Raw genomic sequence first — 144,179 nt, 5'->3', positions numbered from 1 at the left:
CTGGTGCATTTGACTGATATCACATGACCTGACTTTAAATAACTTCTTCTTCATTTAACTCAGACTGTGTTTCTTTATCAGTGTCCAGACAAAGCAAGAATACAGTGAAAAAGAGTCATGAATGAACTCAACCAAGCGTAGAACATGCGTTAGAAAACGTGGGAACAATTTGTTTCTTAAATCAAATGTAACGAGAGCATTGGTTCTAGCTTACGCACACGCTAGCATATCAAGCTCGGTATAATATATCACAGCACTGAAATATTTATGACTCGGAGGGAGCCATCCATTTTGCACTTTTGGACTATTTTTGTGGCTGTGTCTCATGTGGAGATTTTTTTTTTTCCATTTTTCAGATTGCAAAAGAAGCTAAAAAGTCATGCATCACATCAGTGATTCTTTAAAGATTGAAAAAGAAAGAAATCTGTGTGATTCTCAAAACTTTGAATATACTTTCATGCATGAAGATGATGACTTTTAAGAATGATTTTTCTGGGACTCTGAAACGCCCCCAACTCCATTATTTCAATATGCATGCAGACTCAAAGGTGACTGTGAAGGCCACTCTGCATTTCCACAGTAGATGAGGGATTTGCTCTCATCTCCTCGCCACCTCATTCTGTCTTTTAAAAAGCCGTATATGCACAGCTGGAAAGGAGAGAGGACACATTGAGGATTCCATGAACTGATTCTTTCTCCTGTCAGCTCTGTATTTTCACCTCAGCAAACGTACATCCACACAGTGCTGAGCTGAGAAGAGACGCCCATAGCAGTGATCCTAAAACCCTCTTCCCTCCCACTCTGTAACCAACCCTTTGCTGCTGAGTATGATACATACTGGATATGCTCCAGTGCCCTCTATTTCTTATTTCCACCCCCAGCCATCCTGTTTCACTCCCTCTCTCTCTGCCCCCATGTCTCCCCTCTCCATCTGTTAGTCAGATGAAAAATTGGAGAAACATTGTTCTCAACATTTCCATAATCCAAAATAGACCTGGCCTACAAAAAGCCCCCATCTTCACCTTCTCAGTGGAACCGAGCCAATAATATCTCCTCTGGAAGGAAGGGGGGAAAAAACAACAACAACAGATTTCTCTCTAATGACATTTACTCACTGAAAGGGTGTTTAACTGTTTGACTCATCAAGTAACAGCAGCGAAGTTGAAAATACAACCAAAAAAATGTGCACAGGTTTTCAGCAACTCTATTCCAACTTATAAAACAATGCCGCCCTGTATGATTATCCACCAAGGACCTCTTAATCACAAGGACAAGGCAGTGTCACAGCCCTCCAGTTTAATTCTTATAGTACTGAATTGGATTCCATTTCACAAAAAAAAATTCCTATTAGGCTGCACCAGAATTAGGGTAGTCTGTGTCAGCTGGTGACAATGTTTTCAATTAACCATAACAATGATATCCCCCCGACTAGATATGTATAACAGGCAGTTGGATTGCTCATTAAATCCATTCCTAATTGTGTCAGCAAAGGCAAACAGAAGAAAATGTAATCAATAATAATAATGATAATAAATGCTGGTACCAAACATCATGTTCGAGCTGAAAATATAAATGTAATCATCTTTAAAAGGAGTAAATAAATCCCTCTATTGTATATGTCTGAATTATATATATCTTTAACTCTATGTATCTATCTGGTTGTTATTTCTTTCTCTTCTCTGTCTGTGTGAGTGTTGTGGGTGGTGCGCATGGAAGCTGACCAATAGCTTTGAGCAATGGGTGTAGTCTCAGGAAACCCTAAGCAGACACTGTTTAGTGATTATCATCTACAACAGGGGTCTCGATCTCCAGGCCTCCTGCAGGTTCACCCTGGGTCAACACACCTGAATCAAATGATTAGTTTATTACCAGGCCTCTGGAGAACTACAAGACATGTTGAGGAGGTCATTTAGACATTTAAATCAGCTGTGTTGGATCGAGGACACCTCTAAAACCTGCAGGACACCGGCCCTCGAGGCCTGGAGTTCAAGACCCCGATCTACAATCAACAGCATTTTAAACTGGCTTCCAACTCCAATCGTTGCCAGATTGTTATGTTAGTTTTAAGGCAGTGTAGTGACAGTCCTCTTACTGTGCCTCTACTTTGTGTCATTGTTGACCTTGTACTTATTTGCCTGTTGGAAAGCCTGCTGTGTACTTACCCACCTGGGCCTCACCCACTCTTACCCACCCGATTAGCTGAATATATACATTCTCTAAAGACTAATTAAAATTGCTAAACTTTTTGATGTTTTACTGCATTTTGGTCCTTCAAGTAAGCCTCAATACTACAGACTAAAAGAAGGACAACTTGACATCATCCAATATTTTTTCGGATTCCAGACTTTGAGGCCTCTGTGTTTTAGTTGCTGCCATATTGGGGTTTTTGTTTGGAGCTAAAAAATGTGAAAGTGGCATGAAGAACTGGTTAACACACTGCTTATTTGTAAGCTAACATCCAAAATAGAATTTAATTCTACAAAACTGAGTGGGGACTAATCCACTTTTGAGGCACTCACAACTTGCTCTCATTATCTTGGTGTTTTGCAACTGGATGGGTTGGATCTGAGGGTAAACCGGCTAATATTACTCTAAATAATTCCCCTGTGTGACAAAACAAAATTTTTAATTTATTATAAAAATCCCCAACGAGCAATTGTGCCCATAAACTCAAAGTGTTTCCTAAGGTCACAGACAAAAGTAACTGATGAAAGATTTTTTTCCCATATTCTATATAATTGGAAGTTATCATGCAGCCACAAGAGGGTCTCCTGGTAGCCATTAAAAAACATCCACTTTCACAAAAGCCTAAATTTTCAGCCTCCACAGCTACTTCAATCTTTTATATTGTATATCATTCAGAGCCTGCCACTAGTGACTATCTAAGAAGCTCCACTTGTCTGCACTTTTGCACCGTCTTAATTTTCAGGCTGTTTGAAAGTGTAACAAAAGTCAAATAAGAGGATGGAAGAGGGAAGTGACAGGGCTCTAAGGCAGGAGCTTGGTTAGATGAAAGCACAACAAAGGTTAGGGCTAAACTAGTTAGCAAAGGTTGTTTGGTTTAAAACATCATTCTTTTATTAACCCTATATGTTAAAAAATATGCTTAAGGGTGCTCAGAACATTTAAATGTGAAACCAGAGAGTCGTAAACTCTAAAGGACAACTTGTGCGTATCTCTTAGATGTTGCTGGTTTTGACAAACCAGCATATTTTATTTTACACCCTGAGAACCAGCTGTTAGACCAAAGACTGAAACGACTTTCCGTCTTTTTTGTTTCTTCAGATGCGTTAGTTATGTACCAGATTTCTGTCTGCAGGGCCGCACAGTTTTAATGTGAAGTGAAGGTCGTTCTGTCGGTCCAGAGCTGAGCCTTGTGCTGTTTTAAGAGAATTAAGTTCTATCAGTACAACTCAGATGGGTTTTGCTGTAAAATAGAGGTTATTTTGTGCTTTCTAAATAGGTTTGCTGAGTAATGAAGGTCATTCTGTATCTTCTCTGTGAAAAGGCGTGGAATTTTATCTCTGAATTGCAAATGGGAATGACTGTGGAATTAAGGTCACCCTGGGGGTCCATAATAATGTGCTGTAATGTTAAAATGAATTGAACACTTCTCAAGGACCCAGATTATTTATTTATATTAAATAGAAATGTTCTAAAATGCGCCATTCATTTTTTTTATTGTGTGTGTATATTACTCTGCTAATGTCAGCATTGATTTACATTGAAATCTTGAGAAATGGGTATCGGCATGTGAAAAACGTATCACTGAAGTCCTACATGTTAATTAGTGAAGTGGACAAGTTTGTGACGAAGCTTTGGTTTGATTCAGTGGCTGATTTCTTCTGTGGCACAAAGCAGGCTGTGAATGTAATTTCTAAACTCATAAAGCAGCTCAGCTTTTTCAACAGGATTCAAAAGAGATTTTAAAACTCCCATAACTGTGTGATTTTTTTTTTTTTTTTTCTGTCTGCCTGGCAAATTGCTGTAAAGTATTGACCTTTTTTTTTGTGACAGTCACTCACTGTCATCATTAGCTTGGGCAGGTATGTAGAGTTACATAATGAGGGCTCAAAACTAATACCTTGTTTGTGTAGCCCCATACTTAGAAATGGATAAAAAAAAAAAACTTAATTGGCTTCTAAACAACTTGGTTAAAGTAATACCACTTAAGGCGGTATTTACAAATAGCACACCAAGCACAACTGTCCCCACTGCAATTAACATTCTGGGCCTGCTACACTTCAATTTCACTCCTCTGTCAAGTGCAAACTTGGTCTTTATTTTGGGCATTTTGTGGCTTAATTGTGGAAATCATGTTGTTAAGACATTAACAAATATATTAAAGGACAGAGGCAGCTGTGAGGAAGCAGAGAGCCATGCTCACAACGTGCTGATGCCACATATGCAGTGTGCCCAAGGCCAAGTCATCTATACCTGTGCCTGACTTTACAAGTGGGATAGATAAATGGATAGATAAACCTTGGAGATCAAACACATTCTGGCATGGTTACAACAGGCTAGTGTGAGTTTGCTCTGAACGTGAAAATGTGTTTGGGTAGGACTGCCATAGATAAAGAGCTGGACAAAGACTTGGTCAGACGTTAGCCTATGGCAGGGGTCTCGAACTCCAGGCCTCGAGGGCCGGTGTCCTGCAGGTTTTAGATCTCACCCTGGGTCAACACACCTGAATCAAATGATTAGTTCATTACCAGGCCTCTGGAGAACTTCAAGACATGTTGAGGTCATTTAGACATTTAAATCAGCTGTGTTGGATCAAGGACACATCTAAAACCTGCAGGACACCGGCCCTTGGGGCCTGGAGTTCGAGACCCCTGGCCTATGGTATAAGAAACACCTTCTAGAGCAGGGCTTGGGAACTCCAGGCCTCAAGAGCCAGTGTCCTGCAAGTTTTAGATATCACCCTGGGTCAGTGCACCTGAATCAAATGATTAGTTCATTACCAGGCCTCTGGAGAACTTCAAGACATGTTGAGGACATAATTTAACAATTTAAAACAGCTGTGTTGGATCAAGGATATTTCAAAAACCTGCAGACACCGGCCCCTGAGGCCTGGAGTTAAAGTATAATAGTAAAAAGTAATAAAGTCAATGTAGAAGTGGCAAAAACTGCAGTTCCTCTGGATGCCACTTGAGGCTGTCTGCAAATTGAAGTCTATCCCAATAGTCTCCACATGGACACTCATGTTAAAACGGCTAACTTTACAGCATTAAAATCATATTTTTAACTTAGTTTAAACACTGGATTGAGTCTCTATGGATGGTCGCCACCTAAACAACTCTGTGATTTTAAAACTCATCCAAATGGATATTTTAGTTACGAGTGTTTTGTTCAATTAAATGACCGATAGTATGGCTGTGAGGCACAGACTAAGAGGTTTGTCCTTCAGTTTTACTGAGACAGCTTCTGCAATTAAAATAAAATCTTTAAAATGAAGACTCAAGAAGTGATGTCATAGTGGCTACATCCATATAGTGGATGAACTGGGAACCAGTTTAAATAAGGTCCTGTATAAATAAGGAGAGTTTTGGACAGGGAAACGTGTAAAGCTACTCTAATAGTCCCACAAACATTCTAAAAGGGATGTAAACTGAGCCTTACTGGGTAAAGACATTTGAACCGAGGTCACCTCTCCATTACAGAGTAGATTTTAAAAATTGCAGTTCAATGCTGGAAGCAAAACTGGAGGTTTCATTTCTTTAAAAAACAAAAAGACACACTAAACTACAACAAGCTGATGCTGGCAGCTTACTATGGATCTACCAATCACAGGCGAAGCACAGGATTAAATGAGGAAACTGAATACTCAGCAGTACATTGCTTTTGTGTCCATCAGTTAAATGAAGCTTTTTACATGGCAGCAAACATCAGCCTGAAAATAGCAGCCACTTAAACACTGCAATCTGATGGCTCTAAAAAGATATCTCCATTCCATTATGGCAATGACCAGCTGACATACACACCCACTCATACATCTCTCTATGATGGTCCAATTAAAGTAATGCTTTCTGGCGTAATGTGCTGCCATTGCTAGATTGGAAAATGAAACAATAAAAGAAAAATAACGTTTTTCTGTGTCCTACAAACAAATCTTTGCTTGGCTCTAAATAATCAGTGCTCAGCCAAGTACTTTTTGACTGGATGTAAATCTGAAGCTTGAAGGCCAGTGTAAAACATAAAGAACTTGAAAAAACAAATCCACTGGGTTGTAACATTTACAGGCTAGCATTTCAGCTCCAAAAAAACTTAATGGACAACAAATTATTGGACAACTGTTGACTTCGCCTGTCGCAGCCTGCAGACAGCAGGCAGGCTGCATCAGAGCGAACTTTTTCAGATGTCTTAGCAAAAAGAATCTCACGTTTAACATTTGGGGGAGATTTAGACACAGAAGGAATCAGAAGAAACAGATGAGCTTGGAATCTATTTGTAAAAGTCCTTTATGGTGATAGGACCCTTTCAAGTTTACCTGAAATGTAGTTTTTAAAGTTTGAACTGTTTCTGTTCCCCAACGTTAAATTCTGATGTTTAGAACCAGTATACTATATATATATTGGTTTTATATGGCATTTAAATGTGTTTTCCAACTCTGACAAATGCTGGGAAAAAACAAGGAAAATTAAGAATTGTGTGTAATTCAGTGGCCTGTAACTCAGAAAATAGCCAACACCAATCAAACGACCACTTGTAAGCAAGCAGTTGATGACAGTGGGAAGAAAAAACTCCCTTATAATAAAACTAATAATTGATTTAAATTTTGTTTAGTTTTTTTTTTTATGCCTCATTAAGTCCTGGATTTCTTCTTCTGCAATTACAGCGATTAAAAATCAACAAGAGCTGATCTACATGTTGTCGGTCAGAAGAAACAGGCTAACAAAGTCCCTTAACGTAGCTGATAATACAAGATAAAGGTGAGGAAATGAAAAACAAATAGAATAGAAATTGCAGTTTGCCAGCTCTCTCTCCTTCTATAGCACAGAAGCAGAGAGAAGTGGCAAACATGAATGGAGCAGGGACTGTTATATTGCTGTCTGCGTGGAATGCACGCCCTTGTATTTCCTGACTCAGTGTAGAAACTATGCTGTTGACTAAATACAAAGCTAAGACATGCAATAATATTACTACCTCACCAGCTCGTGGGTTTTATTTGAACTAAAACGTTTCTCACAGCTCGTGGCTTTTCTTCATTGCCATCAGTAGCAACCACCGAAGCTGAACAATGAACCAAGCACCAACTATGACAAATAAGAATTTTTTCACAGTTAATACCACAGTTAACAAATGTCCATAAATATTTTTGGATAAAAAGATCATCTTTGTGCCACTGCACTAGATTTTTTTAAATCAGTCAACTGAGATGCGATTGAAGTGCACACTTTCAGCGTAAAAGTAACAAAAAAATTGCAATAATTTTTTAGGAATTGGAGACATTTGTATACATAGTCCCATCAATTAAAATGACCATAAAGCTAGTTTGTCAAGCAATAACAAAAGCTTTGGTCATGGCTGACAGAGTCTGCAGGCTACATGTGAGAATCCTTTTACATTTTTCTTGGGGTGGCCACCTTCCATAACAACTGTTGTGCTGGTTCCAGCGTGAGGCCCAGTAATTTTTTTTAGGTGCTGTTCTTGTGCCATCTGGTCTTTATTGGTAAAAATATGCAGAACGTGAAGTAAGAGTGAGGCAGTCGAGACCTTTCAGCAGTCTTGATCGTTCTCCCTTCATCATCTGCAGCTAGCAATCAGTGAAGATATACACAGAACTAATTTAGTGTTCTGTATACTACATTATCACAATTAATTAGACAATACAGCAGTGACTGCTCAGCATGTTGCAGACTTAGATGTATCAAATAAACATTTGCATCAACCAGGTCTATGGAGACAACCTTGTTATTTACAGCCTCCATATCAATGCATAATAATTAAATTCACAATGCAGTTTTTGCTGATGCAACACCAACCCCATCACTATCTGTCAATTACCTCCACACTTTTACTTATTTCTTCCCCTAGTGGTTGTCGGCTGCGATTTACATCTTTTCTTTCAGAGCTCCTCTGGCCCTTGTCATTTATTCTCTAATCTCTCCATCCAGGAGCAGCCTTGGTCTGCCTCCATATGGCAGAGAGCTGAGGTGGCAGCTGGCCCTTCATCACAGCACAGGGCCATGCTAGAATCAGACAGGCTATACACTACCACACAACAGGAAACACTCAAATATACATGAAACTACAGTACAAACAGCAGCAGTACCTAAATTTCTGCAAGCAGATTACATACTGTGTGACAAACACAATCTAATATGTGCATGGAAGCTGAACTAAAATGGATTGTCAGAAATTTGGCAGAAGGTAGACATGTGTGCATAATGCACACAAAAAGCTATATAACACAGTCTAGTTACAGTCTGTGCTGCCTTCACAGATGTGTCAATAAGTTAAGTAAATGTTGCTGCAATTAAGATCTGAGTCAACAGGAGAGACTCTAAAGAGACACCTGGGCACATTCTGACCACAAAAGCCTGAATTTATCCACGATTTGAAATATGCCATCATATTTCTCCCCCCCCCAACTCCATCACTCTCTTCCATCAAAGGTTTATTTTTGCATTTTATTGAAGAGGGTACAGCTGTGGAAGTAAAGTGTTTTCTGTGGTTGCTCCATCTGTCATGCTGAACAGCTCCACGTTGTTCATTCAAAGTGATGCAGTGCTCTTCATGTTGGGTTTGAAATTGTTTTTCTCCTGTTCCTTCAAAATGTGTTGGAAATTCTGCAAAGGGACACAAATTTAAAAACACAGCTGGCACCGCGAATAATGACAGTATGCTCTCATCGTCAGTCACAAGGTAATAAAACCTGTCTAGGCACTTCTAAAGGTCACCAAAGATTGGCTGGCAACCATCAGATGCAGACTTTGGACAGGTAAAGACTGGTTGTCTCCCAATTTTCTAGTGTTTGTGCTGAGTCAAGATGTAGCCGTATATTTAATGGACACATTATTGACTATATATAAAAGATAGAACATCTTCAGGTCTGAAAAGTTCAGCCAATACCAAGTGCCTTGAAAATTCATTCCTTTTAATGGCTGGCAGGATGTGACTCTTCCTGTGAGTCCTGGGTTTAGAAAATATATTGTCTGCAATAGGCTAGCAACCAATCACGATGTATCTGCATGTTTCTCAGTGAGAGTTGGGATGTTCCTGAAGTGGATGGACGGATGGATGGATGGACTGACTCCATGACACAGAGACCTACTTCTGTCATGATTTATGACCTCAATAAACACTTTCCTGAGAGACATGGTCTGATGTCTCATTTATTACAACATAATGTTTATTTTGTAAATGATGGATCCATGTAGTGTAAAATAGATCATGAAACATGGTATGCTTTAGCAAAATTCTTTGCCTATCGTGTCCAATTTTTAAAAAGTGGCAAGAATCAAGAATGCTTATTTTGAGTCCAAAAGCCAATGGGTGGCATGTTGGGAGCTTCATCCATCTTTTATCTAGACTATATGGGACAAATATGACTCCATTCATCATAATTAAATATGATGAATGGAGACAATATAGTTATCTAGGACTCTGGAAGAGAACCAACCAGCTTATTTCCCAGAATATCAAAATGTTTAACTGGGGATGGAATTCTTCTTTTAGTCACTATATGTGCTTGACCCAATGCATCAACAGAAAATAAACTAAAAGCTCCACATTTTCATTTAAGAAACAAATACAATGGGTTTATAAACCATATATACACCATATATATTTATTTTTTGTCAACAAGCCCGACTTTATTAGTTTGAACACGACTATTAAATGTCTTCAGTTAATGTTGTCAAAGCTGTTAACTGTTTTTATGTCCACAGCTTTTTGTAAAATATTTACTTCAAAGCATTAATCCACATTTGCCGTGAATCAAACCTGGTCTGGGCTTGTCACATTGTGTTGCTTTGTATAACATATAAGGGCCAGAATTGAATCATCCTAGAGTCTAATTTATTATCAATTACTTGATTTCTGTCTGGTCCTGGTCAGATTCATTGGTAAAGTTACATCTGACAGTGAAAGCAAATCTGTTCAAGGAGTCAATACAGCTTAAAGGCTAAAATGGAACAAGTTGGGACTGAGGACACACACTATAAAGGTAGCCCATCAATTAGGTCCAATAATCTACTGTATTATCAATAAGTTGACTGATGATTGGCTTGAGACTTTTTTTTTTCCTGTTCTGTGCAATGAATAAATGCAGAGTAAAGGGGAAGGGCAAAAATGGCTGTGATTTCCACCTGATTTCCACCTGATGTATCTGCTTGACGCATGAGGGGACGTAAGAATACCCTGATGCTATAAAAACAACTGCTTGTGTATTGTTAGGTGGAGATCGATGCTGAGTGTGTAACGGTGTTCATCTCCCCACGCGCGTGTTCATTAAAATCATCGTTTGACCTAACCCTCCTGGACCAGTGTTGTTTTGTTCTCATTCTCAATATTCTGAACACGCGACAGTACAGCAAGCTCTTTGGGTTCTGTTTTATCATATGCCTACGCTGCCAGTCATCCACATACTTCAGTGTTGAGTCTTGTTCAACATTTGTTTGTTTGTTTTTTAATTTAGAACGTAAATAGTAAATACATTAATTTATCAAGTTACCACCTTGTCACATCTCCCACTACTTGTAGCAGTATTTAACCCTGCTGTAACGAATGGGGGCTTGTCTGGGATTGATCTGGACCACTTTCCAATTTTCCACTTTCAGTGTTTTTCACTTTGTTTCACCTGATGATTGGTTTTCACTTGATTTTAAATTGTGCTTTCATTCACCAAAACTATTACATTTACATTCATTGTCTCTGGGACAAATGATCATAATTGGGTTAAAATATGCCACTTAATGAAATGAATACTGCACACTCCTACAATTACCAACTGAGTTGCCAAGCAGCATTTAAGAAACATTCATATGTGATGAAACAATAACACTGATACCAAAATGCCAACTTGTGATATTTCTTAAAGCTTTTCATTTCTCCAAGATACTAGCAAGCAATATTTGGTCATGAAGAGTCCCAAACAGAAAATCAGACATGAGGTACAAAGACCAAGACAATCTGAAAAATACAAAGGGAGAAGAAAACTACATACACACACACACACACACACACACACGCTTGGGTAAACAGAAAATAAGACAAGTGAAAACCTTCAGGGAAGGACAGAAAACAAAATTTTAGCCTGCTTAACCCAAAGTTTTGAGGAACAGTTGTATACTGTGGGATTTTAATTGGACTCACATTTTACTGAATTTAAATCAACCTTGAAAATCTTTTGTTTTTTCTAAACTCTGTAAAATAAAGGCAGCATTTTAAAAATTACCAACACTGGTCAATGCAGTCGTTCCTTGAAATGTCATTCCACTGATTGCAGGACTGAAGCAAGAAACTCACTTTACCATGTATGCAAAAATGTAAATGCATAGACGGAGGCACACATGCATACATGTTTTACTTTACAAACACATCTAGTCATGTTTAAAATCACATCACTGGAAAATACAGGGGAACACACATGGAAAAGACATTGTGAAAATACTTCTGATAGAGCAGCAGGGATGCTTGTGTCTGTGGCACGAATTCCACAAAGTAATTTTCAGCCCCTTCTCCACATGCACATGAAAGCCACTGGAATAAGAAGCTAAATCGTTCCTTGCTAATCAATATGGAAACGATCACTTTGCTCATTTTTCATGAGAAAAAGTCACAAAGGAAATAGAGGCAGAAAGAAGAAGGCGGAATGGGAGAATTCCCTTATTCATGAACTCATTCTGACCATATCTTCCCTCGCTTGAGCAATTCAAATCTCTGCCCTAATGTGGTTTCATGCAGATGGGGATCTAAAGCTGTTAAATGCAAAAGAAGCTCCACGAGAGAAAAAAGATAGTATGAGTTTCATTCTCATGCTCAATCAAAAAGAAGAAGAGGATTTAGGAGCGCCTGTAAAGACGTCAATTCAAGTAAAAAAGAAGATATGATGGGAATTTTGCCAGATGGAATGGAATATATGTTTGCATATGTATATCACTATTTAGTGTCCCTGCAAACACAGAGACAGTGAGTGGGTAAATGCACTGTTAATAGAAATTTTACAAACAAGCAGTCAATAAATACAAATGCAAATAATATATAAAGAAATACTTTAGCTAAATAGAATTTACGATTAACAAATAGCATAATCGCTGTTATTGGTTGTTATCAGTGACATACATAGTATCACCGGGTCGCTCTTGCTCATTCAGTAAGAAATTATTGCTATCCCGTGTTCCATCTCTCTTAAAAACAACCACACCTGATGCAAACTAGTGTATATTGGAACTAAATAAAAGCCAAATAAAAGAAAAAAGTAAAATAATCAATTAGTTAATAACTAAGTTACAAGAAAAAACCAAGTGTCACTGAGGTCAAAAGCCAAAGATTAAAAATGGTTTTTAAGACGTGTTTTAAGAGTGGACAATGGAGGGGCCTCTCTAATGTGCAAGGGCAAGTTATCCCACTAGAAAATGCCGTGTCCCCTCTGAGCTTCCTCCTGGATCTCGGTACTTCCAGGAACAGCTGGTCAGCTGACCTAACAGACCGACAGAGTGTTTAGGGAAGAAGAAGCTCAGAGGAGTAAGGCAGGGCAAGATTGTGAAAGCATTTAAAAACAACAGGTAACAGCTGTATTTTGTTTCCATTTATTTTCCTAAACTCAAAGTACTTCACCTAACCAGTAACGCTTAAAACAAGAGAATACATTGTACAGTACTATTTCCACTCAGCAGGGTGACACAGCCTCCATTTAATCGTTATATAATGTACTTCTAGTAGGTGGAGGAGGCCACCAACTGTTGATATGTATGGGATTGAAAATGGCTAGTAACAGCCAGGTGGTGGTTAAAAGCATGTGAAAACGATGAGAAACAGTCACAATGCCATTGCTGAATCTCGAATCAGTTATACCTTTTAAACATGTCATTTAATCGACTTGTCTTTCTCCCTGAGTGTGCGAGCCTGTCAGTGCTTGTGTCACATGCCCAGTCAGGGTTCGCATTATGTGTACCTCCACCTGTCAATGAATCAATGAAAGATCTGTTGCCCTATACCGCAGCTGTTTTTTTAAAATATGTTGACAGCTGGAGAGCGAACACAGCCACATGCCAGAGAGCTGCACTGCAAATCACAGTCACTCTGGGCTTTAAAATGAAGCTGGTAACTTGTCGAGCTTATGAAAGTATAACAATACAAGAAGCAGCACCATCTCTTACACACTGAAAAATCAATTATGTATTGTAGAATTTACTGTGGGATAAAAAAAGAAATCTATTGAGTCTATTATTTTTAAACCCAGATTTTCTCACCTACAAGTGGTGATGAATAAAGGTTTGATAATGCTCTTTTATTCATTCACTAAGAGCTCTTCATGATCTGTTTGTGAAGCGCATGAGGTGTACACACTGTCTAAAGTGAGTAATGAGGTGTTATTCATGACTGAAAAGTCAATTATTGGTTAGATAATTAATTATCTTGATTCTTAAATGTCCAACACTTCATTTACCTCATTTCGCTGCAGGCAGGTACACTGGCTCCTCCATCTAGTTAAAGGGCACTTGTCTGATTTTACACATCAGTTTAGACATTGCAAGGACCTGTGAAGTCTTATCTTTAAACCTATTTCATAGATATTTTAGTTCTGTGTTATTCTATATTTGTTTGCTGTGCAGCACAGGACGATGTCTGGGATGTTTAAATGTGCTGTATGCAGTCTCAGCAAAGAGAAAGTTAAACCCTTAGAATGGAAGGAGAGGGGACTATCACGATGTAATAAATATATTTTACAAAAACAGATCAGATCACTAACTGGTGTTAAAACTAGCCAAATACAGCCTCAGATGAACAACAACACATGCAGTATCACACCATCAGGATCATCTTGACAGAGAACTGAAGACAAGTCTGCTAACATCCAAAGATTGGGATGGGAGAACTATCCCTGAAGGCTAAAAAAAGAAAAAGAAAAAAAGAAATGTATGAAGCTTGTCTGAGACAATTCAGGCAAAAACTGATTTTCATCCTCATTAGAAATGTGAAATTTCCTTTTGTGCCTTATTTACTGATTTCAATGTATGCTTGCACATGTTTCAATAAATCACTTCAACTGTTTCCAATTTTCGTAGAACAAAAGATGAATGATATAAAGAAATGGGTAGTTTAAACAGTATTGTATGTGGATGTCAGTTTATTGATTATCGCCACCTTATTTGGTATGGAAAATGTCTTAATTAAGTTGACATGGTGTCAATAGTTGCTGTCAAGAGGATGTTTCACAGAGAACAGGGAGTCAGTGGATTTTCACTATGTGTTCATTTATTTCAAAAAACAAAGCGGGGTTTTATCAAGGCGCACCATTTTTAATTTGGTGAAACTCAAAGATGACCTGGAACCTCCACCTAGAAGGTCCCAGGTCATCTTTGAGTCAAGCAATACCACGTCCACCAAAACTTCTTGCACTTTTTAGCCTCGGTATCTTTTCTGTCAGAGTTTCAATTAAGTATTAATTTCATCTAAATGCCATACGGCTCATCTCATCACTCACTCTCACACACACACACACACACACACACACACACACACACACACACACACACACACAAAAAATAACTTAAATTAACATGACATCTTCAGCTCGGTAAAATTCAAATTTCCTCCTGCCCCAGGGGCAGTGCACAATGTTTCCCCCCAGACTGCTGATGTCAGGCCTGTTCAAAATTTGGTGCCCACAAATATAAATGTTCTTTTATGTATATGGTGAGGTAATATCATAAACAGCCAATCAATCATCCTTCAACAGCAATAAATGTGCAGATAAAGAACCATGCAATGCTTTCTTATCTGTGCATCCATTTTGCTTTAAGGTCGACTTAATCTAAAGCGTTAGAACTCTTTGCATCTTTCCATCTTATGGAAATTCACAGTTCTGAAGTTGACAAACGGCACTATATGCCAGTCACATTAAGGCCACAGATTCTTCAGATGATTAAAGTATTAAGGTAGCAATTGGAAGAAAAAAAACTTAGGAAATGAAAGACAAAGCAGATGATCGACAGAAGAGTGGGAGGCTTTTCAAGGGTGTTTGGAGTGCAGCGAAGTAGACATATTTGTTTGGCTGTATGATCAACACTCAATGTGGTTCATGAAGAATTAGAAGGAGACAAACAAAGGAGACAGAGATGAACAAACAGAGTGAGAGAGACAGCCTTCCAAACACAGCAAGATCAAAGTATTAGAGCTGCACGGTTGAAATTGCACTTTTTCCCCCCCCGGTGGTTATAATTTTGAAAATGGGGATGCGTGGCTGAAGTGCATTGTGAGGATTTACAGCACAGAGAAAAAGAGCTGCAAAAAGTCAGTGAAGAACCACGTTGCTGAATGCAGGCACTCTCACTTTTGTTCCTAATGGAGGAAGATGAAATTGTTCACATCAAACTCTAGGTCCTCTATTGTCAAAGGTGAAACTCAAGCCCCCATAATGGGAGCATCACTTTCAGTGGTGCCTGTATTATGGAGTAAAAAGCAGGAAAAGCTCTCAGTGTAATTGTGAGGCTGTTTCACTGAAAAGCTCCAAGAGACAATAGTAAAAGAAGCATCTGTTTGATGGTTGCACTGATACTCTTATTTCACAGCCCATGCATTACTATGAGCTATGAAGCAGATAGTTCAATTCAAACACTACAATCAATGATGCTTTCTACAACATTCAACATTCCAACGCTAAACCAAAAGTAACAACGCTCACTTGGAGAGAAACAACTTCTTGTAGATGTTTTGCACAATTATTCACCAATCGCTGGGATCACCACAACATTCTTTCATTTGGAGCATCTTTGAAAGCTACTTTGCATGTACTGCCCCTTTTTAAAACCTGTTTAGAACTTTTCAATTCAATTTTTTTTTCTTTCTCTCCTTCTTGATTAGGCCAAGGGTGCAGCTGTGGCTTGGGATGATTCCTGCGCACGTATTGAAATGTCATTGGTAAAGATGCAGAGCCCCAAAAAGTACCAGGGTTGTGTAATCAGTGTGTGTGTGTGTGTGTGAGTGTGTTTACATCACTTTGTGGGGACCACACATTGGAAGTTTACTATGCTTGTGGGGCCAAAAGCCCTTATGGGGACAAAATCCCCACGAGTTTGAAAGCATTTTTCAGACTAAATGTGGTTTTAGTTTCAGGGTTACAATTAGGTTAAGGTTAGGTTTAGGCTAAGGGTTAGGGTTAGGCCTTCAATTTGGATGTTTAGGGTTAGGGTAAGTGGCTAGGGAAAGCATTATGTCAGTCAGATGTCCCCACAAAGATATGAAAACACCGTGTTTTCATATCTTTGTCTTATCTTCATCTAGCATTCTGAGACCTCCATAGAAAAGCTTATAGACACTGTCCCCTTACGTATTCCTTTTGGGTTTGTTCATATATTTACGATCATCTTTTGAGAGGTTCATTTAACCAGCTTCAACCTTCTGACTGATGGCCTCACATTATCTTCAAGCACTCAGAATCAGCTTTAATCTGATGTGACATGACATTAACATGTCACAGACAATAACAACACGTGTAGCATTTATAGTTCAATCGTGCAATAATATTGAAATCAAATTTTGGATTCTTTAAAAAATAAAAAAATAAATTAATAATTCAGTTAGTGTCTGCAAGTTGTCCAGTGCCTGAGGCAGAGACGCTCCTGAAGTACTTCACTTTGGTCTCTGCAAGGTCTAATCTTTGCAGATATGGTCAGTGAGAAATGAGTTTTTCCCCTTTTTGATAACAACAGTTGCTACAATAATAGTAACAATAATAATTATTTGGACATCTTTTTAAATCACTTCCCCACCTCGTCTGTTTTTTTGTTTGTTTGTTTTCTTTAGGTTCAGGAATGAAGACAACAGGCACTCTGGTAGCAAAGAGAATACCAGACAAGGGAGGTTTTAGGAGAACACAGTTATTTCAGCCCACCCAAACAGGGTGTCGTGTCCACTCAATTGAGAAAACTAAACATAAAAAAACCTCCCGACTGGGCAGCCAGCCTACTCCCTCCTCTGGAGTATCCCGCCGCCCACTCTCTTACGTGATCAGAGGTACAAACACAAAGAGGTCCAAAACAGACTGTTGTGTGTCTGAGCGTGTGGAGGTGTTTTGCTATCAGCTCAGAGCAAGACCAGAAAAGCACAGACATATGGCTTGTAAAAAATAAATAAATGCATTAAAAAATAAATAAAATCACACACTTAAACATCTAACCTGCTGTAACTCCAGCAGCTGAGTCAGATTGTTCATTTTTCACTCTCCTCTGTGCAGTCTGTGTAGAACCAGTCTACCTGTGTAGCAGTTGTGTTGCTCCCTGGGTTAACATTTCTCATGAAACAGTAGGTCATTACTGTTGTGGTCAGATAAACAAATGAGTTCTTTAAAAAAATCAGTCAGAGATTTTTCCTCATTTACATTTTTTCTGACTGTGCTGAAGCCACTGAGAGGAAACCCTTTGTGTCAATTAAATGTGCATTATGGCGCTGAACTGTTATTCATTGCATTCTTGTACTTTTATGTAAGCAATGTTTTTTGTGTAACAATATGAAAATGAGCTTTTCTAACGAGAACCTTGATTTTCCCTCATGGAGAGATGCTTATGTTTCTATGTGAACTGGAGGGTGAATATAAAATTTAAACATTGACTATCAACTGGCTTTTACTGCAGCTGTAGTAGCATTGATGAAAGCAGTATTTGCAAGAATTTGGACACAAAAGGCTGGAAAGGTTTTGTTCGGAGGGTTTAAAGAGACTGCCTCTCAGTGTGTATATTAGTCATGTTATTCTTTTAAAGAATCAGTGTGAGCCCTGCCCACCTATTTTTGTTCTGGTTGACTATAGTAGACAGGAACCAGCCCTGATCCTCAGTGTCAGAGGTTCCACCTGTCACTCCGTGACTCCGTGACACTCCGGCTAGCTTTAGACTCTTTAGCTGAGAAGTCAGGTTCTGATTTGAAGCTGTTATTAATATATGTACACTGAGCCAAAACCAATGCACACTATCATTTCAGTGATCAGCCATGACACCAGAAAGCAGATTTAGTTAACTCAAATACCCACTAGCTCAAAAAATATCACCATCCCCTCAGTGGGCCTGCACCTAGACCAGAAAACATAGCGCCAGAGCAAAGGACTAAATCACTGGATTCCCGGGACTTGTCGATGATTCTTCAAGCTTCACACATTTCAGTTTTTTTCCCCCATCACCTATTCTACCATTTACATTCACTTTTAGGATAGGGTCTAAAGACGGGCTCTCCCCCATCTACAGGGAGTGCAGAATTATTAGGCAAATGAGTATTTTGTCCACATCATCCTCTTCATGCATGTTGTCTTACTCCAAGCTGTATAGGCTCGAAAGCCTACTACCAATTAAGCATATTAGGTGATGTGCATCTCTGTAATGAGAAGGGGTGTGGTCTAATGACATCAACACCCTATATCAGGTGTGCATAATTATTAGGCAACGTCCTTTCCTTTGGCAAAATGGGTCAAAGAAGGACTTGACAGGCTCAGAAAAGTCAAAAATAGTGAGATATCTTGCAGAGGGATGCAGCAGTCTCAAAATTGCAAAGCTTCTGAAGCGTGATCATCGAACAATCAAGCGTTTCATTCAAAATAGTCAACAGGGTCGCAAGATGCGTGTGGAAAAACCAAGGCGCCAAATAACTGCCCATGAACTGAGAAAAGTCAAGCGTGCAGCTGCCAAGATGCCACTTGCCACCAGTTTGGCCATATTTCAGAGCTGCAACATCACTGGAGTGCCCAAAAGCACAAGGTGTGCAATACTCAGAGACATGGCCAAGGTAAGAAAGGCTGAAAGACGACCACCACTGAACAAGACACACAAGCTGAAACGTCAAGACTGGGCCAAGAAATATCTCAAGACTGGTTTTTCTAAGGTTTTATGGACTGATGAAATGAGAGTGAGTCTTGATGGGCCAGATGGATGGGCCCGTGGCTGGATTGGTAAAGGGCAGAGAGCTCCAGTCCGACTCAGACGCCAGCAAGGTGGAGGTGGAGTACTGGTTTGGGCTGGTATCATCAAAGATGAGCTTGTGGGGCCTTTTCGGGTTGAGGATGGAGTCAAGCTCAACTCCCAGTCCTACTGCCAGTTTCTGGAAGACACCTTCTTCAAGCAGTGGTACAGGAAGAAGTCTGCATCCTTCAAGAAAAACATGATTTTCATGCAGGACAATGCTCCATCACACGCGTCCAAGTACTCCACAGCGTGGCTGGCAAGAAAGGGTATAAAAGAAGAAAAACTAATGACATGGCCTCCTTGTTCACCTGATCTGAACTCCATTGAGAACCTGTGGTCCATCATCAAATGTGAGATTTACAAGGAGGGAAAACAGTACACCTCTCTGAACAGTGTCTGGGAGGCTGTGGTTGCTGCTGCACGCAATGTTGATGGTGAACAGATCAAAACACTGACAGAATCCATGGATGGCAGGCTTTTGAGTGTCCTTGCAAAGAAAGGTGGCTATATTGGTCGCTGATTTGTTTTTGTTTTGTTTTTGAATGTCAGAAATGTATATTTGTGAATGTGGAGATGTTATATTGGTTTCACTGGTAAAAATAAATAATTGAAATGGGTATATATTTGTTTTTTGTTAAGTTGCCTAATAATTATGCACAGTAATAGTCACCTGCACACACAGATATCCCCCTAAAATAGCTAAAACTAAAAACAAACTAAAAACTACTTCCAAAAACATTCAGCTTTGATATTAATGAGTTTTTTGGGTTCATTGAGAACATGGTTGTTGTTCAATAATAACATTATTCCTCAAAAATACAACTTGCCTAATAATTCTGCACTCCCTGTACAAGAACAAGGTGTACTTGGCTGTAGATGACAAAGGTGGAAGTGTGAAAACAAGAAAAGATTATTTCTAAGACAGACAAATGACAGGTACATGAACGCATGCTGAGAGGGAAATAAGAGCTGGGCAGGCCAAGTGACAGGAGTTTGTCTCCTTTTATGCAGGTTTGTAAATGTGGGAATAACTGGCAGCAGGAGGCAGAAGCTTCTTTGCAAAAGTACTCACCTTACTAGAAATAATGATGTGGAATAAAAAGGTTACACATTCTGATAATGCATTTTTTAATGAATCAGTGAAACAACATAAAAAAGATGGAAAAGATTCAAACACACAATGATGTAAAACAAAGACTGGACAAACCAAAAACTTTTTGGCAAAAAAGAAGCTGGAAATACTGGAATACATTAATATAGAAACACATAAGCATTGGACAACACTGCATGGTGAGAGAACCACTTTATGACTGGGTTGGAGTCCAGAAGTGGCTCACAGGAGAGCCCCAAAAAACAACTACAGGCAACAGAAGTGTGAGAATGGGAATAACAGAAGCTGCAGTTGATGCTCTCCTCTGATCCCACAGCTGGCATTGAACAGAAGCTACTAAGAGAGACAGATATATGACTGCCTGGCAGCACCTGTGATATTTCCAAAGAAGGTAGGAGAACTACAGCCAGAGCTATAAATAAGGGTATATAAACAAACACTGAGAGACTTAATGTGATGTAAGGGATGTAAGTGATGAGGGACCAGAGAATATAGAGGGCACCGGTCCAGGAGAAGCTCTAGGAAGGAAACAATCTCATCTTTTTTTTTGTCTACTAGTTACACCATGAGCCTGAGGAAACACACATAGCAGATAATTATTTTAACACAAAGAGAGCAGACTCCATTATTGTCAACACAGAAGGATCCCTGCATGGAAAATGTTTAATTTGGCTGGCACACGCCACTGAACAAAAGTGATAATGTTTTAATAAAACAAAAAGTCCAGCTGGAAGATTTTTAGTGCCTAAATGAATCCGTTAAAGCAACAAATTTTGTTTTTTTTATAGAATTCAGTGCAATCAAAGAGTTGTGGCATAATTTAATGTTGTAGGCCACTTTATTGAACTTTCCATCAATTTGCTTCTGTACAACGGTCATATTCATTCGTGAATGCATGTAAGTGAAATTGATTTTACGCACGTCATCAGTGACATACCCTATGAGTTATCAGGTGTTTTCGGTCTTTTCAACATCACACACCTGGTCAGGTGAGCCAGCTTAGGGTGATCAGTCACTAGCTTGTTTCTAGATAGCTTGTTTGTCTCATGTTCATCTTGATGCCTCCCCAGCTATTTAAGTGATGTACCCGATGGATCCCTCAAGTTGCTATATATTCCTCTGATCCTCAGCAACTTGAGGGCCTGGTAGAATGACAGGTTGGAAAAACCTCAGCAACCAAAATCAGTGGGGTAACAATTGGTCTTCCATCTCGTAATTGGCCACTTTCTCCTCAAGCGCTTCTCCCATCCAGTTTTCCCAGGGGGCACTCACTTCCACCAGGACCACCTGCCTGGAAGTTTGACATTAGAACCATGTCAGGCCTTGCTATGATGTCCTCAGGTCGACCTTAAGCTGTCAGTCCTGTGCTGTTCCCAGAAACCTCTGTAGGGTTTGTGTCTTGTTGCATCTTCTCCCCAGCCTTGATAAAAGCAGCATTGCTGGAAAAAGACCCTTGTTCTGATAGCCTTTGCAATAACTCTCAGCACCTGGTAGTGGCGCCACTGATAACACCCCTCATCCACTGCTTTTTGAGCAATAGTTTAAGATCCTCTTCCCTGCCACAGCAGGCCTGTGGGGTTTCATTAAGATTAAGAAAATCTGGGGAAATCTCTGTACACAGAACATGAGGCTGAAACCTGATATCAAACAGCTGCAATCTTTGGCACCCCACGGCCTCCACGAAATCACAGCATGGTTTTCAAAACTGCTTTTGAAAATAACTGGCAGAAGTTGCTTTTGAAAACCAGTGGCAGAAGATCCACAAATATAAGTTAAAACTCAAAGATGCATTTAAGGGGAAAAAAGTGCAAACACCTTAAAGATGAACTAAAACGAAGTAGAAAACTGATCTGTGGTCTGTCCAATGACCTGACTTGATATCAACTCACAGTTCAAAAACTAGCATCTATGAGAGTATTAGAGGTATATATTACATTAGATAACATGGAGAACTTGATCCATCTGCTCTGATTCCAAAGACGCACATATGAGTGGGAAAAAAAAAGCACTTTACGCGCCATTACATTAAACGCACATCCACGCCAAATAATGGGGCAGGTACTGGGCCAGAAAATTAACAGATCGCACACTGAGAACAGCACTTTTACCCCTTTTATTGCATTTTGGTAGTTCTAAGTTCCTGCATTTTTCAAACTAGTGTAAGTGTTGATATCGTGCTTAGCTACTCATATGATGGTGTTTTAAATATCATGAACCTGAAATTAGAATCACTTTTTAAAGATAGCAATGCAAAATAGAATTAAAAAGTAAAACACGTAGAACAATGCAATACTGACTGGAGTGGACAACAACACTAGAACTCTGTAGAAGGTTTTTACAGAAATACCTTTTGCTTGTTACAGCATGACAACAGTACTTCATTGCATTCTGCATGTATACCAGCAGCATGGTACCAAGTGATAAACTGACCTGCCTTATATCAGGCCAGAATAGGAAAACATTCAGCCTTCAACTCTTACACAGTGAAAAAAGCGGTGATGCAATCCCGTTGAAATCATACACCTGCCCCAACCTTTTTGAAAGCTTTGGATCAAGTTCAAAATCACTTTTTTTTTTTTTAAAATAATATAAATACAATTCATGCTTCAAAATGTGACATGTTGTCTTTTTACCATTTTCTATTAAATCTGTTTAAATAATCTGTCAATTATTCTGGCTGTATTTCATTGTTGCACGTCATCAAGACAGTTTTGGAAATCTCATTTGCAAATGGTTATAGACTTTTTCCACACACTATATACACAGTATATTTCTTTGCACTTGTTTGAGTTTAAGATCTTGTGGATGACTTTGTCCCTTCCCTCCTTGTTCCGGTGTAAAGGACAGATAGTTTCAAACTAAATAGTGTATTTTAAAGTATGTATAGGTTTTATGGCTTCCTCTGTGGAGAGATTCTTCTTCCTAATGTCTTCTGAGCTTCCCCACATGATAGATTGCTGCACTGTGCAGATTTCGCTGGGGAAGCTGTGCAATTATATAGAAAGCATCAGATGAGAATAGTAAAGTGGAACCATAAAACAATTCTGCTTCAGTTCTACTCTTCCACTCAGCATACCAGTAGTGCCTGATATTATTTCGCCAGTCTTGCCATGTGCAACGGTAATTTCTCTAGTGAATTACCACTTCTTGACCTTTCACGGCATTAAGAAAGGGCACTTTCATAAATTGTGTATGGAGTATTCCATCCAGCCTCTTTATCACTGATAGAAAAAAAGCAAAGGCAGCAAGACCGTTTTAGTCTGGGAATTTTGCTCTGGTCATGTTGGCAATATTAATGATTAAATTCAATCTTTCTTTTTTTTTTCCCCTTTAATGTGCCTACAACAAACAGTAATATTTACAATAGCACCACTGACATTCATTAGTTGTGTTTACATGGACGAAATACATTTTGTTTAAAGCAAATATTATCAGTTCTTCAAATCCTGCTGACTCAGGTGCTGTATATATTTAATTATTTTTAAATAATCAAAACTCAGAGGGAAACTCAGACAAAATATACACACCAGGTAATTAGGGCAAGAGGACACACCAGGGAACACAGCTGAACAGAATCAGGCTAACATTGAGCGAACACACAAACTCCCTGAGCGGTCCCTTGGACCACTGTGAGCGACATTAGACGTGAGCACTGTGGTCACCAGTGTTGGTCAAGTTACTTGAAAAAAGTAATCAGTAACTAATTACTGATTACTTCCCCCAAAAAGTAATCCCGTTACTTTACTGATTACCTTATTTTCAAAAGTAATTAATTAGTTACTTAGTTACTTTTTAAAAACACGATTTACAACCTGAAGAGGTGATAAAGCGATAGATCTTTCAGCCCAATTCTACTTTTTCTACATAATCCATCATACAAAATGTAATCAAATGGAAAAGTCTCTTTTTTAACTTGTTTTTATCAGTTTTAATCTTTTAACTTTATGCATCAAGCAAAAATTTAATTATATGCAACATTCTCTGACTTGAATAAATTAGTTTAACATTTAAACCTATTTTCTGCACATTCCAGCACATAAAATAAAATATTTTTTGTGTTTGCACTCACTCTTTCAAATAGATGCAAGTAAAACACAGCAGAAAATAAATAAAGTCAAAGACTCAGCGGTCCTGTTGCTCTATTTTCACCTGTAAAGCAGGACTGCGGTAGGCGGAGGGTTACCCTGGTGCAGGTGTGCCGCGGTCAGTTGAAGAATCCGCGAGTTTCTCTGTGAGTTTCCCATTACGTCGTTGCGCACTCGGTGCTTGCTCGGAAGTTTAGGGTTTTTTTTTAATGTTTTTGTCACTTTTTATGGAATCAAACTCAAAGTAAGGTCAGTGCTTCCACGCTTTAAACGCTGCACGCTCATACTCTCTCCCACAATCGATATGTGATCCATTGTTGATCTGCACACAGCTGTTGTCACAAACGGCGCACTCGCTTACGTCACTGTCGTGAGACATTCTCGCAAAAAATCACGGTTTTAGTAACGCAGTAACGCAGCGTTCCTACGGGAAAGTAACGGTAATCTAATTACCGTTTTTGCAATAGTAATCCCTTACTTTACTCGTTACTTGAAAAAAAGTAATCAGATTACAGTAACGCGTTACTGCCCATCTCTGGTGGTCACGCCAGCATCGAATCCATCCAAGTTACATGTTTTATTAAAATAATTAAATTACAGCATTTACATTTATGTTAGACTACTTTTAATTAACTGCTACAATGAAAATTTAAAAAAAAATCTTGTTCATGACCTGTGTAGTATGTTAACACTATTGGAAGTAAAAATAACTTGAACTCCAATTTTGAAAACACAACTTTATTTATTTATTTATTTATTTATTTATTTTGCTCTGACTTGTATTATGAGTATGAGTCTGTGGTCTGGGAGAGAGTCCTGTAACTCTCTGTCTGCAAAATACAGTATCTAATGACCAATGTTGGGCAATTAATGAATTGTTACTTCTTCAAAAAAAGTAACTGAGTTTTGCAAACAACAAAGTTTTTTGCAGCTGTTTACCTAAAAATGCTGCCAAGACTTTTTTTTAAATAAACATTTCAAACTATTTACAGAACAATCAGCTGTTCTGCATCAAGTCTGATGCCACACAAATTATTTGTGCCACTCCAAAAAATAATTTCTGTCCACTATGAGATAAAGGAGAACAACAGCCTGATACCTGCAGGCCTGACAGCAGGAGATGTATCACTCCTGTAACACCTGTAGCACTCAGCAGTCGCCTCATTGTTCTGACACACACAACAAAACTACTGACTACACTACACACTAACTACACACTAACTACACAAGATTTGCACTAAACGTTGCAAATCTCTCACATCTCAAAACACCTCCGTCACTCCAAAAACCTCCCCCTTCCTAGTTGTTTTTGGGGGTGTTGTTTTTGCTCACAGGCAAAGAGTGCTTTTGAGCGTTTTCCTTATAAAACACAGTTTTTACCATTTCTTCCTGTAGTAAATATAAACAACGATAGTATTCAGGAAGAAAACAAACTGTTATAGTTCTTAATTTGTGGTATAGTCCACACTTTTTCCGTCTGTCCTGCTCACATCTCCAATGGTTGTACACGTTGTCATTAACGTGGCTTCTATGGGCTCAAACTGTAGTCATAAATATTTTTTACTTGAAAATTTGTTTTGTACTTGTAAATCAGGATTTGTATGTGTAAAAAGAATTTGTGTGTGCGTAAAAAAGATTTGTGTGTGGACTTAGCCAAAAAAAACTCTGCAATTTACAAGTACGAATTTTGACCCTATTTTTCTTCCTTTCATCTGATTGGTCAATGTCATGTCAATCACAAATGTAACAATCCAATCAGAGAACAGATGGGTTTGGCTGTCGGAGGGGCGCTTTTTTTTTTTTTTTTTTTTTTAAACTTATTCTCGTGAAGGACAAGACAGAACATCTTTAACCGGTCTTTTACTCGCTAGCGAGGGAAGGCAGCTATTTATTCCCAGTTACAGTTTATACAATACAACACAAGCACCTCCCATCATAGAACCCCCTTGGTTACAAAAGACAAGGCACTGTGTGTGTGTGTGTGTGTGTGTGTGTGTGTGTGTGTGTGTGGCCTCCTGCTCACCAAAAGGATCACAAAAGCAGGACGCTTACAATAAAAAAGGATCAAAGGAATATCTTAGCGGCCGCCATTGTTGAAAACTGGAATTGGCTGAGCCGCGCTATGAATTCTGGGATATGGTGGGCCATGAAGCACACACCCGACCCATCCTTCAAATTCGGGGGAAAAGGAGGACGCATTTGTCAGCTGTATTCGGAGGAGTCTACGAATTTGGACAGCCTTCGTCGCGTCGCTGTGACGTAATCAGCCTACAAATGCGGCCTCAGGAGGATGCAGCCTATGAGTTTAGACACCCCCCCCAATCCGAAGTGTACTCCAAATGTGGTCGCCAAATGCGCCGTCAATTTCCCCAAATTTGAAGTGTGGTCCGGTGTAGACTTCGTGGTCCCATATATCCCACAATTCATAGTGCGGCGGTGGGTGTGGATAATTTTGCTGAAAAATGCGGCGGATGGCTGAAGCGGAGCGGCCGAAGAGTAAACTTTCAAAAGTAAGTACTGAATATTATGTCACTTATTTATGTGCAAATGTTTAATAATGAAGAACATTAAAGCATTACTGTTGGCCACATGCCGGCAAAGTTATGTGACATTAGTGATGTTTGTACTTTCAGCGTTAACTTGGTTTTGAAGCCTTTACTTTAAAATATACGCCGTTCAATAGTCGACCTTAATCTTACAGAGATGTGATGATTTTTATGGATAATTAAAGTCAGTCATATATCCACAAACACAACAAGCTGAAAGTCAGTGATGCTGCTCGGTTTGCAGTCCTGAATATGACGGCACAATCAGGATTCACTGCACTGTTAATGTGAGCTATGTTATATTGCTGCCTCTGTTCGGTGGTGTTGAGCCACACGGACTTTAACGTGTGTTTGAACGAGCTGACGGTTCACTCGTTAAGCTGAAAGAAAGATGCTTTAATCACAGGAGTCACACATGTGTCCACTGTACCATCTGGGAACTCTTCTTGTTTACACTCGTAATAACACAAACACTAAATCCTCCTTCTCTTGTGCTGTTGTGTAGCAGTGTTTACACCTGAGACTGTCACCTGTCTGTCTGTCCTGCACTCTCTCTCTTTTTCTTTCTCTCTGATTGTGTAATAAAAGTATGAACATGTATTTATAAGTTACACTTGTGTTTGAATCCTGCAGCTTATCACACATTTGATTTCCATGTGTGACGACTGCAAGTGTCCAGAGTGAGGACAGACTGAGGGACCCACTGCTGCACATCATCTGTGAGGCTTTGCACCCCTGATGATCCACCAGGACAAACTCAGCAGTGTGTGAGGAAGAGGAGGAGGAAGAGCCAGCAGCAGCTGACAGATGGAGAGAATAGACAGACTGTTCCCTGTTTGTGAAGGACTGCTAGGAAAGTTTAGAATAACTAACTGTCTGTCCTGAATCAGTCTTATTAGGTAATGTTCAAATTTTTTTTATCATTCCAGTGTTTTCAGTGTGGGAGAAAGTACTCAGGGCCTTCAAGTTACACACTATGAAAGGCAGCAACAAGTTTAATATTCAGAAACCTAAAGTATGTATCAGCAGCAGAATGGACCTCAAAATAAATGTTTGTTTCAGTTCTATCTACTCTTCATTCTATCAGAAACAGATATCACAGCTCATACATTTTCTTTTTACACATATATGTAAGCATTGAGCATAATGTAAAAATGACAACAAATTAAACAAACAATATTTGACTCTTATATATGATACATTTATATATACACTGTCAAAGATACTTATCTTTGAGTGAAGATTTAAGGTGATAGGAAATATAAATAACTGCAACTTGAATCTTTGACACAGAGTTCAAGCTCACTGCTGTAATACATCATAATAATCTGACAATAAATATAATATTGGCCATATTATATTTACATTAAGAAATTGAGATGACTTTAGTCTCATGAACAACATTAGCTAATTGTTATTTACTAACTAATCTTAAAATGACTGCTCAGTACAGAAATGAAGCCCAACAATCATGTTTTTACAGTCCGGTGGTCTCAGCCTCAGATACTCAACTAATCAAAGTGATGTCATAAAAAATGAACAAAAATAAAACCTTTTTCTCCTTCATTTCCGTCAAACAATGCTGTATGAAACGTTTCTTGCGGTTAGCATCATGGTTGCTAGGCAACCTGAGCAGCGCGATGAAGGCTAGACCATCCCATTTCACAAGCCTCTCACTTCCGCACTTCTCGTACTACTCTAGTACGAGAAGTGCGCGTACTCCGAAGCGTGCGGTCGCTGGACTGGGACACAGCCATGGTACACATGAGATGCGGGACTATCAAAAGGAAACAGGAAGTGGCAAACATGAAGACCAGGACTAAAAAAATATGAACTTGACACATGTCAGGAGATAAACAAACATTGAGACATGACTGACTGGGCAGACAGATAGGAACACATAAGATGACAAATAAAGATTACATGACCTAATGAGTAACACGGACAGGAAATAAAAGAATCAAACACAATCAAACAAGAAAACATGAAACACAAATATAAATAATACACTCTCTCAGGTCGCCCTTGTAAATAGTCCCTCTTGTAAATGAGACATAGACTCTCAATGGGACTGCTTGTGTATATATAAAGGTAAAAAAAAGAAGAGAGAAATATGAGAAAAACCCCTGATAACCCTGGTTCAAGGAGCCAGGCACCTTACGTGATAATTATTGCTTTGCACCTTTGCTTGAAAATAAGCTAACAGTCAATGGATCATTATAGCATCTGCTGATTAATGAACAGTCTCACTACTTGTGTCTCTTGTTTTTATTGCCTTTTGTATATTTATATGTGCTGTTCTATGTTTTTTAAGGAGTAAAGCTCAGAGGATACCTTTTTTTTCTGATGATTCAGGAAATTGGGCCTAAGAAACAACCAGGGCTGAAGGATGGGACAAAATCAAACTCCAGGATTTGGAGATGGTTTAAAAGCCCAAAGGTGATCATACTGGAGGGAAAGCAGAGAGGTGGGAGTGGCAGGTCTGAAATGGCAACAGAGTTAGTACATGGTTAATAGACCAATAGAGTTTGATTGAATGGACAGAATGGAATGGAATAGTGGCAGTTTTCAAGGCACTCATGGGTGCTTGATGTCCTCCTACATCTATATCCTACATCAGTCCTGCTTCTAACCACTTTGGTGCCCTAGGCAAGATTTTAGGTGGCCCTCCATTGCAAGAGAAATAAATTCCTCTGCCCATTTACATACACTCACACAAGAAACTGAATAGCTTTGCCTTTGACATTTTCTGTACTGTACATGTATAAAATACAATGGATTTTGCTTCTGATATGAAAGCTAGATTTGATTCAAATTCATGTCATTGCAGTGAAATGCTGATTAGCAGAATGCAAAGATGCAGTGAAATGCAGTATTGACATTGTCATGATGTGCATTTTAACAGTGATTTAAAGTTTGACGCTATAAACACACAACTAGGCTAACAACTATGATGCATAAAGGGGTAGAAAAGGAATAGCACTGTGACTGACTGTTACAGGCAAGGCAAACATTAGCTAACCAGATGGCAATAAAAACGTAGATAAATATAAGAAATGTAATACCTGCTGCCAATACGTGCTACTGTGTCTTTGTACATTTGTCTGTTTTTAAGGAGGTTTGCTGAAAGTATTGATTCAATCGATTTCAAGCTGAGCTGGCAGATGAGCTCCAGTTGCACCTAAATTTGTAATAGCTTAATTTTCAATAGCTTTTATTTACTATTATTATTATGTAAGCTATCTTGCTTTTTGGTGCTTAAATCTAACGAAAGAGCAGGTTTTAAAATGAACAGTGAAAATAAATAAATAAATAATAGTTCTATATTAGAACCGTTACATTATAAATGAGAACTATTTTCTTGACTGCTTGTCCAATTCAGGGTTGGATAAATGATGACTCTTTCCATCTATAAAGCAAAATAATCTTGGCAGTCACTAAAAAGTTGATGTAGTGAAGTAACAATGACAATTAAAAAAACTGCAGGGATGCAACAATTATAGAACTAATATGTTTTACCCTGTGGACTAATGTAGCTATTACACATCTTAATGTGAGACTGGCTTGCCTGCAGACATTGTAAACAGCTGACAATAGGATACACTTTGCAGACTGGAGACAGTGAGGTAGTAAAGCTGATGACTCATTACCCAAAAAAAGCAGTTTTTGAATCACTTGTATCACTCAACAACCTTATCGAATCCCTGCAGATAGTGTGCATTGCAGTTGTTATATTTTACAAGCCGGGGAGGGAAAGAGAGGGAGCGAGCGAATGGATCATCTTTAATTTTCCCCAGGTAGGATTTCAGTTTCTCGCTTACAGAAAGGTGAGATGGTACTTTAGCTAAAGCTGCTGAAGCAGAAATAATTGCCTACATTTATCTGCTTTTGTCTCCCGGAGAACAGCGCCAGCAGTAATGCTCGGCTAATCACTGTTGGGCTCGAGTAAAAACAGCACTGTCAATTCCAAAGGCAGACACAAAAATAGTACACACATGGCACAAGAGGCAGCATTCATCATTTGAAACATTGTGGTTTGATAGCTGTATTAATGACCTAACACACATGCATACACACACCTACTATAGAAAAGAGAGAGCTTGTTTTGTCAACAGTGTGTGCCCTCATGTTTTATATTTGTGCTACAACTTTTGTCAAAAGTAACCACCTATTCATTTGTTTTGCAGGTCATGAAACACGGTTCTACACTCTAACTGAATAGAGTGAAACAAATAAATAGTATAGGTATGAAATCTATGTAAAAAGCCATAATGTGTGTGTGAAATGTTTATATCTCTGAAGGTCAAACACTCTGCATTGTTGGAATCCCACAATTTCACAAAGATACACTAATCTAATAGGATATATAAACTATAAAAATATAAGCTGATGGATGCAATGTGCATGAAATAGAATTAAAAACACACGCTGCCAAGCCGCATTATACTGTAATGTTTTTTTTATAAAAATATAAAAATATATAAATATAAAAAGACAAACTGTCCTTGATTCATGTGTATGGATCGTGATAATGGAGTTTGAACCAGATGCTATTGATAGATCTTACTGTCCATGACTACTACTACAAATACAGGATTTATATTTTAACAAACAATGGGGTGATTTTAATGTTACCTGCTCTGGTTTGTGATTATGTTTGTACGCTTTTCACTACCTCTCAGGAACAACTGCAGCCCAATTTGTTTAATGTGTTCCTGTTCTCTGGTCCTTCTGTACTTTAAATCTCATAAGAGGAAGGTGTATTTGAACAAACACAGCCTCTGTGGTATTTTTGTTTTTTGTTTTTTTACTGGTAAAAATGTTTTCTGTCCTCCTTCATTTTACCAACTGTGGGTCAGATATGGCTTGTGAAAACAAAAGTATCCATCCATCCTTCCTACCTTCCTTCCTTCCTTTGCCTATCCTTGTCAGATATGACCTCAGGAGGTAAAACAAGTCATCTACTTATTGGAAGGTTGGTGGTTCAATATCTTCTTCCGCTTATCCAGGGCCGGTCGTGGGGCAGCAGCCTAAGCAGAGAAGCCCAGACCTCTTTCTCCCCAGCCACCTCCTCCAGCTTGTCCGGGGCCTGCAGAGAGATATAATCTCTCCAGCATGTCCTGGATCTCCCCCGGGGCCTCCTCCTAGTGGGACATGCCCGGAACACCTTACCCAGGAGGCACCCAGGGGGCATCCTTGTCAGATGCCCGAACCACCTCAACTGGTTCCTTTTGATGTGGAGGAGCAGCAGCTCTACTCTGAGCCCCTCAAGAATGGCTGAACTTCTCACCCCATCTCTAAAGCTGAGCATAAACTGTGCAATTTTTGGCCCATTTTGAGACCATTTTTCACTTGTACAACCATTGTGTGGGTCGTGCATCGTGTAGTATACATGGGGTAATGAAAAGCGATTAACACCTCACAACTAGCAGTGCAGCATGTGATCTGGACACAGATGATGGAGACCCAACTTGTAGAACTTTGGCAAGCTCATCTGAGGCTTTTTGATGTGGCCTCCTAAAATTATCACGACAGCAACAACTATGAAAAGTGTGTGTGTGTGTGTGTGTGTGTGTGTGTGTGTGTGTGTGTGTGTGTGTGTGTGTGTAAGACAGAGAGGGAGAGCGAGAGACAGATTTTGTGCTACAACTTTCATGTTATCACTTCATGTCATGGACATGGTGAGCACTCAGGTCACATCAGAGCATTGGGCCGTATAGTGTGAGAACATGCATCGTGACCTACGAACGTCTAACCCCTGAAATTCAGTCGTACAGTTTGAGCAGGAGCTGAATAACGCAACTGAAAAAAATCACACAGTGTATGCTCGCTTTTCATTAGGCCAGTCACCCATCAGAGGAAGCTCATTTCCTCCACTTGTTTCCGCAATCTCATTCTTTTGGTCACTACCCACAGCTTGTGAAGACAGGTGAAAAAAGTATATAAAACAGAGATCTTTTTGAGAAAAAAAGAGAGAAACGTGGGGTAAAACAGAGGAAACAGCGTTGAGACATTCACTTTCATCTTCCCTCCAGTGTCTTTATAGTCTTCTTCTTCATGCTGGATGAGACTCACTACTCAATCAAATTAGAAATGACAACCGTGAAAGGTTACATAACTTTCCTGTGGAAATTCTGTCACAGACCAAATCCTGTAATTTTGGCAAGGCCGAGATCACATACAGATCAATGACTTAAATCATCAGCTACCACAAAATCCCACTAGAGGTTAACTGGATTCAAATGGCGCTTAAGACTCAAATGTCACCCAAAACTGAGCAGCTGAGGAAAACTTCTCTTTATGTGCTGTAAATGTAGTCTTTCATGCAGGAGCAATAAATTGCAGGCAGCAATGCTTGCCTGCAATTTATTGTCCTTATGAAACATAGTTGCTATTTTAATTAACTACAGTGACTGAAAAGAAAAAAAACTACAGTGAATGTTGAACAAAGACTGCATACAAAAGATGCCAATGGGATGCAACTCATTTGTTTTTGAAACTTTGTTTGGAAACCTCTACTTTAGCATTTAGGTCTTTGACATCTTTATTATTATCATTATTGTTATTTGGGTTAATTGGCTTTCAGTTAATGCAATCCAACTTGGGCAAAAAAAAAAAATAATATGGCCTTCAGATCAGTCAGGGACCCTTTCTGTTGGGTTTGTAGAGGGAAATGTGTATTCCTCAACACCTGACAAGGGTGAGGTTCCTGCTTGTTGCCACGTAAAATCAGTCACAAACAGGATGCTGCACCAAAAACCTCCCTGCAATTGCTTCTACTGAATATAGCATACAATGATGATGATTAAAATACCAGAAGTATGTAACTATCCAACAAGATTATGTGTGCATTGAAATGTACTTCTTGGATAGTCTTTAGTAAAAATTCAGCAGAGAATGAGCCACATTATTATTTGTCAGGCAATTGAAAAGCAAACTGCCAAAAGACGCCAACACCACAAGCGATGATGATGCACCTGATAATGCGTCACTTTAATCGTGTGTAAGATTTCAAAGAAATAGTTTTATAAAATATATTTGTCATAGAGACTTTTTTTTTAAAAAAAATCCCAGGCAATAAATATTTGTTTTTCCTCTAATGGTTTATCATGGGAGTCTACAGCAACCAATGCACCTTTAAAGTCAGCCTCAAGTGGCCATTTGAGGAACTGTACTTTTGTTTTTTAGCAATTTCGGTTTGGCTTTATTTGGTTACAGTAAATGACTGCCAGCTCTATTTGTCAATAAAAAAAATATAATTTTATGTCTAGCTTCTGAAAACTACACCAACAGTTTCTTTTATCTTGCATACTACATTGCTGTGATAATATTTTAACCTCCTAGTACCTGCCGTCCACATATGTGGACATCACATTTTGGGTTATTTAGACCAAAATACTCAATTTTGCTCTACAAGGGCCTGATATCCACTTACGAGGACATTATACTGCTACTGTTCTATCGAAATTTTAAACAAATATCCTCATTTGTGGCTCTCATTTTTCTTAGAAACAAAAATTAGGTAAAAAAAAATCTGGTAATTCTTTGTTTTTACATTCATCAGGTCCCAATCAGCCCAAATATCAAATAATAATTAAAAATGCATGCCGTGGAAGAGTTCGGGTCTTAGGAGGTTAACTCACTTTAACACTACTATATTAGTGAGGAATTGTGGGCAGAATTTCCTATACTTTGATAAGAAGGTGGAATACTGTAGTGGCATTTTGTAATTGAGGCTTTTGTTTGTTGTTGCTCCAATGGGGGGAAAAAATCTAGCTGAAAATGTTCTGTTTATTTGACCTGTGGGTTCGGATTTCATGGCTCAGTTCCTTGGAAAAGAATGATGCATCAGTAATTGCTTATCAAGGAAGTCATAGCCCAGCCCTTTCTGAATGGGCCTTGTTAATGGCTTTCAGCAAGGAAGAGTCAATCAGTGGTGTGCCATTAGAGGATAATAATACCCCCATTTCCTCTGCTTTGATGCTCTCCAAATTACCTTGATTTTTTTCCCCCAACCTCTTTCAAATCCACACTGAGAGAGTGACATGAGCAGGAGGGGTTATTAAGCCTAAATCCCCACCACATTGAGAGGTTGCAAGGTTCATCCATAATTCATGCAGGAAGACGGAGAACAGATTGAATTGTCACAACTCCGGCCAGTACAGATGGAGAGAACGAGAGAGGAATGAGCTGTTCTCCTTTTTCTCAGCATCCAGATCAGGAATACAAAGGACGTGATTAGCGGGCAGAGAGGGTCAAACTCCTGGGTTCAAGTCCACTCTGTTAAAGAATGTAGCTAATCTTCATTTAACTTAAACTAGCTCTTTCCAGTCTGTGTATGCTCTGTCTGTGCCTGTCAAATTTGGGGGTTATAGGAGATTAGAGTAGCTTAGAAATGAGGATTTGTTCATCGTGTGTGTCAGAGGTTAAAAAAAGGGAGCATCAACTGTCGTTTGAAATAAGAAGGGATCATGGGGCAGTTTAAGGTCAGGAAGAGGTGATCAAAATTTCAGTCACAAATTTCAGTGTTTTTTTTTTCACTGTTTTGCTGGTTGAGTTGGGTCGAGAGGCTTTAGTTGACTAACTATTGTACAATCGTACGTGGTTAGAAAACAAAGCAGGGCAAACCTGGGGGGGGGGGGCACATGCAGAAGTCTTTTTTTTTTTCATTCCTTGCCTTCATCGGTCACCATCATATGCATTTGAAATAAATAATGCATAAATAAATAAACATGACAGGAACGGACTGTCAACAAAGTGCATTCTTTCTAATATATAGCAACTGGCGATTCATCTGACTGCTTAAGGATATCAAATTCTATTCAGTCCAAGTCTCACATGGAGCATTTGCCATCTCAAGTCAAGGTGTGAGAAATCAATCTGTGATGGCTACTGTATGCATCTTTAACATACAGTCTATGGTGACGTGAACTCAAATGTATAAAACTGACTGGTTCTTATATAGTGCCCTTCTAATCTAGCTGAGCACTCAAAGGACTCTATAGCCTACACCGTGCCTCATTCTCACACAAGCACATTTTTCAATGCTCAATTCACACTCCGATGGATGCATAGGAGAGCAACTTGGCATTAGTATCTTGCCCAAGGATATTTAGCATGCACACTGGAGCAGCCAGGAATCAAAACTCCAGCCCTCCAATTAGTAGAGGACCTCCTGAGCTACAGCCACCCAAAAATGATGCTTGAGTGTTTAAAAAAATTACTTAAAAATCAGTACATTTAATTATTTATGCATTTATTTTATGCTATATGCAGTGGAAGTTGTTGATTGAATATGATCTGCCTTAAGTGAAAACAGAAAAAAATGGTGTACCCAGCTTAACAATAAAATTCTGACAAAAAGAAATGTTGTAAAGAGGGAGAAAAACAGTCAAAGCAGATACCATAAAACATATAAAAAGAGCAGACGTGTAGCTCAATGTGGAGCTACACAGGTCACACAGTTGTTTGGCACTGTTTTTTGTTTTTTTACCCCCGAAAAATTATGTAAATTGCATGGCACATTTTTAATGACTAAATTGCAAAAATATGGCTTATGTAGCAAATGTGATACTAATTAAAATATATATATGCAGATTAAAATTTAATATATTATTATATATTTTGTCTAAAGGTTCAACAAAAACTCCATTATCAAGAAATTAAAGATTTCTGGCAGTTATTTTATTGTTCTGGTTTTAAAGGGCTAAAGAAGAATGTAAAATACAGGCAATGTGCTCTCATTTTAGTTTGATTAGACCAAAACAGTTAAATATGAGATCATACAGGATATTTGATAAACACAGAGTGGCAAGATCTCATCACATCTCATCTAATTTCATAAAGTGATCTGGGATCATGTTTCTTGATTGTGGTTGCTGTAATTGGTAAAACAAAAAAGAAAAAAAAACCTGTCACCTTCTGCATGAGCTCAACTAGAATAGCCTGGTGGAATGTCTCATTACCAGGCCAGGCTCAATCATCATTTGTGTTAATTAATGAAAATTGATGAGGGACTGACATTGTTCATAGTGTATTAATTATGTACATTGACTTCCTCTGTCTGCAAATGCAGCACTAAGAAAAAAGGATAAATGGAAGAAAGAATACGGGAAGAGTTTGGAAAGGAAATCACTAAAATAGCAGCAGCCCTGTGTTTCTATTGTTTGATTGATAGAATTAACAGGACTTTAAAATGACAAAAACACAGTACATGTTGGAAAGCAGAAGCAGGTAAAAATGATACCATGAAATAGTGTAACAGTACACATGAAGTCACCCTACATGTTAACGCTATGCATTTTTTTTTCCTTTTCATCTGCCATTTCACACTTTTACGAAACCATGAAAATGACCTGAACCCTGCCCCAGGCTTTAGTCATTTTCTATGTATTACATGACATGTGAACATGAAATATGCCTGAAGTTACTTTCTATTTATAGCCACTCCAGTGATACAGAATAAAAAAACCCTTCACTACTGTCACTACTGGTCTTTAGTTTCCATTGTCTTTGAAGAACATCTTAACATGAGTCCTAAAGGCTGCACTCCCCTTTTAGTGGGAATTTCCAGTTTGTTTGCTGGGTGAGATCAGCAGGCAGGACATAAGAGGGTCACTGTGAGAAAAAGAAATTGCTGCATTTATCAAAAAGAAGAATTGAAATGGCTCTTGATGTTTTATCTTTTAAAACACAGTCAAACATGAGCAACTGGGGTTTCCCACCAAGCCGTGGTTTATAAAGTGTAGCAGGTTTTACAGAGCAGGAAACCACTGGAAAATTGCTAATTAGCCTTTCAAAACAAAAGCATCAATCCAGTCAATAAGAATTAAGCTAATTGTTTACTGCTCTGCTACATTCATATCTACTGTATTGAAAAGACCTACTGACTCCGATTGCTATACTTTTGTTAACCTCGATGACCAATTAAATATAATACTCATAAACTTAAAAAAGAAATACAAAGAAAATATTTCTACATATCGCAGCGATTCATAAAGACAGGAGAGTCTGGACGAAATGTCAGAAGAAAGCTTAGCCGATTTGGGTCTTTCAGAAATGCAAGGTGGAACATTTTCTGTGTGACTTCCTGCTGTGTAATTCTACATCGCACACGGAGAGTGTTCACACTGTGCAATTTGGTGGATTTTTTTTAACACTAGTCAACCCCCATTTTTCAGCTTGCAGGAACAATTGTTCAACAGCTTCAGGTTAAAAGGGTTAAAAAAAAAGGTTAAAAAAAAAAGACAAGACTTTTGAGGCAGTAGACGTTTCCTCAAGCTGCTCTAGCATCTATGTCTTTCCACTAAAAACTATGACTTTTGTAGAGAAAAACACCATTTGTGCTCAAGCTTGAAAGACTCCTGACATAAATGCTCATTAAATGTCTGGTCACATTCATATCTGCTGCTTACAAACTAAAGATGTGATTCAATGTCAGATATAAAATGACTGTGTCCACGTTTCACACAGGAAACTACAAAGGCACAAGAAGCCATCTACATAACCGTTTTCAGATCCCACAATGTGACCTTTAATGTAGTGTTATGAGTGCATCATTGAGAGATGGATTGAACTAGAAAGAGAAATATGGCTTTCTGACGCTGAAATCTTGAAAGTGGTTTGACTTTCAAGACAGAGTATAATAGAAGAGAAGGGATTCATTTGATATAATCTTCAAATGCCACCATTCGTCGCTCTTTGAAAGTTAGTTTTTGTCGTTAGACCAAAGTGAAAGCGTTTCGTAAGTCGTGGGCTTTTATTTTGAAACTCTCACCCGGATGTCCCGGCTGGTGGGGTATTAGAGTTAGCTTAAAAGCAGCTCGCTCCTCGAGTCAGAGCGAAAGTTGTCTCCGCTTGGAAAAGTGGTGAGACGGGACCCTGCTGTTCGCACCGCCGTTGCTTCGCGCGCTTTCTCCCGCAGAGATGAGGCGGAAGGAGAAGAGGCTGCTGCAGTTCGCCGGGCTGCTCATAGCGGCTCTGTTATTCCTCCCTAACGTCGGGTTGTGGTCTTTGTACAGGGACCGAGTGTTTGACAACTCTCTCTACACAGTGGATGCACCGATACAGGTAAGAGAAGCTCGGCTTTAACGCTCCCCGTGTCACGCAGGGGTGCTAAGACTTTAAAGGCAGTCTTAAAAAACATACATGCATCGTGTTTCCTCACTGTGTCCGCTTGTTCTCGGTTTAAAAGACAAGCAGGGAGACGGTATAGCCTCGGTTTATTCTCGTTGAGACTGGGACATCTGAAACAAAGACCACACTCTCATACAGGAGACTTTTAAACTACAGAAAACACGTAAGAATTCACTTCAAGTAAGGAAAATATGTAATCCAATCTTCGGTATATGTTGTAAGATCAGGTTCAGGATAATGTAGTGAGACGTGAAACACAGTGTAGCACAGTGTTGCTTAAGGTAGCCGTCATTCACTCAAAATAGTAAGACGTGCAGTAGAATTTGCAGAAGAGTGAGATTACAAAGCAACCCTGTCCTTACTTTAAAGCCTTGTAAAGTGTGGACAGAGCGTAGCTTCAGTAGACTGGTTGAAAAAGGGAAATCGGAAACAGAGAAAATATTCATATAGGCGACTTTAAAAGTGGGCAATATGGAAAAAAAAAAAAAAACTAGAAAACTATTGAGAATATCCATAAGACACATTCTTATACCACTATCTAAAAAAGAAACATAGAATAAAGAAACCCATGTGTTCCCAGGTTCAGCACCATGGAGAGCGTACAAGCGTTGCTCAGGTTCAGCACCATGGACAGAGCCAAGGCACCTAAAGGATCGCAAGACAAAGTTTGTTGGGTGTTAGGACGATTTCAGCACTATTGCTTTATTCCAACACATTAAACAATGAGATGCGTAACAGTCTGGCATTCAAAGTTAATCATCTTCACTGTCTGGATATTGATTTTTTTTTTTTTTTCTGTGCTTAGCTTGGTTTTAGTGTAGTGGAACTGAGAGTTTTCTTTATGATGAACAAATGTAGATGCTTTCATTGTGGGATTATACGTGCTTCAGCATGAGCTTCCTGGCAGTCAGCTTTGAATCCCTCATTATTGATTAATATTAAGGAACTAATTTGTTGGCATGTCATGTGAAGAATAATAAGGAGCATCTACCAGATCGTAAAATTATATTCATGACTATTCTTTCTGATTGGTGGTGTGAAAGTGCTTTGTCTTTTAAAACCATGATGATCCTGGTTGCTGTAGTGTCTGTACTGTACTCTATTTAAAAGAAAATGCAATATTTATTTTATTTATCAGGCTTCCACACCTGAGAGGCAGTGTACAAAAATAAAATAAAATAATAAAGGTATGTGGCTGGCGTGAGGCATCTGCTTGACATTTCAGGCACTTCCATTACAGTTCAGCATTGTTGTAAAGTTATAAACATGGAGAATGTTGTAAATTTAAAAACTGTTTTTCATTCCTCTTTGACATTGAGGTGCCTTTATTTGAGAATCATATGTAGAATGCATGTATCGAGTAAAGAGCACAGCAACACTGGCTTCCTGCCCGTCAGTCATTGGCAAAGGCTTCGATGTGCCTCACCTCTAATAAGAGAGACAAGACGAATGTTTATGCAGCAAGCTTCCAGTAGTGTCAAGGAGGTTCTCTTTTTCTTTCTTGTAAATTATAAAATGAAAACAGAGGAAGGCTGCTAATGCTCATACTGCTGACAGGCTTTTGGAATTTAAAATCAGTCCAATGAAATTTTTGGCTCAAATTAATTTTCTCTTGATTGGTAGTCCTTTAAGTGAGAAGAAGTGGCTGTCATAAAAAAAAAAAGCTTCAACATTGCAAATCCATTTAAAACTTTTTCATTGTATTTAGACTCAACATATCCAGCGTCTCTGTACATAATACATTGACAAAACCATTCATTCCTTCTTGATGTGTGAGAAGAAAAGCCACATGTTCAGCGTCAAATTTACACTGAACGCATGAAATGTTTTTTTTTTTCTTTAACATTCTCTCAGTGATGAAGATATATCAGCTCAGTTTCTCTGAGGGATTAAACGACATTCAAAACCATGAAGTAAAAATTACCACTTAAGCATGATTTATGTGTAGATTTGTGGATTGCCAGCCTGCGTTAATGTTTTTGATGTTTTTGCATTCAGTCATCAGTGTAAGGTGCCCAATCACAGCTTTCCTGTTATTGATGCTTGCATTGATTTCTGTTCCATTCCCACTGTTGCAATGGAGTAGATGAGAGCCAGTGATTAGAATTGATCATCTACTGCCTGACGTATTCAGTTCCCTTTGACTGAACAGAGAAATCTACCTCTTGGGCTGTAGCCAGTGCAAATTCTGAAAATTTGAAGTTCACATAGTAGCTGCAAAACTGAGCAAGTTCCCTTTTTTTAGCATTAAAAACACTTGTTTACTGTCTGGCTCTAAAAAGAGTTTGGCCTGTCTGCATATTTTCCCCTTTATAAGAACTCTGACTGGTGTGAATTTTATAACTCATCCACCTGGATGCTGCAGTGCGGGCTGTGGCTCATTTTACCGATAGCCGTCCCGATACATGAATGAATAAACTGGATGTTTCTGCCACGTATGTGCTGTTGGTACTTGTTGAAGCCTTTTAATGGACTTATCTGTCTCATATTATAGTCAAAGAAATCTGAGCTTCAGTTTTACTCAGTGAAAATTTATTATTTTATTAGTTTGCAACAATGATCAGTAGGTCATCTGCATTGTGCCTATGCGTTTTGTAGATGCAGCATGACTTTTGTCTTCACAAAACAACATGTCAGGGGCAAAACTGCTAATTCAAAACTAGTGGGTGATCTCACAGTAGCTCAGTCCATTTTATATAGTGCCTATGACAGAAAAGGCTTCCTTTCCATTTTTCAATTTAACAGCTAAACAGTAGGGGAAATATTAGGGCTACTGAAGATTAAAATAATAATAATAACATGAGTTATAACCCTGAATTTTAGAGATTCAAGTTGTAAACTCATGAAAATAATTTCTTAAGAAAAAAAATTGAGTTTTTATTTTTCACTCAAGGATTCATATGCTGAACTTAGTAAAAACAGCTTTTACTTAGTAACCTCCCAGTGACTGAACACAGAGAGACAGACCCCTATTTCAATAAGGAGAGATCACTTGGAAGAATTTAACATTATTTATTAAGATAGAGGAATTAATGTATTTGGCGATTAGACTCCAATAACCCATCTTGGAAGAACAAAATTGCAGCGGTGATAGGATTTTAGGACAGGACTCCCCAGAGTGGTTGGTGGTGAAGATGAAGACTGAGGCTTGATGAATGGAGCTCTGACTGAGGTGCCTGTGAAGCGGAGATGTGGAGAAGGTTGGTTGCGCAAATGAAAGTCTGAAAGGGAGAATGACATAGAGCAAAGATTTAAACTACTCGAAGCAGAGGCTGATTGGCTCAAAGAAGGTGGGCAAGAAGATGAGTGGACTAGAGTAATGATGACGGTATTGAGATTGACAGCGTGGGAAAGAGGTAGTAATGTAGAGAACACAGACAAACACCCAGGAAAGCAGCCAGATGACTGATCACAGATCTTCTTTATGAACTTGCGCATAAGCTTCATTAGATATAGACAAGAATATATTCTTAGAAAGAGTTAGTTTAGTATCTTTAGACAATTAACAGTTTTTAATACAATATACTATGATTATTAAATGTATTTATGGGATGTTGAGTTAGGACAGAGTTCTTGTTAGGACAAAATAAACCTGAATGCAGGATACCATGGAGGTGGATAATAATAATTCACTGAAATTAAACAAAAAGAGCTACAGGACAATGGCAGGATATCCAGAATGAAGGTAATCAGGATACTAACAAACTCCAAAAGAACAGAATTGGAACACAAGGAAAATAACACAGGACATAGGAAAGCAAACAGGCGATGTGATAGTGACAAGGGGAGAGGAAAGATAACACACATACAGAACACAGGTGAAAACAATCACATGGATTGAAATCTGACACCGCTGGAAACAATTAGAGAACCTGAGGGAAATAAAGACAGGAAGTCGGGGACCTGGAGCAATGCAAGGAAAGGCAAAATAAAACAGGAAGTGGAAATAGGGAGTAACATAGGCAAGACAGGAGAAAACTGGGAACACCAGGAATATTTATATAAACAGGGTGCACATGAATCGTCCGCAGGTGCGCATGCGCTGTCAAAATAAAAGATGCGCACCAGATAAGAAGTTGCAATGTGCGTTTGCGTACATAAGATTTTCTGGAGGAGGACAGACATTTGTTTAGAATTCTTAAAGATGTCGAAGAAGCAAGCTCCTTTAAGCAATTACTTTGGTGTTCCTCCACCTCCAACGGATGCGCACATGCGGACCACTTATGTGCACCCCTGTATATAAACATCCATGACACCTTCCACGTTTCTACACCTTATAACGGCAATACAAAATGAAATATATTAATCACACGTTCTGTACATAAATATTCCGTACATAAATATCAATAGTGTGCTTTCCTAATCATGTCTCCGTTGAGGGGGGAAAAAAAAAAAAAAAAAAAAAAATTTAAGGGATCTCCAAAAGTTGATTCTGTTCATCTGGACGTAGCATTTCGTGGGAGAAACGTTTCGTCACTCATTCACGTGACTTCTTCAGTCTCAGCTGACTGCAGGTTTCCCCAATCTTATAAACAGTACATTTGCATAATGACTGAAACCAGCCCACTGAGGAACAATGGGCTGGGAGGCCAGTTCCTTAATCTTAATTATGCAAATTCTCATGACCATTGATCAACAACCACTGACCAAAACCCACTGATCAAATACCACTGATCAATGGCCATGAGTACCATTCACAGAGAGTTGGGGAATGGCTGCAATCACAGCATTGTAATTCCTGACTTATAAAATATATTCATCTAAGGAAAATGTAATAGGCAGCACGGTGGCACGGTGGTTAGCACTGTTGCCGCACAGCAAGAAGGTCCTGAGTTCAATTCCACCATCAGGCCGGGGTCTTTCTGTGTAGAGTTTGCATGTTCTCCCCGTGTTTGCGTGGGTTCTCTCCCGGTACTCCGGCTTCCTCCCGCCGTCCAAAGACATGCAGCTTGTGGGGATAGGTTAATTGGATAATCCAAATTGCCACTAGGTGTGAGTGTGAATGGTTGTCTGTCCTTGTGTGTTGACCCTGCGACAGACTGGCGAACTGTCCAGGGTGTACCCTGCCTCTCGCCCTATGACAGCTGGGATAGGCTCCAGCGCCCCCCCGCGACCCTGAAAAGGATAAGCGGAAGCGAATGGATGGATGGATGGAAAATGTAATATGCAACTATGTAAGCAACAAGTTAATGGGGAATATTTGTGCATTAATATAGTGTGGTAAAAACCAGCTACGTCAAATCTCCAAGTCAAAGCCCTATATTCCACATAAAGACCTTGAAAAGCTTATCCATGCCTTCATTACTTCAAGACTGGACTATTGCAATTCTCTGTACATGGGCCTCCAATTCTCTCTCCTCCAGCATTTGCAATTAGTTCAAAATGCTGCAGCATGCCTCTTAACTGGCGCCCAGTTACCCAACGGACCTTCTCGATGTGTATAGCCCCAAGAGAGCGCTCAGATCCTCTAACCAACTGCTCTTAGTGCAACAAAGGCCTCGACAAAAGACTAGAGGGGACCGAGCTTTTGCAATTGCCGCACCCAAACTCTGGAATAATCTTCCTATCGATGTCCGCATATCAGATTCCATTCAGTCGTTTAAATCATGCTTAAAAACTCACCTGTTCCAGCTAGCTTTTGACGCAAATTAGTTTGGACTTCCACCTAGTCTGCAGTTGTGATATGTAACTGTAACTATAACTGTTTTTAACTTGTTTTGTTGCCTTTGTTTTAATCTGCTTTGCTACCTTGTGTGAAGCACTTTGATGGACACTGTCCTTTTAAAATGTGCTATAGAAATAAAATATTGATTGATATTGATTTGCAATTTTTATGTAATTTAGATATATGAATCTCTTTGTGGTGGTTTTTGGCAAAATGTATTTCCTCTGTAAAAAAGCTGAAGTAAGTTTTCTTGATCCAAAACAAATTTCATATCATGCTGCGAGAACATCAACATCAGAACAATAAAGCTTTCTGATTTACTCACTTGTGCTGCGTTCATGTCATGTGGGATTGAAGTTAGAGATGGAAAAGCTTGTCATTTGCCACTTAGATGAATTTACAACATCAGGAAACTTAAGAGGTTTGTGCAGTTATAGATTTGGTAGTGTGAATGTTAAACAACACTCTGAATACGCAGAGAGGCGCATAAAGTGTTAATTTTGCATTTAATTCCCTTCATCAGGGATTTTAGTTAATGTGAGCTGTCTTATTGTTTTTCTTTTTATGTATTTGATGTATTGGAGCTAGCAGAAAAATCTGAGTCATCGAACACGCTCGCTGTTGTGAATTAGGAAGCCAGTTTACTCCCACTTGACATAAAGTGCCATTATTTCTGTATCATGTGTACTGAAAAGCATGGACTGAGCGAAAAGGAGGGAGACAAACGGGTTAGGCTGCCAGCACATCATCATCCAACCCTAACATTTATCTTATTTTAACCTCTAATGGCACAGAAACTCCTTTACACTGTTGGAAACCGGCTGCAGACATTCATCTTGTCTTCTGTTTGTTTCTTGTAAACTTTTAATAGCTAAAGACAAATGGAACAAAAAACAAATAAGGGCAAAAGGAAGGAACAATATGTGTGTCTGTGCTCGGCGTCTGAGTGCTCCCTGTGGGCTGTTATGGCTTCACTGAAGTAGATAAAAATCAATACTCTAATCCCATTCAGGCTTTTCCCACATAAGTCTTGTTAGAGACGTTTGTAGCTGATATTTTCTTCCCCTTGTTGGTTTCTGTCTGCTTCACTTGTAGACTACACATCGCTTAAACCATCAGAATGAGATCAGAGTGTATTCAATACAAAAAGGGTGAGCCACATTCTCATTCATAACCAGTCTCATTCATAACCAGTCTGTCCCACTGCTGTATTAGATATAACAGGATATAAATGAACAACATTTACATTTATTGTTTTATTTTTTTATTTATTTTTATTTTTTTTTTTAGATGGATTTACCCAGGGAGCCGGACATAGAAGGCTTTTCTGGTGCTATGTCCTCATTTGCACTTTTTCATATCCACATTACTGCGATTAGCCCTTGGACACTTCAGCATGGGGAATTTGAACTTTGCATTTCTGCTTGACCCTCAGTCATGAAACCATAAAGAGTAACAAAACATCATTTGGGAATTCTCAAACCACTACCAGGACTCATTTCCACAATTTATGTGTAGATTCAGTCACAGCTATAATATCTCAAACTGGTACAATTAAAGCCAACAGTCTTTCCACAGCTTTGCACCACCAAGGTTAAGGATTTCCACTTAAGGAGCATGTCTTGCATTTGATTTACACTGAACAGAAAATTACTGACATGCTTACTGTGTGATAAAATTGGGTCTTCTTCCCTTATTTTTATCTCTTAGTCAGTTCTTAACCTCTCAAACCCTAGCTTATTATTCGCTTGAAAATATCCCAGAATTTTGTCAATAACAACTGAAAGTAAAAATGTAAGGTGAAAAATGGCCAACCTTGGGCTCTGTCGCTGAAAGACACTTGGGGAAGCTGAGGCACACTGATGTGACTTAACCTAAAAATTCTCAACACTGACTCTGAAAACATTTTTTTGCGATATGTGGATTTTTATTCCCTATAGATTTGGTTGTCAATGCAGTAATATGTAGCCTGTTCTTATTTACTAGTTTAGTAGTGAAGAGTGGGCAGGAAAGAGGGGAAGAGAGAGCGGAAGAGGGCATGTAGCAAAGGGCTGCTACATTTCAGCCATGTAACATGTGGTCACCTGCCCAGTGACCTAAACTGATACATGAGAACCTGAGTGGTTTTCAAGGAGAATGAGGCAAACTCTTCCAAACTGGGATGTAAGCAATATGTTTAAATGCAATATGAATGCAGTGTGAACGAATGCTCTGTGTTTGAACCGTCAGCCCTACTTTCACCGAGCGCTGAATGAGACTAATCACTTAACGCGACTGAAAGCTTTGGCTGCACCTGTTGTTCCGCACTTCAACACTTTGTCTATGCTTTCTTGCGTAGTGTTGAATTTTCATTTTATTAGTATGCTGAAAAAGTTTTATTCTGAAAAGAAACAAAATCCACTGTTTGATTTAAAAACAAAATGGCCTTGAGATAACTGTACTCACCAGTGTGGCTAAATGCCTTTCAGCAGCACAGTGACAGCTCTTTCTATTAAACCAATTGATTTGCTCCTCTTAACCATACCGAGCATTGATCTCTGTAGTGAAGGAAGGAACAACCTGTCTCTGTGTTCTCTGCTCAAAAAAGAGAACCCAGCATGACTGTGGCCCTGCAAATCAGCCTAAGTCGATGCTTTCAATGGGGCAGATAGAGAGCATGTGGGATTAGGGAAGCCAGTGCAAATCACATCTGTTTCTTTAGTTAGTGGCAGCAAAGCTGAAAGGCAACATGCAAAGCAAAGTTACTCATCTGTAGTCCGGGTGATATTTAGGATGGTGTGGAATGGAGGACTGCAGGGTTGCCACTGCAGCTGGTGCTCATCTAACGTTGAGCTTCATAACCAAAGACAAAGAGGTTCAGTTTATTGTGACATTTTAACTGAACCTGAGCTCAGTCATTACTGCAGATGTGCTATGCATCCATGAAAATAATTTTCTTTCTTTATCAGTGTAACACTTCGCATATTTCAGGAAAGTTGATGCATGTTGATGCATATTGCTGAATTATTGCTTGTTTCCTCTGTGATATGAAACATCACAGATTCCAGTTTGTAGTGAGAACGGAGTTACGGACTCACCTCAGTGATTAAGCTTTAATGTAGTGGAAATTCTTCAGTTGTTGTTGAACATTCATTTGTTTTCTCACCTGGAGGTAAACCTGCTCTCCATTTTAGTGTACTTCTGAACCTTAGCGCTGTTCTGTGCTTGGGGGCTGATACTGGGGCCTTTCTGCCAGCTTTGCCTCTGGCTATAGACGCGACAGGAAGCTGCTCTTTGAGCTTGCAGCACCAGAAATCTGTGCGGTGACCATTAAGTACTGCTTCTTTGCTGCTTTCCTCTCCCTCAGACATTTTAATAAGGAGCTTATATGAACAGCTGATGTGAATTTACACAACAACCAGTGAAGGCTGCAATCCCAGCATTTCCAGCATATTATGCAGGGTGCATTTTTGTGGTATTTGTCTTGTACTTTTTGAAAAACTAACGGGTTTTGAAATAACCGAAACCATTGGAAATGAATACAGTTTAGTTCATCCTGTTAAAAATAACAAACGACATTAAATTATCTTTTATTGTTTGTACCTTATATCACCCGGAGATGATGTTTCTTGTGATTTGGATTTACATATATAAAACTGAATTGATTACTCATTGAATTACTTTTAACCACTGTTTTGTAAAGTAGTGGTTAGCCTTGCCATCCCACTACACCAAGATCAAGGGTTTGAATCCAGAGCGGGCTAGTGGATACCTTTTTGTGTACAGTTTTTTATATTCTTTCTGTGCCTATGTGGGTTCTCTCTAGTTATGTCTCATGTTAGGCCTCAGTTACACAGGCCTAGATGGCCTGCTGGCAATCTCTGGTTGTTAGGGGAAAAATGTGTCTAATCCTTGGTGAGTGATTGGTGGCTGTCCCTGAGTGGAACTGGTTAAAAAAAGGGTGCTAGACCAAAAATGTTGTTGTGAAGTTGTCGCTAGCAGATTGTCAAAGTCACCTGTGGTTTGCATTGAACTTGGTGAAAGTGTGATACAAACTGGGAAGAGAACATTTACCTTCAGAGTAGTAGTGGTACCTTTTTGGTTCTTGTAGTAAGGCACCACTTTTACTTTGAAGGTGAACAGACTGTGCGTCTCTATGTGTTGGCCTTGGTTTCAGCTCCAGCTACTCTGCAGCCCTGAAAGGGCCAAACGGCTAAGAAAAAATGACAAGACTGCAAAGCACCAGACTGATCACACTGAAGTCCCATTAATACAATAGAACCTCACAGCTAGAGTGACTTGTCTAGCTTAGTTCAGTGGATGGCAGCTGCTGTAATGCATCTCGGTTTGTTTAGATTTTTGCTGATTCTGAAGTCAAAGAGCCAAAAAAACCTGCAGCGTTGATTTGGCCCAGAGTTCCATCTGCTTACAGCAGGATGGAAGCAAGCACTGGAACAAGCAAATACCTTTTAGCAGTAGTGTATGCATAAAATATATTAACTTGCTCAGTAGTATTAAGAGCAGTTTAAAATCAGATATCTGAAATGTTTACCAGCTGGATCTGCCAGCAGCTTACATTAACATCCTTTAAGCTGTGTGGGGAAAACACTGCATTCAGCTCTTTGGTGATATCAGAACAGTTTTAAACTGTTTCTTAATGAGGGCTATGGAAGTTCTTTTTCTGTGTACAAATATCCAGCTGACGTTGCATCTTAGTTTGAATCTCCTAGTGTGTCCTTTTTCTGTTCTTTGTTGCATTGTAGTATGAAACATGAGCCGATACAAACTCTACACACTGAAATAAGTAGTAGACAATACAGGCAGACTCCTGTGGTGACTGGAAATGTAATTCTACAATGAGTCTGTTGTTTTAAGGCTTTCTTACAGCCTACAGTATGTCCATTTAGCCACGATAATATTTGTGAGATCAGGCTCTGATAATGAGAAAAATAACTGTCCTTTGCAAACGAAGCCACCGACTGAAGCACTTTTTGAAAGAGTAAAGTAAGTCCCTGCCAATTTTTCCATGTTACTTTTGGGAAAAACAACAAACCTTTGTCTACATTCCACATATTTTCATCTTTGATTTCTCTCTGATTTGACCAAAGAAAGGAGCACGAGACTTTATTTGGTCTTCATGTTGCTTGGTGGGAGCAGCAGGCGGTCCAAAAAAATTCTGTAAGACCAGTGTTTGTGTCGTAATCCATCAATATCTGAGCAGAAAGTTTGAAACCACAGGAAGCAGAGAACTCCATGAGTCCTGGCCTCTCTGTGCCTCCTCTGCCTGCTCTCTCCATCTCAGCAGGACTTTGGATAATGACTCCTTTTGGGAGATAATGGACTGTGCAGTGGCCTTGCTGAGCTCCTCTGCAAGGGGAGTTTGGAGTGCCTCGCTGCAGGGATCACTGTCGGGAGGTCCTCTGCCTCAAGCTCATGTCTAGCTCAGATGAGACAGAGAGCAGAAGCCTAGAGGGATTTGCATGTGAGTCACAATGAGGTTAATCAGCCAGAAGCATAGTCTAGATCTTTTGCAACTTACCTGAAATAGCAGAGTACGATTTTGTAACTATGGCTCTCATGACTCAAGTAACATAACAGTATTACTCAGTGGATACCTGAAGTGTTGCTCAAAGTGTTGTTTAAAAGCTGTGAGTTTTGTAGAGTGTGTTAGCTGGCAAAGAAAAAAACAAGCACAAAGATACTTTATACACAGAATCATGACCCATTAATTACTTTTGGTACTTCTGATTGTACAGTTGTACGATTGTAAGATGGAAATGGATTTTTAAGTGAACAGAGAAGTTGCGCTTTCTTAGAAGATGGAAAAAAGGGATTTTGACCCTCTAGCTCAGATCAACTTGTCTGTCAAATGCCTAAATATGATGGAGGAGAAGAAGAGGGTAAAGCAAAACAGGAAAAGCAGGTAATTGTATCACATGAGGGGAGTATTGACCTCGCACATTGAATTGCCAGCACTGTTTTTTTATCAGATGCACTGCTCAGCTGGTAATACTTTATTTTTCTTAATGCCAGACAAAAGCAGTCCGATAGCTAATTCTATTTTTCCCGCTGACTCTTTGTTTGCTGATTTTCTACCACTTTCTGATCTGTTCTAAACAATCTGTTTTCAAGTTGGAGGAAGAACATTTTTTGAGCAAGTCCAAGAGCCTCTGGTACTGATGGTAATCTTGAGCCATCTTATGAAAAAGGAAGCATAAAGCTTATAATGAAAACTAGGAACCACTTTTGATATTTATAATCTTTATTACTAGAGGCACATGAAAATACCTGAAAGCCTGAATATAGCCTGAAGTCTGTGACATTGGAGGAGGCCATTTTTCCCCGAACTCAAAGGTTTAACCCCAGTTCACACACGATTGTACTAGTCTTTCTGACTCGTCTTTTTCTTTCTTTTTTTTTTCTTCTTACTTTTGCACAAAAAACTGAAAATGGTAACAATATGAACAATATAAATTGCCCTCTGGGAGGAAGTCGGTTATATTTTTTTGGATAGATAGCAACTATAGCATGAAAACATTCATCTTGCACCTAATATTTGCTGCTTACAAAGTATTTTTCCCATGTTTGTGGGTAAACATTATTCAAGTTCATAATTTCTTAATATTCCTCTAAACTGTATGCATTTGTGACAGAGAACAAAGGTGGAGGAAGCTGGTTCTGAGTCATTCAAACACACAGTCACAGAGTTAAGTGTCTCTGATGGTGAAGTCAGACAAAAACTCACTTCCCTTCCATTTCTATGTTTAGCGGGGCTAGACATACGCTTGGAGTTGTATATTGATTTGCCTCCTTCCTGTGCTTTTTGTGCAGCTGGGTTTGATCGCAGGGCTCTCCAGTGTCTAGCCAGAGGTAGGAAGGTGAGATTGAGGTCTCGCTCAGGGACTGCTTGTTTATGTTCTTGTTTTATATAATAACAAAATAACCAGCTGCAGGAAGACCTTTAAAGCTATACTTTTTGATACTGGTTTCTCCTAAACATAGTAGCAGGAAGTCGTTATGTTGTCTTTTACAACTGAGATGTATTATATGTATGTTTGCCTTTCTAACTAATTTAAACAATAAAGCCCAATGTATATTTCCAAAACTAATGAATGCTATCATGAAGTATGAAATATATTTCAGAATGCTTGTTCAGGATAAATACATCCACTGTGGGAACCAGACTGTGAATATTTAAGAGTAAATAAAGTAAAATAAGTGGCTGTTGGGTGTTGTGGACGTTTTCCATTAAATAAAGCCTGCAGACGAGCGGTGAGCGGTAGCTAACATTCTTTAATCAAAACACACAAAGAACAGACAACCAAGCTTGGTGAAGTCCCTGCATGACCGCGGGACAGACAGTCAGCAGAGTCTTCCTGAGCCTAGCATGGCTCTCAGTTAAATACCTTCTCCAGGAACAAAAGGCAGTACACAGCTGTTTCACACCTTAAGGTTCACACTCCCTCGCTACCTCCCAGAGTCCTCAAAGAGACAAAAGACTCTTCCTGGGGAGTTGTCTGCTTCCCCCAACTTCCTTACTACACCCCCACCATTTGTCTTGCAGTATGAGTGTGAAATATGTTTAAATCCAGTGGCACCAAGGCATCATACAATAAAATAATGTGATTAATACATAAATAAAATAAATTCCTATACATGGGCTTTAGAAAACTTACCTCCAGCAAACCAGACTATGTTTCTCTAGACTGAATGCCTATCATCTGTTAACTTCTGGTACAGTCACTGTATATGTGGCTTAAGTCTTCATGTTCTGTGTGCTGATCATTGTTGACAAATATATAACTTAAATCAAAAAAAGAAAAATCATCATCAGATTATATGGATTAGTTTGCGTTTCAACACTTTTATTTATTTATTCCCGCTCAGGCCGACCTTCCAACATTTAACCAAGCTCACAGCTTCCAATACCAAAAATCTTACCCCTTTTCCTGCTGATTCGGTTTCAGTAGACATGTTCTTTATGTTCTTACACAGATCTCTGTAGTGATGTAGTGTGTCTGTCTGACTAACACATTGATTAGTTATCATCCTACAACACTGTCCAGCAGCAGTGATGATGGTGAACTTCTGCCCTGGACATTCAACTTTAGATCAATTTATTTTCAGCACAGATTTCTATTTAAAGCAAACTTGGAAACATGAGAGACACAGTCAACAGCCAGAGAAGTAGTTTTCAATCACATTAGGCATTTTTCAATGGTGCGACAAAAAAAATATCTTAGGTCGCACCAGTGCCACCAACTGTTCGAGTAACGAAAAAAAAAGTCTCTGCAACTCTGAAAGTCTCCGTGTGGTCAACAACAGCCACACATTATGCCCCTATTGTGGTGTAAACCAGAGATAATCAGGGGCGGGACCTCTCTGATTGGTCATGGTCCAGATATTCATGTAGTGCGTCTGTACATTTGAAAGTGCAGGCGGATAGAGAGCGGTGAGTAGCTTGAATAAAGCGATATCGATTCATTAAATCCTGAATCGACTTTTAAATATAAATGTATTTTGCCAGAATCTCAGGTTAAAGCTCATAAAACAATTTCAACGACCACCAAACAGCAAATGAGAGCAGATAAATGGATTCCACACAAAGACGTAAACACAGAGCGTGGACCTGATGCATCGGAATCAGTTTTCTCACTCAACGGCACGTAGACGGACACGCTGTCGGGGCTGAAAGCTGACGGCTCACTGATTCTGATGCACCAGGTCCGCGCTGTGTGTACGTCTTTTTTGCGTTAGATTCTGCGCTGCAGGTTTTGTCTCTCTCCAACCAAAATTCACTGAACCACCAGCAAAAGAAGCAGCAAACTACGCATCTCAAACCTCTGTTTTCTGCATTATTCATTCGCTTATAACCCACCAGTCTACCGCTGTTTACAGCGCGGTCAGCCGCTGTCCTTTTTTCTTTTTTTTTCTCTTAAATGACCTGCTCTTCAATACTGAAGAAAACTTTTTAAAATTATGCAAAATTGCAGAATATTTTGAAGGTTATCTGTTATATAAAAAGCCAGGCCAGGAAAATCTCCTTCATGTTTTTCTGTGTTTTATTCTCAGTTACTTTGACACAAAGCATCTGCTGTGATGTTCACAATTCTGATGAAGTCTCACAAGTGTCAGTACTGTTAAATGATCAGAATTATAATATTTCTGACTGTCTGAGGCAAAATTGAATCAAATCGGGACCTTGTGAATCAGAATCGAATGGATTATAGAAATCAGTGATGATACCCAGCCCTAGTGAGTAGCCTAGGCCCGACATAAGTGGATGTAGCTATGGGTAATGAGAAAAGATGAAAAGAACTATTGATACGTTTTTCGTTAAGGCCTGATCCGTCCGAAATTCATAGCCAGTGCTCTGACACGGAGCCATCAGTCTTTGAACGCTTAAAAAGGACAGTGTATCCAGAAAACACATTATATGTCTTGATAAATGCACCGCCCAAGTGTCCCCTCTCTCCACTGCCTTTCAGCGGCAGGCAGCAGCAAACAGGTCGTCAGAGGAGGCTGAGATGATGATTACGTTTAACATTGTCTACAATATTGCCAAAGCACTTTAAGCACAAGCACAAGATTGTTAGTTAATCATTGTCTGTACGGACAGCAATTTTCCGCCCCCAAGGGGTGTGCACATGTGAAACTGCGGTGTTAAGCGATGCGGTTGAAAGATTTGGGTGCGTCTAACTTTTGTGCTGGTGCGCCTGCAGCCGTGTCAAAAAGTTAGTGTAGAGCCCTGTTAGGGAACTGAAATGAACTTAAATCTGTAATAAAATTTGCCAGCTGCAGCTACAATTTCAAAATGTGTTGTTTGTTCTGAAAACCTGTCCGATATAATCTGTTGGAAATTATTTATCTGGAGTTCAGGAAGATATTGCCAATTCTTAGCAAGGTCTAACTGCCAAGCTCTTAAAAAGCCATTAGAAATAACAGTGGTTTTAAGATAGTGGTGGTGATACTGTATTTTTTATTTTATTTTTTAGACACAGACAGCAAACCTGTGTTTGTGTTCAAACCTATGGTGAGTTTAGAATCACTAATAAACGCAGCCCCTACGTATGTCTTTGGACTGTGTCAGGAAGGCAGAGAACCCACGCAGACACAGGCAGGACATGCAAACTCCACAAAGCGAGACTAATTCTAAGCATGTGGACTGTCACTGTCAAGATGTCACATGTTCTGCAAAGACTCACCTAAGCATGTTTTATATTCTTCTGGTGAAGTTGTGGCACAGGGCCGAAACATTTCTCCAGAGAAACACGTGACAGAACAAAATGCCACTGATGGTCTGAAGTGAGGTTGCATGTACTTTCTAAACTTTCTATTAAAACACAGTGAAAAACTTTGCGAATCAAAAGGTCTGGCACAAGAGATTTGAATGTCAAGGTTCATTTTATTATTTTTTTTATCAGCTGTAATGGTTGTTGCTCTGAATGCTGTCTTCCTCAAGAGCACCGTGGTAGGTCTTATCTGAATAAATCTCACGGGTATTGTTTGTATTACTTTCAGTATGCCAGTTTCTATATCAGAACATATTCTGGGCTGTTATGTCGTATGACTGCAGAGAAGAGGGTAAAATTGATGTCGGCACCGTTTCTTGGCAGAAATGGACATTAAATCAAAACGCTGTACCAATTTTGATTTTCTTTTTTTAAAGGGCAAATACAAAGATCCCTGTTGTTTACGTTATAATGTAATATTGGCTCTCTCACCAGAAAGCTGTCAAGAAAGTAAGAACAGCTTGACTGGAGTCTTGTGTTGTACGCGTGGTGGTTAGTTTAAATAAATCCTGATTAAAAACATCTAAAATGTATGCATACAATGACAGTTTCAATTTAGTTTCTCTCTCTCCTCGAGTGGAAGTTTTCTTCTGTGGGGCAGGGATAGCTCAGTAGGTAGAGTGGTGGCCCCATGATCGGAAGGTCGGGGGTTCAACTCCACTGAACAGCTACCCTGAGGTACCCCTGAGCGACTTTGTGCTAAGGAGCTGGCAGGTCAAAGCCAGTTTCCTTTCTGGTTTGACTGAGTTGACCTGTTCTGACATGCACCCCCACTGGGTAATGTCTAAATAAGTGCAAGGCTGCATTGCATGTGTGGTAATGACTTAACTGTGTTTGGGAAGCATACAGCACTGTTTGAAGTGCTGTATGTAAAAGATACACGATGAAGAGAGCAGTGCAGTATGTGAAATAGCTTACTTTCTTCCCCTCTCTTAACAAAAATGTGAATTTTGGCCTAAAAAGAACAGTTTTTTTTACTTAGCTACGTGTTAGTGCTATGGTTAATCCAGTGGTCGATCGCTACTTTATACTGCACCTTGAATAATTATGTGTTAGAAAGTGCAGAAAAGTATTTGTGCCAGTGTGAAACCTCGTCTCTGTGATGATAGCCATCAGAAACAGTAGCAGCAGCACACACAGCAGGGAGGCAGCGAAAACTCGGAGAAGAATAAAGACAGCTGTGTTTACGGTTTTTCTTTTTGAACAGAGCTACTTATAGCAGCTTGTATGAGATGGCTACAGTTGGTGCGTTTGATGCTAAAAAATACAACTGAACTGAATCTTTTTCAACTGTTGGCGTGGGCAAGCAAAGGTCAGAAATCCCTGTGGGTTGTGTTTAGTTACTTAGCAGCAGGTGAGGCGCTGTGAGACACAAGAGAGTTCTGGTTGGGTTTACTTGAATCTTTAGAAAACAGCTACATGTCTGATTTCAGTGTGTTGTGACTGGACGTTGTGTTGTCATAAATATAAGGATAAACAAATTTAATTTAGGAGCCTTGGGATGAATAAAGCTCAGAAACTGGTTGGTTTTGGTGAAGAAGGATTTAATTTTGTAGTTGGCAATAAAAATATTCATGATACATCAAGCATTTTAACCCTATTCTATCAGAATTATTATATATAATTATAAATTGTGACTTAATTGTTTTTAATTGACTTTTAATTGTAAAGATTAATGTACGTACTTTGCTATTGTAGAATGATACAACATATTTAATTGTAGCATGTTGCATTTGTTGTACAACCTTCAGCGGTAATTGTTTGGCACAGAGCATCCAAATGTGAATCTTGCTGGTAGCATGAAAAAAAGACTTTGATTTTTCTGAAATCAGCCTTAATAAGAGTTCAAAAACAAAGGCAATAAAATCCAAAAACCAGCAGACAAAATGAGGGTTTAAACACATATTGACGGCTAATCACAGATATCAGGGAAATGCTGGTAAAACTAGATACATGTGACACTAATTAAGGATGAAGAAAAAGTAGAACATAAGTAAACTAAATGCACAACGCTGGGGATGGAGAGCTACAAAATAAATCGGCAAGTAATTCAACAGGGACACATCTAACACAGAGATGGACACTTAACAACAAGAAACAAGACTCTAAAGAGACTAAGCTAATAAATACAAGAACATGAGTGAACTTAACAAAAAAACCCTAAACAACAGAACTTAGAATGTAAAAATAACAAAATTCAATCTCCAACAGTAATCAAAACTAAAACAGGAAGGAGGAGAGTTGAAGAGGCAGGTTCAGAGAGGTGACTCAGCCACGGGACAGTGCAAACAAGCAGTTCAAGGTGTCAACCAGGGGGACAGGAAGAGCAGGGGATCGACCTATATGAAGAGCAGAGGGACAGTTCAGAGGGTCGACCTGGGGGCAATTTCTCAGGATATATGCTGCTGGCATAAGTCAGTGGAGGTGGCAGAGACCTTCTGGACAGCCGGCTGGTGACAAAGCAGATAGGCCGATGATGTTAAAGTTGGAGATCTTAAGGCAGCTTAGTCGGAGGCTCTCGGCACTCAGGCTTAGATAACATTGGATGCCATAGACTCAATGGGATAGCAGCAGTCGAGTCTTACCGACAAAGATAGGAGGAAGGATCCATGAAAGCAAAACGGTACCCTCTGGCTCAAGCAAATTGGGACCCTTGACTGACTTTCTCGAAACAACAACTCAGAAAATTCAGATTTATTAGGTGGCTTTGGACTGTCCGGTACTGTTTAGATTCTGTCATGATGGCAAGAGAGAATCTAAACAGTAAGGGTTCCCCTTTTCTCTGACCTGTAATGTTCAGTACCTGCATGGTCCCTTTGGTTGTCAGATATACAGCAGACGGTAGGAAGAAAAAAAAGAGTGGACTAAGCTGTCACGATGCATGTTGCCCAAAAGCAAGATGCAGAAACAGAGGACTTTATTTAGGTTAATACGGAAAGTTAAAATGAGGATATATTAACGGATTGTGACAAAGGGAAGACTGCAAACACTATGAGAACCGATTAAGGATGGCTAACAGGCGAGAAATGAGATGCAAGTGGAAGTAATTACACAGGTGAAAACAATCAAGAAAAGAAGGACAGACAGGAAGTAAAACTGACATGATAAATGACAGAAATGGTATTTAAAGTAAAGCTGCAAAAATGAAAAAGAAAAAAGCACAACACAGAAAAAGAAGACGTCACAGACACTGACAGAAATAAACTCAAGACAAGATATTAAAGTCAATGAAACATAATTCAAAACTCTAACACTAAAAAATTAAAACAAGAATTAAAAACTCACTAATGTAAAACAAGAATTAGAAGTGAACCGGTATAACGAGAATTGAAGCTTAATATACTAGGATGAAAATGAATGCTAAACAGGAAACCATACTTAACAAACATCAAAACATGATGAAATCAACAGTAAAACCAATTAGAGATCAAAACTTAATAATAGACAGTTGCAAAATATGATTGCGACCTTGTCATTAGCAGGTTACATGTGTATTACCACAGGCCAGAGGAAAAAAAAATCCCTACAAACTGTCAGGGGAAATTTATTTTAATGCAGTTGACTTCTAAAGGTACATTATTTTCATTTTCTGGCTTGTCTCCAGCAGCTCATGCAAGAATATTCTGTACTCATTGCAGTCTGGTATTTGCAGCTGGGTGGGCGCATCATCATCATCATCATCATCATATACAGAATGATGGTGATTTCCAACTGAACCATATTCAATTGAAATGAAATAAATTGAAATGTGTGCACCTTTATTGTGGGAAGGCAATGGATATTCCACTAGAAAGCTGGGTTAATGTGGTGTCCAGTTCCATTTCCTGCATTATTGTGTTGAGTGATTACGACAGCTTTTCTGGGATTTAAATTCCCTCGGCTGTTTGTTCTTTGCGTGGTCCTCTGCATCTGCTTCTGGAGTGCACGTGCAGGTGTGAGAAAGCGGTAGATATGGGAAGAAATGGAGCAAGAAGAAATAGATTTTTTTTTTTTTTCTTTTTTAAATTCCTTTCTGTCTTTTTGTTTATCTCAATCAGCTTCTCACCCACATCTTGTCTCTTATTTTGCATGTGTTTATGTGGTGTGCCTGGGCTGAGGCTGAGAAAAACAGCATAACACCTAGGCAAAGTCACACTAAGATTCTCGCAGAGACTCAGATTACAAAAGTTTCTCATTCTCCTTGTCTTGTTTTTCAAGGTCTTGTTAGAGCAGAAAGCCCCAGTGGAATATCACGCCGACGTGTGCTGAAATTTTAATCAAAAGGAAATGGGGCAGCGCAGTGTCGCTTCCTTTCAGTGGGAAACACACAGATGGACTCTAACTGCATGTCAGGTCCTGGCACGACACACTGGGAGAAAATATGAACCAAAAAAAGAGGAATGAGGATGGAGTTCGAGACAATTAGAAAAGTTAATGCGAGGTTTTAGCTGGCAGCTCCAAATCGATGCTAAATAAATTAATTTAGTGATGTGCTCCATCATTAACTTCAGCTGGAAGGAGGTGATGGTGTCTTTAATTCAACAACCTCATTGCACAAACAATCACGTTGCTGGTTTTTCAACAGTAAATCCATCAGACTTTGCCAGATTCAACTATGGCTAAGACCATCTTCATTAGCATCATGATTTGGACCTATATTTTCATCACAAGTATTAAATTTAAGAGAGAATACAGTTTACTGGGAACTATCATGCTTCAAATATTTAGTCTGCCTGAAATAATGCTTGAAGGACAGCTGCAGTGTTTAACAGTAGCTCCAGTAGTTTCCTTTGGTTTGGCAGGTTTCTCTTTAGCTTGTGTTTAGCTTTTTCTGTATTATTGTTGGTTGGCCGAATTCTGGCTTTAGCAGCACGTTTCACTTTGCCTGCAATTTGCAGTTCTATTTGCATCCACACTTAAATCTCAGCTATACATTCGCTGAATGCTTAATTAGGCATTGCAGATGGGTTGGTCACATCTCATAATGTGCAGTCTGATATAACATTGCTACAAACCACACCCTCAATAAAAAAAGACTAAGGAAACAGGTATTATAAAAAAATGAATACCTCTCTGACAGTGTCACTAAAAACCATAGTTTATTATCATTGTAAAAGCACATGAAATGACTGAGCTGTTGCATTAAATTGAAGCTTTACATTCATTTAATTTTAGAACTGAAGAGTTCGGCTGTCAAGTCTGTACACAAATAAAGGAATTGGTAATCTTGTGGTCGATATTTAGTCTCGTTGGTCTAATGTATGAGACCCCTTCTTGTGTATTTCACAGAATGTCATATGTTAAGAGTATTTTCACTCCCACTCATAATTCCTTTAATTTCTTGAGAAAAAGTTGAGATTAGTCTCTCGTCATTAGTGTGTAAACTTTGATAAAATGACGTGTTGGAAGAGACAGACGCCTCTCACTAATGCCACAACCTTATGCGTCCAGCTCAGCCGCCAACGGACACCTTGTGGGTGAATGACTCATGCGACCGACTTTGAGAAAACAGCCCTAATTGATGCCCGAGGAAAGAGAACAGTTGAAAACAGTTAACTTGAAAACCTTCCCTGAGGTTTTTCCACCTGTCATCACCACAAGTTGGAGAACTTCAGTGACAGTAAATGATAAATAAGCTTTTATGTAGTGCTTTTCCTAGTCTAATCGACCACTCAATGTGCATGACACTACAAGCCATATTTAGATGGAAATTCATACACTCAATTCATACAATATTGCATTAAGGGCAGTCTTTGGCTTTCAGTACCTTGCCCAAGGACACTTTGATACGTTGGCTGTAGAAGCCAGGACTCAAACCACTGGCCTTTCAATTAGTAGACGACCCGATTTTTCCCTGTCTCACAGCCGGCCAAGTTCAACTCCTAATCAGGTTCCCAGCGCCAAGAGCATGAATCATAATGATTTTGGTAACTGTAATTTTTTTTTTTTCCTAACAATCTGACTCTGGCATTAAGGATGATCAAACATGTATTTGGGGTCAGAGAGTCATATTTAGTCATGACCTTTGTAATCATCTGGGCTTTTGTCTAAATTGGTCCATCCACTGTGATTATATACTTTGTTTAAAAATGATGTTGTAAAATTGCATACTATATTACATGTTTGGGATAAATTATTAAAGTATACTTACTGAAATACAGAGGATATTGGCTGATTGGCTGACTGTGTTAACACTGAGCAGAAGAGCAAAGGGGAAATAAAAGAACAGCTGTACATTCATCATCGTTGTTTGTCTGACTCTGCTGTGGTATCAGCTAACAGCCTGGTTAATAATACTCCATGCAGTCAGACTTATCATCTGTATTAACAACAATTCACTAATTGCATCCTCCCACGGAGCTAATTGATTAACCATTGTGCTGTGATCCTGTAATATCTCGAGACACTGAGAAGTCATTTCTAACGTGGGAAGAATTTTGTAAATGGCTGTTTTTTGCATTTTAATTCTGTGTAGAAAATAATGGCTTATGGTGATAAGAGTGTGCGTGCGTGTGTGTGTGTGTGTGATGACAGGAAAACTGAATGTCATTTTCTGTGTTATACAAATAAAAAGCACATCCCCTCCCCCTCCTCTTTTTATAAAGCCCCAGCTGTCAGCAGCATGCTTTAAGAAGGAAAGACAACAGGAAGGCTGGTGAGATATAAAAAGCGTGAATTAACCATATATTGTATTTAAGCAGTTTTTGATACCAATATTACTGTTTAACATCCAATACAGTGAACATCCTTTCCACTCTTCCTCTAATATCAGTTGCACTGCGTCTATATTTAAGAAAGCACTCGGTTTTCTATGGAAACATATCAACATAATGACAACAATAATATGCTTCAGCAAGCTTTCTTGAATGACGTTCATTTGGAATACTTGTGTAATGATTTTGAGGAAAGATCCATCATTGGAGCCATTTGTATGTGATAAAAACTTGACATCCACATGGTAAGTTTAGCTGAAAAGTTGTGACGCAAGTCTTAAAGGCTTTTATGTTTTCTGTTCCACTGCAGTGGTTGAACCAGCTGCGTAAGGTCACTCAGGTGGGACTTGACGGTGTGCGGCGGATCGACTGGCACGACTACGAGGCAATAAGGAGAGATGCTGCACGCATGGGTAGGTACAAACTTTTTGCTGATGCTGCTGTTTTTCAGAACATCTGCTCTGTTTTAGCAGAAGGCCACACACACATACACTAAAACTCTAAAGTTGTGCTGCTTTTCTCTTAATTCCCTCGAAGTGGATTTCTCACTCATTCTCAGAACCAGTGCGAATCAATGCTCTAAGTGCTGTTCTGAGTTCATTATTAAACACAGTTAATCTTGTACAACAAGACCTCGAGTGGGAAACAGATTATCATCCCTTTTGAAATCTTTTTATAGAATTACATTGTAGTTATTATGGAAGAAAATCAGTTGTTTGAGCCTTGTTTGAACTACCACATGAAAAGCACATAGAGAAATTAGAAATATGCAAAGTGAGTTCAGCTTTTTCAGGTACCCTTGTTTAAAGATTTAATGAGTCATTAATTTTCTCAATAGACAGTGATGCTCTTCAACAGCTTGGAGAAAACAGGATTGATAATAAAGACAAATGTAAACATCCTAACATCTCAGATGCATCTGGTTAACCTTCAAACATCTAGTCTACAAGCTTAAAACTCATACATGCCATTGTTGATAAGGTTCTAACACTGAGGAAAATGTCTATACATTCCGAAGCTTTAATAAATAGAAAATCCTTGCACTTACATATTTTTGAGGAAAGAATGACATAAAGGTGCAATCTGATGTATAATATGGGCATGAAAAGAAAACGTGGGAGCTAGATCAGTTAAGTTCGTCCCTCAGAAAAGCACAGCATCCCTATTATCAAGTGTGTGTGATTTATTCGAGCTAGTTGGCCTACAGACATGTGGTGCTTCATATTGATCAAGAAAAGATGAATTATATCTGTTTTTTTTTTTTCTTTCTTCGGTTTATGCAAAGTCGGGTATGAAATTGCAGGCTAAGAAAGGTTTGCAGATATCCTTCTTCCCATCAGGGCTTTTCAGTCCCTCCTGGAGAATACTTGAGATGCTCTCAGGCTAGATGAGATAAATAATCCCCTTGGTGAGTTCTGGGTCTACCTTAGATTTTCTCTCAGCTAGGTATCCCCAGAAAACCTTCACAGGAAGGTGCTCAGGAGGCACCGTGATTAGATTAGATCTCAGTTGGTTCAGGCTGAACCAACTTTACTCTCTCTTGGTGTCTGAACTCTTCACACTATTTCTAAGGCTTAGCCCAGATGTCTTAGAGAGGAAATTTGAGATCCTGGATATCATTATTTTGGCCACTAACCATAGCTCATTACTACATATAGTTTAAATGTAGATTTACAAAACAAAAGCTTTGCTTTTCAGCTCAACTCTCCTATAATCTTAATGACCACTACAGCGCCTGTGTCATTGCTGACACTACATCTCATGCTCCACCTTCCCATAACTCTTGAACATGACCAAAAGACCTTAAAGTCCTTGGATATACTGTACCCTAAGAAGAGATCCAACAGATGATTTTCAAACCTTTCATGCGCCTTGTTCTGCAAGCAACATCAATGAACCCCATGAATGTCCTCTTCTTATATGTGCACAATTTAGGAGGGCACATTAAAGCTTCTTATACAATGGAAACCCTTCAGAGTGTTTGCAATCAATGCTTGACATTATTGCATTCAAGTCACTCATTCACGCTCTTTTTTTTTTTTTTTTTCAGCTCATATGTAAATTCTCAATAAATAAAGACCAATATTAAAACAGAGAATAATGCACTTCCAATTTTCTTCCATCTTTTTGCTTCTTCTCCTTAGCGCAGACCCATGATCAGCTGAGTGACTGTATTTGCTAACATAATGAAAATAATGAAAACGATAAATCTGATGCCAGAAAAACCACACAAAACAACCCCCCAAAAAATATTAAAAAATAATTTGTCTCTGTGTGGTTTGTATTTGCCTGAGGAAGGCTAGAAATCCCAATTTCAAAGATCTTTCTAATAACCGGGAAAAGTACAGAATTAGGTAGAAGAGAGTTTATCGCTGAAATGAGCCATTAAAGTGAGGAGTTATTTTCCACAGTTGTTACCTTCAGGAATATAGACAGATCATTTCTGCCTAATGGAACGAGGCAGTTCAGTTTAATTTGTTGCTCTTCTCTGACTATAGAGCGTCTGTGCGCCTGTGTGTATGTTTTTGTGGAGAGCATTGATAAGTGGCTAATGAAACAAGCAGCACAGTGTAATTTGATGCACATTTTGATATGAGCTTAAGCTTTACAATGTTTGTGCATTGATAAAGATTACAGAATATGATTAGGCACACAAGTATGTGTTCATGTCAAACATCTGAACTATGTGCTGAATATATGTATTATATAGTTACTGTACAAACACTTGATGTTTGTACAACAATTAACTGATTAGCCGATATTGACAGCTTGTTGCACCTTGTTAACACAACAGCCATGAACTAAATATATTCAAATTGAAGACTATTACGTGGGAACACACAAGGCGAAAATATGCATTTTTCTCATACTTTGGAAATTCTTTAAATTATAAACAATGAAATATGAGGAGAGTGTCCACGTCTGGAAATGATTCAGCAAGTTAGAGTTGCATTTTTCTTTGCAGACTCAAGTTATGCTGACTAAATGTCTGCTACGTGCTTCTTCACTCACTTCACTCAAGGTGCTAACATCATCAGTACGAATAATTAGCCACTCATTAATTAGGTGCAACAGAACAAATGGCATCCCCATTTCTACCATTTAATTGAATTTAAATGAATTTAAATTGAATTGAAGCAATCCAAACTCCTTGCTCTCCAAACAACTTTAGCTAAAACTATTTTTTCAAACTTGATGAGGAGTAGATGGAAAGCCTAATGCAATATGACTGTAGATACTGTTGGATCTCAGTGGATTTCTGCTGAATATGATGCTTTCTGAGGCTGAATCTGTATTTTTTTTTTTTTTTCCTGTTTGACTTTTGTGCCGATGTTCTTTCTTCTTTTGTTTACTTTGCAAACATTATGCCTTGGGCATATAATATGGTGAATATGATATAGTAAACCTTATCACTGCTGTACAGACATTCAGAAAATACTGTACATTTCTTTATGTTTGGATGGCAGATAATTTCTACAGTTTTATTTAGGTAGTTCTGCCACTTTAGTCCCCAAAATGCAAGAAAGTCTTTTCTGCAGAAAGATACGAATAGACACTGCAGAATATTTCTCATGTGTGTTTTTGGTTTGTTTTTTTAATTATGCAGGATTGCTGAGCCTGGTTTGAGTATATTTCAGGCTAAGACGAATGCAATGATTATGCTTACCATACATTTATATTTTGATGACTGTAATTCTGAATTCACTTGTACCAAATCATTTTTTAAATGTAGCTGGTAGGTTCTTTGTGTGGGCTTAAGCTTTAGCACATCTTGCTGTCTTCCCATCAATATTAAAAATTTAGTTCAAGTTTTAATACTTTGCAAAGTGTTAAACACTTTGATTTTACCTTCATGTCTGATATTAATCTACTTTCTTTAATACACAAATGTATACTTGTTTGTCCTAGTTGTCCAACAACCTAAATGATAACACTGACATAGACAGACATTATTGTTACAAGCTGGAAAATCAAGTGTTGAAAAAAAAATTACAAGTGTGTGTGTGTGTGTGTGTGTGTGTGTGTGTGTATATATACACATATATGTTTGTTATTCAAATGATTTGAATAACCAAGAAACAGGGAAAAAAAAACTCCTTTAAAGCCAAAGAAACATAACACAGTTCTGGTTATCTATTAAGAATATCTTTCAGAGTTGCGTACCTCATATATATTAATAAATAGACCTTATAGATCTCAATCCTATAGTGATGTATATTCTTCAAATATAAACCTTTACAACTTAAATTTTGGAAGTACTTAAACGACCACTTGAGGCTAGCTGCAAAAGTAAGTCCAGTCTTAGAGAACCACATATTAAAATGCTGAACTTGAAAGCAGAAATAAACATGTTTACAGCCTAGTTAGATCTTATAAAAGGTGATTTTGATTGTTAGAAAAAATCTCCCCTTTTTATGTCAACTGTGCATGATATTTTAACCTCCTAGGACCTGGCGTCCACATATGTGGACATCACATTTTGGGTTATTTAGACCAAAATACTCAATTTTGCTCTACAAGGGCCTGATATCCACTTACGAGGACATTATACTGCTACTGTTCTATCGAAATTTTAAACGAATATCCTCATATGTAGCTCTCATTTTTCTTAGAAACAAAAATTAGGTAAAAAAAAATAATCTGGTAATGCTTTGTTTTTACATTCATCAGGTCCCAATCAGCCCAAATATCAAAGAGAAATGAAAAGTGCATGCTGTGGAAGAGTTCGGGTCTTAGGAGGTTAAAAAAAAAAAACTTATCCTTTAAAATGAAAAGTTATGACTTGGACATGGACACTTTGAGTGACAGGTATGTGCTGAATTGGTTGCTAACTGTTTGAGAGGTTTCATGTTCGAGGTACCGAGTTGGACTTCTCTTCTGTGTTTGTGGTGTTTTCGTTTTTAATGTGTTTTTTTTCTTCTCTTTATTTGTTGACCTATACATGTGTGTTTGATAGGTAATGGTGAGCAGGGGAAGCCGTTCCCTCTGACAGAAAATGACAGAGTCGACCAAGCCTACAGGGAAAACGGCTTCAACATTTATGTCAGCGACCGAATCTCTCTCAACCGCTCTCTCCCTGACATCCGCCATGAAAAGTGAGTTGCGTGTCTGTGTGTGTCTGTGTGCACTTCAGGTAAATGGATGCACTCCAAAGCCAGAAATCGAATCTTCTGAGTTTTTATTGAATACTTTGGATTTCTGATGTAGTCATCCTCTCCATTCGAATGTTGTTTTTCCATGAATGTCCATTTCTTTTAGACTGGGTTCTGAAAATAAGCAAAAGCAAGCAATATTTTATTTTAGAATTGAAGGCTAAATTGTTCAGAGTTAAATCAGCATGTGTGCCCTCATTACTCACCTTGTGGGCCTCTTGTATCAAATCTACAATGAAACTTTTGAAAATGAAGAACAATTTTGAACATAATGTGTTTTTTCCTCCATTTTTATAATGCCTTCAAGTCCAAGAGGAGCCTGAAAATGATTATGTGTTACTGACATGCATGTCTACGATTAGATATGACAGATGCCACTGCATGGATTATTTGAACTGGTGTCTCGCCAGAAGTGTTTATAAGAAGCCAACATTTTGACCTATTTAATAAAGCCCAAAGAATCAATTCATCTTCTCAGGAACAGCAGGTCACAGGGAGCATGTTTGGTTTAGTGTTTGTCAGGGATTACTTCTGGGGCTTTGGTACACCAAGAAAAAAGTGGAATTAAAAAAAAGAGAGAGAAAGAAACAAGAACCTGTCCAGACTCCTGTGAACTGTGTGCTTCCTTCAAGCATAGACTGGCATTGTGAAAGACCTTTAATCACAGCTTTGCTTTTACCTGACGAGAACTTTCCACTGACTCTTGACCCTTCCTCCTCCTTCATGTGGAAAGCAGCTTTGAAAGGAAGCTTTCAAAGCTGCTTTACACAAGGACTGTTTCTTTCTTTTAGTGTTTGTAGAAGCCGTTCTTTCCTTGACCTGCCACATCTCTTGTGATGACCTGTGTTTTCCTGCTTATACTAAATGTGAATCTATCATCACAAAACATCCCCGCATAGTAAGCTAATTTCTTATGCAAGTATGCACTTTATTTCCAAATCCAACTGGTGTGGATCTACACTCAAAGAAAGAACGAGTAAAGGCACACCTTACACAGGTACTTATTCTGTATTCTGAGCGACCACATTTAGTCTGATACTATTCACACTTACTTTCATGAACACTCTTTTCCGATTTGAAATCACTATGTTTGGAGTGTGTTTAGATTTAGGAAGGTCATAAAAACTTCAGGTGTTTACATGACAGCTGCTGCAGTCATCTTGGTTTCGTGGGGCTGTAATTGAATTATTAGCATGGTAATATCTTAAATGAAGGAGTGTCGTTGATTACTGGTGTTGCTCCAACTGGCTGCCATCATTCATCACTCCTGTGTGACCAATCAGACAGACACACCTGTACCCAACCCCTCCACCTGGTCTGCCCTATAGGCACCGTCTGCCTCTTAGTGATTGGCATGTTGTCACTGCCCCAGAGTCACCCAGTCCCAGACCTGAGACTGACACATTCGATTTCTGCACACTGAAAAGATTTAATTGAAGCACACACTTGCTCCTTCCCCTTGTGGAATTGGACAAGGTTTGTTAAGATTCGTCGGCCAGCTGCCTGTCGATCAGTCAGCCTGCCTGTCTCCCAGTGTTCTTATTTGAATGAATAACACGAAGGCTGATGTTCAACACAGACATTGATCGACTGACACAGTTCACTACACACTTACACTTTCTCTCTGTCAGAGCAGGAATATAACTGTCCTCTTATGATTAACACCTCTGCAGGGGTCCTGCCTCTTGCTGCGATGCTAATGCACAAGATGGTAGCTGCAGCCCATCGTCAGAGCACATGTTGCCAGCTGATAACTGCTCTAAGTTCAACTGTCCCTGATACAGGAGGAACGTGTCGGTGACATTCTTGACACGAGTAATTAAGTATGTATTTAGCAGCATATCTGAAGGTCTTTGCTTTAGAAAATGTCACAAAGCTGTCATCCTAGCCCCAGTTTATTCTCTTTGATCACGTGACTACCTTGGAACACATGACAACCATGTAAACATACATGATGAGAACAAATTTGTAACCTTTTTTTTATGCAACTCTCAATTAAAGATTAGATCATTTGCTTTAACCAAAAAGCTTCAAAAACAATTGATCTAAAATGATGGTTGCACTTTTAAAACATCATGAAAATAAATGTGAAAAAATGAATATAACACTACAATCTATCTGATGTAAAGTCCACAATACCTCCTGAAGACCAACGGCAGACCAAATTTTCTATGTTTGTAAATCTGAGCTGATGAAAGAAGCTCTTATTGGATGGATGAAGTTTAACAGTAGAGACATGAAATTTACTTTGAAGTTTCTCTGTCAAAAAAAAGAAGAAGAACACAAAATAAACATGTGAATATAGTCAGATTCGCTCAGCCGGTCACTTTTGTGAGGCTCCGGCTTCATCACAATCTATTAGATGTAACTAACTTAAAGCGTTCCTGTCACAGTGCCTAACTATTGCACTTGCACAGTCACTGCTTGGTATGTTAAAGGAAAGGTTTCTAGTTCTTAATGCTTCTGTTTCACTGACTAAACAAGGCTGGTAAAATTACTGACAGGCAGTGGAACACAGCCTTGTTTTTCCCTATTCATACTGTGTGTTCCACATGATATGACTTTAGGTATTTTGTGTCCCTTTTCTTTCAAAGACTAAAACCTGTTAAACTCAGCAGTTAAAGTATTCCAAAAGAAAAACTCAAAATTAAGATTAGTTTTGTAACAATATATGATGTCTCATTTTTCTGTTAAATGTAAAAGAATTTAGACACTTTTATTTCACTTCAATGTTTGATTAAATAGTGCTGAAAGTTCTACAGTGTTTTTGATAAGGCCAAAGCCTATTAACATCCCCTTAGTGATCATGATCATGACCATAAAAACTAATTTGTCTTTGAAAGCATGATAAGGACTTGTTTGATAGTTCTCACTGGATTGACTAATACTTCGAACAATGAGAAAGCGAAAGGAACTCGGTGAAGATCTAAGAAGGAGAATTGTGAATTTACATGAGGTTGGAAGGTCTTTTCAAGACATTTTTAAACAACTGCTGATTCCAAGCTCATCAGTTCAAACAATTGATGAGTACAGGTTACAGGTTATGTGGATGTGTCACTATGTCTGGGAAGACTTCCAGAACTCTGCAAATTGTCACCCTCAGATAAAAGAAAATTAGGATGTTCAGGAGCAACCCAGGAATCACCAAAGCTCAAGCCTATGCTAAGCTAGAAGCTGCTGAAACACTAGGGTCACTATCCACAGTGAAGCAAGTTTTAGACCACCATGGACTGAGTGAGTGCAGACCAAGAAAGAAGCCCCTGCTTCAGAATGTTCAATTTCAGTTTTATTTGTACTTCACCAAATCACAACCTCAGTCGCCTCAAGGTGCTTTATATTATAAGGTAGACCCTACAATAATACATACACAGAAAAACCCAACAATCATATGACCACCTGTGAGCAAGCACTTTGGCGCCAGTGAGAAGGAAAAACTCCCTTTTAACAGGAAAGGTGAGAGAAAGAAGACACACAGTAAAATCAACACCTTCAAGCTTGACTGAAATGTCCAGCTTCCCACATTAACAAGCCAAATGCCTTCTGAAGAAAAGTTTCACAGTCATGAGACATGCCATGAGATGAGATAAAAAATTAAGTTATTTAGCCCCAGTGAGAAGATATGTTTGGAGGAGTAAATGTGAGTCTTTCAATCCTAAGAGCACTTTAACCGCTGTCAAGCATGGTGGTTATAGCATGATGCTAAGGGGCTCATTTTAGTTGCCAGTAGTGCTGGTACATTGCATAAATGGAATAATAAATGACTACCTTCAAATTCTTGCAGGCTAGCATTACACTTCTAGAATGCTCTTCTCAAAGCTCCAACCTCAAATTTAAATAATCTACCAATTCTGAAAAGAAGAGTGGCCAAATATTCAGACAGAATTATGCCAGCTTGTTGATGGCTGGCAAAAATGTCTGGTTTTGGACAAAACTTGCCTCCTTACTAAGGGACATTCAACCATAAAAGAGGTCTCAGATGTTGTTCCTGGGATCTGCTGGAGCCACTCGTCTAGCTTTGCGGTCACTCCATAGAGTGCTTTGATACCACTGGGACCACTGTTACCTTCGCCCTCCACATCTTCTCGAGCTCTTCTCTGAGCCCTTGGTACTTTTCCAGCTTTTCGTGTTCCTTCTTCCTGATGTTGCTGTTTTTCGGTATTGCTACGTCTATCACTGTGGTCGTCTTCGTCTGCTTGTCCACCACTACTATGTCTGGAGTGTATTGGAAAGCAGTCCTTGAAATTGTTTTCTGTTCTTTGTTTTCTTCTTACTAAGAGGTGAACAAATGCAATTGTCTCTGTAATAGCAGATGATAGAAAGGGAAATGAATTGAGCTTTCAGAGAAAATTGCACCTGTATTTCAGTGAAATGAGTAGCGCTGCCATCTGCTCACCATGCCCATACACATTCATTTGAGTGCTGATATATATATATATACATGTTCTTTGTGACCTGAGATGTACTGAAGAGACAAGTGTGCAAGGAAAAAGGAAAAAAAAACAGAATGATTCCAGGCAGTATGCAGGATATGAATAAGATGCTCTTGTCCTTTCTTGAATACGCTGTGTTTATATATGTATTTGCAAGTGTGCTACATCTATTTCTATTTTGTCTGTGTACGTGTGTGTGTGTGTGTCTAGCTGCAGACAGAAGCTGTATGCAGAAAAGCTTCCCAACACCAGTATCATCATCCCTTTCCACAATGAGGGCTGGTCATCTCTGCTAAGGACTGTTCACAGTGTGCTCAACCGCTCTCCCCCGCAGCTCATCACAGAGGTCATACTGGTGGATGACTTCAGTGACAAAGGTAGTGAGAGCTTCTCTAAACTCTGAAAGGTTACAAAGAACACTAAGCTGTAAAAGCCCGATATACCGTGCTGTGGGAAAGGATTTGCCCTCTTTCTGACTTTGTTTCTTACATATTTCTCACACGTGCAGTAAATGCAGTATTTTAATGAAGGTTTCATTTTCTTTTAGAGAAAAAAAGCTCTAGAAACCCGCCTGGTGCCACATGGAAAAAATAATAGAAAACCCGGCAATATTTCTAGAACTGAAGAGAAAAATCAGTCTATTGACAGATGTCTGTAAAAGTTGCTAATCTGGTAAAAAGCCTACCCTCAATCTTACTTGTCTGCATGGGAATGAAACATGGAACTTGGGAGTTTACATACAATCTTTCACCATTTTAACACATGAATGGGAGTATCGAGTCGAGATGTTGTCCCCAGTTCCTTTTTCTAGACTATATGTAACACAAAACAAGTCGCCCTTTTCAGATACTTTCTTATAACTTTTCTGTATTTTTGGTCAGAGTGTGCACACCAACTAGCCTTCTTTGAAAGGCCAGATGATAAAGATGATAAAGCAGGTGATAAAGATGCTGGTTAGATGAGATGGTTAGAGATCACGATATCCCTCAAACTTTGCAACTGTCTGAAATGTTATGTTTTCACATATTTCTCAGGTAATATCCTGAAGATTTTAAGGCTGCAAAGCAGCTTCCTTGAGCAAGACACTCCATCTTAAAGATCAACCAAACAGTGTTTTAGTATTTGTTCTACCGTCATAACTCTACCTCAGTTATGCATTGATGTAGTTCCCAGCAAATACCGACTAGTTCCTGTTCCTAATGAAAATCGGTTCACCCGTACAACATAAGGTTAACACATGATTGTGATTACATTCTTATAGAATGTCTTCATTTAAAATTATAATTGGCATAGGATTAGCAGTATACATTTGGCTTTGAATGTTTCTTCAACAGCTATTTGCGGTAAATGTGTTCTGCTTATCATCGCATAGATTAAGGTGCCTGTGTGTGTGTCTGTGTACGCATTTCTGTGTGTTTCCTCTCACTCTTTCATCAGGCCTTTTAAAGTGTTTAACTCCTTGTTAATTAGCGCTCTTTGTCACGGTCCTTCGTCGAAGGATGTGTTTACCTCTCGTCTCCACGGTAATGAGATGTTCTGCTGCCTCAGACTCATTTAAAGGTTACCACCCATCAGAGCTCCGAGACTAAACCCTCCTCCTGCTGCTGCCAAGTGGAGTGGAAACAATAACGATTTCAATGTTCACGTTTCTGGACGCTTAAGTCATTTCAATCAAAAGTGTTATTGTGCTCAAATATTTGTATAGGTAAATTAAATGTTGAGTGGATTTCAAGCCTTCGAGTTTTCCAAAAGATGACACATAATTAGAACCATTCAAAATCATCAGTAGTCCTAATTTCAGTTTGGCAGGAACATGTTTTTTCAAACAAAATCAAGATGTCCTCATAAATAATGCAACACACATATTTGTGATTGCGCTGTTTCCTTGTAACCTAAGAAGCCAGAGCAGCTGAACATCCAAAAAGCAAACAGAAAATGGAATCACTCCATGTTCAGGTTCAAGCTACCCACAAGAACCTCCACGAGGTCCTCTGTCAAGGCCCTGTGTTTTATTTTAATTAATTAATTAATTTATTTTTGGTGTAATCTGGCTAATCAATGTTACAGATGCGCAGCTGTACAAACTCCATTGTGTATAAAGCTATAGATGGATCAGTATCCATTTGTTTTGATACATGTTGAAGTTGTGTTCCAAAACATATGGCTAAACAATAAAACCATACTGGTGTTTCATTTTGGTACAGCTTCTCAGAAAAAAAGATATGATAAGATTTTTTTTTTTTTTTGAATTAGTGAAGCAGTACATTAAGACTGTCTCTTAGAAGCCCTTGTAAATTGTTTTTTTTTTAATTTAAAATTGACTTATAACAATCCAGTGAAGTAAACTTTGAAGTAAAAGATGTAATAGATACATACAAAACATAGTATAGCTAAGACCTTAAATGCGTCCTATATCATTCCCCTCACACAACCTGACAGGTGGGAAACAAAAAAATTTAGTTTTGTGAAGGGAAAAAAATGGGATGGGTGTGAGCGCTCATGTCATCAGGATTGATGAGAAAACATTACACAGCCACGGGGAAGGGTTTTAACCTCTGCAGACCGTCTGCTCTGACGTTCCTTCTAACCACTACTGTCATTTGATAAGAAATTAGTTTGGCAGCAATTAAGGCTTAAGAGGCATGAGGCCAAAGTAACTTCAGTTGCTTCAGGTTTCTGGTTGAGTAGTGTTACAATGTCAAAGAGAGTAATCCTGGACAGATTCTGTGCACACACAAAACAGTGTCAAGCTTTAAACCATAGCTGGACTGGCCATCGGGCATACCGGGGTGGGCCGATGGTGATTTTTTGTTTTTATGGGCCGATGGGGTTTTTTTTTTTTTGTTTGTTTTTTTCCGTAATGGTATAAACACTGAAAGGTTCCAAAAAGATTGGCCAGATGCAGGGAGATGTGTAAAAATAACTCAATTGTTTGGTGGTGGCTATTGGAGCTTCCACAGATTCAGTAACATTAGCAAGTGGTGGAGGCCAGCAGGTGCAACACGCTGGCAGGTGGATGACGGAAAGGCAGGAGGAGCAGAGACCCGAGGCGGTGAACTGAACTTCAGGTAAGAAGTTATGACCTGCAGTCTATCTGGGTCAGATATAAACCAAGTTTAGGTGGAGTTTATTTTCGTTATGCTGACTTTTTACAGTCAGTTACAATAACTGGTACTGTGTGCTAGCTAGCATGACTGAGTTTATATACAGCTGGGTGGTGCTATGTTACTGATGTTGAACTTTATTTTGTTCATAAGGTTAATTATTAGAGTTGCCAACCGTCCCGTAAAAAACGGAATCGTCTCGTATTCAGAGAAAATATTACGCGTTTCGTATTGAGGTGAAAAGGAACACAGTTTGTGTTTCAGCTACAATGAAAAAGACACAAAGCTGGAGTTATTCTGTGTTTACGCTGCACAGCTGCCTCTTCTTCTCTCATTCTCTCCCCTCCCTCTCCTGTTTCTACTTCAATCATGAAACTGATCAATGATCAGCTGATCGGCTTTTCTCTCTTGTTTGTTTATCGCCCACTTTGCGCCAGAAAGAGGAAACCAGCGGATGTCGCGCTAAACAACAGCAGCACGTTTAAGCTTGATCAGCTGCTGTTAGAATTTATTTAATATTAATTTCTAGTATCAGCTGATGTTTGCTGGAGCCACAGCTGTAAACCTGCTGGTCATGATATCAGTTTGGATATGTGGTGAGAGGGAAACATGAAGATGAAACCAGGAGATGTCCTTACTGAATCATCAGAGCTGTGATGGAGAAACAGGTTTACCTTTTAGGTGACATGAATGAGTGGAAGGGAAGTTATGAATTGTTTCTGAGAAATAACACGAGGATCCTTTTCTAAGTAGCTGACAGCTGGTAACTGTGCAGGGGCAGGTCTAGCAAAGTTTTGCCAGGGGGGCCAGGTAGGGTATTAACAGGGAAAGGGGGGCACAAAGAAATACTTTCTTTTTCTCATTTAAAATTTCTCACTTTTAACAAATAATTATCTGAATCTTACAACAAACGTTTTCATCTGATGTAAAATGTATAGAAATCCATTATTGTACATAGTAATTTTTTTTAGGGTCCCATCATAATTTCTTCAGAATGAGCTAAGTACTGTATATGATGCCAGTATTTTCCCACATTTTCTAGATACTGTATCAGTACTGTGTGTAAAATGCCGTCAAAAAGTCAATTAAGTTTTATTCTTTCTCACCTGTCTTTCTCTCATTTCACTTTTTAAAGGTTGCCATGTTAGAAAAAATATTTTGCCCTGCCATGCTGTTTATTGATGTGACAAATGAATGGTTTATGAAAATATATCTAAATCTGTCATCAGTAATCAGTAATGATCATGTCTCACCTCTAGTCTTCTCTGGCTTAATTTCAAGTTTTCACCATGTGTTGTAGATAGTTCAGGAGGTTAACTCGACCAAGCAGTCTACTTTCGGGTACTGTTTAGAATACCAGAATAGGGAGGATGGTGTAGGTTTAAGTTTATTAGACTGATACATATATACCAACAAGACAGTGTACATGACTGTGACAACAGCGTTTGTTTTCATTCAAAGGCTTTATGGTTTTTCCTATAATACCTGGTGGGCCGGTCTCTAGTCAAAATGCCAGGGCCGATTTTTTTTTGTCCCAGTCCAGCCCTGCTTTAAACCCTCGTATAAAAAAAAAAAATATGGAGAGGAGGAAGAGGAAAAGTCATTTAGTCTGAAGTAAGTGTGGTTCAGACTCATAACGTAGTTATTAATTTCTGGTTCACACATTAATTTTATGAAGCTCAAAAATAACTCAAACTAAAAATGGAGGATGAATCAATGATACCCACGTCAGGTGTTTTGTAATCGCATGTGTATGGATGAATGTCAATTGGTTATTGTTAAAGTGAGTATAAAGTAAGTTTGAGGATTTGTGTGGTAAACATGGCACTTAAAAATAAGAGAAAGTGTTCCTAAAGAAGGTACAAACAAAATAAATGAATAAAAAATGAAAAGTGTGAGCCAAATCACAGTCCGGGGTGTGTGATACCTGTTCACATCAAACTCCCCACGCAAGGTTTGCTCATTTTAACCCTCAACAAAAATTAAACTGTATTTGTCCCCTCAAAAAATTAAAATCAATGTGTGCAGTTAGTGTAATACTGATTACATTGGTTTAATTGTGAGATCCAGATCTTAGACATGTGTACTGTACTAATAAGATTAGATGGAAAGCACCTGGAGGCAACTATAAAGCAAACCCTCTGTGGCTTTATCTTTATATTCTAGATTCAGTATCTGTCACTTTTTATATGCTTTTTTTTTTATTCACCAACTTAAGTGTGGTAAAATTAAAAAAGCAATTATTGAACAAGGTTAAAATGATGTTCAAATCCTTCCCATCACGTTTGGGTCATAGGCTACAACAACACACACATACATAATTTATGATTTTGTTGAGTGGGAGGAAAGGATGTGGAAGTTATTCTCCGATCACCAATTTTCATCTGAATGAAGGAATGAAACAGTTCAGCTCTGTCCACTTGTTGGTTAACAATGATAATTTTAGTAATAATACACATTTAAAAATAATCATAACAATTATCGAAAAGCTGAAATTATTTTTGGTAGCAGTTTGCAAAAATTAGGTTGAGCTACTTTAAGGGTTTTTAGCCGGTTTAATGAGGTCATATATAGCACAAGTATGACTTTAAGACGCGTAGAAAGGCAAAGTTAACTCATCCTTATAGCTTTTTTTTTTTTTCAGCTTCCTGTTTTGAAAATTGATAGGAAATACAAGGGGATCTAATTCTCATTCACCAAATAGTAGCCAATCAGTCTGCATGAAGGTATAAAATACACACTCACAAACAGATGGTATGAAACCCTCCAGGTGAGTTCTGTTGATGCCGAGTTACCTCTCTATGCTTAACGGCAGCTACAGAGCCTGCAGTCATACTAACGTGGTTACTTCAGTCTGTACCAGAATTTCTTGTAACAGTTATCCTGAGGCAAATTAAAACATGAGGAGGCAGTTATTTTTAACACTTTGAAGTTTGCCTGCAAGGTGTGTAAGATTACACGTGTTGTAATTATAGAAATGACCCCCAGTTTTATATTAATGCAATCATTAAAGGATCTCCCTCAGCCTTATTTTCCACATGAGATTATCGCTCTCTTATCAGTCTGCTGCAGATGTTTGTAGTTGTTTACAGTCTTCCAAGTCACTTTTGCGTTGAACAGTTTTCAAATATGAGTGGTAAGCTCATATATTATATATGTATATAATTTGAAGAAACTAGAAGTAAAAGGTAAAAGAATTCGTGGTCATATAATTGAAATCCAGCAAAGAACAAGTAGTTCCCAGTAGTCCAGTTCCTTGGAATTGTGAGCCTGCTTGCCTCTCAATCCCACTTATTGGTTCTTGCACTTGGGCTACAATCAGCTGATTTCAGTTTGCGTATCAGAGGAGGAAAATCCAGTTGTTAAATGAAGACGTAAAATCCCTGCTTCTGGGGCCAAACTACATTGCATTCATTAGGGATTAAGGATGTTGTCTTTTTAATGTGTTTTAACGCTTGTATCTTGTTCCATTTAATCTGAACAAGCCCCTAAAAGTAGTCAGTGATCACTGTTGGCCTCTCTGGGTTTTTATTATCACCACTATCCATTTGAAGTACGTTTTAAAGCCCAGTTTTTAGTTACTTCTACAAAGTAACTACAGCCCATCTGCTCATGGTTTGCCAGACATTAAATATTTGAACTGGTCAGAAAGGAATCATTCTGAGGCTAGCAAGGATTTGAATGGATACATGAAGCTGAGGATCAGGAGTTTGTCATAGCATGTAATTCAAACCATGCAGCAGTATATTAGTGTATTGTGGATGGACTATTTCAGTTCTCCTGACTGAAATTTGGTGTGTTTTCAGCATCTTTTTCCTGCCATGCGAACCATGCAATTGCATTTAATCATAGCTCAAAAAAGTTAGCATTCATCCTCTAGCTTCACTATGCTAATGTGTTTATTATATTATCCTAACTCGCCACCACTTTACACACCCTTATTATTAGCTAGCCTAACTTCAGTAACCCTACAAACATCACTGTTGCTTAGTTTTCTGTCTTCATTTATGTCCAAAGTGATAGCAGAGCTGTACGTTTTAGTTTTGACAAATCCCTCAGTCAGAAGTTGTATATCATCTTTAGATGGAAACTAATAAGCTAAATCGTTAAACTTCATAAATTTTCATGGATGCCTGGATGTTAAAACTTTATTGTTACACTTGGTAGAGCAACCGCAGTGATCAATATATTAAAGATGAAAGAATTCAGAGGTTTTTTTTTTTTTTTTTTCTGTCTCAGTGATCGCGTAGTGTTTGAGTTTGGGAATTGAAGAGGAGTTTGGACCCAGAAGTGATGTTAGAATTAAGTGCCGGACAGCGTGGAGATCAACATTACTTTTATTTTAATTGCACAAAAAGAAGAGAATGCAAACAGTTACAATACAGAAACTGAGAAAAATCATATGTGTCCTCATTCGAATAAGGATTTTTACTTGTGTGTAGGAACATAGCCTATAGGTTTATATTGTTAAATGGTAATTATAAGGCAGTTTGTTGAGGTCATTTTACAGAGTAAGTAATTTAGTGAATAGTATAATGAATTAGCTTATCCTGAGAGTAATTAAATACCCAAATGTATTACTTTTAAAACAAGTGTTCTGTGTAATATATGTAATAATTACTTTTTTTGAGTAATGATATTGGGATAACATTTTGCTATGAGGCACTACAAGATATGACAGAGCCTCATCATTCACCAGTTTCATTTTTAATTCTGCCTTTTATAGTAGATAGAACAAATATAATCTCATTCCAGGCTCAGTATTCTCATTCCATCATTGTCAGGAAAACTGATAAATTGCAATGGTCCACCCTAATCTAATCACTAAACAGCATATGACATCAAAATAGCTTGTGGACTATTAACACTGTTACAATCAGTTTGTGAAATTTTTCCATTTAGAGTTATAAAGAATAAAAGAAGACCTCCAAGCCACTCTCACGAGTTGTGCACTAACGCCAGCATTAGCTGCCATCTGTTTCATGGCACAATAACTTCTTTTTGTCAGGTGGCATTTATGTTGGAGAGGTATCATAGCAACAAGAGCTCCAGTGGTATGGTTAGAAATTGGGTGTGAGGGTGAAGGAAAGCACCATTTCACTTTTTTGAAACTGCCAAAACTTAACTGCCTTCCAAGGAAAAGGTAAATTTCCATGAAATAACCCCCTGCTATCAAATAGCAGTGAAAACATCAAGAGGCAGCACCTTCATTTTCTTTTTATTCCCTTAATTTCCGCCCTGAAGCAGATTTTGTGCTAAAGCATATGTTACCTTCCTTGTATATGGCCTTACCCATTGTGAGGGAGCCAACCTCCAGTCTCTCCTCTCTTGAATTTCTTATTTTTAATTTAATTTAATTTTTTATTTTATTGTTTTTATATCTATTTTTTACATTTCTTCAGATTTCAGTGAGGACAGGGCAAAAATGACCCCCCCGCAAATCAACCTCTGCCTCTCTCAACCTCGCATTGTTACCAGTCCAGTATAAGTCCAGCAGTCAGATTTATAGACAACAGCTCAACCATTACGCTGACCTACTGCCGGTGAATGTGTTTTGTGATCAGAGCTGACAAGATCACTTTTTTATCTCCTTATTTTCACTCTTGCCTTCACCTTATTTCTTTGTCTTTCTACGTTGTACAGTATGAAGATTTAAAGAAATATGAAAGTTTACTGATATGATTTTACTGTGGATTATTCTGGTGGGAAGTTAAATCCCAATTTATCATTGTAATTGTATAAAATGTGACTAAAATAAAAAAAAAAGCAGTAATTTGCAGAGCATATAAATATTAATCTAAAAGATCATCTTTGACAGGCAGATTTTCTCTGAAGAAAAGATGTGCGGAAGTTCACCAATCTGCATGTGCACCCAAACAATGTTAAAGGATATCTGAATAATGTCCTTCAATGTAAAATTGTGAAGACTTATGCAAAAGAGTCTGAGAATCTGGAGAAATATCTGCACACAAGGGTCAAGGCCAGAAATCAAAATCGAATGCCCGGGATCGTCAGGCCCTCAGTCGGCACTGATTTTTTGGGGGGTATTTTTGTTTTGCTTTAGTATAAGCTTTGCTTATTTCATCAGGACAATGCTAATCCACAAAAAATACTAGACTACAACAGAGCACAAAAACTCACCTAGAATAGGTCCACACGTGGCTCATGTCTGGGATTAAGTAACTACACCTAAGTAACCAAAGGGTGGTGGCTAAGGCTAAAAGCTAATCAACATAAAAAGTCCATATAGTTACATTATCATTAGAAGTACTGAGTCAGATGGATTCTGACATGATTATTTCAACATTGGAAATCGATTCAATTCTCCAACTGTAACAAAGTTCAACAGTTTCACCTCTGCTGTGTAAAGATGGTTTCACTCGGTAAAAGGTTGAATTATGTCGCTTGCAGCTTAGCATTTGCGGTTGAGCATGAGCGATGAATGCTGCTGGTGGAGCCCAAGTCATTTCACGGATTTATGGCCAGACATGGCAGGGAAAGTAGCTGTAACTTGTCTCTCTCTCTCTCTCTCACTCACTCACTCACTCACTCACTCACACTCTCTCTCTCTCTCACTCACACACACACACACACACACACCACACACACACAACCACACACACACACACACACACACACACACACACACACACACACACACACGCAGAGAAGAACAAAGAGCTGCCTCCGTTCTCCTCAGATCAAGGAAGAGAATCTATGGAAGACAAAGAGAGGAAATGCATGTACAGTATGTCTGCTATATGTAAGCATTACAATGTAGAGCTGTTAGATCAAATCAACAAAGCTCCTAAATCTGTCTTTATTTCCAACTGTAGTCACCATTACAGCCTAAGGGTCAAACCCCACCTCTGCTTTTCATTCTTGGACTCTTCATTTGGCTTTCTAAAGCTTTCTAAAAAGACAGATTGCATTTGTTAGGGCTAGGTTCTATTTTTATGTTTGTTTTTGTAAGTGAAGCAAAAATTATATCTCTTTATAATTTGCATAGTCATTTTTTGAGAGCATAATTACTTCAGTCAGAAATAACAGGCCCGAGATGTTTCAAATCGTTAGAGAGGTGAAATGAATCTTTCGTGGAGAGTTCATCAGATATACACAAGACATCTATCTCCAGATACACTTAGATTTTTGATGAATATAAATGCAGACTATATCGATCATCTTTACACATGCCACGCTGTTCTGATTAAGTGGATGTGCATCAATGCAAGTTATTATCTGGCAGCATTTCAATAGGAAAGACTATTTTAAAGTAAAAATATCCATCAATATAACATTTCAGTAGGTAACTGGAATCTGATGTGATGCAACATTTTAGAACGGAATCGCATTTGAAGGCAGGAGGTAGTGACCAAAGGGAAATTTGGATGGGACGCCCCTGATAGCCTGTGTGATTTTTAGATGGAGATGAGGAGGGTTGTATGACAGACAAGCTGTAAGGAAAGGGCTAATTGGCTCACAAGGAGAGGTGACATACAGTGTTGAATGACTTTACTTGATAGCATGGAAATTGGGAATAATAATAAAAAATGTGTCCACAAATGTAACTCATATCTCCACGAGGAATGAAGATGGAATATGAGAGAACAACTCTTCCTGCTTGCATTTGTGTAAAAAAAACTACCTGAATTACATTGAGTGTAACTGAGTTTCCCCATCAATGGTCATGACAATTTACATATTAATGTTTAAGAAACTGATCTCACATCCCACTGTTTGTCAGTGGTTCTAGTTTCAGTTTATAGCTGTTCAGTTTTTAGTTACAAAGTACCGTAATGTCCATAATATCATTGAAAAAACAGAGTTGATGCTTTCAGGAACTTTTGGTAATTTTCAGTTGCGCCACTGGTTCATGACTTACGCTATTTTGACCTAAAACCAAACAACCAATCGGTTATAATGGGTTAATAAACTTTGAATGTTCATTTGTAGCAGAGGAGTGTCTCCTTGTACTAAAACCTCAACCCAACTCCACCTACATAGACAAAGTTGAAGTGGAACTTTTCAGGATGCTCACTGAATTTGTTGACGCATTGAAAAGTTTTATGCATTCATCTCCTTTGGTCATGTCACAGTGCGGTTTCGAAGGAGCTAAGTTTCCAGGAGTTGTTTTGCTATTGTGTTGAATATGGTCGCAACTTTTCTCTGAATACCATATTGTAGAATATTCATGATGGGAAAAAAAACATTATGAGAAGTCTCAGTATTTAATGTTGTTTTCCTTTATCTAACACTGCCTCCAATAATACGATAAAAGAACTGTCACAATAAAAATCCCTAATGTACAACCTTTTTTTTTTTTTTTTTTTTTTAAAGCAACAACTGTTACAACCTTGAAAGAATTGCTTTTAGAGTTTAGTCATCCACTTGTTCTCCTATTTTTCGATGACTACTGAGTGGAAAAAACAGATGTAGTACAAAACTTTTCATGTCATTCAAGCAACTACCTTGGGTAAACTACTTGGCATGTTTTGATAGGTCTCCCACTGTTGGTCCAAAAATAATCTCTATGGTCAAAGAGAAAAAGCAGCTTCGAATTATTAAGTGAAATTATTATAAGAGAGAGTAATGGCTGTCAAAGAAACCTGAATAAAAAACTATCTGAAAACTCTCTAAGCATGATTATGAGTGAAAAATACAGAAGATAAAACCTAGCCTTGAATTGCCTTACAGCAAAACTGCGTTATCGCTCTACCCTCTTGATCCACGTCTACCTGGAAGCTCTTTCTGATGCTCTGTTGAAATCCTAATAACGGACCTTCTGTGCGTTCCGCTCATGTTCTGCAAGCTTTAAACTGTAGAGAAAGCGACCTGCAAAGCCTCTCCAGTCTACTTCCACTGGATGGCAATATCCTTGCCAACATTGTCTTGGCAAAAAGCCTCTGGTACTTGTCCAGCTTCCTCTCAAAAACCTCAGCTATACAATCTTCCTTGCACATAGTTAATTTTATCAGGGCATGCTGTTTGAAGCCACTAACAAAGTTACAATGTCTGGTTGCAGGGATGTTGATGTGATATGTGGGAGAAGCATAAGTTGTTTGGTCTCTGTCACTTTCTGCAATTCTTTTGTAGTGGAAAGAAAAACCAGTGGCAGCTCAAGATTGGAGTTTCAGTTTCTCCTGCCTTGACTAATATTACCTACTTTATGGGGAGACAGTGGGGCCTGATTATTATTATGGCTGAGAAGAGTCCCAGCAATTGCCATTAGCATCTGGTGATGGTCCAACCTGCAATGACCCTCCCCTAGGGCTTCTTGGCAGCTGGACAGGATGTGTTTGAGTGGACAGGAAAGTGTTTCAGTCAAGGTTTGTAGGGCAAGGTAAGATGTCATCTACAGCTTGGATTAAAAATTGAATGCACTGGGACTCTGCTCACCAGATATCTTTTCACATTCGATTGCGTTCGTCCATCTCATCCAAGCTCCCTGCTGCTTCAGGACTGATTTAGACTTCTGCAGTGAAACTTTATAAAAATCTTTTTAATCTAACTAAAGCGAAAATGTCATTGCCAGCATTTATGCTTGTGTATGAAACATGTGTTAATGACCTTGTGGTTATGTCCCCAGTATTAAATATATGGTGTCAGCCATGAAAGAAAGAGATACAGTGCTGGCACATAGGTCTCTGTTTTTGTTGTGATCTTTTTTTATTTCCTCTTAGCAGCTAACATGTTTTACCCTCAAGCTTTTCCCTTTTCTTTACACATTCCCTCATGCCCATTCCAATACTTTTCAGTCTCCCTCCAGGAATTTGCTAACATCTGTGAGTCCTTATTTTGGGGCAGTGATTACTACTCTCTTACTGATCCCCTTGTGGAGAAGCTGCTGGAAATACATAGGAGTACACAGTACGCAATAGAACAGTTCATTGTGGGCTTTGCTGACATCTCGACATATGTAATTACATTTCTTTGGAGGCACACATTAGTTTGTGGTGTAGATTGCATTGCATCATAGGGTTTCAGAGATGTTTGTCATTAGAGGAAAACAGGAAACCTGAAAAAGAGTGGCATACACTAACATGTACCTATGACATAGATTTAGCACAGAAATAAAGTAAATATCCCATGTCATGCCTGCCATCCTGTTGGTCCCATTGACTTTAAGGTTATGTGACTTAATGTATATTCAAAGTCTAAATTTGTGGGTTTTAAGCCTTACGTCAGGTGTGTGTCAAAATATAGCGGGGCAGACAAGACTAGATATACAGAAAGGTCTGATTGTTGATGTGGCACAGGTGAACAGTTTGGGGACTAACAAGGCAAGAAGACGAAGACCATGCAAAAAGTAACAGATGCACAAGAAGACCGCAGATTAACAGAGGAATACAGGACACATGATTTAAAAAAGAGAACATGAAGCAACAGGTGAATATGCATAAAAATGAAGAACAATGCAAGTACGCTTCAATTTTTGGTAGAGTCACTTTTTAAATTCTTTTGCTGCTTTATCAGGTTTGACTGATGATTCAACACATGCAGGTTTTTTTGAGTGACAGTGAAAATAAAGGTAGAAATTTTTGACTGATGAAAATGCTTGTTGGTTGTCATCAGGAGTCTGTTCTGTAATTTCTTCGGCTCTCTTATTAATACTCTGTTGCTTTTGTCAGTGACATTGATTTTTATTCTGAATGAAAAGGACTTGTGTCTCAGAAATACAGCCAGAATCAAACCCCGAGTTCTATTCAGTGGTATCACAATCTCACTGCACATCAGCTACTCTGTGATGGAGACCTGCCATTGGCAGATTGATCGTCCAATTATTTCCCCACTTTCTACTCCCTGATGGGATCAATTGAGCAAATCACTGCAATACTTCATTTCAAATAAGGAGTGGCCTGTACTCTGTAACTATGCAGAGCGACTTTTGATCTATCTCCAGTCAGATGTTGAGGCGGTCTGGTGGTCACATAGCAGGGCTTCCACAGCAGGCAACCGTACAGCCTCCAACCTGCAGCAACTGTAGAGCTGACCACAAGAAGCCTGCTGCTAATTTTGCAGAAATATGTCACTGACAGATTTTGATTGTGTTGCGATGGAAAATGATTCCCAAATGTGCCAGTGTGGTTTCACAGTCCTGCCAGTCTCAGCTGCTTGTTGAATGAAACCAGAAACATTTTTGCACCTGCCCAGTTGCTCTTGTTGTCAAGATAAAGCCGTAAATAAAAGAAGGCCCATTTTTTTCTGCCGGCTGGAATGATGACAACAAGATAGAATCTGATGCTGTTTCATGTTGTTTTTTTTTAATACTGTGAGTCCAGCCAAAGAAAAATGTGACACTAATAGAGTCTGAGTGCTGAAATCTGTCAGATTTACACCATGTCTCAGTTTTTCCTCTCTTTATTTATTTTCGTTATAAAATTCAACAGCCTTTCAAATGTGTTTTCTTGTGATTTGATTTGTTTATGGTGGTGGATGGGTTCCCTCAGTACTCGTGTTTGTTTTTATTTTGTGTGTATTTGGATATTTTGTTGACATGGTTGGTTACTAATATTGCAAGCTATTTAACATGGCGCAGAACAGCAAACAAGAAACAACTCGGGCTAGAATGAACTGGACCATTTTCAAAAACATACAGAATTTCTAACATTGTTTCTTTTCAGCAAGTCGACTGAAAATCAGAAAAATAATAACATGTAGCTGCTCTTCAAGATTTTTATAGCCCAGATGAGCATTTTGCTAATTGTAGTTCAATTCAGGTCAGTTATTTATATAGCGCCAAATCGCAACAACAGGTGCCTCAAGGTGCTTCATAATGTAAGGTAACAATCCTACTGTAATACAGAGAAAACCCCAACAAACAAATGGCCCCCTATGTACAAGTGCTTTGGCGAACGTGGAAAGGAAAAACTCCCTTTTAACAGGAAGAAACATGAGGCAGAAGCAGGCTCAGGGAGGGGCGTCCATCTGCCATGACTGGTTAGGGCTGAGGGGAGGAAAGTGTAGAGAAAGTAAGTTATCCTATGTGCAATAAGTCAGTCTCATTATGGTATGCCGATTAGATTACGTGATAAATCAGCACTTACTTGTATTATATAATGTTTGAAAGTGGTCATTCTGCTCAGTCAGTTTAATGGTAATCCATCTATTTGGATCTATTGTCCATCTATCTATTTGACTTTCACTTGTGCACGTTACAGATGATCTAGTATATGCTAAGAGGAAAGAGTGAGTGACTTTAGAGGTAGGCTGTAAAAAGTCCACCCAATCAAAAGCTTTAAACTTTCCTTTTTTCCTGTGCCATTCTACGTGCTTGATCATGGACCGTTTTCTATTTTCTCAAGGTCAAAAATTGTAATTACGATTATTTTCTTGGGTCCTAATTATTTGCACTAGATTCCAAAGCAATATGTCCTGGAGTTTTTAAGACATTTGAGGTGGTATACAGGCTGACTCATGCACCTTCTGACCCACTGACATTTTTTGGCTATATAAAGAGAGACAGATACTGGGGCGATCGTGGCTCAAAGAGTTGGCAGTTTGTCTTGTAACCGGAAGGTTGCCGGTTCGAGCCCTGGCTCAGACAGTCTCTGTCGTTGTGTCCTTGGGCAAGACACTCTGCCTACTGGTGATGGCCAGAGGGGCCGATGGCGCGATATGGCAGCCTCGCTTCTGTCAGTCTGCCGCAGGGCAGCTGTGGCTACAACCGTAGCTGCCTCCACCAGTGTGTGAATGTGAGAGTGAATAAATAGTGGAATTGTACAGCGCTACATAAATGCAATCCATTATTATTATTATTGTAGATACAGTATATAGATTTAGCTATGGATATTATATAAACATTACTGAATAGACAATCAGTTAAAATTTTGGAACAGTCTAGTTAGATTTGTTGTTTTGGCTGCCTGAGAAAGCTACTGTCAGCAGTGTCAAGCTACAGTCTTATCAACAGTAGCAGCCTCACCATCATGATGGAGCAGTGGGGAGAGGAAGCAATGGTGATGAGGAGATAGGAGATGATTTATGGGACAGGCACCGATGGGGGGTGACTAAAGGGGGAGAAAGAGGAGGCATTGCAGAAACACAGAACAAATTTTGCCATGTTTATTCGTGTGTGTGTGTGTGTGTGTGTGTGTGTGTGTGTGTGTGTGTGTGTGTGTGTGTGTGTGTGTGTGTGAGTGAATGAGGGTGAAGGGAGATAATGAGGTAATGGTGCTCAGTGAAGTGTGACGGAGATACGCGGGAGAGAGTGATATGAAGAGGGAGGTTGAGAGGGAGACAGACGACAGAGGACAAAAGCAGCTAATTGAGTGTTGCCATTTAGAGATGTGGAGCCATCACTGGGAGCTGATCGATTCAAACGTCTTTCTGAAGAGGAGACAACCAGATAAGTCATGCTTACTGTGTGAAGACAAACTAAATGAAATATACTGTAGCGCTGCTATTGTATACACTGGCCTCTGCGTTAAGTTATAAACCTGTAAAATGTAGTCTTGGCCTGCCTTTTAAAGCAGCATACCATATTCACTTCTTTTTAAGCCAACCTTTAGTGCCTTCCTTTCTTTGCTGCTGATTGAGTAAGTGATATGTTCTTCCTATAACTAAATTGAGCTCTTCTAAAAACTGAAAAACACAAGTACAGAAACACAATTTCCATCATTACAAAGCAATGGTGAGGAATATTTGCCATCATGATACATTTTTTTTGTTTGTTCTCTCTTTTTCAAAGTAGTACTGTGATAATATGGACATTAAAAAAATGTTAAAGGGTATTTCTTATATCTAAGTAAGACCTGATCAAAAATGAATGAAGTAAAAAGGCTGATGGTGAGTTTAGAAACAATATGATGAATGCACACAAGAGTCTTGTGGCAAGATACAAGGGTTCCTTAAATTGTGCATCATTTCTTTTTTTTATATAAATAAAGCCATTCCTTGCACAAACCCACATTTCTTTTGTTATATTTGTTAATCTCCAGATGAGTGATACTCATTCTAAACAAGTTTTATTTTCATTTGTCATTCCCACTGATTTTTTTTCATATCTACTTAATAAAGTAGCACATTTAGATGGAGCTTATGAAACCAGCAGACTTCCAACTCTTGCACAATCAAAGGTTCAGATTAAAGATAATTCTGAAGAGTCGTAAAAACAAACTCTCAATTCTGAGATTGCTAGGGTCAGTAAATTACGCAAGATTGTTGTTTGACAATTTTTCAGCAGATGCTAGAAGATCTGTGGAAATCCTACATAAGCCTAACAGGCTTTAATACATACAGTCTTAAAGTATTATTATTAGTAGTAGTAATAGTAGTAGTAGTAGTAGTAGTATGTAACCTTCTTTTAGTAAGATGCTATTGTGTTTACTTTCAGTTACACAAGGATCTCTTTTATTACTTTTGTATTTTTTTTTATTCAGTACTTTATCATCTATAATAAAAGCATTTTTTTTTCTTACAGACAAATCTCTCAGTCTTTTCAATCTTTCAGTGAGGTTGTGCTTTGAAAAGGAAAAAAAAAAAAGAAAAAATCAAGTTGTTGTGTTTATCTGTTTTAATTTTGATCTTATATAATAAATTAAAAAACAACAACAGCTACACATCACAGTGGGTAATTTGTATACTTTTTTTCTTACTGATTTCTGACAGTTATGGTTTTGTCAATGTACTTTAACGCCGTTCATGCACTTCGATGGCATGCCTGTGGCATGAGTAAACTCTGTTTTTGTAAGGACTTGAAGGACACTGTTTTGCAATGGAAAACAGGCTGGTTCTGAGCTCCTTTGTGATTTCTTGCCGCTGTGGCATCTGAACTATGAATTCCTAAAGAATTCATAGTTCAGATGCCACAGAAACAAAGAAACAAAAAATGTTCTCAAAATACAATGTTATTATCTCACAGTCCCAGGTGCCGTTTAAAAGCTTGATACCCGATTATTGTCTGTGTGAACCTCTATTACGTTATTTTATTCTTTCCTGACTCTGTGCTGATTTAATCGGTTTCTTTCCTGATTGCAGTGTGATAGTGATCAGGATAGTGTGACAGTGTGTTGGTGTGATTATGCTCTAAGGTCACTGATTTTAATAAAGATTGAAATTGTATTTGGTAGAAGAAGGAACTTTAAAAAAACCACACTTGCATCTATAACTTGTTCCCGATGCACTGTCCTATGCTGACTTGTTAAAGGGTTATGCCACTGACGTAAAACATGTGGTTTCTTGATCAGGGCCCTTTGGCATCACATGTAAAGGCACTGAATACCTCTGAAGCATTTCACTACATATCATTTCACTACATATCGTACTGTGTATGACTGTGTACGTGACAAATAAAATTTATAAAATTTGAATTTGAATTTTGAAAATAATTTTCAATGTGCAAAGTTTACAATGTGAAAAAACTTAATGTTGGCAAGCTGTTGGTGCTAAGCAGCAAAATGTGAAACTAAAATGTGACTGAAAACAAAGTGCAAAAGCACAAAGCTCGCAAATGAGACAAAATCTGTGCTCCCCTGCCTGTGAAATCTTTGACTTGCAACCAAGCTTCTGCCATCTAATAAGGACTATCCATCCATCCATCTGTCCTCATCCATTTGAATATCGACTGCTAGCTTTTTCTGCAGCCAGCGTGTCAGGTCCCCAATGAAAAGAGGACAGCTTGTGCAGATGTGTACCACACCCTCAGCCTTTGACAAATGGAAGTATAAAGGCAGCCATTCTTCTGTCTGTGCGCAGACTGTGTTCAGGATGTATCTCACGTCATCAGGCCAGACCAAGCTCCTGCTATATAAAATAAATAAATTAATAATTGTATTCCGGTTAGTCTGTCTACTTTGTTTGAAAGCAGTGATTGCTGCCAACAGCTGGTTCACAGTGAGACTTTATTTGCTCGTTGTTACTGGTAACAGAGGCTTCTTCAAATTTCTTAAAGGCGTACACCACCAATTTAGCATTGCAGCAAAGGTTGAAATCCCAGTAGACAGTTTAAGTCTTTCAAACTTGCTGCAGCAGAACAAGAGGTGTTGTTTTATTCATTCGGTGCATTTTCCTGACTTACTTTCCTCACTTCAGCCCCAGCCAATGCTGACTCAAGAAATTACTTAAGGAAATTCATCAGGCTTTCCTCGGAGTAAAACAGAATGTGAAATTACATGCAGATCAGCGAAACACTGGTCGCAAATTTGACATCATTTGTTTGCCGTGCACTTCCTCGTGCTTCCTGTCCCTAACAGAGTGGCAAACACTGACCTACAATAGGCGCAGCCACTCCCTTGAGAATAATTTATTTCATGAGAGCTGCAGAAATTCCAGAAATCGCGGAAAGAAAATTGACAGAGTGTGATGGAGTTCACAAGGGCACTGGAATATTTTGCTGGGGGAATAAACAAGCAGCTCCAGTCTTTGGTGGTGTGCCAGCGCTTCTAGGGATTAATCCACCACCCTGAAAACAGCTCAGTGTGCCATGTTGGACCTGCTGTGTTTCAGCATTAATTGATTTTTTTTTTTAATCCATTAGAAAGGATGTTGCTCGTGTGTGGACTGCAGTGTTGTGTGTTTGACTTTGAGCTCATAGGCCCTACGACTTAAAACCTGATCTCTCTTCGGTGTAAATATTTTTTTTATTATTTCTTTATATATACTTCATGAGAACATTACAATATTAGAGTGCTAAAATGAAAAATATCCAGTAAAAAAGTAACCTTACTTAATAGCAGTTATTATTAGCTTTCAGAGGTTTGTGTTTTAGGGGGTGGGAAGGGTGTGTGTGTGTGTGTGTGTGTGTGTGTGTGTGTGTGTGTGTGTTACATCTTGGTTACATAAAGTCAGATATTCTTACATTTTATTAAGTGTTAAAACAATGAATGCAGCCTTTCTGGAATTCAACCTAACCCATATCTATATATGAGACAACACTAGTTAGTAATTGTAATTGTAATTTCTGGGATTTCAGTTGAGCAAAGATTAATGAATTTACAGATGTTATAAAACAATTCAGCAAAGTGATGGATTTGTGGGCTATCATTTTATTTAATTAAGGCATTTTAATAATAACAGTACAGCTAATATATTCAAAGGATAATGCAGTGACTCACTAGTCCTATGAGGAGGCTCCACTTGGTCAGTGTAGTTTAAGTTCATGAACCAAAGTAAGACAAACACAATCCACAAGTTTATTCTGACACATTTGACATTTTAACCTCAAGTCATCACTGAGGCAAAGGTACGGTGGCTCTGAGATGTCAAATGCACTGCAGCGTGAAAAAACACCAGCTAATAGATTCTATAAAAGCACACAAAACACAACTGTTTTTTTTTTTTTTTTAAAGGTCACAACAAAATTAAATAAATACAAAATAAGAAGAAAGCTCACAAAACACAAGGGGAGTCTTTTGGGGGAGAAAATAATGTGAGGGAGCAGCTGCAGAAGTGACAAGCTGTTAGCAAACATGCTTCTACAATATTATATGAATCATGCAAATAAAACCCACATTAACTGTATCTTTTCACAGATGAACCCTCTGGTCTCACTTCCACAGTTGTTCCGTCACGTCTCCTTTTTTGTGCTTTTGCAGCATTTTCCTGTGTCATGGTGTTTTCTTAAGGTGCAGTGTGTTTGACCTCTCAGGGCCACCATACAAAAGCCTGAGGGCTGCTGTCATGTCTTTCAACTTCTAAGCACATATTCATGTTTGAGTTTGGCCCTATGTGAGATGATGAAAGATGGCGGGAAAACTCCAGGACTGTTCATGTAAAATGTGAGTGACAGACTCCAGGGAGGTAAACTAACAAAAATGGATGGATAATATCACGGGAGTTCAGGTGGAATCCACTCTGTGCCAAATAAATAGGCTGGACTCCTATCACCAGCCTGCCGTATGATGAGTGATTCATGCCTCTGCTCTATATACTGTGAAATGGCCCCAACGCCTCAGCCTTCCAGTTTCCTCTGCTTCACATTCTAATAAAGACTAATGTGTTTGCCAGCATCAGCTCACTCTCATTAGAGTGATTAATTGCCTCCTTGGTTATGGTAAACAGTACGAGCTGTATCACAATTTATTGAGGGAGAATTAACCAATCATAATTAAATCCTCTGATCTGTCTTCCTCACCTCTCCCCATACAAGCTCTCTTCACACATGGGGTGAGTGTTCTTTGATTAATTTTGCCTCGGTTCCTGTCATTGGAAGGATGATGTAAACGTTACTTTGAGCGGGGTGAGTGTTCATAAAGAGCAAGAGTCAGCCTTTTAATGGTCAGTAGTTAATGGGTTGATTTATTGCATGAGCATAAAGTGAGGAGACTGCGTTTTCCTCTCAGTTTGATGCTGACCTTATAGAGACCTTCCGTCCTTGTTGCAATGTCACATTTTATAGAGTGTAGGTCAGCTGCTGTGTAACATGGGCTGAAAGTAATGATCTTCACTGCAGTCCAATGGAAGGCAGGAAGGGGAAACAACAACATGAAATTCAAGGAAGGGCAGAGAGAACTAATTTAGGATTAGTTTTTGATGGAATAATAAAAAGTAAAAGTCTTCAAACAGCAACATCAAAGTGGGCAAAACATATGAAGTAAATGTAAAAAATACAGCAGCATCTATACATCAGATTTATATTGATCCATTTGTATTAAAAATAGAATAAATGTAGTTAATCAGTTGTCCAGTCAATAGCTGACTGCATAACCACTAGTTGTCATTGGTTACAGTGCAAAGAGGATTTGCTTGGAGTTGCAGATCAGTCAAAGTCCTCACCAAAAGGATATAGAACATAAAGGCATAGACTTTATACGCCATAGTTAGCCATTAGCTTGTGAAGCTCTCCACTGAAGCCTCAATGTTAGATGTAAATGTTGGTTTCTATCACTCAGAAGTGACCATTCTCTGAATGTCACTCATCAGAACTGGATTGACTTGCTTTTGGAGACAACCTCAAGTGAGGACTGCAGTTTTTCATTTGCTAATAGCATTTAGCTATTCAAATAAGTAACATAGTACTTCTTGTTTGTGTCATTCAAAGCATCATTTGTGCAGTAAATGGTGGCTATATGGATCGGTGCAAAGACTTTCATAAATGGAAAGAAATCCTACATCTCATAAAATGGTGAAAAAATAAATAAATAAATATATATTATTTTTCTTTCTTTCTTTATTTATTTTTAAAACCCTACTACCATCTGCGAAGAAATACAGTTTCTGTAAGTGAAAAAAAAAAATCCATAACCATTTATAATCAGTCGTGTTAAAATAGTCTAGTGGTTTACAAATTAGCCTAACAAGCAAAAGATCTCCAGCTTAAGCTTGGGGGGGGAATAGGATTGTTTCAGGAAAGGTGAATAGGTGAGACGCCGAAAGATGCAAGAAATAGTGTTTAAAAAAAAAAAAAAAAAAAAAAAACACGAAATCTTGACAAGGAATGTGCGATTCCCGTCACATCCTCCTAGCTGTTTGTTGATGTGACTTGTTGCTTTTTCCATCCATCCATCCATTTTCAGCTGCTCTGATGCTGGTCCACCTGAGCAGCAGTCTAAGCAGAGGTACCCAGACCTCCCTCTCCTTTGCCACCACCACTGGTGGGCGGGGTGACACCGAGGTGCTCCCAGGGTCTAAGAGGTACCCAGGTGATATCCTAATTAGTTGCCCGAACCACCTCAACTGAAATGTTCTACTCTGAGCTCCTTGCCCTATCCACATGACCAACCACCATTTGGACTAGGTTAATTTCCACCACTATCCCACTTCCACCGCGATCTCATTCTTTTGGTTACTACCCAGAAATTATGATGACAGGTGAGGGTAGGAACGCACATCATCTAGAAAATCAACAGCCTCACTCAGCTCTCTCTTCGCCACAGTTGACCAGTACAGTGTCTGCATCAGTACTGATGGAAACACCAATTCATCTGTCAACCTCCTGCTCCACTTCCCTGCTGCTGTTCCAAGTGCTTCATCTTCTGGAAATAAAACAAAACAAAGATAAATAAATAAAATCCTGGAATATTAGTTGGGAGAATGAGGGTTGGGTGGAGATTGTTTTATTTACCAATTTACAGTCTTTTTAATGTCTGAAAGTTTAGCTCTTCTTTCTTAACCTTTCTTCATATTGAAAATATAAAACCATCTGCAGTCATTCTTCCTTCCACTGCAGGTCATCTTCATGTATTTAAAAAAGGCAGCAGGCAGAGCAATTTTATGTTTCTCTTCCTCTCCATCAATGTCAGCTCAGTACGATTTCTGCATTTGGCATGAAAGCAAAGAGTTTCTAAAGGATAACGTTAAAAGGTCAACGTTTCAGCTACTCTTAGTCTGTCTTCTTCTTTAGACAGGCAGTATTGTGACTGTTTGTAAAGAAGCTGTCAAAACCATATGTCACGTTTTCTGTACTTCAAGAAGGTTTTCTATTCAAACCACTGGGCTTCTGCTTTTATCCTCAAGAATGATCACCTAGCATTAAAACATGACATTAAGGGATTGTGTATAAATAGCATCGTTTGTGTTTAATGTCTATGTGTTTTAGGCTTTTTGAACGTGAAAAGGTTAGGATTGGGGATAAGGTCAGGGTTAGGGCATCTCATGGTGTGAAATGCCAACCTCATTCAGGGCATCAAATACTGCTTTTTAGTGTTAGTAATGGCATAAATCTAGTGCATCAGGGGACCGACAGAAACCTTGTGAAGAGTTGATGCCATATCTGCAGTGTTTAATGCTATGAAAGGCTGTATTTTAACCCAAACTACATTCTCATCCCAAACCTAGCAAACTAAAAAAGTTTATGGTGTTTCAAATCAAATCAAATCAATTTATTTATATAGCACTTTTCACAGGATAAAAACCACAAAGTGCTTCACAGTAATATAAAACAGAAATACATAAAATACATTAATAATAAAACACAGCACAAATCTAATTAAAAGCCAATCTAAATAAATTAGTCATAAGTTGCTTTTTAAAAGAATAAATACAATCAAGGCAACGTAATGATGGAGGGAGAGCATTCCACAACCTGGGGTCCACCGCTCTAAAAGATCTATCACCTCTGGTTTTAAAATATGTTCGAGGGACTACCAACAGCCTTTGATTAGAAGATCTCAGGCTGCGAGAGGGAGCGTGGGGTTCTAAAAGATCAGAAATGTAAGCAGGGGCATCACAATTCAAAGCTTTAAAAGTCAGTACCAAGATTTGAATTTGAGAATTCAAATCTTGAATTCTCAAATTCAGAATTCATCTTGAATAAAATGAATTCTGAAATGTACTGGAAGCCAATGTAATGAACGTAACACTGGTGTAATGTGCTCTCTTTTTCGTGTCTTAGTTAAAAGCCTTGCAGCACCATTCTGGACTAACTGGAGACGGTCAAGATTCCTTTTGCTCAAACAAAGGAAAAAGGCTGTTACAATAATCTAAGCGAGAAGAAATAAAAGCATGAATAACCATTTCTAACTCAAACTTAGACAGCAAAGATCACAGTTTGGAGATGTTTCTTAGCTGAAAAAGGCAGTTCCTAATTAACTGGCGAGAGTGTTGTTCTAGGGACATGGCAGAATCAAACATCACACCAAGGTACCTGAGGCTCAGGTGAACAGATGAGCCAAGAGAACCAAGGTGCTGTTTGATTAGAGATATCTGGTTGTCGGGGGCAATAATTAATGTTTCTGACTTCTCAACGTGAACCTAACCTAACAAAACAGTTTTAGAGCCTAAACCAAAGAAAAAGGAAATTAACAAATAGGCCTCTAAGCGTCATCTTCTTCTAGCTGACGATGTGTGGCTAACAGAGATGGGCAGTAACGCGTTACTTGTAACGTGTTACTGTAATCTGATTACTTTTTTCAAGTAACGAGTAAAGTAAGGGATTACTATTGCAAAATCGGTAATTAGATTACCGTTACTTTCCCGTAGGAACGCTGCGTTACTGCATTACTAAAACCGTGATTTTTTTGCGAGAATGTCTCATGACAGTGACGTAAGCGAGTGCGCCGTTAGTGACAACAGCTGTGTGCAGATCAGCAGTGGATCATATATCGATTGTGGGAGAGAGTATGAGCGTGCAGCGTTTAAAGCGTGGAAGTACTGACCTTACTTTGAGTTTGATTCCATAAAAAGTGACAAAAACATTAGTGTCCGCTGTGCGTGGGAAGAAAACTTTTTACAACGAAAAAAAACCCTAAACTTCCAAGCAAGCACCGAGTGCGCAACGACGTAATGGGAAACTCACAGAGAATCTCGCGGATTCTTCCACTGACCGCGGCACACCTGCACCAGGGTAAACCTCCGCCTACCGTAGTCCTGCTTTACAGGTGAAAATAGAGCAACAGGACCGCTGAGTCTTTGACTTTATTTATTTTCTGCTGTGTTTTACTTGCATCTATTTGAAAGAGTGAGTGTAAACACAAAAAATATTTTATTTTATGTGCTGGAATGTGCAGAAAATAGGTTTAAATGTTAAACTAATTTATTCAAGTCAGAGAATGTTGCATATAATTACATTTTTGCTTGATGCATAAAGTTAAAAGATTAAAACTAATAAAACAAGTTAAAAAAAGAGACGTTTCCATTTGATTACATTTTGTATGATGGATTATGTAGAAAAAGTAGAATTGGGCTGAAAGATCTATCGCTTTATCACCTCTTCAGGTTGTAAATCGTGTTTTTAAAAAGTAACTAAGTAATTAATTACTTTTGAAAATAAGTAATCAGTAAAGTAACGGGATTACTTTTTTGGGGAAGTAATCAGTAATTAGTTACTGATTACTTTCCTCAAGTAACTTGACCAACACTGGTGGCTAACACAACTGCCGTCCTCTTCAGTGAGGCTGGTTCTTTCCTACACATTTTATGCTCATCTTTTACCAACAGAATCTGACAGAGCATAGGTATTTGATGTCCAACCCATTGGAAAATCAACTGTGATTCTTTATGTCATAAAATTGCACGAAAAGAACCTAAATTCAGACTTGTTAAACAAAAAGCCAGCTTTATTGGCAGAAGGCCCACAACAAGTCTGTACAAAAACAGTAGTTTGTTGATTTTGCTTGGATTTGGATTCCAGCCAGGAATATATTCCATGCTCCAGATTACTCAAGAGTATTGCTTCTCTAGTCCAAGTTAGCTCGTTCCAGATAAAGTGACGAAAAAGTTTTTTGTGCTTAAAAACATCAGTGGATAGAGCGTGGTCAGTATGGCTTATGTAGTGAGTCACAAATACACAACAGTGACATTATAGATTAAAAGTTTCGCAAATTTGCTATTGTTTACATCCAGGGCCGCCATCTTGGATGTGCGCCATCATGAGTGTGCATGCATCAACAATGCATGCAGCCTGTTACAGTTGCTCCGGCTTTTCTCTTTACCTTTTCTCTTTACTTTAACTTTTTCTTACTTATTTCTTGTCCTTTACTTTGTTCTTAATGTTCGTCTGTTTAATAGATTTCCTTTCAATTATGTGGCTAGAGAGTTTTTGTTCTACATAATTTCCTTAGGGATTAAGTGAAGTATTCTGATTCTGAATGGATTGTTAACTCTTGGAACTCAGAAATTCCAACTTCCTAGTTATTTAGGAAAGCGAAACCTACAAAGGACGAGCAGAAGACAGGACTCTCTTTACTCACACAGACACAATGAAGGCCAATCAGGGAAATGAGACATGGGAGCACACAACAGACACAATCCAAGAGGAGAAAGTAAAACTGAATATAAAGCACACGAGCCAAATTAGTACCAAAACAAAACAGGAAATAACTAATGCAAAGGTTAGATATATACCTACACACAGTAGCTTTACACTAAAGAAATGGAAATTCAAAAACTCAAATCATTAACATAAGTCAGAGAGAAACACTCTAAATAATCACAAAAATACCACAGCCCCAAGACCATGACACCATCCATCAATTAAGTGTTTTCATAGAATAATCCATGATATCAGTTGGGTAAAATAGTATTTCATACTTGTAATGCTCTGGTTTGTCAAAATGTTGCAATTAATTGTACTTATTATACAAACAAAAGAGCCCAGGCCACCTACACAGACAGTCATACTAATAATATAAAATATCTCACATTTTAGGTTAGATTTTTTTAAAGGCCTTTAAATTTTGTATAAAGAGCATTAAAACGTAACAACGAAAAATGTAAAAAAAAAAAAAACCCAAAGCCTTCTCTCTTCAGGGAGACCATTATCCCAGCCCATTTCAATGAATAATGGTACTTACACTTAACTATGCATTTACAGATCATTGACATGATTACAATGACAGACTGAATTTTAACAGCCAAAATGTTTCAGCAGTCTTTTTTAGCAAATTGCAGATTGTTCTGCAAAAAATGTGTGACACATCTTAACCTAACCAAATGTCAGGTTATAATGTGCTTTTATTCGCTTGTTACATTTTAGCTATAAAGAACTATTCTTTGAGAAACATTGTTGTGAGTATGAGCAAATATTTGTAAAGTGTATCTCTTTATAGTCATATATTTATAGCCATATGTGCAAACAATTGTCCAAATGAGATCTTAACAATGAGATTTTCACATTTCATTGTTCGTGCATCTCCTGGCAGCCGGTTTTGAACGCTGTCTGATCTTGCTCATTAAATGGATTGCTAGAGTTGTTGTTTTGTCTATTTCCTGAACTGAGATTACCTTCACTCATGTTTGCAGATATTTGTCCTACATAGGTAAAACATCACAGCCCTGCATCTCATCAGTCTGATTCGTTGCTCCTGTGGTTAAATGTTCTGTCTGTAATTTCTGCATTTAAAATGGCAAAATCCCACAGGCAGAAAACTGAAGCAGAGAACAGATTTTTTTTTTCTTCTTTTTGAAGGTTTGTGAAGTAGACACAGTGAGTGAACAGTAAAACTTTCCTATCCCCAAACTTTCTTTTGGTACCTCTGCAAAAAAACCAAAAAAAACAGCTGTTGTATAAACTGCTTATTGTGTGCAGAATTGCACTGGGTTGGAGTGTATCCCGGCTACCAGCATGGAGCATGGGCAGGAGGGAAGGTAAACTCAGTAGGTCGCCAGTCTTTCTGTTACATGCCAGTTCTTGATTCAAGGAGAACCAAACTGCAGAGACAGAACTACACAGACAGGCTGAACAAACAAAAAAGGGAAACTAACTGGAAATGGTGAAAGGTAGCAGACGCAAATCCGATGGCTGCTGATTCTACCAAAGAGTAATTCAGATAAAAATAAAAGAGGACATGCAGGAATGTCAGCAGTTGAACTGACAAAGGACAGATGGGAGCGACAGGATGTTACTGTCTGAGTGGGTGAAGGGCAGGTCGAATCAATTAGGACTGAGCACACAATCACAGGAGCTGGAAAACAAAGACTACAAAGATGCACAATGAGGGTGATAACCAAACAAAACAAGAAGTGACAGAAAAAGAGAAATCACAAGACTGCTACACACACATTCACACATTTACTCACACAGATACAGAGAAGATGTAACACCAATGGATGGACCAAGGAAAAACTAAGAGCACTGAAATGTTGTTACTGGTAATACACACAGCACAACTCTTTCACACTTGAAATACATTGAGAGAGTTCGTTGTCTATGCATTGTGGACATGTGTCCCTATTTAAATTTTCTACTCCAAACAAAATGATCAATGCTACTATAGTATTTATTTTAATCCTGAACAAACATTTGCAGTACAAAACAAAGGACAGTGTTGTGCTGAAAAACTAAATGCTCAAGCATATGCATCAGCTTCTTACACAAAGCACGGTGATGAAGGATTTTGTTGTTGAGCTTGATCGATGTGAAGGTAAAGTGTGAAAAGAATGAAAATAATTACAGCATGTACGGCTTGTTGCAGTGTTCAAATGACATTAAAATATTGTATTTAGAAAACTGAAAATATGAGAGTCTTTCCTTTCTTGGTATTGATTAAAAAAAAATTACGACTTTTTGGTAGCAAAAAGTGGTCGATTGGTTTTAAAAGACTAAAAGTGATAAAGAATCTACTGAAGCACAGTGGTCCTTTACCTCAAATCATCTCTACCTTCCTCTCTTTGCAGAGCACCTAAAGGTGGCACTGGAGGAGTACATGAAACGGATGCCTAAGGTTCGCATCTTGAGGACGAAGAAGAGAGAGGGGCTGATTAGAACTCGTCTTCTTGGAGCCGCTGCTGCCAAGGCGGAAGTCATCACCTTCCTGGACTCACACTGCGAAGCTAATGTCAACTGGCTGCCTCCACTGCTGGGTGAGAAACACGCTTACACACATCCATCCAGCAATCATGAGGTGCCGATGACATATCTCCCATCCAAAAATCGGTACGAGGTCTTATGTGTAAGTAAATGTGTACATCATAAACACTGCAGTGCGTATGTAGAGTTTCAGACTCACTTAATAGTTTATCCAGGTTTGTTCCCGTTCACATTTCCAGTGACTAATATTCTGCTGCCTCAGCTACTTTCTTTATGGTTGACTAAAGTAAGGTGACTACAAATGAGGCCATTCACTTTTCTGTTGGCACATTTTTTTTCAACATACTGAGACTCATCTCCCACAGCAGTGCCACTGAAAACTGAGACACCACACAGGTGCAGTTTGAGAAATAAATTGATAGTTTAATCACCAAGTTTTTGTCCGTTCTTGCTGTCTCTCATTCACTGTTAAACTGCACTACTGGGTCCTCGCCGTGACTCAGAGCGGTGTCCACAGTTTGTAGCCTAATGATATTTTGTGTACAAGCTAACTACAGCATATATCATTATAGTAATGGTGTTTACTTTATATATCAGTTGTATCCACCAGCTTCTTGCACACTCCCAGTTCACATTGCCCTCTTGAACCATTAAAATATCAAAAATATAAGGATGAATTTCCACATTTTCTACAGAGATGTATTATTATAAATTATTTTGGCCACAATAATAACATTTACTGCATTAAACAAAAAGAACATGTTTACAGACGTTCTGGTAAACAACTTAAAGCCAGTCCAGGCAACATATTAAATGTAGCACTGTGATTTTCATGTAATAAACAAATAAATTAAATAAACAAAAACGTCCTGAAATTTCTGTTTTCCAAAACGTTTCACTTTTAAAAATTGCTCCAAAAATATCACTTAATTTCCAAAAGAACATTTCAACCTTTTTTGACAGTTTAATTTTCAAATATTTTTTAATTACTTTACTTTCACAAATATTCAAATTTTCTTAGAAAATAACTTTTTGTTTTAAAAATGCTTCACTTTTGCAACAAAAAGGACACATCTATAAATGTCAAAATCTGACAAATGTCAATTTCCAAATTTCATCGCTCTCGGAAAAATTTATCACTCCCAAGGTCACGGAGCACAGGAATGTACAAAGTCACGTTACTGCTGCAAAACTGCTTTCACTAAGAGAGAGCCAATCATTCTCAAACACAGAAATATATGCACACACACACACACACGCACTCACACTATCCCTGCTGCGAGACTGAGTGCTTCCTCTTCTGGCTGATGGACTTGCTCACTACCTCATTCTCACTTTATCAATTACCTTTTTCCATTAAGGACCCATGTTCAACTCGGTTTCCCAGCATGGCGCCATTCCCAGTTGGAACCATTTCACAGCAAACCTTATGACCCATGTTACCTCTCTGTCAAGCTGTTTACACATCAAGCGGGAATAGGACGTGTGTCTGCCAGTGCGTAACATAAACAAGCAGCCATGTTCATTACAGCCCACTGTGGCACTTTGATTGTTGTCAGGAGTGAAAGAGTTAGGACTGGAGGCTGTGTGGAAAAGTGAACATACTGTAGTTGCACTGCAGGTTTGCATTAGGTGCAGCAGTATCATTACTTTGAATTGGCAATTATGAATACAAATATTGATATGATACATGATTTTTCATCTGAAAGAGGAGCGGAAACTATAAATATTTTCTGTATTTTAATAATTGTTGAATCCAAATAAAAAGTTATATTGTTTGCTGTAAAAAATTCAAACTCAGGTATAAAGCTGCATTTTTAAAAACTACATCTGTGGTGGACAATTTTCCTATCCCCTTCTGGATCATCAAAGACCTTAACTTATGGAGTGCTGTTGCCAAGAATCCGTTCACAGCTGTATCCAAATGTAAATGTTATGTGGAAGTCAGTAAAAGGAAGAAAACATACACTCACTCACACTCATATGGCAGCAACTCCGTGCATTAGCCATGTAGACATGGACAAGAAGACCTGCTGAAGTTCAAACCAAGCATCAGAATGGAGAAGAAAGTTAATCTAAGTGACTTGGTGTGGTTGTTGATGTCAGACAAGCTGAGGATTCACTATTGTCTATAGAAAACATACCAGGGTATGCAGAAAAGCATCTCTATTCTATTCTGTTCAATTCAGTTTTATTTATGCAGTGCCAAATCACAACAACAAACCTTAAGGCGCTTTATCTTGTAAGGTAGACCCTACAATAATACACGCATCTCTGAATGCACGACGTGTCAAACCTTGAAATGGGCTACAGCAGCAGAGGACTGCACCAGGCACCCTTCCTCTAAGCCAAGAACAGGAAACAGAGTCCACAGTCCACAATGTGGACAATGTGGACTCCACATGGGCTCACCTAAACTGGATATCAGGACTGGAAAAATATCACCTACTCTGATAAGTGACTGCACCTTACCTGAATATTGTTGCTGATTATTTTCTATCCCTTTATGAAAACATTGTACTCATCTTCTGCTGGCTCCTTCCAGCAAGATGACACACCATGTCACAAAGCTCAAATCATCTCAGATTGGTTTCTTGAGCATAACAGTGTTCAAAATTCACTCTACTACTATGCTATGAAGAATTAAGATGGTTGTGAAAGCAAAGGGAGGTCCAAGCCAGTAAAGTAGCCGCTGAGTTTAGATACAAACAAAGGAGAGAAAAAGGGGATAGAGAGGTTATGACCAAAGGATGAATCTCTAAACAAAAACTAAATATTATAACACAAACAGAGGACCAAACAGAACAAGGGTTAACCAAGACTGAGTTTCATTTATTATTGTCCATATCACAACATACAGCAAACAAACACGTAACTTGTCTTATTTATTTTTTTTATTTAACTCACATTATTCAAATGGCTCTCTATGTGCATCTCACAGATCGAATTGCCCAGAACAGGAAGGCTATTGTATGTCCAATGATCGACGTCATCGACCACGACAACTTTGGTTATGACACGCAGGCAGGGGACGCCATGCGAGGGGCGTTTGACTGGGAAATGTACTACAAACGGATTCCAATCCCTCCAGAGATGCAGAGGGATGACCCCAGTGAACCTTTTGAGTGAGTAACGCAAGTTTAAAAGTAGTGCACTTTAAATCTAATCAGTGACTTAAAGCTTTCCATCCACGGCATACCTATTTCATTTAAATATGCATTTAGATTTTGAAGGATTTTATTTAAATGACCTAAATGATGAATGATAAAATGACAGTAATTGAAGTCCACTCCTCTAAAATGCTTTATTGTGCATAATCTTCTCATTATCCAGGCTGAGCTGTTGAAAGTCCCTTTCTAATAAAGGCGTATGTCGTACTTTGTCTTGTGAGTAAAGATGATGTTGGTTTGTGAGGCTTATTTTTTCCCTACTCTGGTGTAAGTGAGTTGCCAGGATCACACATTCAATGGGCTGCCCAGACAGAAAGTAGACATGATATGGGGAGTGAATGTCTCTATAGAAATGATAATATTTTTAGCAGGATGCCTCCCATCACCAAATTGATACTAGTTTACTATATTGATAAGGATGTTGATACTTCCATTAAAAAGATGGCTTTTGTTTGCTTTGTTTAGAATTTTCATTTTCAAAATATTCTACTTCAAACAGTTACGTAAGATGCATTCACTCCTACTCCAGTAATGTTACTGCTGGATTTTTAAAAAGAATGGCAGAATCAGGCATATATATCGGATGTTTTTTAAAGTGGAGATCAGCTCTTATTTTTTTTTTGTCTGCTTGAACATAAGTATTGATTACAGTAAAATATTTTTAACAAGGAATACTTTGGCCTACTAGCTCTTTGCTAAATTATGCTAGCTTAGCACAGGGCTAAGTTTATCAGATAAGCCAGTTTATGCAGAATATGAAAGTAACACAAATTATATCAAAGTTCTGTAATGCAAACTGCCCCTAACTATGAATACATTCATTTTTGTGGTGAAAAACATTTGTGTAATTTTGTATACATTTTTAACACTGTAGAATGTAAATTGATTCCACTTTTGTTTTTGCTTTAACTAAAACTGGTCCGTGTATTTAGCCATGCTGATGAACAGTCTCTCCACCTCTAGAGGTGGCCTGACGCAGTCTTTTTATATATTTTCTATGCTTGAGGTATCTGTGTGGGGTTCTGAGTCATCCAGTCATTGTAGTTCTAAGCACTTAATTTGAAGGCAACCTGGGGCTAAAATAGAGGTTTAAATGTTAAGTAGATAGAGCCACGATGCCTGAGAACCTCCATCAGCTTGTAAAACTAAAACCTTTCACACGAGAGGTGAAAAAACATCGTCATATTCATTCATCCATCCATCATTTATCCAATTGGCTCTCTTTAAATATTGACAACACTTTTTCCCTTCTGTATTTAGTAATGATGTACAGACATTTTTGTCTCTTACATTTCTGTTCCCAAAATCCGTGCTCTCACACATCAGATGCTGCACTGGAAGTCAAACCCTCCCAAGAAGCCACTTCACTGGTGCACTGCAGTGCTCATCTAACTATACACAATATAGCAACAGATGAACTGAACCGTATGCTTAGTGGTTCTCTTATGTACGATCACACTGTTATAGAACAGCGCTTCACTAGTGAGAACATCTAGAGACAGGTGCCAGATGCCCATTTGTGATGTTTTTCCCTTATGAATATGTATAATCTGTGTTTTGTAGGTTTGGGACACTTTAACAACCACAGGAAACAATTTTTGAGGCTTTATGTTTTCGACTTGTCTGCCCCCTTCTCAGGAAGTCCTCAAGGGAGCTTCTGCAAGTTTGGCTCAAAGTTTCACTTGGACACAAGAATGAAGTGATTAGATGAACTAGAAGGATAACTAATAACCATTAGAATAACTCTGCTTAAATGTCAAAAAGTCAAGGTCATTGTGACCTCACAAAATACTGTTTTAGATGTTAAATGTAACATGTTACACACATGCACAGACATGCATGTAAAATGCAATTTGACTGGTTGGCATGCAGCAGCTTTTTGGTAATTCTGCTTTTATGACTGAAGCAAAACAAAAAAAATCCACTGGTTTCCCCTGCTGTATGTTGCCAATGTGTCCAAATGTGACAGTGTGAGAAAGAAAGATGTGTTTCTGAGGATAATTGTGACACGACAAAGTGCTGAGCTTTCTTAATTAAGACAGAAGCTGAAATTAGACTGGCAACTCCGTCTCAGCTCCTTTGCTTCACTTTGTCTCAGCTGTAATTAAGTCCTTACCCCCACATTTTTCCACACTGACTATGCTCATATTTACATTGATGTGGATTTAGACCAATGGTTTGGAGCAACACTTTTTTTTCAGGCAGCGTTGTGTAATTTGAGTTTTTTTTCCTTCTTGCCCTGTCGGATCAAACAGAATCTCTTAAATCTTGATTGATGTAGGCGTAAAACACTGTGTTTATAACTGTGTAAAACACCTTTTTTATTAATCGCTCTAATATAGTCAGTGTGTAGAAGACTGGTTATGTATTGGGCTAAAAAGTATCATCATATCATATCATCTGTGATATGATAAATCATGATATGTAAGTCTGTGAGACTCGAGGCTGTTTAAAGGTCAAATATAAAGTAATGCAGAGAGAATCCAAACAATTTCCGCTTGACCAAACACTTAGTGTGGGAGGCTGGGTGCGCGATTCAGCATTTTGAGTTTATTTTGTATTTTTGGTGGTTACATTGGGAAGTTCTTGTGTTATTATTCTATTTAGTGTTTAGTTAAGTTTTGGTGTAGTTATATTTCTTCTCTGTCTCCTTGTTTATGTGTCTTTTCTGTTTTCCGTGCAGTCTGTCATGTGTCTCATGTCTGCGTGTTCCGTGTTGTCAAGCTCATGTTGTCTTGTCTACGTCCCTTTCTTGTTCCTGTTTTATTGTGAAGAGTCTGGTGTTCCATGTTTAGTGCGTTTAGTCGTACTTCATCTCTGGCATTCAGGCTCATTTGTCCCCGGGTGTTTTCACTTCCCTCATTACCCTCCTGTGTATTTAAGTCCCCTGTATCCCTCTGGCTTTCTTGTGTCTTCATGCTCCTGCTCAAGTTCATGTTTGTGCTCTTGTTATGCCCCTGTTCAGATTCATGTTTATGTATTTGCCATAGTTTTCATGTTTAGCTCTAGGTTTTTCCAGTTTAGTTTAGCTTTTGGTCTTTGCCTTAGTTCACCATTGTCCATTTGATTTCTAGGTTTTACTACCAGCCTAAATAAACAGCTCACCTTTTGTTACCCTTTTGTTTTGTCTTCCATACGTATGCTTTTGGATCTGCTCCTCAAACACATTGGCCCACCTGGCTGTAACACTTGGTGAACACGGGGAGGAAAAACACCCATTTAATAGGAAGAAACCTCTGACAAAGTAAAACATGACAAAACAGCAATTTAAAAATCTAGTTGATTGTTTTGGCCTGAAACTAACATGACAAGAGAGGGTTGACAGCATTGCAATAGACAACAAATGTCCCAGGACAAAAAAGTGATTGTGCAGGGACAGTTTCCAGGCAAAATATTCTTATGCTGATAGGTTTATGTGATTAAAAACAACAAAAGGGGAATTTAGAGACCCAAGAGGCATACCAGTGCTCTATAGGAAGCATCAAGTGACCTTGATGTGCTGGCCAAAGCAGGGATGGACCGAGTAAACCACCACGTTTTCAGTATTTCGTTTAATATTACTGTCATTGAGAAAGTAAATTGGAAAATCTGTTAATTTTATTACACTGCACTTAGGCATTTGTTTATCATGTGTGTGCTTTGTGGAGCTGTGAGTGCTAATTTAGGGTAGCGTGCCCCACAGAGGGCACAGGAAGCATAAATGTTTTCATCACGCCAAATGGTTTTTATTTTAATTTTAAAAATGAAGGACCGTAAACAAGCTGCACGAGTGTTAGAGGCAAACCCGACACAGTGTGCCCAGAGTAATTATGATGTGTTAAAGACATTAAACAGTGTTGGAGAGGAGTACAGAGATTTCTGTAATCACTGCTTATTCATTCATTTAATTATTTTCACCCTTGAAGAGGGAAAACTGCAGAAACCTGGCTGTTATCACCAAGGGACTCATATCTGTGCTCACTGCTCACGAGGCGTGAGAAGCCCCAGAGTGTTTCTCACCGCTGACAGTACAGTAGCTGCACTGTTTGCCTTTAATTGATCCTCCTCAGGGACGACTTTGGCAAGAGCAGACTACCTGCTGGCTCACTCACCTCCGATTTCCACCTGATAAAAAGCTTGTAGCTATGACAACCTGCGTGTACCCGCGAGTGTGTGTGCTGTGATATTTCTGCAGTGAAGTGGACCGCATCTCGTTTGGGGGATAGAAAGATGAGAATGATGCGCTTCAGTGTTTGATTGATTTAGTGCTGCACCATTTGGGGTCAGGTGTTGAGTGGAAAGTTGCGGGTTAAAGATCGGATCTAGTTGGTGAAGTTCTTCACAAGAAATCTGACGTACTCTTGTGTTTGTGTGCGTACCTGCTGCCCCAGTTTTTGTGCCTCAGGTGTGCAGCAGGAACAATCATGTACAGCAGCCACATAACAGCTAACAAGTCTCGCGCTTAGCAGCACAGATCTTGACACAGCAGACAGAAGCCACAGTGCTATAGTGGGTTAATTGGTTTTGTACTGTGCAGAGCATCTTCATTATCTGGTGAGAAATGGGTGCCACTTGGAATACATGCACTCTGACTTACTGTCTGTATTCCTCTGAATATTCTCACTCGTTTTATTTTTGCTTCCAAAAGGCATATACCATTGAAAGCAATGACCAGCTTAGATGTGTTTTTTTCTTCAAGGCCACAAAAACAGACTTCATGTGATTTTGGTCCAAGCACTGGGGGAGCTGTTTCAAAACTGTCATTTTCTCCTTATATTCTGTTAGCAGGTGGATGGTGAGCTTCGAGCCATTATACTTCTAACAGTTCCATTTCCGGTGTATAATTTGTTGACTAGGTTGCTTAGTTTTGCATTAAAAAAATCTTGTGTAAATGTCAGAGTTCATGATTCCCATGAATACATACATACCAGCACCACTGCAAGAAAAGCAGCTGTAGATTTTGCTCTAAGGGTAGCCGGAAGGGTGAAGGAGGGAGTCAGTCTGGTTGAAAACCCAAGAAAACTTTTAATGCCACATTCAAGCATGTTAAATTTCCTTTACCTGTCCATTGCAGATTTAATTCACTATCAAGTTAGATGCTGAACTTTATTCATATTAGAAGGATGCATGTTTTCCTATACAATCAACTCTTTTTTTTTTTTTTTCTTCCAAAGCATGTAGTTTCATTTTTTAAAAAGTGTTATTTTGTAACAGTTAAAGATGGAGCTGGGTTGGGGTTAGGACAGGAATAGAAACGAGTTTATCAGAGCAAGAGCTCTGGTTGTGAACTTTGGAGACAACGTTAGTGAGGTGAAGCTGAGTTGGTCTGGACATGTGCAGAGGAGGGATAGTGGATGTAATGCATACAGGATGTTGAATATGGACCTGCTAGGCACTGAGAAGGTTTATGGATGTATTCCTTTTCAACCTGTATGTTTTATAACCATACCTGGACTTGTAGGCAATGTTCCCTCTAAGCTGCGCGCGTGCGCAATTGTGCACTGCTGGCACGGTCTCTGCGCACAGAAAATCTGCGTTGTGCACACAAAAAAAATCTAATCTGAATTGAAATTAAAATGAAAACTTTAATAATTCTGTTTTGCAGTGTTAGTCAGTAATTGACTGGCTGCTGGGTAAAAATAAGGAAAACGCTTGAAAGCACTCTCCATTGTGAGAACAAACAAAACCAAAAAAAAACCCCAACCCTTTCCTATTGGTCGAAAAATGTACCATGTCGACCAATCAAAAAATGATATGGCAACATGGCATTTAGTTGTTTAGGAAAGGGGGAAGTTTTAGGAGTGACGGCGGTGTTTTGAGATGTGAGAGATTTGCGACGTTTAGCGCAAATCTTGTGTAGTTAGTGTGTAGTGTAGTCAGTAGTTTTGTTGTGTGTGTCAGAACAATGAGGCGACTGCTGAATGTTACAGGTGTTACAGGAGTGATACATCTCCTGTTGTCAGGCCTGCAGGTTTCAGGCTGTTGTTCTCCTTTATCTCATAGTGGACAGAAATGATTATTTGGAGTGGCACAAATAATTTGTGTGGCATCAGACTTGATGCAGAACAGCTGATTGTTCTGTAAATAGTTTGAAATGTTTATTTAAAAAAAACGCCTTGGCTGCATTTTTAGGTAAACAGCTGCAAAAAACTTTGTTGTTTGCATAACTCAGTTACTTTTTTGAAGAAGTAACTATATAATTAATTGCCCAACATTGGTCAATATATACTGTATTTTGCAGACAGAGTTACAGGACTCTCTCCCAGACCACAGACTCAGACTCATAATACAAGTCAGAACTTTATAAAAAAAATAAAATAAAGTTGTGTTTTCAAAATTGGAGTTCAAGTTATTTTTACTTCCAATAGTGTTAACATGCTACACAGGTCATGAACAAGATTTTTTTTTTTAATTTTCATTGTAAGTGGCCTAAAGCAATTAATTAATATTCTAACATAAATGTAAATGCTGTAATTTGATTATTTTAATAAAACATGTAACTTGGATGGATTCGATGCTGGCGTGACCACAGTGCACACGTCTAATGTTGCTCACAGTGGTCCAAGGCTGTGTTTGCTCAGACACATGAAATATTAGAGGGAACATTGCTTGTAGGTACAGTAAATATGTAATAATTGTTCCAGCATAAGGGTATGTGACTCTCTGTGGCTGTTACTACTAAATAGAGCATTGACACGTGTAATACACGTCTTTTAACCATGTCATTTTACTCAACAAAGCTGCCCTAACTGACCTTAAGTACCATACTAACCTACACATTATTCATGAAACGGGTCTGAAGTAGCGCTGTATTTATATGCACTGTTGATAACATGTTTGTCCTTTTGGATAAATCCACACTTCAACTCACACAAAAGTTAGGGCTGTTAGATTTTTCTGTTTAGATGTTGTCCTTGGCAGGATTGATATTACTGTGGTGCTTCTACTCTTTATGGATAAGTGAGGGGTTTTAAGTAAAAGCTGTTCACAAAATGCAACGCAAGCAGTGACTGTTTGTGTTACATTGGGTCTTTTAGGTCACCAGTGATGGCAGGTGGACTGTTTGCTGTGGATAGAAAATGGTTCTGGGAGCTGGGAGGATACGACACTGGTCTGGAGATCTGGGGAGGAGAGCAGTATGAGATCTCCTTTAAGGTAAATATGTATAGATAATATTATCCATTATATTATGTTTTTGACGTTAAATTGAGGATGTGAAGCCAGATTATATTCTTGCCTGTAACCTGATTGTTAATGGTTCTGTATGGAGCCACTCTGAAACCACTCTCATAGTTTTAGCCTTTCATGATTACATCAGTTCAAAAAAAATAATTAAATAAAAGATTGCCTGGAAATTAAAGGTGTTCCCAGACAATGTTATAATCCTTTCATTGCCCTCCGGCAAATCTATAAAGTACTAAACTTTTTTTTTTTTCAAAAGGACCAAGGGAGTTGTTTTTGTTCTGGCTTTGGGGGTCAAGCTGAGAGTGTATTTCTAATGTTTCCTTTTAACTCTTTTAAACACGCTTCAGCCACATCTTAACAAGCTCAGACAGCACTGAAAACACTCGTAATGCCTATTTACTTTTATGTCTACTTTAGCGTCAACGCTGTTGACAGAGGGGGGTGGTGGAGGTGGTAGGAAGATGTCCACCGGAGTGTTCTTCTCTTCTCACCAAACATTTCTGTGATCAGATTCATAGTAGAAGAAGACAGAAACACAGAAAATCCCTTTGTGTTTCTCAGAATCAGATAGAACAAATAGTTGTGCAGACATTTATAACATCAGTATGTTTCTCACACCAGCTCAGTGAATCACTACACCAGTCCAGCCATTATTATTATTATTATTATTATTATTATTATTATTATTAAAGTTTTAGCATTATTAGAAGTATGGTCACTGGGGCCGATGAGTTGGTGCAAAGCACAGACTGTAGCCTATAAAAGATGTGTCCTATGTTTGGAGGCTTTCATTTAGCTGTGTATCACTGCCAGCTTGGTTGTTTTGGAAACAGAAGTAAAGTGAGCTTATTTTCATGAGCAAAAATCACTTGGAATAACTGAACATGAGATATAGAAATTAACGTATTTGGCGATTAGACTCAATTAGACACGGCATAGCAGAACAAAATCCCGGCAGTTACAGGATTTACGATGCTGGTGGTGGTGGTGAGGATGAAGACCGAGGCTTGGGCGGAGCTCTGACTGAGGTGCTTGTGAGGTGGAGATGGGTTGCATGAATGAGAGTTTGAAAGGGAGAAAGAAATGAACACACGCAGAGCCTGATTGGCTCAAGGGCAAGGAGATGATTGGACTAAAGTAATGATGACTGTGTTGAGATTGACAGCGTGGGAAAGTGGTAGTGATGTAATGAACAGAAAGCAGCTTAACACCCAGGAAAGCAGGCAGATGACTGATTAGGGAGCTTCCTTAGTGAATTTACGCATAAGCTTCATTTAGTATCACAGTAAGTTCAGACCACGGTAAGTTGAGCCACTCGAGTGAAAGAGAACTACTTTCGGCTGCCCCTTTAGACACAAGGCATCACCACAGCGGGTAGCTTTTTTGATTTATCCCATCTTGATGCAACCCCAAAGGTATTTGTGTCTCCTCCTGGGATCAAAGCAGTTTTCTTTTCCTTGTTAATTGAATGTGTATACCAATCACTGAACTGGACCTCTTGATTTTGTTCATGTTTTCATTTACATTTTTATCAATTTAATTATAAAAATATAACTAATAAAACATATAGTCTATAGATACACTATATATTATGCTTTCGACTACATCTGCATCTGACTAAGCTTAGCACAAAAGTAAGGACATTTGTGTTTGGTTGGTTAACGCCAGTCTAATTATCCTTAAATGGTACCTCATTTGGAAAATTGCATTTGTGGGTTGAGAAGCAGCTTTGAATATGTGGGTTGCACCCATGAAAAACTTCAAATCAAAGATTCTATTGACTCCTGTTGGGTGTCATTTACTGGATTGGATTATTGAACTCTTAAGAAACAAGACATACTGGCAATTTACAAATGTTTTCATTTATGTATTCACTCAGTAGCATCTGGAAGAAACATTCACAGCCACAACAGCTTGGCACTTCATCCTCATGCTGGTCACAGATTGCTTTTGTCAGCATTTGTCACAAGTTCGCCAATGTTGTCGTGTGAGTCACAGATTAGAAGCACCGTTACTACAAAGAAATAATCAACCAAACACATATTTCCTTCCTTTTTGTGCTGTTTATATGCCCATAATTTTAAAAAGTAACACTAAGCCACTGTATAGTTTCTATGAAAGGTGAAAGCATCTACAAAATCCTCAACATTGTGTGTACCAGGCTGTAAACATGCTTTTTTTAATCTTGATTGAGTTGGGTGTAGTACCTTGGGAGTCTGAAATGGGGAGACTTACCTGCTTTTGGAGCCAGCTGTAAATGACCATGTCAGACAATGATTCTTTTAGCGCTTCTGTGCTGGCTTTATCTTTCAACTTAAGGTTTACTGGTTAGAATTAGATTATAGCAATGCGCTCATTTGTCAAAATTTTGTGGTTTCTGATTCCAAAAAACAATGATAAGAACAGCCGTCTGGGGTCTAAATTTCCAGAAACCAATGGGTGAAGTCACTGTAGGTATATAAAGTTGCGAATATAAGTGAAGGAACTTGCCCAATGCTTACCATAAATGACAACACTATACAAAATAAGAAGATGAAGAAGAGGAAAACTGATGTACGGATGTCTGGGTGGAAATAAAATCGGTTTCTGAATGACTGATTAATTCCAAAAACCAAGGTCACCTATACCTGGTTACCCATACGTCATGATGCAAAAGTATAATCCATTTTTAAAACTATAATATGATGGATTGTACTGCAGTTGAGTGTCTTTAGGTCTGAACAAAAGGTGAGGATTAGAAGCCGGGCATGTGAAACAAATGATAGGCCTAGACTAATGCCATCAATGGCCCAGGGCTGAGCCTGGTGAGAACAGCTTTTATGTTTTAATACAGTTTTCTGTCTAACTTAAGTAATCATTAAGATAATACCCTTTACCAAGGTTATTATTTTGGTCAAGATTATCACTATTAATTTTTCCTATTAGCGCACGCCTTGCTGTGCCTCTTAAGTCTACTTTATATGCTCAGATATTCAATTTGGTTTCCTTTTTATTAAGATCCCCATTAGCTGATATAGTGCAGACAGCCAGTCTCCTGAGGTGAGAAGATTAACAGGCTCTCATACTAATCCTTACAACCAAACTGCTGCTCCCACAGACAGCCAGGGCCCTGCTTGCATGTGAAACACAATTACTTTACTCAGTGGTACAGTTAATCTAAAGCTCCATCCTGGTGACAGCGGTGTGGGAACACCAAGCATTTCCAGCTCACACACCAAGATAATGTCAGAACATAAAGACCCAAAGAGCAGAAGCAATGTGACCTCACAGGGAGGGTGAGAGGGACAGTGCAGGCATAAAACCAACTGCGGAGTCTTTATATTGCTTCGGACGAGCTTCATTTATGCAAACATTTGGAGACAGAGCTGCTCTGGAGGCAGAAATAATTAAACCTCCATGGATGGAGCCAGAAAAAGGGTATTTGTTCAAAGAAAACATTTGCCAACTTCCAAATAGTTGGCAGGGTAAAACTTTTCTAAAAACATAAATTGAAAAAAAAATGTTTTTAAAAGAATGTTATTTCATATTTATGGATTTAGCGCTGGATGGACATAGACAGCTACAGACTAACTTTTCTACCCTTGCCTGTGATAAAATCATCTTATTGAAAGAATAAAAAGTACACTGGCTTTCTGGTTCTTGTTTCCACGGCAACATCATCAAATAATATGTATTTGCTCTTAAATATCATGTTTGATGTGGATTTTTCCCCTTCCTGCTTATTATAGATTTTTTTTATATTGGTCTTTGGTCAATTAAATTTACGTGTGATTTCAGAAAATCACAATAAAAGTCAACTCAAGGGATGAGATCTATAATATAGACAGAAATATAACTCATCCCTTTGGGGAAACACGTAGTGATAGATAGAAATAAAATAATAAACAGGATAAAACTCAAACTTTGGAACAGAGAAAACATACAGCTAATGGATGGAGAGTAAGAGAAAGGAAGGGATGGAGAAGTGCTCAGGATGCCCTGTAGCAATCTATAGTAGGCCTACAAGGTAATAGTTCAGGTGACCCTGGTCCAGCCTCTAGTTGGTCGAAGAATAATGTCAAAAGCTGATGTTCTGTTTGGTCTGCTCACTGTGAGGTTTTCAGGATAAGATTGGGCAGATTTAACTTGATTCTGGTTTTGACAAGAAGCTTCTGTTGGGGAACTAGCTCTCTTTCTAGGTCTTCTTAAGACTCTTGCTGCAGTGTTTTGGATCAAGTGAAGGCATTTCAGAGTGCTTTTAGGGCAAGCAGATTACAGTAGTAACAAATGCTTGGACTAGTTTTTCAGCATTACCCTGAGACGGGATGCTCCCATTTTTATAACGCTGTGCAGGTTTAAAAAAACCACTAAAAAACAAAGAAGCTGTGTGAGTGAAAGGACAAATCTCAGTCAAAGACGATTCTGAGGTTCCTCAGCATGCCAAGGTAATGCCATCCAGTGTAAATCTAGTCCAGGTGTCACGCCAGACTCACAAGGCATCTCATAAAACATCCTGTTGAAAGAAAACACTGACACACACACACACACACACACACACACAAACAAAAAAAACCACACAAGGTCAGTCCATTCAGATTGTTGTTCTAGTCCCAGAGCATTAAAATGCAATTGATGCTATTGTATACTGACTTTAGATTTAGTGCTGCGAGCATTTTGTTAGATCATTATTATTCATGCAGTGGAAGCAAAACACATGACCAGGCCACTGAAACACAGAAGAAAATCAAACTGTATGCATTCATGTTTTATTTATTCTAGGACACGAGTACAGACAGCTCAAGTTCTTGTTGCACTTTAAGTCAGTGCTGGATTTTTTTTTTTTTCTTGCAGCAACATATTTTATTTATGCATTTGGAGTGAATTCAGTGGTTCTGTAGTTTCTTTTCTTGAACTGAGCTGTGAACACTCATGTGAGCAGAGAGACTCTAGCTGTACTAGAGTGACAGTGATAACAGCACAGGGTCATGAGAACTTCATGCCTGGACGATATATGAGCTTAATGTTACTTGGACCATGAAACACATTTTCATGTGACGAGCTTACACGCCTCATTAATGAAAGTCGAGCTGCTATAGAGGAACATTAACTGGCCTGATAGCGCTTTTTCTTTGTAGATTTCTAGATAGTCGGTGGTTTTGTCTTATTGTTTTAATGTCTGTAAGCTTAGTCTGCAAGTTTAATTAAAATTTGAGCTCCGAATGTGTTTAACCTCCTAGGACCTGGCGTTCACATATGTGGATATCACATTTTGGGTTATTTAGACCAAAACAATCAATTTTGCTCTACAAGGGCCTGGTATCCACTTACGAGGACATTATACTGCTACCGTTCTATCTAAATTTTATATAAATATCCTCATATGTGCCTCTCATTTTTCTTAGAAACAAAAATTAGGAAAAAAGAAAAATCTGGCAATTCTTTATTTTTACATTCATTGGGTCCCAATCAGCCCAAATATCAAAGAGAGATTAAAAATGCATGCCATGGAAGAGTTCGGTTAGAATAGAATAGAATACTTTTATTTGTCAATTTCTTCAAATGTACTTGCCATACAAAGGAATTGAAATTACGTTTCACACTGTCCCAAAAAAATGCGTAGGCATTGACAACAATAAGGTGCAGATGCACAACAAAAACAAAAACAGCCCTAAACAATAAGATAATAAATAGTAATATATAATATTAATAATATAATAGTGCTAAAAGAATACTAAACATACATGTAGCAGCAGGTGTGTGCAATTGCGATGCAGTCAGGAATGTTTTCAGTTCTTGATTCAGAGAGTGTTTCCTGTTGGAGAGTGTGGGGGGTGTGAGTACCAATCTGTCTACTTACTTCTGCCACATATGGTGATTCTGCTGGCTGGGAGCCGGGAGGGAAGAGAGTTCAGCAGTCTCACAGCCTGGTGGATGAAGCTGTTGGTGAGCCTGGTAGTGCGGGAGCGGAGACTTCTGTATCTCTTTCCAGAGGGCAGGAGGCTGAACAGACAGTGCGCGGGGTGGGTTGCATCGTTGACAATTGTGATGGCTTTGCGGGTGAGGCGAGTGGTGTAAATGTCTTGCAGGGAGGGGAGTGGTACACCAACTATCCTCTCAGCTGTTCCTCACAATACGTTGTAGAGCTTTTCTGTTATAGTCAGTGCAGCTACCGCCCCACACAGTGATGCAGCTGGAGAGGATACTTTCAATAGTTCCTCTGTAGAATGTAGTCAGGATGGGTGGTGGAGCACTTGCCCGCTTGAGTTTGCGCAGGAAGTAGAGGCGCTGTTGTGCTTTCTTGGCCAGTGATGCTGTGTTGGTGGTCCAAGAGAGGTCCTCACTGATGTGCACCCCCAGGAACTTGGTGCTGCTCACCCTCTCCACCGCAGCGCCGTCGATGGTCAATGGGGGGTGACAGGTGTGGCCTCTCTGGAAGTTGACAATAATCTCCTTGGTCTTACTGACATTTAGCAGGAGGTTGTTGTCTCTGCACCACGTGGTCAGGAGCTCAACCTCTTTCCTGTAGTGGGTCTCATCGCCCTTGGTGATGAGCCCTACCAGCGTTGTGTCGTCCGCAAACTTCACAAGGTGGTTGGAGCTGTAGGTTGGTGTGCAGTCATGTGTCAACAGGGTGAAGAGCAGAGGACTGAGCACACAGCCTTGTGGAGCCCCCGTGCTTAGGGTGATGCTGTTTGAGACCTTGTTGCCTACACGCACCGCTTGAGGCCTCTGGCTGAGGAAATCCAGCAGCCAGTTGCAGAGGGAGGTGCTGAGGCCCAGTCTGTCCAGTTTACAGATGAGTTGTTGTGGTATTATGGTGTTGAATGCTGAGCTAAAGTCTATGAACAGCATTCTCACATATGAGTCTTTCTTGTCCAGATGAGTTAGGGCTGGGTGGAGGGCAGAGCAGATTGCATCCTCTGTGGATCGTTTCGCTCTGTATGCGAACTGGTGTGGGTCCAGGGTGGGAGGTAGGGTGGATTTGATGTGTGACATGACTAGTCGTTCAAAGCACTTCATAATAATGGGTGTCAGTGCCACGGGGCGGTAGTCATTGAAACAGGCTGGGGATGGTTTCTTTGGCACAGGTATGATGGTGGCAGTCTTGAAGCATGATGGGACAGTGGCTTGCCTCAGGGAGGTGTTAAAGATGTCTGTGAAGACATTCTTCAGCTCCTCTGCGCAGTCTTTCAGCACACTACCAGGGATGTTATCTGGACCCGCTGCTTTCCGGGCGTTGATGGTGATGAGTGTCCTCTTCACGCTGGCAGCAGACAGGCACAGAGGCTGGTCGTGTGAAGGTGGTGGTGTTTTCTGTGGGCGTGTGTTGTTCTGTGCTTCAAATCGTGCAAAGAAGCTGTTCAGGTTGTTGAGCAGAGTGGTGTCGCTCTCACAGCTACGCGCTACAGGCTTGTAGTCTGTAATAGCCTGGATGCCTTGCCATAGGCTTCTTGCATCCTTGCTATCATTGAAGTGGGAGGTTATCTTGTGTGTGTAGTCCTGTTTCGCTTTCCTGATGCCACGGGACAGGTTGGCTCTCGCTGTTCTCAGGCCTATTTCATCCCCAGCTCTGAAGGCCTTGTCTCTGGCCTTCAGCAGCCTGTGGACATCTCCTGTTAGCCATGGCTTCCGGTTGGCTCGAGTTGTGATACTTTTCACCTGTGTTACATCATCAATGCATTTGGTGATGTATGAGCTCACCGTGTCTGTGTACTCCTCGATGTCTATGATGTTATTGTAGGTGGCTGCTTCCTTGAATATGTCCCAGTCAGTTGACCCGAAGCAGTCTTGAAGAGCAGAGGTGGCCTCCTGTGGCCACACTCTTACCTCTTTCATAACAGGTTTGATGACCTTCACTCTCTGTCTGTATGCTGGCATTAGCATAACAGTGAGGTGATCAGAGGTGCCGATGTGGGGGAGGGGGATGGCTTTGTATGCTCCTTTTTCCTGTGTGTAGACCAAGTCCAATATGTTGTCTCCCCTTGTTGGAAAATGTACATGCTGGTTCTTAGGAGGTTAAAGTTTGAACCTGACATAGAGAGCCAGAGTAGGTTTTATGTTTTGGCTTGAGCTTGACTGTTAATTCCTGCCCTTGGAAACGGCAGTTGGCAAAACAATTAAACATGTTAATGTTTAATGAACGTCTTCATAATGAAAAGCAAAATATAACTTTCAAGCCATGTGTGCCAAGGTTTATGTTAATTGCTTTCAGAACCTGAAATATTTATCTTTTGTTGCCAACCAGATTGTCAGTTTAATATTTTTAGACTGTCAGAATAATTCAAAGTATATCAATAATTCACTGGCACACATTAGTGTCTCATAAAGTTAAAACCCAACACAAATAGATTCATGTCTTTATGGCAGTTCCTACGGGATAGGTATTTCATCTACTTGTATTGCAAAAGCGATATTAAAACCTGCTAGAAGAAAAAAAAGTGTTGCTATGCAGGTACTGCTAAAAATCTCATAGAGCAGCCCGTAGAAAATGATTCATCCATTGGAAACCAAAAATATTTTTAATGTATTTTAATCACTAAAAATCCTTGAATAATAATCAAACTTGTTTGAAGTTAAACACTAAACATTCCTTGAACATTTGGGATTCAATTACCGGCTTCTATTTTTCCTTGCCTCCTGTAAATTCACTTAAATTTTATTTGTTCGGCACCAAATCACAAGAACAGTTGCCTCAAGGCAGTTTTTTGCAAGGTAAAGACCGTGCAGTAATTCAGCTGCAAACCTCAGAGTCAGACAATCCCCAATGAGCAAGCATGTGGCGACAGTGGGAAGGAAAAGCCCCCCTTTGGCAGAAAGAAATCACCAGCAGGCTCAGGGAGGGGCAGCCATCTGCTGTGACCAGTTGTGGGTGAGGGGATGTAGACAGGACAAAAAATAAAAAACTCAGCAAAATCATAAGGTGAGAGTGAGGTCACTTCAAAATCCACATTTCGAAAAATGTTTTTCCTCACATAATCTACAGTTTGTGTATGCTAGCTTATTGATTTTGGTTCTAGACCAGGCCATATGAAAAGCTGTGCAACAATAAAAACATCTGGCAGAATCTCCGATTTGCACATGGTGCTTTGATCCACCAGCAAAGGTAATTCTGTTTTTGCTCTGTTTTATTTTGATTTGCTTAAAAGTTTAGTTTTCACTTCCCCATAAGTTGCTGGCTAGGTTTAAGAAAAGATCAGCTTTTTGTTTATTACATAAACACCTTAGCAGCATTAACATTAACTTTGAAAAAAGCCATTAAATAGTTCATTTAAATGTAACTGCAAGAGATCCATATGTGACATGTTGCTACTGAGACATGTCTGAGTAATACCATAACTCAGTGCCAAAGGACACTGTGCATATCTTTGAGATGCCAGTGGGTTTGATGAATTGACAGCACTTGATGACTTGGAAGGACAACTAGCTGATATTTCAGTCTTCAGCATTTGAGATGCAATCTGCTCTACGTTCCTCTATAGTTTCAATGTTATCATCTCTGCAGGGTGGGAGCCACTGAGCCACACATCTCAGGAAACTACGGAAAAAAATTCTTTGTATTGCTGTCACATCTACATATGAACTGCTGTGTAGTAATAGGTTTACAGTTAGAGATCGGCTCAGTTCATTCAAAGGGTTTGCCGCGATCCTTCAACGATTTAAAAAACGCAAACTAATGAAATGTATGTCTGTATAACTAGAAGTGATGTATAAAACATTTTCTTTTCCTTCGCTCATGTCTAAGTTGTCAAACTTTCCCCACGTTTAGCCTGTTTAGTCTCATATTAGCAGACTTTTCTGCAGGACCAGCAGCACCAAACCACTCTTTCTCTCTGCCTCTCTCTTTGGCTGTCTTCAAACTTGTGTTGATAGTATTTACTTATGGTTCAAATGAGCTTCTCATTTCTATTCATTTAGTTTTGCTAAAACAAAACCCATTTTCCATCCTGCCTGCTGTATTTAAGTCTTTTATTTCTCGCCCCTTTCATAGCCTCCCTTTCTTCTCATGGTCTGTTTTCCTCATTGAAAGCCAAGTAAGCAAATCATCACAGTTGCCTTTGTTATTGCTGGAGGATTAAAATGAAGACACACTGTTGAATGTATCTGTTATGTCAGATAGACAGCTAAAAAGAAAAAGAAGCAATGATGCTTTGTTTTTGCTTCAGACAACACTTCAGACAAAGGTACTTAAAAGCTATTAAAAAAGTAGCAAAAACGTTGTTTTCCTATAAAACGGGAGAAGTTTTAGTAAATCAGTTGTGTTTTTTTTGAATACCAATAATATTCTAATAGTGTCGTAACAGGAGCATTGTATCAGTGATTTATCAGAAAGACTTTTTCTCATCTGGTCCTCCTCCTTAGGTGAAGTCAGGTCACCATCTTGTCATAATTTGTTTTTGTGCCCCCTGCCTCCTCTGCTCTGTCCTCTCATCTTTATTACATCTTCTCTCTCCTGTTGGTCTCCCAGGATTTATAAGCCTCTTCGAATCACTGTACCTTATTCCTCCTTCTGCTCAGCCATCAGTCTTCTGCTCATCTCTGTCGTCATCTCCTTCCTTCACCTTGCTTTACCTTTGTGCATCTCTTTGAATCTTAAAATGGACAAAGCTTCTAAACACCATAAAGATTCATCAGATGAAAGTGTTCTTTCCCTCTCTTTGTGTCTCTGAAGCTGTGGATGTGTGGTGGTCGGATGGAGGACATCCCTTGCTCCAGGGTAGGACACATCTATAGGAAGTATGTCCCCTACAAAGTCCCTGGTGGGATCAGCTTGGCAAAGGTAATTCTTCTCACTATGTGCAGTGGATCAGTGATGGATTTTCTGGATACTATAAAAGCAAAATACACAGGCTCTAACATTACTTCTGATACATTTAAGTCATAGGGCAACAATTTATTGTATTCTATAAACTAGTAGAGAACTAGTCAATGAGATAAAAAGCCTGATCAATTAAAGAAAATCCTTTTTTCCATTCCAGGAGCTCCTTTTTTCATTTTTTAAAAGACTAATAATTCAGATTTTACTGAATTACAGTAGTATATGGTAGTATAATGCTATAATATCCTAAGGAGTACTAGAAGGAGTATTCAATCTGGATTATGGTGCATCCCATCACATGCTTGCTCACACTCACCACCCCCTACCCTTTAAAAAATTCTTATTGTTGCCAGTAAGATTTTTAATAAGGAATGAATGATTAACTGTCAACCAGCATGCTTCAAACAAGAGTAAACATTTAGGTAAACAGATTTTTGACAAACTAGTGTTTTGTTGTATTCACACTCAGGGTTTAAAAGCAATACAGAAACATGATTTTTGGATCTCTGCTAATTATGACGTTATATGGAAGATGGGATGTTTTTAGTAGATATGTGTATGTGTAAGTGTGTATTCATAAAAGTACAAACACACACACACACACACACACACACACACACACACACACACACACACACACACACACACACACACTGTAGCAACTTCTGTGCCTCTGAAGTCCACTGAGCAGTGAAGCTGAATGCATCACTGCCCTTTAAATGAACCTTTAGCTAATTAACCCCAATAAACAAGTAAACAGAAACATACATTAACCCTGCATGTAAACACACATGCTATACATTTGCATGCACACACAGAGTGGTGCAGGGTTTGTATTTTCTGCATCCTCTGCTAAGTACACTACTCTTTCATCTCAGTGTACTTTACAGTCTGCTCAGCATTCACTCATAAAAGACCACCAGGCAAGAGGCAGCAATATGCAGGGTATCCGCTATCTACAACTTATAGCCTTTCCAGGTGCTACTGTGAAGAATGAGCTTAAGTTCTTTTTGTTATTTTTTTTTCAGCACCTACACAGAATAGGAAATTGTCTAAAAGTGCTTAATCATCTGAGGTGTAGCCAAACACCATTCATTATGTATGCCTCTGCTCTCAGCCTGAAACATGGCTCGGTATAGCTCAGTGTGAAAGTAGCTGAAAGTAACTGGCTTTGTTTTGTTTTTCTGAGGAACAGTCTCTAACTTAGCTTCATTGAAATGTTGATGTCCCTGAATCACCTGACCTTTTACATAAAAGCGGATAGTTCTTTTTTTCCCGTTTGTTGAGGTATCATTTCAATCAAAGCTGAATCAAAGAGAGCACTCTATAGGTCAGTTTCAATATATGTAGCTCAAATACAATGGTCAAAAACGGCAGCAATAAATTGCCGTTGTCTTGGCAGATTCCTAGAGACAAATATACAGTAAAAAAACCCCAGCATACTAGGTAAACATAGTTCACACCAGTCCATGGCAGCTCTCCATATAATTGGTCTCACTGTCAGGAACTAAAGGACCTATACTAGGGTACTTGTTTGCAGGTGGAAACACAGACAGCTGCAGAATCCATTGACACAACACATAGTTGATGCATTAAAGCAGCGGTCCCCAACCTTTTTTGTGCCACGGACCGGTTTATGCCCGACAATATTTTCATGGACCGGCCTTTAAGGTGTCGCGGATAAATACAACAAAATAAAACTAGTACCGGTACCAAAAAAAAAAGAAGATTTATTCATAACACACGTGAAAAAACGCAGGAAAACAGAGTTAACAATAAAAACGATAACAAAATAACGCTGAAAACCGATAAAAACCCTGAAAACCATACATTTCACACCTGAGCCTCAACTCTCGCGGCTCGGTACCAAACGACTCACGGACTGGTACCGGTCCGAGGCCCGGGGGTTGGGGACCGCTGCATTAAAGTATAAAGCCACAACAAATTGAAGAGAATGGGAATGTTAAAGTTTGCATTACTCATAAGTGGACCCTTAAACCTTTTTTATGACTCCCATTATTGATAATGTGTTAGAGGTTCCTATTGTATGAAATTTGAATTGTCTGCTAACAAAAAACTATTTTAAAGAATTAATCCAACCATGTGAAACTCTTTTTAACTTGATTTCAGAATCTAAAACGTGTAGCAGAAGTTTGGATGGACGAATACGCAGAGTATGTGTACCAGCGTCGACCTGAGTATCGGCACCTGTCTGCAGGTGACATGACAGCGCAGAAAGAGCTGAGGACCCGATTAAACTGTAAAAGCTTTAAGTGGTTTATGAATGAAGTGGCCTGGGATCTTCCCAAACACTATCCACCAGTAGAACCTCCTGCTGCTGCTTGGGGAGAGGTAAGAGCTGGATTAGTTCATGAAACTGCTTTCATATATGTAGAGAAATTAAATAAATAGATGTATGCATAGAGATACAAACTAAAAAATAAATGAAAAAACACATCTGGAAAGGTTTTTGTGTGTACAATGAATATGGAATCGCTAAACTGAATACATGTCTGCAGTTAGATGTCATAATAAAAAATAATAACTACATTTTAAAACATCTGTGAATCCAACTTTGTTCCCATTGTGTTTTCATAATTTCAGAGACTACACAAGCATAGGGTATGTTTCGTGTTTGATTTTTCATTTAGAATCCCGGACAAGCCCCCAATTGTAACCGGCTGGCTCAAGGAACATGACTCCACACAGTCACCTCCAGCTGCACTTGGTCATACATGTGTAACATGCCTCTGACATCTGCTGCAAAATTCCCTATTTCTCCAATCCATTGATGATGGCTGCTTTAACCCCCCTTTCAATAGCCGAGTATCTGCCTGTAGCCACAAAGGAAATATTTACTAATCACTCACCAATTTTTGTACACAAACTATTTGCTGAAAGTAATTAGCTCAGAACCTGGATGCTAAATTGTATTCTGCTGCTGTAAATACATTCAAATAGATATATTATATAATACTGCTGTGGGTAGGTCAAATAAATAATTTAGTATCAGAAAACAGACAGTTAATGAGCATGTTTCAGTTGTGCTGTAGAGAATATTTTTGTGGCAAAAGCAAGATGAGTAATTATATCAAATCAAGATGAAAATTATTACAAAATGTATGAAAATTAACTCTGCGTAATGAAAAGGGAAAAGTATTTTTCCAGCTTTCTTTTGAAAATATCGTCATCTTCTAGTTCCCTGGGAATCATGTTTCATGTCTTAGGGCTCTTTTGCTAACTCATTTCATGGAAAGAATATTCAGATTCTGCTTTCAATGTACACAAACTGAAGCCACAGAAGTAAAGCTGTTGGAAATATGAACAACTCTAGTTACCCTATCCTATGATCAGCCAAAGCCAAAAATAATTTCTTTTAGGAACAGATTACCAAAGTTTTACCAAAGACTTAACAAAAATCTATAATTTCACTGTAAAATTTCATCATGAATGTATTATGTGACTGTAACAAGTTCATGAAAAACTGGCTTAAGGCAGGAAAATAGTTTCTACTGGTTTCAACTTGTAATGTTTTGAGGGTTTTTTGATTTACGAAAAATAGATTACTGATGAGAATTGTTAAAAAGGTATACAGGATTGAGGTACGCGCTAAAGAATTCTCAGTGGTATAAAAAGACAAGAAGCAGTGATGAAACACGTTTGCAATAACACACTATTTTTTAGTATTTTTGACCTCTATTCCAACAAGCTGCAACTCCTATTGGTACCTAGTTACACTCCTGGAAGGCAAAAAATGCCTCCAAGCCTTTACATGTGAAGTGCACAAAAAAGAACTTAAGAAAAAAGATAAAACTGAAAATCAATCTGCTGACTACAGTCAGTGTATGGATTTACTTGTGTAGGACTAAGAGCGGAGATTATACTGTGTATTGTAATCTCAGCATGTTTATGGGTTTCTGGTTTATGTCAGTTTATCATAGTTGTATATGTGCTTTTCAGATACAGAATGTGGGCAGTGGAATGTGTATGGAGGTCAAACACTTTGTGTCAGGGAGCCCCATCCGCTTGGAGAACTGTGTGAAAGGCCGTGGTGAGGTGGGGTGGAGTCACGGACAGGTAAGGGCACCCTCTTAAATGAGCTTATTGGGTTTTCAGTTCATATCCTAAAGCCTCTGAGATGATGTGCTAGCAACATGATGGGTTGTTAACAAGCTGTTTTTTTTTTTTTTTCAGGTAAATTATTTTCATTTGTTTTCTTACTTTAGTAGCATGTTAATGAAAGTGTGTTTTTTACCAACAAGGTATATTAAGGAGGAAAAACAAACTAAACAGACAGACAGAAAGTGGACCTTTTTAATGTCATGCTATTCATTTTTAGCCAAACCCTAATTGGGCTAAATTAAACAAACAGCAAATAAAAAAGAAAATTAACAGGTGGAGAAAAGACGTCAGTGTCAAAAGAAGGATCATTTGTCCCATTATTTAAATTGTTATATTTGAATTATATTTGGCCCTGTCATTTTTATCCTATAATTGTACAAAATTAAGTCTAATCACTTAATTGAGATACATTTTAATAGTACTATTAATTCAATTCAATTCAATTCAATTTTATTTATACAGCACCAAATCACAACAAAAGTCGCCTCAAGGCGCTTCATAGATACAGAGAAAAACCCAACAATAATATGACCCCCTATGAGCAAGCACTTTGGTGACAGTGGGAAGGAAAAACTCCCATTTAACAGGAAGAAACCTCCGGCAGAACCAGGCTCAGGGAGGGGCGGGGCCATCTGCTGCGACCGGTTGGGGTGAGAGAAGGAAGACAGGATAAAAGAAAGAAGAAAAGAAAGAAAGTGCACTTTATTGATCCCCGTGGGGAAATTCCTCTCTTCATTTAACCCATTCACTCAGTGAAGCAGTGGGCAGCCATTGGGCACCCGGGGAGCAGTGTGTAGGGACGGTACCTTGCTGAGCTACTGAGCTATCCCTGCCCCTGACATGCTGTGGAAGAGAGACAGAGGTTAATAACAGATATGATTCAATGCAGAGAGGTCTGTTAACACATAGTGAGTGAGTGAGAATGAGTTACCTCATTCTAACTTTTGCAAAGTGATATGCTTCCCTGTGGAAAAACAGCTTGTTTTTTCAAAACTTCTAATTAGAATGTGGTGACCAAATGTGTACAGTTATCACATCCATAACATTTTGCAGCTTGTATGGTCATAGGGTGCAGTCCATATGTTTTAGGATGACAAAACATTTTTCTTTTAATATCAAAAGTTCAATAAAAATAAAAACTGGATTTGATTCCAAATGTTGAACTTGGATTTGGTAACAGATCATAGGAAATGAACTCTTAATGGGTGAGACAGTAAAAACTTTAGTGACAAAAGGAAGTGATTCATATGTGTGCTGTATATCTTAATTGATTAAGTGTACTGTGGTTTTGTACAGCATTACTACTAAAAAATGTATCATCATCCACAAACTTATGGACCTGAGTGTAAATGTAACCTCCAACTATTTGGGCTAGATCGATTGAACACTGATGTGGAGAAACTATTGTATAAATCAAATAAATCCAAAATGCTTATTTTATCGGCTTTACTATCTCTACACCATGTAACACTGCAACACTACCATAATAACCCCAATTTCAACAAGAAAATCAATCTGACAGAAAAAAAGGTAGAAATTTTACGTAGACAAAGGAAGGACAGTCAGATGTTGTTACAGCTCAGATGTGCTCCCTGCAGGTGTTAACATTTGGCTGGAGGGAGGATATCCGGGTGGGTGACCCCATGCATACAAGGAAGCTGTGCTTTGATGCCGTCTCCCACAGCAGCCCAGTCACCCTGTATGACTGTCACGGCATGAAGGGAAACCAGCTTTGGCGGTACAGAAAGGTATGATGAACAGAAGTAGAGAAATTCTAGAGTTCACTGCTTGTAGAAAATTAGCGTATTTACTAATTCATCCTATTCAATGCTCTCCAACTGTCCTGGCCTTAGGAAGGTTTTATATTTGTGAAAAAGTCACCAAAGTAAAAATAAAAAAATAAATAAAAATTGAAATGTCAAGTATTTCAGTGTCTGCCTGGTAAAAGGTCGATAGACACTTTAAATTTTGCAGGAGCAAAGTGTAACATCCTGCCGGTAGTAATACGTACATATGCCATATAGAACACCAACAAGTTTGAGAAATAGGTTTAATCGTTGTGGAGTATAAGGCTTTAAAATGCGTATTAATCACAGAGTATTAGATTTTTCTCTTTGTATAAAGAAGGAAATAAATGTCCTGTGAAGAAGTTAGCTTCTTGTATAATATGTATATGTTCATCTTTCCTCCAGGATAAGAGTCTGTATCATCCCGTCAGTAACAGCTGTATTGATAGCAGTCCGAGTGAGCGGCGAGTCTTCATGAACACGTGTGACCCTGCCTCTCTCAGCCAGCTGTGGTTGTTTGAAAGAACCAACGCCACTGTGCTGGAGCACTTCAACCAGGGCACCAACTGAGCTCACTGAACAGTGAGATGACACGTCTTCCAAAAAGAACGATCATGACTCAAAGGTCATCTTTGTTCAAGTGAGTCTTTCTGAGGGAAGAGATGTTTGATTTTGTTTTGAAATGGACAAATTACTTTGCTTTTTAATTTCTCACACTGTTACTGTAGTGGCCTGAAGACTCGTGAAATTATTGGTAGTACATTTTAGAGTATACTTTTATGTTAAAAGTGGTCTTTGCCTGGCTGATAAACATAAAACACCATACAGGGTTGTGTGTGTTGCTTCCAGTAGTTATGTTTGCAGCCAGCATAACCGGTGTAAGGCAACAGGGTCAAGGCTCACTACAGAAGGAAAACATGCTCATAAATCATAAAGCCCTGGTCACACAGACCTTGCTGCACCTGGGCAACCGTCAGTCAGTAAGGAACCTGTGTGTTCCCCAACCAGTTTGCAAGTGGTTGCTGGCATTCACTAGGTGAAATTGGTTGCAAAAAGATACGGTGCTATACCGAAAATCTCTTCGCTATAGCTTTGTTCTCTAGCATAATGCTGGTGTCTTATGTACTTTGCATGGAAGATGCTGATCTGCCTGCAAACATTTGCCAAAACTTCACAGTTAAACTGTAAAGTGTGCGAAGCAAACCCAAAATCATGGCCGTTCACACTAAAACTAAAAATTGTGACTTTTGACTTTGTGGCCTGCAGTGTGTTAATCCTATGATTGATTTTAAAGAAGTTTACTCCTTTAAAAAATATTTATATTTCATGTCGCCCAATGTGATGAACATTTACTGATGCAACTTCAATAATATTTAACAACAGTGAAGAAACTCAGGCCCTCCAAGGTTTGGAGGCCTATCTCCACCCACCACCACTTCCCCTGCCAGTGGCGGACTCCCTCAGGTGTCGGTGCGTTGGTGGTTCTTTGTGTCTGGGGGTGGGCGTCCGGGTACACACCGGCTCACTCCTTGGCGGCCGCTTATCAGGGCCTGGAGCCTGGGGCTCGCTCGGGCCACTCCGGAGGTGGGGTGCCCCCGGCCTCTCGGCCTGGGGCTCGGTCACTCAGGCACAGCTGGCTGCCGGCGGAGCTCACGGGCGCGTCACTGCAACTCCCCCTGGCTTCTGCTCCGCGGCTGCTGAGTGAGCTCCTCAGCTCTTACTGGGACAGTGGCGCGGCTGCCCCTCTGTGGGTCTTCCTTGGTCTCTTGTGTTCTGGGGGCCTCTGGATGTCTGGAGTTTTGATCTCCTCCATACCTGCTTCATGCCCTGGAGGACGGGGCTGTGGCTCCCCACACTCCCTAGCAGATCGTTACATGGAGAAACCTTTGGAATGCAAGCATGCTGATCCACACAGGTATGCACACAGGTGTACACACGGGTATTCACAGACGCGGACTACACCTTTCTTGGCTGCTGCCTCAAAGCACATTGTGCGCTGTCTATCTTGCGTGCTGCACAATATCGTTTATTATTTAGTATCTACTGATATCTACTGCTAGCTAGTTTATTGTGATGGTGCCGTTTTTTTTATTATGTTGCTCTTTGTTGTTTGCTTTCTCTTCTGTTTTTTTTCTCCATACAGGTGACCCAGGTGTTTTGTTTTTTTTTGTTTTTTTTTTTTTTTTCTTTCTTCCCCCCCTTCTCACCGTCTCTTCTCCCCTTTGGTTTTCTTTCTCTCCCTCTCTTTCTTTCATTCTCTCTCCCTGTCCTATCCCCCAGTCATGTCTGTCCCGTTTGTAGCAACTGAAAATAAAATAAATTCATAATTATAATAAAGGTCAATCAAATGGACCAATATGGCAAGGCCATGATGATCCACTTGGTAAAATAAATCCGCTTGGCATCTTTCTTGGCCTTAAGACAACAATTCTGATGGCTAAAGATCCAAACGGGACACAAAAAAAAAAAAAAAAAAAAAAACAGTGAAGAAACTAGACACGAAACCACCATTACGATTATCATTAATGTTTTGCTAGTTTTTTTTTTTTTAACTTCCTTAAGGATTACCCAGTAAGCCTGTTAAATAGAGCTATAATGGTCTCAGAATTTATGGAACCTGTATATCTTCCCTTTGTTTCAGTGTTGTCAAGGTATGAATGAAAGCTACAAGTGAATAAGATGCAGCTTTCCAGACATACCCTGTGGTACAGTGATCTAGTGCAGTCCCTGAGAGCTGAAGAGCTGGTGGGACCACAAGCAGTGACATCCAGAATCCAATCATGAAGCGCAAGCTTGTCGTGGGAAAGGAGATAAAAGAAGGACATGCTTGCCTGAGCACCCAGCACCCGAAACGCTCAGTGAGTGCAAAGACACAGTTCATTTTAAAATGCCTATTATAAAATATGTGATTTTGATAATATTTTGATTCTGTTTATCGTCAGCATGGGAGAACGATGGTGAGACCCGACTGCCTTGTGGAAACCCTGAAAATGTGGAGCTTTTAAAGATGGAAGACTTGGACCTCAAAAATGTATAAGAGGAAAAAACTTCATTTGACTGCGATAAAAATACTGATACTGCTGCCGATACTGCTGGATTTAATGGATGAGCTATCCAGTTTTTATTTCATTTATTTATATATTTTTGTCAATGCCATCTTTTTACTCACGGCACCAAGTTCTTTAAAGGCACAACTTGAGAAAATGAGGAGGGACAAAATCCTGCACAGTGTGTAGATTTACTAAAAATATACTTTTTTCAAAGGCACAAAGGCTTTAAAGTGAACTTTTTTGTATAATGTTATAAACAAACTAAATATTACGTGAACATCATTTCAAAATGTATTTTGTGTTGTCTGGTAAATTACAGGTAAAAACTTCTTTTTTAAAACTATATTTTCATTAAATGTTCTGCTATGCTAAACTACTACTGAGGCAAAGTTAAGCAGTTTTCTCATGTGTACTGATTAACAGTTGTAAACCAACAGATATTTATGCCATTTACAGAAAACATAAGTGAGCACTTTGCTTGTTTGCATGTGTTAGCAATTCTCTAACAGCTAAAGGAATTCTCAGGGTACAGCCCTGTCTCCCAAAAGTTTCATTATCATTTTATTGTTGATTTCTAAACAAAATGCAAGAAACCAGTGTGCACTCTTTTAATTCAATTCAATTCAATTTTATTTATATAGCGCCAAATCACAACAACAGTCGCCTCAAGGCGCTTTATATTGTAAGGTCGACCCTACAATAATACATACAGAGAAAAACCCAACAATCAAATGACCCCCTATGAGCAAGCACTTTGGTGACAGTGGGAAGGAAAAACTCCCTTTTAACAGGAAGGAACCCTCCAGCAGAACCAGGCTCAGGGAGGGGCGGCCATTTTTTCATAAACACATCTACAGATCATTCGGTCAGAGAGGTCCAGAATTGGCAGCACAGTGGTTTACAGCATAAGATTTTGGGTTTGTACCTCTCCGCATGGAGTGTGCATGATGTCCACATTCTTGCATAGATTTTTTTTCCAGGAGCTCAAATCTGTTCAGATCTCTATCATCAAAAAATATGCTATTTTTAGTCGATAGTAATAACTATCTTCATCTAGGAAACTCTTGCAAACTGGATTCAAAATCTCAGGATTTCAGGACTCTGGTGCACAGCCTGGGATCCTCATGCAAGGACCTGCTGACTGTTTTCACCTCATGCTTGGAGACTAAAAGGGACTCTGCAGTTGTGGAATGACCAGCCGAACTGAAGCACGCTACATAGTTAGCTTTAAGAATATTGTTAATTATTTTTTTAAATATTTTTTTCTTAAATACACAGTATTTTATTACTGACTTTGCACTTGTGTATCGCATGATTCTACTGTAAGTTTTATTACCCTCTGCTCTTTTTATAGTTTATCAGCGTGTTTTTATTGTGTATAAAGCTGTGAAATGGTTTTAATAACTGCTATACATAGTTAAGTTGTCTTTCTTACTAAACTATTTTTAAAACTTAAATTGGAGCAAAGGTTTCACTTTTGCATTGCTTTTTAAAAAATCTTTTGCCGTTTCCACTAGTTTAATTTCACATAGTTCAGGTTGAAATAAATCATATCACAACAGTGGCTAAGTTAGAAGCTTCACTTCCATTTTCTAAACTATCATAGTGATGAGTTGTCTCCACCATCAGCTGCAGAAAAACATGACATTTTAGAGAAGAAAGAAATAAAAGACACATATGCTGATTACTAATTTACTTGCAAATGTGACACATGAGAAATTGCATGCAGAGATGAGAAAATTGTATAGTTGTATAAGAGTGTCATTTTTAGTAGACAAGCCTGCAGGCAGAATATGTGCGTCAATAAAATGCGTATCAGTCAGTGGTGCCAATAAATGGTATGCAAAACAGGCAGAACAAACAACAGAAATCCATTCATGTAACTGAATAAAAATACAATGAACAGAAGAAAAAAATCAACTCAAAACTAAGCACTGTGTTCAACCTGTTGGATAAATTCAAATATGTCCCAAAATAATATGCAAACATTGTTGCACAAACTATATGACTGAAAGGAACAATCATACCATTGACATACCCAATCTGTGTGAGAAACTAGTCATTTTTTAACAGAGAGAATATGTTCCCGGCTACTCCAGAGTAACAGGCAACCTATGGATAACCTATGATCAGGCAGATCCTTGACTCAGCACCTGTATATGTCTGAAAACATCTTATTGGAAATCTGATAAAACAGAGGTCACGCAAACTCATCATCTCTGCTCAGTCTGGGGATAAAACCTGCACAGCAAGCTAACAATTATCTGCAAAGGACAGCAGCTGCTGAGGCCCAAAGTTCATTCGGCACTTTCACTTTTTTATTGACAGAGTGAGTCATCAACCTGAGTGGCAAATCCAATACCTGAGTATGGTTCCCGAGAAATTATTGGCTGTCTAATGCCATCAAGGTCAGACAAACAGTGGAAGCCACTGCAGAAATACCCCTAACCTGGAGATTTTTGCATGCAGTGAGGGTAGAGTAATATTGATGAGATGAAAATGAAGCAGAAATGGGAGAGTAAGTTAGAATGAATTATTAAACTTCTAGCATTGGCATGTACTTATTCTATCTTATCATGGAGAAAAAAAAAACAGTTTTACTTCATGAATACAGTCATGAATACATATTTGTGCAGCTGCAGAATCATATAAACAGTACAAGTATGAACAAATTCTTAAATTTAGGCAGAAGAGTAGAAGACCCAGCATCCAATAAACATATCATGGTCATCATTAGACATATTAAAATGCACATTTTTACACCAATTTAGAGCACACACATACTGTAGAGTCCAGCAGATGAATTCAGCTGTGATTAATCAGGGAAGTTTTATTTATTTATTTTTTTTAAGTTCATAAGTTCATTTTTTTAAAGTTTTTTAAGGTATCATATCTTAGACCGAGTCAGAAGGGATATGTCTTTGAATTTGTCCTTTGTCTTTCTTTAATGATCAGTTAAATCTATATTGTTTTGCCATGTAATCAATCTTACCTTCACAAAATAGTGGACAAGCTCTTTGGTCTTTCTCATGTGAAAATAGCATTTGAAATACTTTCATTCTCTTTATTATCTTCAGAGGTGTTGTTCTGACTGAAATGTTGACATTACAAACTCTGCACAAATCTATAAATAATCACAAGCAAATGGCAGAAAATCTTCAATATAGTAATCTTTCTTGTAAGTTTACAACCACTTATTCTGGAGCTATAATGCACTCTTTTGAACCAGTAGCACATTCAGCTTCACATTCACCTCTATCATATTATAACCCTGCAATTGCTCTCACTGCTTTTTGATGATGTGTGATATGAATAGTGCACAGCATGAAATGGAAAGATGCAAGCTAGAGACAAACCCCAAAACAAAAATGTGATGAAAGAATAGAACCATTTTTCTCCTTTAGAGTCGAGATATATCTTGTCAATCTTGATAATATATTTGCAGAACTAGGTCAGGAGCATTTATTTCGATGTGTATTAACCAGGGTAATAAATGTATTAATCACATGTAGGAGATAAAGCTTTTAGAGAGTCTTGAGTGAAACCTGCAATGATCCCTTACGAAAGTGCAGTTTTACTCTGTGGGGAAACACTTCCGTCTAGTGTGACTGCAATATCCCAAATCTCCCCCTTGCCTAAGATTTGCTCCGCGAGGGAGCTGTGGAAAGTGTGACAGACCAGTTCTGCTCATAGCTGAATAATTACAGCTAACTTGCTTCCCCACAGGGCTTTGCTGCTATTAATGGCCCCGCTGTCACACACAAATGGAAAGTCATGACTGTAGTGTCGCAGTGGCACCCTCAGGCCACCAGGGACCTGGTGGCGATGTTTTTGAGCCAAATCCTCCACAAGCTTGACTGTTTGGAACACAAAAAAGCACATATTAGTTTCATCCTTAAAGCTTTTTTAGGTGATGTGACACCGAATGAAAACAAACTGCTTGTTAATTGCATATTAAGGGAGGATCTATTTTCGTCCGGTTGTCACAAAGCCAAAACCAAGTTTATTTTATGTGCATGGTTGAATGAAAGCCAGAACGTGTCTCTCACATAATCATAGAAATGTCTTGCGTTGGTGGATTGCTGAACAATCAAAGGAACAGTCATTGGCAGAAACATTTAAAGTACGACTTTTGATATGATACAGTCAAAATTAGTGTTACACCTTCTTCATCATCATCATCTCTTCCGGGTAAAGCTTTTCTTTTTGTTCTTTTTTTCCTCATCTGTCTGAAGCGCAGTCACTCAGTTAAATGTCTGTTGTTATATTTTCATAAACCCCTTCAGTCTGGGTGAGTAAACTGCTGACTGAAGCTGTAGAGTAACAGCTTTTTGACAGCGACAAGCAGAAATTGCACTTTGTTGTACAACAGTCAGTTCCTTGCTGGTTGTTGGCGACACATATGCTGCCGCCACTGCCGTCTTTTAACAGATTTAGACAGTATGCTATATATTCTGTTCAGGTTGCCTGAACGCCAGGCAGGTGTCCAAATGCAGCTCTCATGTACAGGAGCCAAACTGCCGCTAAATGATTCTTCAGCTCAGAAAAAAGATCATAATTTACATAAAAGAAACGGCGTATGCTGAATACTACTCACTGTTTTTTTTCTCACCCCCTGACAGCTGTCTGAAACTATCACAGTAATAATGCTTGCAAGAGAAATGATCAGAAGCAGAGAGCAAGGGGCAGATTGTTATGGCGATAACATATAATTCAAGGTACTTATAATATATTAGTAGTGCAGCATGTTAGAGCACACTATAGCTAAAACTCATAACACTGTGTGTTCTCATACCACTCTATCAAATAGCTTGAAAGTGGACGACTTTGAAAAATGTAGATTTAAAGGTTGGAAGGGCAATGATGGGTACAAGTCACAAATTTGTCAGCAGAGAGTTTTGCACTTTGCCTCACACAGTTTTCATTTGCTTCCTGGTTTTGGTTAAGGAAGGACCTTTTTTTAAAAATATATCCTTTCACATCATCTAAGGAGCTTGGAAAGAAAAGCATCTGAACTTCTTTAAGTTGACTGAAGACGTTTCACCTCTCATCTGAGAAGCTTCTCCAGTTCTAGGGTCAAATGGTGGAGAGTTCCAGATTTAAGCTCTGTGGGAGTGTCCCCCCAAGAGGGACAATGGACCCCCTAATGATCCAGAACTGAAATGAAGAAGCTTCTCGGAGGAGAGGTGAAACGTCTTCAAGCAACTTAAAGAAGTCCAGACGCTTTTCTTTCTAAGCTCCTTAGACTACGATGACCTGGATGACTGAGAACCTTCACAGACATATCCTTTCACATCATTAATACTGTTTTTTTGAAAAATTGCCCACAATGTGTATAATGTGAGTCCAGTGGACTTTTACACGTGTCTACATGTGATAAGCTAGCATTTCTGAAATAAACACAGAACTTCCTGCTGTAAGTCCATGGGGTTTCCTCAATGACACAACACCGCCTTCACAGAGCGTTGTCAAACCATCACTTAATGTGGCAGATCTTCTATGCTAATGTGCTAAAGGAGTGAAAGAGGTCGTTAGAAAATGCTGGGGTAGGACTGGAACTAGAAACCCCCCGGGCAACCTGCAGTCGCTCAGGCAGAATGTGTACTTCCTGACCGATTGGTGATGTGTGGCTGGAAGTTGCTGGCTGTTACCAGGTGAAACTGGCTCACAGCAGGTGGCTGCAAGATGGTTGTCAACAAGTCTCTAGGTGTGATTAGGCCTGAAATACAGTATCACCAGAAGGTCTTAAAGTTTTAAATTTTGGGTTGGAAGTCATAACTATGACAAAAAACAGGACTGAGATGGTGTCTGTTGTGATGGACACATCTTGTGCAAGTTTCAAGTGTTTGCAAGTAGATTTTCTTTAGCCAAGGCTGCATACGGGAAAGCAACAATGCCTTAAATGGCCAGTAGTGATGACAGTAAAGTGCACATTATTTACCACTTTAAATCACTTTAGCCAAACTTGGCAAACGCTGCCAAGTTGGAGCTTTTTCTTTGTTGTTTGTCACTGGCTAAAGTCGGTGCTGATTAGTATCAGGTTTGTTCCATGGCACATAATCAGCAGAATACAAGCTGCAGCAGAGAGACATCCTTGAAATATTTGTGTGTGTGATTGTAGCAGGTTACAGAAGAAGAGAATTTTGACCCAGAACACTTGGCTGCACGCTACAGTACTAATGTTGTCTTTATCCACGGAGCTGCCTTTTCACTGCCTCTTCTGTCCTTGGACGAACGATGAGCAGACAAAATAGACAATGGCTTAGGATCTTTGAGCAGTAGAATCAGGATTTTCTGCTAGAATATAGTAGTAGTATTTATTGAAAGGACATGGTTCTAATAGATGAACATTATTTCTCCCTCATTCTCATTTTTGTTATCATGTGATGAACCCAGCTAACACAATTGTATGCAGACAAATAGAACAAGTCAGCAACGCCCACCGCTGCTGTGCCAGAGACAATCAGGCAGCTTGGAGAAGAGAACCAGGGTGAAAGCAGCTGCCAGATAGTAGAGAATCAAAGCCTGTTTCTATTCTCTGTTCCTCTGCAGCGTGCCACAATATGCATGAAGACAGTAGAACAAATAGGCTGTGTGTGCAAGCAACTGTTGGGACTCTTAATGGAATAAGAACAAAGAAGAAAAAGGGAGGAGAGTTACATGTATGTACTATTTTGAGATCTTTACATGAAATGTGCATTTTTTGAGTGTTTGGGCAGGTGATGCCATTCATTCAGAACCAGATTACTGTTGTCTACATCCTTTTCTTTCTGTAGTATTTCCAATTATCCATCAATTTAGTTTTTTATCTGCTTATCCAACTAGGTTCACTGGGGTGGGGTGAGGCCCTAAAATGATACTGGGTGAAAATCAGAATATACATGGTGATGGCTTCGTCTTGATGCATGCTCGATCATCCAGGTAAGTAAATCTCCAAAAGTTGATTCTGTTCATCTGGACGTACCGTTTTGTGGGAGAAACGTTTCGTCACTCATCCAAGTGACTTCTTCAGTCTCAGCTGACTGCAGGTTTCCTCAATCTTATAAACAGTACATTTGCATAATGACTGAAACCAGCCTACTGAAGGAACAATGGGCTGGGAGGTCAGTTCCTTAATCTTAATTATGCAAATTCTCATGACCATTGATCAACAACCACTGACCAGTTAATCTTAGTGCTACCATCCAGGCAACATTTCCTGTTGAGGATCGCTTTTTTATTATTTCCATAAGTTCTTTTACATAGCACCACTGCAATGTTTCACCTTGACAACCACTGCTGCACGAAATATCAGGCAGCTCTTCATTTAGTTTCAGTTTCTTGCCCCACAGAAGGACCTCTGAGGATTTCTCTAGTACTAGTTCTTTAGTAGTATGCCATGCTCTCCACACACTGGTACGTCAGGAATTTCTTTGGACAATGATACAAGTTTTAGTACGAGTAAACAGTCAACATGCAACTGAAGTGCTGGCTCACTTTTTTTCAAAGGAATAAATCGCATTGGATATATTAACATAAGTGAAAATATAATATTGAAGTTTTGCAGGCTGTCGGGGTGATCCATCACATCAAATAAGAATGAATTCATTTTATAGCAACCCTTTCCAGGCCTTTGCTGCAGCTGACTTCACTTGTTTGTTTCTGGGTTTTTCTGCCTTAGTTTTGTCCTCAGTGAGTGAAATGCAGCTCGATCAAGCTGAGACCCACTGACTGCCCATCTGCTCTGTGAGGTGCTGTCAAAACACAATTACTGCATTTGTCTATATGTAAGCAGAAAGTATCGCTCTATAAACTTCTCAGTTCATATGGCTGCTGTTTCTGTCTTTTGTAAAATCACCAATAAACAGTGAAATAAACAGAGATCATGCATGCCAATCATAATGCCTCCACTGTGGGTTTTTTTTTAAAGATAAGGTTATATATATTTTGAATCAGGAGCTGTTCCAAGCCTTTTCCATTTCTCTGAGTTCTGTGCGGCCAAAATAACGCTATTCTGGCCTCTCTGTTCTTGAAACTGGTGATTTCTGGTTCACGCCTTGTAGTGAACTCTTGTCCATTTGGCTAATGATGTGCCTACCTCCTAGAGAGTGTTCTTCACTTGGCTTGATGTGGTGAAGTGATTTATCTATACCATAGAAAGGGTCTTGTAATCATCCACAGCTGCTGTCCTCTGTAGTTCTTTTCTTGTATCTCACCAGTGTGCTGCTCTTGCAGTGAGAGCTTATTTAGGTCCACAGAAAGAAACTTTAAATGCAAATGCCAGCAATCTCCAAATCTTTTGACAACTTAATTCCTTAAGTAAATATAGCATTTAGTTCGGGTTGGCTCAGGTGACCCTGAGTCCTCCCTTTGTTGCTTTCATTAGGTGTTCCCATGATGCATTGAGTGTTTCTTCTTCAGTCACTTTTTCACTCGCTATGTGTTTACACATAGAGTTTTCTTTTCTTTTTTTCTTTCTTACACTTAACTTTTTTTTAGATAAAACAATTTTCAATGTTAAAACTAAGAGAGCCAAGTAAATTCAAAATTCTATTTTTAATGATAATTCCATTTATTAAGGGAAAAACATGTCCAAACATACCTGGCCTTGTGGGAAACTGCTCCCTCTTGTAGAATAATGAATTTCCAGTAATGAAGTGATGATGAAAGTCTGGACTTTCACCCACCTGATGTAAACATGCTCAAAATCCCTCCAGTGTGGTTGAATTAAAACAAATCTGCGCACAGAGTAAATGGTAAATGGCCTGTATTTGTATAGCGCTTTTCTAGTCCCTAAGGTCCCTAAAGTGCTTTACACACCCATTCATCCACACACACATTCACACACAGGTGATAGCAAGCTACATTGTAGCCACAACCACCCTGGGGTGCACTGACAGAGGCGAGGCTGCCGGACACTGGTGCCACCGGTCCCTCTGACCACCACCAGTAGGCAACGGGTGAAGTGTCTTGCCCAAGGACACAACGACCAAGACTGTCCAAGCCGGGGCTCGAACCGGCAACCTTCCGATTACAAGGTGAACTCCCAACTCATGAGCCACGATCGTAGGAATGTTTAGATAACTTTTGTTCCTTTGATTATAAATGATAAATAAACAAATGTTTATCTAATATTCAAATTTGTCTGATGATCTTAAACAAACAATTGGGAAAAGAAATCTGAAATGGTGTAAATACTTTTCCACAGCATGATAATAAATGTCATGTTACCCCAAAGATGAAATCTCTGAATATGAATAACCAAAACATTTCCTGAAGTACAAAGCTCTGTCCACAACTTTATATATACAGGGAGTGCAGAATTATTAGGCAAGTTGTATTTTTGAGGAATAATTTTATTATTGAACAACAACCATGTTCTCAATGAACCCAAAAAACTCATTAATATCAAAGCTGAATGTTCTTGGAAGTAGTTTTTAGTTTGTTTTTAGTTTTAGCTATTTTAGGGGGATATCTGTGTGTGCAGGTGACTATTACTGTGCAGAATTATTAGGCAACTTAACAAAAAACAAATATATACCCATTTCAATTATTTATTTTTACCAGTGACACCAATATAACATCTCCACATTCACAAATATACATTTCTGACATTCAAAAACAAATCAGCGACCAATATAGCCACCTTTCTTTGCAAGGACACTCAAAAGCCTGCCATCCATGGATTCTGTCAGTGTTTTGATCTGTTCACCATCAACATTGCGTGCAGCAGCAACCACAGCCTCCCAGACACTGTTCAGAGAGGTGTACTGTTTTCCCTCCTTGTAAATCTCACATTTGATGATGGACCACAGGTTCTCAATGGGGTTCAGATCAGGTGAACAAGGAGGCCATGTCATTAGTTTTTCTTCTTTTATACCCTTTCTTGCCAGCCACGCTGTGGAGTACTTGGACGCATGTGATGGAGCATTGTCCTGCATGAAAATCATGTTTTTCTTGAAGGATGCAGACTTCTTCCTGTACCACTGCTTGAAGAAGGTGTCTTCCAGAAACTGGCAGTAGGACTGGGAGTTGAGCTTGACTCCATCCTCAACCCGAAAAGGCCCCACAAGCTCATCTTTGATGATACCAGCCCAAACCAGTACTCCACCTCCACCTTGCTGGCGTCTGAGTCGGACTGGAGCTCTCTGCCCTTTACCAATCCAGCCACGGGCCCATCCATCTGGCCCATCAAGACTCACTCTCATTTCATCAGTCCATAAAACCTTAGAAAAACCAGTCTTGAGATATTTCTTGGCCCAGACTTGACGTTTCAGCTTGTGTGTCTTGTTCAGTGGTGGTCGTCTTTCAGCCTTTCTTACCATGGCCATGTCTCTGAGTATTGCACACCTTGTGCTTTTGGGCACTCCAGTGATGTTGCAGCTCTGAAATATGGCCAAACTGGTGGCAAGTGGCATCTTGGCAGCTGCACGCTTGACTTTTCTCAGTTCATGGGCAGTTATTTTGCGCCTTGGTTTTTCCACACGCTTCTTGCGACCCTGTTGACTATTTTGAATGAAACGCTTGATTGTTCGATGATCACGCTTCAGAAGCTTTGCAATTTTGAGACTGCTGCATCCCTCTGCAAGATATCTCATTATTTTTGACTTTTCTGTGCCTGTCAAGTCCTTCTTTGACCCATTTTGCCAAAGGAAAGGACGTTGCCTAATAATTATGCACACCTGATATAGGGTGTTGATGTCATTAGACCACACCCCTTCTCATTACAGAGATGCACATCACCTAATATGCTTAATTGGTAGTAGGCTTTCGAGCAAATACAGCTTGGAGTAAGACAACATGCATGAAGAGGATGATGTGGACAAAATACTCATTTGCCTAATAATTCTGCACTCCCTGTAATGGAATACAAAGAACAGTGTGGCCCTGGGGGATAGTCTTACATGGCAACACCTAAAAATAGCACGTTATCACATACTTTACTTTAATGTCATTCCTTTCAGTATATTGCAGGAGACTTTACGCTCTAAAAACCGTACTGAGACTGGCTCCAAGGCCATTGTGGAATGACATCTGCAAATTAGGCCAATCTTCGAGGAAATAACATGGCATTCTTTATCAAACTGACATATTCACAGAGAAAGGGTGGAGCTAAGATGGGTGTTAAGTCTGGGTTCCAAAAAAATCACGCTGGAGTGCCCTCTTGAAAGTCAGACTGCTGAAAAGGAAAAACACTTCCTTCTGCACTCCTGAGATAGCCTATCATTTTAATTCCATTTCATCTTGTTTAAAGTAACACCTTATGGCATGCAGTGTGCTCAATCCTCAATTTGAGTCATTTATCCAAATGCTCGAGGGCTTTCTCTGATAGGATGATGACAACCAAAGAAAAACCCGCCATTTCACCCTGCTACATCTCTGCACTCTGATGTTCTCTGTGCTCCAGGAGGTATTTTGTGATCAAGTGGTTTTAATTTACTCGGTGTACTCATTTACACCCAAACCTGTCTCATCGACTTCCACTTAAATTGGAAGATTTCAGAAATTTCTGCTTCAACAGTCCTCATCAAATTTGCAAGATAAAGCATTTTGCAGAAATCAATGACGATAGAGTGAAATTCAGTGTTTTTTTCTCTCCCCACTTTAAGCATCACAATAGCAACCATGCTTCTCTTAAAAATCTAAAAAACAGTAATTTACTGTCTTTATCTCCTTCAAAATGTGACGCGCAGCATTTGTGTTGGCCAGACATCTTCTCAGTTCAGGCCCCACATACTTCCTCCCAATTAATTTTGGAATTCACCCTTAAAATGCTATGTTTTATCGATCTCGTGAATCTCCGCGGTGACATCTTCACGTTCTGTAACCCAGGTGGTCGATTGTGATTAATCTACACATTGATTTTCCTCAGACCTCAGTTGCTCGTGGGCTTCTTTCTGCACCTCAGAAACACAGGCTCTGTTCACCTCATCCATCCAGTAGAGATAATTACATATTTCACATCAGGGTTTAAAGCACAGAGGTGCTTGTTCCTCTGACAATGAAATAAACCACATATGGGGAAGAAAAAGAATACTCTAAAGTAAGGCAATTCTTTATTTCAAAAGAGCCCATTAGCTGCATATCTGTAATTATAAGATCAAAGAAATGCCTAAGAGATCAGAAAACCAATCTACTGTCTTCAAGTCTTTTGCTATATGCTTGATTACATGATAAAATGAACAGAGACCCAAAAGCTAAATCAGGGGAATCAATTATACATGAAACACTATCTGGAAATGATTTATAAACTAAATACCAAATTAAATCTTATTTATAGAATTAATTGTTCATTGAATTAAAGTAGACAAGTTTTTTGCTTTAATCTATATGTAGTCTAGAATTTAGACTGAGTCTGTACATGCCTGCCTTTTATCATTCAATTCTGTCTGCCCATGTGCGGAAAACAAAGGCTCAAGTGTGGAACCAAAACAGGCTTTGTTTTGGAGAGTAGCTTTAAATTTTAAGTGGTTTCAACATGGTTTGCATTGATAGTTAAAATCAAACAACATAGATGATTGTCAATATCCTTTTTTTTTCTCACACGTTTTAGATAGTAGTGACAAATTTAAGAATTTACTACTGATCGGCATGTTGAAAACTAATATGCTGAATATGTTTTCCCTCTTCTGGCAAGTGTTGTCGAAGGTTGCTGGCAATTGCTGTGAAATTGATTGCTAATCCCGCTTTACAGACCCTAGCTGAGTGACACCCTGGAAACCAGTGGTCACTAGTGTAAAGTGTGTATTTCATAACCGGTTGGCAAGCTTTTGCCAGAGATTGCTGTCTGGTGCTAGTGTGTAGTTAGAGAATTATGTGGTGCTGCACCAAGCAGTGCGCCAAGCAGTGCTGAAATCTAAAAAGAATTGTGATGCAAACTGGAAATTGATATCATTTTCCTTCTAAGTGAAATCTGCACATTTTGACAGGATTTAGATATTTTCCTGTTGCCTCTGGGTGTCACATGCTTGCTGACAGGTCTCTGGGACTGTTCGATTGAGGCCTTTAATAAGATACTGGTTTCCCCCTGGAATAGAGATACAGGAAGTGGGAGTTTAACAAAGTACTTTCTTTTTAAATTTTCTTGTAAACAAAAAGGTCAAATGTTGAATTAATTTCTTACCATTAACATGATTGTTTCTTTTTATATAAAAGACTGGATGAAAATGGATTTCAAATCTGGTGCTGTGAGACTATTCCTAATCTAATTCCCTAGCAGGGCATCACATGGCATCACACTGACACCGCTTGGCATGCAAGCATTAGACAGAGACATACCAGTTCTGACTGAAAGTGTAAGAAGAACAAGAGGCGATGCTGTGATTGATCATTTTTTTCACTTTCTTCTGCCCTGTTTTAACTCACACTGGACCGCTCACACCTATTAATATTTAGCTGATGGATGTTTTGTTAGAAAGAAATCTAGAAGAAACGACATGAACTGAACCAGTGATGGGAATAATGGCGTTACTAGAAAATGCGGTGCTTTCGCGTTACTATTTTTCAACAAACAGACGGTTGAAGCTGTGTTCAGCTTACTGCAGCTTATATCAGTTGCACGGAAGTAGCTGTAAGTAATCTGGGCGCTACAGCTTTAAGCAGCTGTGCGCGCTCTCCCGCGGGCGGCAATTACTGTCTGGTAGACGATCACTTTTTGGCACAACACCTGGAGCTAAGGGGGCA

General features: G+C 38.9%; 1 protein-coding gene across 2 annotated transcripts; it reads left to right on the top strand.

The window, feature by feature from the left end:
* The first annotated feature begins 38,699 nt into the window (after positions 1-38,699).
* LOC120734003 (polypeptide N-acetylgalactosaminyltransferase 10-like) lies at positions 38,700-131,217 on the top strand. 2 transcript variants are annotated; one of them, XR_005695944.1, is made up of 14 exons: positions 38,700-38,926; positions 61,931-62,033; positions 66,578-66,716; positions 71,414-71,580; positions 100,297-100,482; positions 103,371-103,554; positions 110,616-110,733; positions 121,412-121,519; positions 123,689-123,910; positions 125,519-125,635; positions 127,279-127,428; positions 127,873-128,107; positions 130,109-130,325; positions 130,410-131,217. XR_005695944.1 is itself a non-coding variant. In XM_040032543.1 (12 exons), the coding sequence occupies exons 1-12, from the start codon at positions 38,783-38,785 to the stop codon at positions 128,035-128,037; spliced, it is 1,803 nt and encodes a 600-aa protein (XP_039888477.1). In that variant the 5' UTR covers positions 38,700-38,782; the 3' UTR covers positions 128,038-128,919. The 2 variants fall into 2 exon arrangements, 1 of the variants encoding a protein (XP_039888477.1); XM_040032543.1 differs by lacking the exons at positions 130,109-130,325; positions 130,410-131,217 and having other exon boundaries at positions 127,873-128,919.
* The last annotated feature ends 12,962 nt before the right edge of the window (positions 131,218-144,179 follow it).

Source organism: Simochromis diagramma, unplaced genomic scaffold (assembly GCF_900408965.1).
Source record: "Simochromis diagramma unplaced genomic scaffold, fSimDia1.1 OVJJ01000216.1, whole genome shotgun sequence".
Taxonomy (NCBI): Eukaryota; Metazoa; Chordata; class Actinopteri; order Cichliformes; family Cichlidae; genus Simochromis; species Simochromis diagramma.
The sequence above is the reverse complement of the archived record's forward strand: the minus strand, read 5'-3'. Positions and strand labels throughout refer to the sequence as shown.

What these genes read in the sequence shown, in the direction of transcription:
- LOC120734003 (XM_040032543.1), top strand. Translation starts at nt 38,783, where the DNA reads ATGAGGCGGAAGGAGAAGAGGCTGCTGCAGTTCGCCGGGCTGCTCATA. An exon ending in CTGGCTGCCTCCACTGCTGG is followed by an intron (nt 100,483 to 103,370) that starts GTGAGAAACACG and finishes TGCATCTCACAG; the next exon opens with ATCGAATTGCCCAGAACAGG. An exon ending in GTGGGATCAGCTTGGCAAAG is followed by an intron (nt 121,520 to 123,688) that starts GTAATTCTTCTC and finishes ACTTGATTTCAG; the next exon opens with AATCTAAAACGTGTAGCAGA.